Here is a 140,028-nt window from a genome sequence, read left to right on the forward strand (position 1 = left end):
CTAAAAGCAGAGAGGTTTCTCTGGCTGGAGTCCGAGATGCTGGAGAGATGAGGGTGAGGGGAGGCAGAGAGGTCCCACGTGGGGGAAGGATTGTGTGTGCTGTGGGGGCCACATTCCAGGATTGAAGATATCCTCTCAAAGCTCAGGGTGGCTCCAGCTGACACCCAGCGAGGAAACAGGGACTCAGTCCCACATCTACAAGAATCTGAGTTCAGATAACACAGTGAATGAGCTTGCCAGTGGATTCTTCCAGAGCCCCAGTGAGGGGCAGGTACCTGCTGACCCTTATTCTCACCACAGTGAGGACATTTCATATGTGTAACGTACCCAACCATGAGATAATAAAGGGCTGCTGTTTAGAGCCACTCGGTTTGTGGTCACTTTACAGCAGGGACAGAACACACACAGCAGAGGATGCTCAGTCCCTGGCTCCTCACTTCCCTGAGCTCCTCTCCTCCATGACCTTCTGCTCTGCTCTTCCTGAGCCCCCTCCCTTGTCATCCCCTAGACTTGTCATTGCCAATAACCCAGCCCTCCCACAATGTCCATGCCATGCTTCCCACGCTCTGCCCTGTCGGGAGCCGATCAACGACTGCTGGCTGACAAGGTCACAGCAGAAGAAGATCAAAAACTGCTGATTGACAAAGTCACAGCAGAGAAGACCAACAGCTGCTGGTTGACAAAGTCACCACAGTGAAGACTAATAGCTGCGGGGTGACAAAGTCACCGTAAAGGAAAGGCACAACGATACTTCCCCCTTTGACCTTTTGAATTAATCTGGCCTTATATCCCCCCTTTTCTGGGTGTGTGCTATTATTTATGGCACAGGGATAATAGCACCGTGCTTTCCCTGTAGATTCGTAGTGATTTCTTTGGAAATGAGACAGAGGGTGTGAGTTCCACAGAAAAGCCTGTAAGCCCCTTGAACTGGGCTCATAAACATAAGAGGCTGGCTCTGATATCCCTCGTAAAGGGTTAAGTTTGTAGGAGAATTTCTTATTAATCATGTTAGAAAGAATAAAGTTAGAACTTAACTAGTGTATGAATATAGTAAATAAATAAAATTTGACTAGACAATAGAATCTTAGGTAAGGTGTAGTGGAGTGGCCCGTTGCATGGCCTTGAATGGGAGCACAGCCGGCAAGAAAAGAATGTTTTGCTAAAAGACTTGTTTTGTGACTGAAGGCAGTTGCTGGGCTTTTCTCAGTAAAACATTCTCATGAGATTTTTGTATTTTCCAAGAATAAGGAGAGGAATGTGGTGGAATCCATAGAAGCAATAGCAATTAATGCCTTCTGATATTATTGTTGCTACTAAGCTATCTTGCAGATGCACTCTATGTATCTTTAAGCAAAAGTTACTCTTGATGCTATGCCAGTTTCTTAATAAGCAAGCCTTTTGAAGTCTTGTGAGAAAAATTAGGACACTACATGAACTCAGGGCCATTTGCCTGAGCAAGCGGTGGTCCTTTGCTAGTCCTTGATGATTTCGTCTGCTAATCTCTCTCTGCGCCCTTGACTCACAACAACAGTAGAGTTATTAATTAGTACTCATCTTTTAGAAGTTTGTACCAATATTGTTATTGCTATTCAAGTTATTGTATAACTGTACTTTGAATAACTTACCACCTGATTTGTAGCTTATAGATATGAATTAACTGTTATCTGGAAACGTAACCATAGTAAAACAAAAATAATAATGTATTCAAAATACCATGTGATTGTAACTTAGTGTGTGTGCATAAAAAGAAGCTATACTAGCATTTGGCAGAGATGCCTGGCAGTAAATGCTAACGAGAGAATAAAGAGAAAGAAAAGAATTCGGCTCTCTCACTCGATTCGTGCCGACTCCGTCTCCTCCTGTGGGACCCCTGGATTCCCCCCGGGGCTGGACCCTGGCACTGCCCTCCATCTCCCTACTCACCCCGCAGGGCGGCCTAAGCTCTGGAAACACTGGTGTGATTATTTGACCACATGTGTAATGTAATGTCAGCAAACCATTCATCACACATGTGCCTGTTTCCCAGTCCTGAGACCACCCTATGCTACATCACCTCCCACAATCCTTTGTGCCCACTGGGATCCCAGGGTATTATCCTACCATGTAGTCACCGCCCCTCGCCCCTCGATGTCCTCTCCTCCCTCCTCACTCATCTTCAATTCCATGAGACAGCATTTCAATCCCTCCCTTGATCTCCCTTGATTTGTCACCCTTGCTTGGAAAAACTTCATAGCCGAGAAATTCTACCTCTGCCCTCCCTGCACCTGCCCTGTGCAGCTACAGGAGGCTGGAGAACAAACCAGCCCCATGAACACTGTCATGTTAATGTCATAACCCAGACCACAAGGGGGTCCACACTGCTGCCCACAATCATCCTGTCCCTGCACGGCTCCCTCAGTCTCCCCCATCCTCTGCTCACACACCCACCCTCCTTCCCCATCTCATTACTGCCAGTAACCTTGTTTCCTGCTTCACTGAGAAAACTGGACACATTAGAAGATGATTATTACAGATTTCCAACACCGTCTACTTGGAGACTTCACCACAGGTCAGCTGTCCACACTCCCAGCCAGAGCTGTCCCTCTGCTGGTGCTCGAGGCCTCATCCCTTCTCGTCTACGTAAAGGTGCTGGTCCAGCAGTTCTTCTCTTTTCCTCTCTTGTCATTCTTTCCTCTACTCGGTCACGTGACAGCGTGAGAATGCACACCCAGACCTCAGCCTGAGGGAGCATAACTGACTGATGGCCCCGCTGCTGTGCTCTCAAATCTGCTGCCCCTTTTGCTCTGGGACCTCGCTTCTCACAGGCTCCTTCCCGTCAAAGATTGAGAACAGCAGGGAAACTGAGGCAGGACCATTGCGCCTCTGAAGGCTGACTTAGGGTCCAGGCTCCCTGACACCCTCTCTGAACTTTCCTTACTCTGCCCTGGGTCTGGGATGCCTCGAGCCAACCTTCCTTCTCTCTCTCCATAATTTGGATGACTACATTGAGCACTTGTAACTTTGAGGATGTACAGGCTCCTGTTGAAATGCACAGTGACACACGGCTTCCCTGGGCTTCTCTGTATTGAGGACGTGGGGGACTCACAGACAAACTCAGGGCTACTGAATGAAGATCATTTCACAATGTAACAATCCCGAGTCACAGACACACTGTGTGGGGAGTAGAATTCAGGAGCTCTGTGAGTCTGACTGCAGTGCTGGTTAGACACATTTCTGTACCAAGGGGCCAAATCACTTCTTTACAGATCAGCTTCCTGATGTTCAGGGTTCCCAAGACTGTGCTCCCCACTGGGGTTCACAGACAACAGGGAGACTGGTCTCTGAGAATCTCCATCCCGTGTTTTCAGACACAGCTCCTCCAGGGTTAAGAGAAACCCTGTCCCTCCACCTCCATTCCCAGGGCGAGCTATGACATTAGGTTACCTGAGGTGAGTTTTCTTCTAGAAGAGTCCAGGGGGAGAGATAAGGGGTGGGAGCAGGGAGTCCATTTCAGGGGGAGGGATTCCGAGAAGAGGAGAAAGGGTGGGGCTCAGCCTGGGGGTCTCTCCCTGGTGTCCTCACGCAGCCCCTGGGCCAGGACTCAGGTACACAGGGTGACAAAGAGCTCTCCGCGCAGGAGGAGGGGTCAGGACAGTCCCTGGTGCCCAGGCCTGGCTCGAGGGCGGAGTTTGAGCCGGGAGTTGGGGAGTTCCCATCACCCGGGTTTCACTTCTGCTTCTGTCAACCTGTGTCGGGTCCTCCTTCCTGGATACTCATGATGAGTCCCAAGCTGTCACTCCCATTGGGTGTCCCTTTTGTAGAGAAGCCAATCAGCGTCACCGCCGTCCCTGATTATTAGGTCTCTGCGGACCCGCCCGACTCAGAGTCTCCCCAGACCGTGAGGATACTGGTCATGGGGTCCCCAACCCTCCTCCTGCTGCTCTCGGGGTCCCTGGTCCTGACCCCGACCTGGGCGGGTGAGTGCGGGTCGGGAGGGAACGGCCTCTGCGGGGAGGAGCGAGGGGACCCGGCGGGGGCGCAGGACCCCGGGGAGGGCGCGTGTCCACCGCCCCGTCCTGACCCCTGCTCTGTCCCGGCGCCTTTCCCGTCTCCCGGGACCCGAGCCGGGAAGGGACGCCCTATTTCAGTCCCTCTCCGTCCACAGGTTCCCACTCCCTGAGATATTTCTACACCGCCGTGTCCCGGCCCGGCCGCGGGGAGCCCCGCTTCTTCTCCGTCGGCTACGTGGACGACACGCAGTTCGTGCGATTCGACAGCGACGCCGCGAGCCCGAGGATGGAGCCGCGGGCGCCGTGGATGGAGCAGCCGTGGGTGGAGCAGGAGCACCCGCAGTATTGGGACCGGAACACGCAGATCGGCAAGAGCAACACACAGCGTTACCGAGTGGGCCTGAACATTCTGCGCGGCTACTACAACCAGAGCGAGGACGGTGAGCCACGCGGGCGGGTCCCGGTCACGACCCCCTCCCCACGGACGGGCCGGGGTCGGGTCCGAGCTCCACCCGAGACCGCGGGACCCCCAGCCCACCCGGGAGGAGCCCGCGGGGACTTTGACCCGGTTTCGTTTTCGGTTTAGGTTTAATCCCCGCGGTCGGGGCGGGGCCGAGTGGGCGGGGCCGAGTGGGCGGGGCTGACCGCGGAGCGGGGTCAGGGTCTCACACCTACCAGAGCATGTACGGCTGCGAAATGGACCGGAACGGGCGCCTCCTCCGCGGGTACAGACAGTACGCCTACGACGGTACCGACTACATCGCCCTGAACGAGGACCTGCGCTCCTGGACCGCGACTGACGCGGCGGCTCAGATCACCCGGCGCAAGTGGGAGGAGGCCGGTGAGGCGGAGCTCCGGAGGAACTACCTGGAGGGGGAGTGCGTGGAGTACCTCCGCCTTTACCTGGAAAAGGGGAAGGAGACGCTGCACCGCGCAGGTACCAGGGCCGCGGGGCTCCCTCCTCTCCCCTCGGGCTGCGGCTCCTACACGGAGACAAGGAAATGGACCGGGGTCAGAACACCCTCCTTTGGGTCGGTGTTCTGACCCCTGGGTTTTCAGATCCGGGACCAGACAGCGACTCCCCCTTCTCTCAGGGACAATTAGGTGCAGTCTCTCCGGGATGGAAGGAAGACCAACCCTGAAATAACCCATCAGCGGTTCCCCTTGACCCTGGCAGTGGCCCTGGGACCCATGGGGACTTTCTCCCTCAGGCCTTGTTCTCTGTCCCCACCCAGTGTGTCTGAGCTCTGACCTGGCTTTTCTGGGTCATTTGGCCTCCACCCATGTCCGGACCAGAAATACCTTTCTCCCCTCAGAGACCTGCCTCCTACCCTGGGGTGTGTCCTTCTGACTCTAGAACTTTCCAGAGACTAAGGCATCATCCCAGGTGCATCTATCCAGGCCGTGTCTGGGTTTTGTGCTCCCTCCCCCACCCCAGCTGTCCTGTCCACTCTCAGGATGGTCACATGAGTGCTGCTGGAGTGGCCCATGAGGGATGCAAAGTTCCTGAATTTTCTCACTCTTATGCTCAGACTCCCCAAAGGCACACGTGACCCACCACCCCATCTCTGACCATGAGGTCACCCTGAGGTGCTGGGCCCTGGGCTTCTACCCTGCGGAGATCACCCTGACCTGGCAGCGTGACGGGCAGGACCTGACCCAGGACATGGAGTTTGTGGAGACCAGGCCTGCGGGGGATGGGACCTTCCAGAAGTGGGCGGCCGTGGTGGTGCCCCCTGGAGAGGAGCAGAGCTACACGTGCCATGTGCAGCACGAGGGGCTGCCCGAGCCCCTGACCCTGAGATGGGGTGAGGAGGGGACGTGGGCACAGAGCCTCTTCTCAGGGAGCAGGGGCCTCTGGAGGACTTCAGCAGGGTCAGGGCTGTGGCCTGGGGGTCAGGGCCCTCACCTTCCCTTCCCTTCCCTTCCCAGAGCCTCCTCAGGCCACCATCTCCACTGTGGTCATCATTGCTGTCCTGGTCCTCCTTGGAGCTGTGGTCACTGGAGCTGTGGTGGGAGCTGTGATGTGGAGGAGGAGGCGCTCAGGTAGGGAAGGGTGGGGTCTGAGTTTCTTGTCCCACAGGGAGTTTCAAGCCCAGGAAGAAGTGTGTCCACTACAGTAATGGGAGGTACCATCCCCACTCGTGTGCTTGCCCAGTCTGGGGCTGTTTGCTAACACTACTCTTTAGTGAGGCACGTGTGAACATGAGGGACAGATTTATCACCTTGATGAGTCAGTGATGGGGACCTGGTTCCCAACGGTCACAGGTCAGAGGGGAGGGTCCTGCTGAGGACAGACCTTCAGAAAGATGGGTGTCCAGTCCCCACACATGTACTTTCCTCAGGTTTCCTGATCCTGCCCTGGGTCTGTACTCACAGTTCTGGAAACTTCTCTGGGGTCCAGGACTAGGGGTTCCTTTAGGACCTCATGGTCCTGCCTCCTCCCTGGTCTCTCACGGGATGTTTTCTTTCTGCAGGTGGGAGAGGAGGGAACTACGCTCAGGCTGCCAGTGAGTATGGAGGGGGTGACCCCTGAGACCCTGTGACAGTGCAGACAGTAGCCCATGCGGGACCCCACCCCCCATAGTTCCTCCTTTAGTCTCCTGTCCTGGGGGCTCTGACCATGTCCTGTTGTGTTCTACCCCAGGCAGTGACAGTGCCCAGGGCTCTGATGTGTCTCTCACAGCTTCTAAAGTTGAGACCCTGACGGGAGGGGTTGGGACAGAGGGAACAGGACTGGGTGATGGGGATTCTCTGGGACATTTTGAGCACGTGGTGAACTGTTGAGAATGTCACCAGTTACAGCCACTGACCTGAATTTGTTTGTGATTATTTTCTTCTACAGTGTGAGACAGCTGGCTTGTTGGGGACTGAGTGACGAAGATGCTTCACACACACACGCACACACGCACACACACACCCTGTTTGAGACTTCAGGAACCTCTCACTTCTCTCTCTGCAAAGGACATCTGAATGTGTCTGCATTCCTATCAGCATAGTGTGAGGAGGTGGGAGACTGGCCCATCCCTGCCCCCAGGCCCCCTCCCCACACTTCCCTCTCCAGCAGAGGGGGGCTGGCCCTCCCCATCCCTGTCTGTACTTCGTGGAGCACTGAGCTGCAGCTTCTTACTCCCTTATTAAAATAAAACTCTGGGTGTGAATTTGTATTTTCAGTTCTTGCCATGAGGGGTTGATGGGTTAATTAGAGGAGAAAACCCTAAAGTTTGAGAAGAAATAAATGGGAGTACTGAGAATTTTTCAGAACCCGTGTGTCTGCTGTGCTGAGTCTGTTGCAGGGACAGGAGAGGCTGTGAGGACCGAGTGTGGTCAGGTCTGTGCCCAGTCGGTGCTCTGTGCATCGTGGGCTTTGACGTGGTCACTCCTCAGCTGGGTCACTTCTCTGCTCCTTTGTCCTTATCTCTTCAGTAGAACCTTGTCCCACCAGAACGTGTGATCACAGGGACTGAAATGTCACCCAGGCCTTGTAACTTGTCCTAATAAAGGACCCTTCCAGGCCCTGGCCAGTTGGCTCAGTGGTAGAGCGTCAGCCTGGCGTGCAGGAGTCCCGGGTTCGATTCCCGGCCAGGGCATACAGGAGAGGCATCCATCTGCTTCTCCACCCCTCCTCCTCTCCTTACTCTCTGTCTCTCTCTTCCCCTCCTGCAGCCGAGGCTCCATTGGAGCAAAGTTGGCCCGGGCGCTGAGGATGGCTCCGTGGCCTCTGCCTCAGGTGCTAGAATGGCTCTGGTTGCAACAGAGCAATACCCAGGATGGGCAGAGCGTTGCCTCTGGTGGGCATGCCGAGTGGATCCTGGTCGGGCGCATGCAGGAGTCTGTCCAACTGCCTCCCCATTTCCAGCTTCAGAAAAATACAAAGAAATAAAATAAAATAAAGGACCTCTCCAGGTCTGTGGGCACTGATGGCATCATATGGTTGGTCAGCTGAGGCTCAGGCCTGGGTCCACCTATCAGCCCCCGTCTCCTGGGTCTTTATTTGTTGTTTCTTTATTTCTGTGGAGCAATATGACTGTTTTTGTTCTTGTTGGGAGTTCCAGTCTCATTCTCCTCTGGGTGTCCCTGTCTGACAGCAGCAGGTGATGACTTGTCTGTCATTGTCCCACAGAGCTAAGGGGGTCCCTGCACACAGGGTCTGTGGTGTTGAGAGAAGAATTTTCAGACGCATCCTGCTCTTTCCTCCTTTTGTGGCTGATGGTTCTTTCCATCTTTTCCAAACCTTCTCAAAACAACAAATAAAAAAACAGGCTCTGGAATCAGCAGAATGGAGGGATTCCTCACCTTAGAGAAGTCCCTGCTGGAATTCTCTCTGCCCGCCCGCCCTCCCCTGCCTTGCGCTCCAGGGCTGGCTCAGTACAGACTCCGGGACGTGCAGAGCGGGGTCCACTGTAGATTTAGGGGGAGCAGCCTGGGAAAGTGCAGGTGCATTGCGGTCAGTGTGAGGGCACCTTGTGCTGCAGCCGCCACAGGAGAGCTGTGGTCTGAGGCCCCATCAATAGAGATGTGTCTCTAGTGCAGGGAGCTGCCCCACACGGACCACTCAGGAACCACGACTGGGTGTGTGCAGATGTGTGACACTTGTTCACGTGGGGACATCACTGAGGTCAGATCAGGAACACTGCTGGCCTTGGGAGCCTGTGTCGTGTGGGGAGAGACAGGTGTGTATGAGCGCAGTGAACAGGGAGGTGTCTGTGTCAGAAGGGGGAGGTGTCCTGGGAAAACGCAGTGGGGAAGGCGACCCCGAGTGTGGGCTGTGGGGACAGGAAGGTGGCTGTGTGATTTGGGGGGTCAGTGTGGTCTCACTGGGCAGGTGGCCTTGAGGAAAGGTGTGAAGGACATGAGGAATTGTCCACGAGGATGTGAGGAGGAGTTCTGTCCAGGCAGGAACGTCCAGTGCTAATGGAGGCCTGCGTGGGAATCCACAGAGGCCCGGCCACACCCCGTGGGCCTGAGGACGTTAGAGGACACAGCTGTGCTCTGAGGTGGGAGCCGTGCTTTGTAGCAGGAGAGGGACATGGTCTGACGTCCCCTTATTTTTTATTTTACTTTATTGTGTTTTAGTGAGATAGACAGGGACAGATAGGAAGGGAGAGAGATGAGAAGCATCAACTCATAGTTGCTGCACCTTAGTTATTTATTGATTACTTTCTCACATGTGCCTTGACCGGGAGGGAGGGGCTCTAGCCGAGCTGTGACACCTAGCTCAAGCTGGGGACCTTGGGCTTCAAGCCACTGACCTTTGGGCTCAACACTGACCATGGGTCTATGATCCTACGCTCAAGCACGATGAGCCCAGGTTCAAACCGGTGACCTCTGGGTTTTGAACCTGGGTCCTTAGCGTCCCAGGCCGACACTCTCTCCACTGCGCCACCACCTGGTCAGGTGGACGTCCCCTTTGAAGGGTCGCTGTGGCTGCTGTGCTGAGAACAGACGTGGAGGCGAGGGGGACAGTGGGGAGCAGTGGGGTCTGTGCAGGCTCCAGGCTGGAGGTGCTTCCACGGGGTGAGCGGTGGACGTAGTGGGCGTGGTGGGATCTGGTTCCTTCTGTAGATGGACTTTACACAGTGGTAGGATCCAGCAGGTTCACACCGGTTCTGCAGAACCGATACCGACTTCTTTGTTGAGTTCCATGGACCAGTTGTTAAAACGGCACTTGTCGTTAGGGTTCCCTCTAAGGTGGGCGCCTGGGCAGCCGCCCCATGTGGAAATCACAAATTTACATTCCTTACTCTTTTTTAACATTTATCTGTGCAACAGCGCATTCTAAATGCCCATAGTAACATTCATTCCATCCATAGGTGAAAAAGGTTTGACAGAACTATGCCTGTGATATTTATGTATTAATTGCATAAAACTCATTATACCTTTGATGAAATACTACATTTTAATTCTCTTATGTTTATTACTTCGTAAACAAACATAACATAAAGAGAAAAAGTGCCAAACAACCAGGGGTGACAAGCTGTCATTTGTTTCAGCTTTGTGTTGCTCCCCAAATTCCCCTGAGATATTATACGTGTGCTGCTGTTCCCTGATCAAGAACAATATGAAAATATCTTAAGTAACAGTTTTATTGTTTTTTGTCAGGTGTTATTTAAATTTTTTATTAATATTTGAAACTCTTACAATCTAGTTTTGTGTACCTCTTTTATCATTCTTATTTAAGTATTAAATTAATGAAATAATAAACTACCTTTCGGTATATCATTTTTTTATACTTAAAACAGTCATTAGGGCAGAGAACCAGTTATTAAATCATTTGAATCCCACCACTGACTTTACAGCTTCCTAACGGGTTGATCTGGGGTGAGAGAGAGAGGAGTCAAGGTCCCCAAACATCTCAGGACACAAGTAGACAGATGCTGTCAGTGGAGATGGGGAGGCTCTGGAAGGAGCATATCTGAGGGGGCATCACAGGCATTCATTGTAACAGATGTTGGAGCTGAGATGTTTGTTAGAAATACAAGAAAGCCTGACCAGGCGGTGGTGCAATGGATGGAGCATTGGACTGGGATGTGGAGGACCCAAGTTTGAAACCCTGAGGTTGCCGGCATGAGCGTGGGCTCATCCAGCTTGAGTGTGGGTTCTCTGGCTCGAGTGTGGGATAATTGACGTGACCCCATGGTTGCTGCCTAGAGCCCAGGGATCGCTGACTTGAACAGGGGGTCATTCACTCTGCTGCAGCCCCCTGGTCTGGGCACATGTGGGAGGGCAATCAACGAACAACTAAGGAGACTAAGGAGCCGCGGTGAGGGGTTGATGCTTCTCACTTCTCTCCTTTCCTGTCTGTCTGTCCCTATCTGTCCCTTTCTCTGTCTCTGTCACAAAAAAATGAAAAAAAGAATGAAAGAAATACAAGAGAGTCGTCCGATTGGCAGTTGGACAGATAAAGCCGGAGATGAGGAGCGATGCCTGCCCGCTGGAGAAATTTATGTCAACAGAAGAGACGGCAAAGAAAGAAGGTCCGGCAGTTGTAAACATTCTGCTTCCTCCAACCACACCCAGAACCTTTCACAGGTGAGTCCACTAAACCCTCCGGGAGACTCCTGCTCTTCTGCACAGTATTCAGGAGAATGAGGGTATACAGGGAAAGCCAAACAACTCATTTATTAGGCATGAATAACATTGATCCTAATGCCAGTTAAGAAAGAAATAAGGAAAAAAATAGGAAAATCATATTTAAGAAAGCAGATGTGAAAATCCTCAGAAAGTACAGCAGACTGTATCTCTCAATGTTCTATGAAGCAACTATCTTGACCAGGTTAAGTATCCCAGGAATACAAGAGTATTTAAACTTGAAATGTCTTAATGAAATCCACCACTTAATTAAGACTGAAAAAGACAAGAATGATTATATCTTACTGTGTAGAAATCACTACAGATGAAATCAGTGCTCCGTCTGACCCACACTTCTTAGTCATGTTCACATTTAAGGACCCAGAGACTCGAATAGCCCCTCCCTGCTAGCAGGATAATCTCCTTACTCCATAGTCCATGCCTTTAATCACACCTGCAAAGTCCCTCTTGCTGAGCATGGTGACAGTCACAGGCTCCAGGGATTAGGTTTGGACGTATTCGTGAGGCCATTATTCTGCGACCACAGCTGCATGGTGACTGAATGAGGAGGTTCAACATGAGTCTGGTTCAAGTCCAGAGGTGAGAAGAGAGCACATGGAGGGGGCACGGTGTGGAGTAAAAAGATATATTTTCTTTTTTGTTTGTTTGTTTGTTTTTTACAGGGACAGAGAGAGTCAGAGAGTGGGATAGATAGGGACAGACAGACAGGAACAGAGAGAGATGAGAAGCATCAATCATCAGTTTTTTGTTGCAGCATCTTAGTTGTTCATTGATTGCTTTCTCATATGTGCCTTGACCGGGGGCCTTCAGCAGACCGAGTAACCCCTTGCTCGAGCCAGCGACCTTGGGTCCAAGCTGGTGAGCTTTTTGCTCAAGCCAGATGAGCCTGTGCTCACTCTGGTGACCTTGGGCTCTCGAACCTGGGTCCTTCCGCATCCCAGTCCGACGCTCTATCCACTGTGCCACCACCTGGTCAGGCACAAAAATATATTTTCAAATAAGTTTAACTGGACATATTAGCAAAATACCTGCTCTGAATACATTGACAATGTCATAGGAACACGTGAGAAGGAAGGAAAGCAGAAAAACCAATTGGTGATGATGGATCCATATAAATTAACACAGTCTTTATACCATATTAATAATGTCAGGTTCAAAACACATAAAAAAGATAAAGTACCATGTTGTGCTGTAGTTTCTCCCCTGTATTCCATGACACCTAGGCGATGTTGTCCTCGACAGCTGAGAGAGTTTTATACAGATGCCACTTCTTATACACAGTACCCAGAATAAAGTAGGTACTTAGTCAATGTTACTAAATGAACACATTTCCTGGACGTCCTTAGAAGACCAGGAATTGTGAGGCACAAGGACAACTTTAAATAGGCTGAAGGTAGTGACCTCAGAGAAAATGGTGGCCTAGAAAACTTCAAAGGTTCATCTCCACTCAGAACAATGGAAAACTAGCAAAAACTCTCAGAATCCACTTTATCAAAGTGTGGGAAATTTAGAGTGTTTATAGCTACCAAGAAAATGCTAAAAACAGAAGAAGGCAACAGGGGTTGAAGAGGACAGCCGTATGTTGTCTTGTTACCCTTGGCCCCTCCCCCTCCCCAGCTGAGCTGTGACCTTGAAGACAGTGCCACCTGTGTGAGTGGGTTCTTGGTGACAGAGGAATCAGAGTGGGCATTGTCAAAGAATCATGACTTTCTGTTGTGATTTGTCAGGTGGCTCCTTGCAGGATGGATGTAAATGCCTTATCTTTATTTTTTCTAACTCAGAACTCTCTCAGGGTAGAGAATGAACTAAGGCAAAGACCATGAGCAAAAACTATTTCATGTCAAGGAACCAGCAGCTGTCTCTGGGCTAAAACATCAGCTGGGGCAAATAATGGACGTGGAGAAGAGCCTGGGAGACAGAGCCCGGGAGGGAGGAGCCACAGGCAGTAAGTGTTGTGAGGACTCTCACATCCTCCTGGGAGTCCTGAGGGCCATGAGCTCGTCCAGCTCGGGGCATGTGATCAGGAAAGACCCGAGAAGGCCGTGAAGTCACCGCAGGCTGACCTCCATCTCTACATGAGCAGGAAGGAATGGGACAGTTAAGAGTTGAAAACGGCACAGATGAGTGTTGAAGGCTTGTCCCAACTCTCACACACAGATCCCAGCTCCAAAATCTGGGAGATGTTGTCCATTTTTCTTTTGTCTTCAGACATTTCAATATATCTCTGTCAAATCACTACCTGACCCCTACACTGACAGAATAGAGACCTCAGTGAGCACGGACAAAGAATATAGTCTAGCCCTGGCCGGTTGGCTCAGCGGTAGAGCGTCGGCCTAGCGTGCGGAGGACCCGGGTTCGATTCCTGGCCAGGGCACACAGGAGAAGCGCCCATTTGCTTCTCCACCCCTCCGCCGCGCTTTCCTCTCTGTCTCTCTCTTCCCCTCCCGCAGCCAAGGCTCCATTGGAGCAAAGATGGCCCAGGCACTGGGCAAGGCTCTGTGGCCTCTGCCTCAGGCGCTAGAGTGGCTCTGGTCTCGGCAGAGCGATGCCCTGGAGGGGCAGAGCATCGCCCCTGGTGGGCGTGCCGGGTGGATCCCGGTTGGGCGCATGCGGGAGTCTGTCTGACTGTCTCTCCCTGTTTCCATTTTCAGAAAAATACAAAAAAAAAAAAAAAGAATATAGTCTATACAAAAAGAGTTTAGAAAAGTCACTATACAACCAACCATAACCCACAATGAACAGGAAAACCTGCGGCCACAGAAGAGGGACAAATCTGGTTTTTAGAGTGATCACATAATAATGTGTTTTTTTGTTTTTGTTTTTCATTTTTCCAAAGCTGGAAACTGGAAGGCAGTCAGACAAGACTCCCGCATGTGCCTGACCGGGATCCACCCGGCACTCCCACCAGGGGGCGATGCTCTGCCCCTCCGGGCGTAGCTCTGTTGCATCCAGAGCCACTCTAGTGCCTGAGGTAGAGGCCACAGAGCCATCCCCAGTGCCTGGGCCATCCTTGCTCCAATGGAGCCTTGGCTACGGGAGGGGAAGAGAGAGACAGAGAGGAAGGAGAGGGGGAGGGGTGGAGAAGCAGATGGGTGCTTCTCCTGTGTGCCCTGGCCGAGAATCGAACCTGGGACTCCTGCACGCCAGGCCGATGCTCTACCGCTGACCCAACCGGCCAGGGCCCACATAATAATGTTTTAAATATGTAGTTTTCAACAAAAATCATGAGGCATTCAATGAATCCAGAAATATGGCTCATTCACAGGAAAAAAGAAACTGACAAACTATTCCTGAGGAGGCCCAGACTTTGGGCTTACTAGAGTAAGTATTTAAATCAACTTTTTAAAATGTATTTAAAGACATAAAGGAAACCATGGATATAAAAGTAAAGGAAGCCAGGAGACATATGTTTAACCACATAGAGAGTCTCAATAAAGACACAGAAATTTCAGAAAGGAATCAGGAAGTCATGAGCTAAAAAGTACAATATCCAAAATGAGAAGTTTACCAAAGAGTTTCAACATCAGATTTGAAAATGCAGAAAAAAGAATCTGCACACTTGATGGTAAGCTCATTGGAAAATTATGCAGTTTAAGGAGCAGAAAGAAGAAAGAATAAATAAAAATGACAGAGCCTGAGAAACCTGTGAGCTATCACCAAACACACCAACATACGTATCATGGGAATCCCCAAAGGAGGAGAGAGAGAGACAGCATTAAAAAAAGTGTGTATAAATTAATGGTTAAAACCCTACAAATCTAACGAAAATAACAAATCTACATATCCAATTAGCTCAAGAAACTCCAAGCAGAATTATGTAAACAATATCTACACTGAGACATATTCTAGGTACACTGTCAGTGTTTAAACACAAACAATCTTGAAAGCAGCAAGAGAGAACTAAGTAGTCACATATAAGGGAAACTCAATAAGATTAACAGTCAATTTCCCACAAGACATTATATGTTTTAAAAGGCAGTGGAATAAAAAATTAAAGTCTGATAAAACTCAACCGAAAAGTCTATCTCTGGCAAAAGTATCCTTTAGAAATAAAGGAGAGACTTCCAGTCAAGAAGACACAGCAGGGAAATGCTGTATGTACCTCCTCCCACAACCACATCAAAATGACCACTAACCCACAGAAAAACCACCGAGAAACACCTGAAATCTATCTGAACAAAAATCCTATAACTAAGAATATGAAAAAGGAGTCATATCAAGACTGGCTGGAAGAGACACAAATGGGCTGGCCCCACACCATGTGAGAATTTTGAGACTTGAAATGGGTAAGTCTGTTGGGAAGGTCTCCACTAATGAGTGAGGGATCCCAGTACAACATTGGCCTTCTCAGCCCAGAGTTCCAGAAGGAAGTCCCCATAACTTCTGGCTGTGAAAACCAATGATTATGCTTCAGTGAGACAGAGGGCTGCGGGGGTCCCAGTGTTCCCCTGATTTGTTAATAGACTCACGATGAGCTTCAGCTCTGGGGCAGCAGCTCAGAAATGCCCAGGCCACACAGGGAGGAGCTTAATTGTTTGTCTTCAGAGCAAGGGTTAGAAGGGGCAGCTTTCTCCCAGACAGAAGTGCTGGCAGGAGTCATTGTTCCTTTGTTGAGCCCCAACCTTGCAGGCACATATGGGGACCATAGCTGAGCATCCATCAACCTGGCTAACACAGAAACTAAAATAAAGGATACATTAAATGGAGTCAACAGCAGACTAGATGAAGCAGAGAATGAAATCAACCATTGAGAATATAAGTCAGCAAAAATGATCCAATCAGAAAAGCAAAAAGAATTTTGAAAAATGAGGATCATTTAAGGGACCTTTGGGGCATCATCAAGCATAACAACATTCACATCATTGGTTACTACAAGGAAGAGAGAGAGACAGACAGAGAGAGAAAGGGAGAGAGACAGCAAGGCACTGAAAAGCATATTTGAAGAAATAATGACTGAAAACTTTGTTAACTTAGTGAAGGAAATAGACATACAATCCAGGAAGCCCAGAAAATTCAAAACAAGAGAAACCCAGAGAGGTCCACACAAATACGTCATCATTAAAATGCCAAAAGTTAGAGACAAAGAGAGAAGCTTAAAAGCAGCAAGAAAAAGACAGTTATCTACAAGGAAACTCCCATAAGATTATCAGCTGGTTTTTGCAATAATATTTTGCAGTCCAGAAAGGCTTGGCATGAACTCGTCAGTGTCATGAAAGCAAGGACCAACAGCCAAGACTACTTGACCCAGCAAAGCTATCATTAGACTCAAATGACAGATAAAGAGCTTCCCCCAAAAGAAAAACCTGAAAGAAAAACCTAATGGAGTTTATCATCACCAAACTGTTTTACAAGAAATGTTAAAGGGACTTCTATAAGAAAATGCAAGAAAAAGGCATATATGTATGAATAATAAAGTGACATTAATTACATACTTATCAATGTAAAATTAAATGCTCCAGTTGAAAGAAATATGGTAGCTGAATAAATAAGAAATAAAGACATACATATATGCTGTCTACCAGAGAGAGCACTTCAGATCAGTTTTTCCTCTGGGTCTCAGCGGGTGGGGGTCATTTCTAGCTCATTGCCGTCACTGGGGTGGAAGGCACGAAGGCGCTGAGCTGTTGCGAGGGGCCCCTGCCAACACTGTCCCGTGCTGACTTCCCGTATCCACGCGGCTCCGCGCCAGCCTCGCGGTGGCCTGCGTGCCGGCCTGGCCCCGCCCCTCGAGGACCCCGTGTCACCGTGGCTGGTTCTGCCTGGCTTCCTCTCTCGCTGCGACTTGAGATCTCTGCCCTTGCGTCTGGTGCTTTGAACGCTCCTGGCTGTGGGGGCCCCGGTTACTGGGTGTGGGGTCCCCGGGTCCTGGGTTCTCTCCGAGATTCCTTTCTGTGTCCTGTGCTGACACTCGGTACGTTCAACCTAATTCTTTTACTCAGCCCACTCAGGAAACCCTGCGGGTGCCCCTCCCCCACTTCATGGATGGATAAACTGAGGCCCAGGGTGCTTCCAAGAGTTGTGCACTGTCGCGCAGAATCAGGAGCGGGAGGCGGTGTTGTCCGCGCAGGAAGTGGGCGGGGCTGCAAAGGCGGAGGGACCCCAGTCCTCTCTGCTCAGCTCCTGTGCTGCCCCCGGGGGCCAAGCCCTCAGCACGTGGCCATCATGGCGGCTGAGCGTCTGTCCCGTCCCCACGGGGAGCTCAGTGAGGCCAGCAGGGCAGCCAGGCCCGCCGCAGGGGGAGTCCCAGCTGGGAGAGAGCCCGGTGTGGCCGGCTTGTGCTCTGCCCACAGGCGGTCCGATGAACGTGAACCAAACCCACACCACAGCGCAGCCCGTCTGTGAAGGTTTATTCCAGGGCTCACCCTGTCGCTGCGTCTTGGTCAAGAACCCCCATGCTCTTAGTCGCTGCAACTCCGGAGGAGCAAACAGAAGGGGTCTCCTGACTGTCGGGGGTGGGGGCTCGTGGGAAGCAGCAGAGCTGTAGGATGTGTGCTCACGAGGACAGTGTCCCGGCAGGGAGCCCCGGGTGTCCTGTTCTAGTAGCCGGTGCGTCAGCTGATGGAAGGAGTGCTTCCCCGGCCCCACGGCTCAGGCTCGGGAGCTCCGCTCGCCGCTCTGCCAAGCCCCCCTCTCTGGGCCTGAGTCCTTGTCTGTCAAGGGAGAGGTTGTGCTGGGTGGTCAGTGGGTGCTCTCGCTCTGCTCTTCTGTGAGCCTGGCTGTCACCCCGCGTGCCTCTGGGTGGCCGGGGCTGGCGGCCCCGCCTGAGGCTGTCACCTCTGCCCTCTGCCCTCTGCCGGGTGCGCTCTTGACTCCGTGTCTGGTCTCCAAGGAGCAGAGGCCCCCCCACCAGTGAGCAGACGCCCCTGACCTCAGGACTAAGGACGCCATGGCCACGTCGGCACCTCTGCGCAGCCTGGAGGAGGAGGTGACCTGCTCCATCTGCCTCGATCACCTGCGGGACCCTGTGACCATCGACTGCGGTCATGTCTTCTACCGCGGCTGCGCCGCCGACGTCCCCCCCGTCGCCGCGGGCCGCCCCCTCTGTCCCCTCTGCAAGAAGCCTTTTCAGAAGGAGAACGTCCGCCCCGTGTGGCAGCTGGCCAGCCTGGTGGAGAGCATCCAGCGGCTGAAGGTGGACAGGGGCGGGTCACCGGAGCGGGCGGCCCGGGAGGAGCAGCGTGCCCGCGGCACCGGGAGAAGCTGCACTATTACTGCGAGGAGGACGGGCAGCTGCTCTGCGTGCTCTGCAGGGAGTCCCGGGAGCACAAGGCCCACGCGGCCGTCCTGCTGGAGAAGGCCGCCCAGCCCCACAGGGTAAGCCCTCCTCGCCCACCCCGGACGGTGCCAGCCGCGCCCTCCTGTGCGCCCACCTGGATGGTGGAGGACGGGCCTGGCCGAGGCCCCGCTGAAGGCTTCTTGCTGGCCAGGGACTCGGCCTGAGTCCACCTGCTGCTGCCCCAGCCCAGAGCATCCACCTGTCCCCACTGCTTGTCTTTCTACAGGAAAAAATCCTGAACCACCTGAGTGCTCTAAGGAGAGACAGAGACACAGTTCAGGGCTGTCGGGCGAAGGGAGCAGCTGAGGCCACGGCTACGCTGGTAAGTGAGGCTGTGGAGGGGACACTGAGGCCGTGGGCCCCGCAGCTGGAGCTCCTGAGCTTGGGAGGAGCAGTGGGCAGGCCTGCGCTGGCCCCCCGGGCTCTGGGCACTGGCCCGTGTCCTGGTCTGAGCAGGGAGTGGGTTTCCTAGGCGTCACCTGATGCAGTTGCCCCGGTTCTGAAAGAGGATCCAGGTGTGGGGCTCTGAGGGGGGCCGGGCTGCGCCCTTCCTGTCACAGAGGAGGGGGGCAAGACGTGATTCCTGGGGCACGGGGAGCGGAGGAGGCAGGGAGGGGCGGGGTGAGGATGAGCGTGGCCACGCCCCCCCACGGCTGCTGGTCGCGGGGACAGGCGGCCAGTGTGCTTCCGGAAACGCGCAGGGGAGCGGGTTCCCGTCCTCTGTGGGAAGTGGCGTTGCGGGGGTTTTGGGGTCAGGCCCCCCCATGGGCAGTTGGGCCCCGGGAAAGGAGCACCTCCAGGCCTCTGTGCGTGGACACCGGCAGCCCAACGTCCAGCAGGGCACTGAGAACACTGACCAGATCCCCAGCCTGGAGTTTTCAGTCAAATTCCCAGGCAGGAGAGGTCACGGTCTCGCTGAGGGCACAGGACAGGCCTGCGTGGCAGGGTGGGTTCACACAGACGTTTTATACCAGTAGTGCTGTACTGAAGAGACGGTCAGGCCTGGATGAGACAACCCAAGAAAGCTGCTAGAAGAGGTGACATGCAGAGATCGGTGTCAGGAGGGGAAAGTGTTGGCTTACAGAGTTCCTCAAAGGGCCCGGGACACACTGGTGTCCCCAGAACAGCTAATGGGCCGACCCGTCAGATAGGGTTCCAGTCCTGTGATGGCTGAGTGAACTGGACTGGTTCACTGACTCTTCTTTTTTTCTTTTATAATACATGACTTTTTTGTGTGTGTATTTTTTTTAAGTTAGAAGTGAGGCGGCAGATTCCTGCATGTGCCCAACCGGGATCCACCCGGCATGCCCACCAGGGCGGGGTGCTCTGCCCATCCAGGGCATTGCTCTGTTGCAACCAGAGCCATTTTAGCGCCTGAGGTGGAGGCCATGGAGCCATCCTCAGTGCTCTGGCCAACTTTGCTCCAATGGAGCCTTGGCTGCGGGAGGGGAAGAGAGAGACAGAGAGGAAGGAGAGGGGGAGGGGTGGAGAAGTAGATGGGTGCTTCTCCTGTGTTCCCTGGCTGGGAATGAACCCAGGACTTCCATACACCAGGCCGACGCTCTACCACTGAGCCCACCGACCAGGGCCTCCCCGACTCTTCTTTGAGGAGAGGAGGTTGGCCCAGGCATGCTGGAAAGCCCCTTTACCACCACCACCATCACCCCCCCCCCCCCCATCCCCAGCCGCAACACTACAATAGAATTCATGAGTGGTGGCCGCTAGGGCGGAAGGATCCTTCTGGAGCACCGCTCACACCAGATCCTGGGGGTTTCCCGCCCTCGGCGGCAGCATCACCCCCTCTCCCTCCCCCCTGCAGAGGAAGCTACAGGAGGAGAGGCAGCCATCGTGGCCGAGTTCGAGCAGGGCCACCAGGTCCTGCGGGAGCGGGAGCAGCGGCTGCTGGACCAGCTGACCAGGCTGGAGCAGGAGCTGGCGGAGGGCAGGGAGGAGGACCAGGCCCGGGGCCGCAGGGAGCTCGCCCGGCTGACGCTCCTCATCTCCGAGCTGGAGGGCAGAGCACAGCAGCCCGCTGCCGAGCTCATGCAGGTGAGACCTCTTCCCCGGGGGGGAGGGGTGGGGGGGGGTGGCGGGGGGGGGCAGGGAACCTGGGCACCAGGGCGTCGGTTCCCCGGGGAGCCACTCCCGCTGGGGACCTCGGTTTCCTCGGAAACAACGGGGCTGATCATCCTGCCCCCAAGCTCCTGTCCCGGTGGTGGCTTGGACATCAGAGGAGATGACTAGCCTGCTGACACTTCAATAAAGAAACGTTCTTCCTGACCAGGCGGTGGCACAGTGGACAGAGCATCGACCTGGGAGGCTGAGGTCCTAGGTTCAAACCCCGAGGTCCCCGGCTTGAGTGACGGCTCATCCAGTTTGACTGTTGGATCATAGACACGACCCCAAGTTTGCTGGCTTAAGCAAGGGGTCACAGTTCCCCCCCCCAGGAAAGGTGCCCACAGGCCCCCCCCCCCCCGACCCACACCAGTAAGTGAGAACGCATCCTTGAACCGGGGACTTGCTGTCCACTGGAACAAGTCCCCTGTGGGGTCCCAGCCCTGTGGCCCTGTGTTACGGGGCATAATCACCCTTTTCCCTCCCCCTTCCAGCTTGTCGTGAGGGTTGAGGGAAACATGGGGACAGGGAAGCCATGTCTGTCATCGTCTCAGGTTTCCACGGAAGAAGTTCTGGATTGAGAAACCCAGTGCCCAGGTGACTAAGAGGAGGACGGGAGAATTCTCAGATAAGCTTGTGTTTCTTTGTTTTCATTCATTTAATAAATACTTACTGAGCACTAACCACATGTCAGCCCCTGTGCTAGGTGCTAGAGACAGTGATGAACATGATCACATTATGCCCCGTGGAACTTAACATCCTCAGTGGATGCTGTGAGACTCATGAAAAAAAGACTTTTGCAAACTTCAGAGAACTGACACCATTAGGAAGTGCTGCTCCCCCTCAGTGTTCCCCAAGTTGGTTAATGGCATCACCCTCCAACCACTGTCCAGCTATAAACTTAAGAATTGTTCTCAGCTCCTGCCTGTCCCTCACCTGCCCCCAGTTCTAATCTACCACCAGCCTCTTCTGACTGTCCTTTAGCCCTTGAGTGGTGAGTGGTTTTAATGAAAATAGTAATTAGTTCCAGTTCCAGTTTTATTAACCTAAAATCATGTTTGTTTGATAACCAATTTATGGAAACAAGAACATACATTTACCTTTTTTTAATGTCGCCTAACACATTTTTTTTTTCATTTTTTTTTTTTCTTTCATTTTTCCGAAGCTGGAAACAGGGAGGCAGTCAGACAGACTCCCGCATGCTCCTGGCCGGGATCCACCCGGCATGCCCACCAGGGGGTGATGCTCTGCCCATCTGGGGCAAAGCTCTGTCGCATCCAGAGCCATCCCCAGCGCCCGGGCCATCTTTGCTCCAATGGAGCCTCGGCTGCGGGAGGGGAAGAGAGAGACAGAGAGGAAGGAGAGGGGGGGGGTGGAGAAGCAGATGGGCGCTTCTCCTGTGTGCCCTGGCCGGGAATTGAACCCAGGACTCCTGCACGCCAGGCCGATGCTCAACCATTGAGCCAACTGGCCAGGGCTGCCTGACACATTTTTAAAATAAATTGATCGCACTCTGGACGGTCAGGAGGCCCGAGGACGTCCGTGAACGTTCGTGCTGCTCAGAGGTTAGAAAAGTCTGACACGTGTCACTTCTCACCTTCTGTTCCATGCTCCTACACCGGGCACTTTGCTGCTACTTGAATAATCACAAGTGTCCGTATAATAATGACAACGGCAAGCCTTTGCTGATCCCGTACCATAGGACAGGCGTTGTGTTAACAGTTTTGCATGCATAACATAATTTAACCCAATAAATAGATACCAGCACCCCTATTTCCAGCGGGGAGTCTGGGGTGCAGAGTGGGCTCCCGAGGTGCACAGGGCTAGTGAGACAGCTCAGCACACACCCCCATCCCTGAGACTCCACCCCCGTCTGCTCCTGGATCCCTGCCCAGTCCCCGCCTGGTCGGTCTGCACTGCCTTCCTGCTGCTGCTGGAGTGTCCTTCCAACGGGCAAGCTCATCTGTCTCTCCTGCTGTAAGACAGCCAGTGGCTCCTCACCGTGTCCAGGTCAGGGTCTAACAGCGACAGGCCAGTCCTGTGTCACCCTCTGCTGTCCTGCCACTCTCACAGCTCCCAGACTCCGCGCTGACTCACCTCACATCTGCTCCTCCTGCTGCCTCCTCTGTCCTCCCCGCCCGACAGGAAGCTGCTCCTCCTCAGCCTTGTCCTAGTACACACTCAGGTTTCAGCACTGACTGGTGTGTTTCCATCCTCTGCCCTCCCTCTCCTCCTTCTCTCTCTCTTTCTCTCTCTCTCTCTCTCTCTCTCACACACACACACACACACACTCAAAACAAAACTACATACTTCCAATCCTGAGTCCCTGAGGGGTCGGTCTCAGCAGAGTATCAAGTCAGTAACTGCCTGAGTGGCATGTGGTGGTGGTCACACTTCGCAGCACCATCCCAGTAAGCAGATAAGACCCTTTTCCCCAGAGGATGCTGAAAACGGCAGAAGCTCCTGTCCTCAGGCCAACTCACGAAGTTCGACTGCTTCCGGCAGTTACTACAACTGAGACTGGTCCTACCTAGTCTGCCGGAAGCCTCTCTCCAAGACTCTTATTTTAAAGAGTATTTTTAATTGATTGATTTTAGGGGGGGAGGTGGCACAAGAAGTGTCAAGTCATAGCTGCTTCAGTTAGTTGTTCACTGCTTGCTTGCTGGTTGTCACATGTGCCTTGACCCTGCAAGCCCAGGAGTTCAAACCGGCAACCTCAGCCTCCAGGTTGATGTCTTATCCACTGCGCCCCCACAGGCCAACCCTCTCTCAGCCTCTTGAAAGCCCATCCAATCACCTCTAAAGCTGCAGAAACTCCACTAGCGCCAGAGCAGAAGACCACAGGAGCACTGGCCTCGGATGGGAGAGGAAGTGAAGTGATGCCCTCCTCTGCCATCCTGCAGGGGGCAGAGCGTTCCCCATGCAGACTGGAGAGAACAGTGACTAATGATCATGAACAACGGAGGGTCCTGACTAAGAGTCGTCCAAGGAAAAAGCCAGAGACAGCAAACTGACCCTGCTCTCCATCCCAGAGCTTCAGCTGGAGTCCAGGCCACAAACATGACTGCATCCGCTCCTCTCTGGGCTCTGGGCTCCCTGCCCCCCTCCTCCTCTCTCCACCCGTCTGTTTTCCAAAAAGCAGCCAGATGGTGTTTTTAAAACTATTACCAGTGATTAGAACACACTCCTGGATAACACCCTCCAACAGCTCCACGTCCACTTGAAATAAAATCAAAACTCTTTACCAGGAAATTCAAGGTCCTCTCCCTGCCCCCTTATTTCACACCACTCTCCGCTTTAATCACTACACGCCAGAAACATGTTTCTTAAAACAAGCCCCCCTCTGGCCTTTTCCTGTGCTAGCCCAAGGCCCCTCCCCTGGGTTTTTACAGAGCTGGTTTCTTCTCAAGGAATAAACTTACCTTTCCAACGAGGACTTCCCTGGCCACTCTGTCGAAAGAGGCACCCCTTCCTACCCCATCACTGCCCATCAGATTTTTCCCCAGCACACCACAACTAGACTATTTTCTTCACTGATTTCCTGTCTCTGTCTTCTCCCTCCTTAGGACTGGTAGACTAGCGACAGGGACATCCTCAAGACGGGCTATCCCCTACGATGTGCTGGACCCTGTGATAGCATGCTCTTCCTTTCGGGGAGGTAAACTAACCAGCTCAAGGTCACAGAACTAGGGACTACGGGACTTCTGAGTCCAATGACTGACCTGTCCAGCTCCCCAACCCCTCTCATCTGTGCCCCTCTTAGGGGAGGGTCTCATGCTGTGTAGGGTTCACTCTCATACTGACATAAATAAAAGCAGATTGGTCTAAATTGCTTCACAGTTATTAAAGTATTTTCCCCATCACCTCACTTACCCCGAAAGCCACACAACAAGAAGTACAGCACGTCAAGGTGCGATATCCCCGCCCCTAACGCGCAGCAGCGGGGTGGGGAGGCGTCGGGCCGTGGAGGGATGGGGTCCTCGTTTCTGGTGCAGAGAGATGGGGACGCTGTGAGTCACGGGGGAGGCTTCAACCCTGTGGAAGCTCCGGGAAGCCCGGGCTCCGAAGCAGCAAGAAGTGAATCCAGGCTGGAAGGCGCTGTGGGCCGATGGGGGTCACACCTGGCTGGGGGGCGGGGCGGGGGGGGGGCAACGGGACGAGAGAAAAAGTAACTTGCTCAAGGTCCCTCGGCAAGTGCACATCGCCGGAACCAGGGGTCTCCTCTCCCCCGGCCCCCTCTTCTCTCCGTCACGGGGGCTTCTCAAGGAATATCCTGAGTCAGGGAGTGGAAGGAGGCCCGGGGCAGCCCAGGGACCCCTCAGAGGGCAGGGGTGGTACAGCGTTAGGATGGGGCAGAAAGGACTCGAGGAGGAGGAGGAGGAGGAGGAGGAGGAGGCAGGACCTGTGAAGGTGGGAGGGGGCAGGCTAGGGGGAGGAGGGAAAGACAGAAGTGAAAATAGAGTGGGGGGTGTTGTGAAAACAGGGTCTGAGGGTCCAGGCAGGGTGGGGACGGGCTGGGGGTGAGGGTCTGATGGTGGAGGAGCCCAGGACTCGCGGAGGCACCGAGGGAGTCCGGCTGGGGGAGCCCCGGCCCCGGAGAGGCAGGAATTGTGGGGGGGGGGGTGCAGACAGGGGAGAGTCCCAGGAACCGGGCACACCCTGGCGCATGGTGGCCGAAGGCTGGAGAGAGTTTCAGGGTGAGGGCCTTTAGAGCCCCGGGGTGGGGGCCAGGGGACAGGCTATCACTGAGCGAGGTGCCTGCCCTTCCTGTCCTGCTCTCCTGCCTTGGCCCTCAGAGGGCCGCCTGGTGGTTCTCACTCTGCTTCCAGGGACCCAGGGATGGAGCTTCTAAATTAGCCGGGCTTGAGGGTTATGCTGCCCTTTGTCCTTCCCAGGGAAGCTGCTGAGAGACTTGGAATATAAGACAGGTGAGTGTCCAGAGGGTTTTCTGGATTAACCTCTCCCCACAGGGTCTGTGACAGTCCCCCAGTGTCCCTGGGGCGGGGGGGCAGACCAGCAGGCTCATGATTCTGGGTCTTGAGTGAGAACGCTGAGGAATTATGAAAAGACTCATTAAGAAAAAGGATGGGACCGGGAGGACTCTTCAATGCTGATGACAATATCCGAGTGCCCCATAGCCCCAGTTTGCTTTATTATATAGCCATATGCAAATCAAGGAAGTCCTTGATACAAAGTTACACACCTGAGGCTAAAACAGGAACTCTCCCAAGGCATAAACAGGAATCCCCCCACCATGCATAAGTGAAATCAACCAACATCTGAACAAAGAGTGAGAGGAAGGGCATGTAAATTGCTTCCAGCAACTTAAGGAAGCAAGTGAAGTGGGTGCAAATACTCAGCATCACAGCCAATATGGAGGTGGAGGGGGGAGAACTTAGCCTTTTGCTAAGCCTCGAATCTACAATGGCTTTTGCCACTTGCAGTCTATTACATATCCTTTTTTATTTTTAAAGATTCTATTTATTGATTTTACAGAGAGAGGAGAAAGAGAGAAGGGGGAGGAATGAGAAGTATCAACTCGTGGTTGCTTTACTTTAGTGGTTCATTGATTGCTTGTCGTGTGTGCCTTGACCAGGCAAGTCCAGGATTTCGAACTGGTGACCTCAACGTTCCAGGTCGATGCTTGATCCACTGTGCCACCACAGGTCAGGCCATATCCTCTTATTTTTAATTTGTGTGCTGTGATTTTCACTCATCTGATTTCCTAGTTTCCCAGATTCTAATTTGGAGGCAGACTGAAAAAATACAGAATAAACACAAAATTAATATAGCCAATGCTAACAGTTACCCAAACATTCTAATACATTACAGGAATTAAAGCCTTTAAGCAAATTCTTAGCCAATATAACAGGCTCTATAAGAGTCTTTGCTGTTTTCAATGTCCTTAACATGTTCACCAAGTCCATGCTGACACATCATCATTCCACATCCCTACAAATGCAACCCAACCCCAGTTCAGTTCATTGAGAGCTGTCACAAGGAGCAGGAGTCCAGGAAAAGTCCACATGGCACTGGAATTGTTGTCACATTTCTATACTCTGCAGCTCACATCCAAGTCCCAATGACCGCTGCTTCTAGCTGGTAACGATTCAAGTAACTGGAAAAGCCATCTGCAGTTATGTGTGGAGACAGAGCTCCTGTTCTTTTTAAACTGGAGAGGTGAACCCACGGGGGCCTTTCTCTGGAGCTTTACAGCCGTGGGGTGGTGAGGAGAACCTTGGGATACACTATGCTGGGTGGCAGAGGTAAATTCGTAAGAGAAGTTGGCAAAAAGGAGAAAGAGAGCTCTAAGTTAGAATTAAGGCCTGGCTGGGTGGTGGTGCAGTGGATAGAGCATCGGACTGGGATGCCGAGGACCCAGGTTCGAGACCCCAGGGTCGCCAGCTTGAGCACGGGCTCATCTGGTTTGAGGAAAGGCTCACCAGCTTGGACTCAAGGTCACTGGCTCGAGCAAGAGGTTACTCAGTCTGCTGAGGGCCCGCGGTCAAGGCACATATGAGAAAGCAATCAATGAACAACTAAGGTGTCAAAACGAAAAACTGATAATTGATGCTTCTCATCTCTCTCTGTTCCTGTCTGTCCCTATCTATCCCTCTCTCTGACTCTCTCTCTCTGTCTCTGAAAAAAAAAAAAAAAAGTAGGAATAAAAAAAGAAAAAGAAAAAGGAACAACAATAATTTGAGGCTCAAAACCCATAAGCTGTGAAAAGTCACCTACACCCCTTGATAATCCAGGAGGTGACAAGATCAATATACGGAGATAAATCTTTCTTAGGAGTAACAGCTAAATGAATCCATTCAGTAGGACCTGAAGCCACAACAGTCCCGTTGGAGTGTAACTCGAGGGACAAATTAGTAAGGCAATTGATTCTTCAGGATTTATGCGTTTTAGTTTTGCTTGTTGCAAGGCTTTTTCTACAAGCTTTAAAGCAGGGGTCCCCAAACTTTTTACACAGGGGGCCAGTTCACTGTCCCTCAGACCATTGGAGAGCCAGACTATAAAAAAACTATGAACAAATCCTTATACACACTGCACATATCTTATTTTAAAGTAAGAACACAAAATGGGAACAAATACAATATTTAAAATAAAGAACAAGTAAATTTAAATCAACAAGCTGATCAGTATTTCAATGGGAACTATGCTCCTGTCATTGACCACCAATGAAAGAGGTGCCCCTTCCGGAAGTGCAGTGGGAGCCGGATAAATGGCCTCAGGGGGCCACATGTGGCCCGTGGGTCGTAGTTTGGGGACCCCTGCTTTAAAGCTTGCTGTCCTGCAGCTGTAAGTAGCCGAGGAGAAGCTGGTTCAGCTGAGCCTCTAAGAATATCAAAAAGTGGTTTCGGTTCCCCAGTAGTTAATTTCAAGGAAGGTCTAAGCCAATTAATACCTCTTAATCATTTCTGGAAATCATTTAAAGTTTGCCAATGATCCGTCCTGATTTCTAATTTTTGTGGACGAATTTGTTGTCCCTCAATAATTTGTCCTAAATAAGAGAAAGGTAAAGATTGCTGTACCTTTTCAGGATCTATATAAAGTCCTGATTCTTTCAAAGAATATTCTAGTTGTTGCAAAATGGTCAGCACAGTGTCTTTATCTGGATGAGCAATAAGAATATCGTGGATATAGTGAATTATGTATGCCTTAGGGTGCTGCCTTTGTCCTGGAGAGAGAGCTTGAGCAACATATTTTTGGCACAAGGTAGGACTGTCAGCCATACCTTGAGGCAAAACTCTCCACTGGTATCGCTCCATTGGAGCCTGGAAATTAAGTGAAGGAACACTGAATGCAAAACACTTGCAATTATACAGGTTTAAAGGAATAGTAAAAAAGCTATCCTTCAAGACAATAATTACAAGGCGATAATTCCATGGAATGGCAGTACGAGAAGGGAGTCCTAGCTGGAGAGGACCCATAATTTCCGTAGTCTTATTTATTTCTCTCAAATCCTGTAATAGCTTCCAGTTTCTTGATTTCTTTTTAATAACAAATATAGGCGTATTCCATGGGCTATTAGAAGGTTCAATGTGCCCAAGCTGTAGCTGCTCTTGTACCAATCAAGCAGCTGCCCTAAGTTTCTCCTGAGAAAGGGGCCATTGGTCTACCCATACAGGATTATCTGACTTCCAAGTAATTGGGTCTGCACAATGCATTATTGGGGTAGCAGGAGCTACCAAGGCCCCTATGCTAAATTTTGATATCCTAATCCACACCTTCTGGTATTGGGTGCCACTTCTATGGGGGTGAGAATTCCCTGCTGTTATTTCCCTAGTCCCTTAGTGGGCATAAATTCCCAATCAAGCATCTGAGTGCTGACTAAACTATTAGGACTGACAAGCAATGCCCCCATATTTTTCAAAACATCTTTACCTCACAAATTAACTTGCAATCCAGGGAGCACATAAGGCTGAAAAAAATCCAGAATGACCTTCTTTATCTTTCCAGTGTAAAAAACTAGAGCTTTGCTGAGGGGATTTACTCTGCCCTATACCTTGTAATTCTGTGGCTGCTGCATGAGTGGGCCAGGAAGGAGGCCAATGTAGCTTAGCAACAACAGATACATCAGCTCCAGTATCTAAAAGTCTTTTAAATTTATGCCCTTGTAATGTTAGTTCCATTTCAGGGCGTTCCTGACGTATTTTTTGAACCCAATAGGCAGCATCAGTGGAGCCAAATCCTCGATTCTCTCGGGGTTCCTTTTGCAGGGTTTGGCCTTATCTTAAAAGGGGTAAAAGGATTAATTGAGCAATTTTCATGTCAGGGGAGATAGTGACTATATTCCTCAGAGTGTGAGCCATTATTTTAATTTCCCCTGTATAATCCGAGTCTATTACTCCAGGGAGAACAAAGAATTCTCTCATAGTTAAACTACTTCTGCCTAATAAGAGTCCTACTGTGTTACTGGGTAGTGGCCCAAAAATTCCAGTGGGTATAACTTGAGGTCCCATCTCTGGAGTTAATACGAGTTGGGAGGTGAGACTGAGGTGTGGGGCATTGAGAGTTATAAACCAGCCCGGGCTGTGGTGGCACTCAGATAGAGCATCGATGTGAAACACTGAGGTCACCAGTACAGAGCCCTATGTCATCAGGTCGAGCCTGGAGTCACTGGTTCAATCCATGGTCAAGACACAGGTGAGGAGCAATCATGGATGCACCACTCAGTGGAGCAACAAGTTGATGCTTCTCTCTCCCTCCCTCTCCCCCGTCTTCTCTCTCAGAAAAAGGAGAAGAGTTAGAATCCATGAGAAGGTGAAGTTTGGATACAGTGACAATAGACCACAGGACTAAGGACAGCAGGTGGCAAGGAGAGATGGGGCTGGAAAGAAAGAGGGTTCCAGGGTGGGGGGCACAGGGGGCTGCGTACCCCAGAGCCGCAGGAGCGGCCCGTCCAGGCCCCAGTGCTCCACCCGGCACCCATAGACATTGTCTGCCGAGGGCACGAAGGTGAGGGAGTGAAACCTCTGGAATCTGAACTCCGTGCTGGGCAGGAAGATGGTCTCGGCCACGCCTTCCGCCACCGGCTGTCCATTGCGCAGCCAGGTGACCCTGAGCACAGGCGGGAAGAGCTTGTCCGCGTGGCAGAGGAGGGTGTTGGGCCGGCCCAGCTCCACGGGCTCCTTGGGGAACACAGTCCCCTCAGGGGACTCTGAGTGGGGACAGGGCCTGGTGAGTCTACAGCCTTCCACTGCATCCCAAAGGTCCCTCAGGCCCGAAATTCTCCAGGTGAGGGGACACCTCTCTCAGGCCTACGCTTTCCCTCCCCACCTGGCTCCCAGGTCAGAGTCACAGCATCCTCCGCTCCTGACCTGGCTCCGTCAGCCCAACCTCTTTCTCAAATAAGAAGAAAATTCTGGTGCTGGCCGGTGGGCACAGTGGTGGAACGTCAGCCTGACGTGTGGATGTCTGTGTGGCCAGTAGCCACGGCCACCATCACAGACGCCTGGCCCATGCAGGTTCGCATTGGATTCGGACAGTCGGTAATGAAACAATGGAGCCAAGAGCTGGTGGGCCATCATCTTTAATCCTAGCTTGCACCCGGCGGGCAAGTAAAAACACACACTGAGCTCCAAAACCCACTCATTCAGTGCTCACAAAGCCACTGACTTATCCGAGTTTCCTAGAATCAAAGGCTTCTAGCTCACCAGACTTATTCTCCTCAGTTCCCCATCTCCTTCCTTCTCCCTGCACAAACTCTGCACAAACTGGCTTCTCACTCAGCACTCCACCATCTTGGCTGCTTCTCCTGTCCTCCTCCTCGTGGCCTTTCTCTGCTCTCATCTCTAATGCTAATCTCAGGAACTGAGAGAGAACAAGCTCCCAGTCTGCCCCATTGTATAGTGTAGAAATCAAAACCTTTTTTTTTTTAATTTATTTATTTTTTACAGAGACAGTGAGTCAGAGACAGGGACAGACAGACAGGAACGGGGAGAGATGAGAAGCATCAATCATTAGTGTGTTTTTTTTTCATTGCGCATTGCAACACCTTAGTTGTTCATTGATTGCTTTCTCATATGTGCCTTGACCGTGGGCCTTCAGCAGACCGAGTAACCCCTTGCTGGAGCCAGCGACCTTGGGTTCAAGCTGGCGACCTCGGGGGTCTCGAACGTGGGTCCTCTGCATCCCAATCTGACTCTCTATCCGCTGCGCCACCGCCTGGTCGGGCAAAACCTTTAATACAATATACAAACAAGGAAGTCTCTGATACAAAGTCACTTATCTAAGGCATAATGGGATTGCACCACCCCACATCAAAAAGGGTGGGAAAGGCTTAGTCCCAACACCAAGCCCCAGGCTACAAGGATCCTGCCTGCCCATAGCCCGCCTCCAACACACATTAATATCACCTGGGCAATGGGCTTCCATGTGGGCAGCGCCATCTTTAACAAAGTGAGCATATTATCTGCCCAACAATGTCCCAGTTTCCATTCCTAGTCAGGGCATAGAGGAGAAGTGCCCATCGGCTTCTCCACCCCTCCCCCTCTGGCTTCTCTCTGTCTCTCTCCACCTCCTGCAGCCATGGCTCACTAGAGCGAGTTGGCCCCAGACACTGAGGATGGTTCCATGGCCTCCGCCTCAGGCACTAAGGAGAGCTCAGTTGCTGAGCAACAAAGCAATGCAGGAGATGGACAGACCATCACCCCCCAGTGGGCTTTCTGGTGGATCCCGGTCGGGGCGCATGCAGGAGTCTGTCTGTCTCCCCTCCTCTCAGTGCATTAAAAAAATAAAAAAAAACAAAATAAACCCTCCTCTGGTGGCCTGAGTGCCCTGCTTTGTGGACCCAATACTTATCCACTCACGGGGGGACTCATCAGGAGTGGGCATCTGGGTCCCCCCTTCTCCGTGCAGACAGAAGCTCTCCCCCTCACCTCCACCCCCACCCCGCAGCTGAGCTGTAGAGCAACAAGCAAGGGCCGATGGTATCGTTGGTGGCCCTGGTGCGGTTGGACCGTTGGATCAGGGTGTCCAAGATCTTTCTCACCATGACAATGTCCGCAATCCCCCTGCGCGCGTCCTAGTTGAAGGCGTGGATGAACTCCGGCAGATGCCAGACGGTCCCCTTCTTGTCCAGGTCCACGTGGAACTGCTCTTCCCCGTCGAATTCGAACACGTGCTCCCCGGAGGGGCTGCGCGTCTGCACGAACTCGGCATACGTTGTCACGTGGTCCGCTGCGTGACGTGCAGGGAGGGAGGGTGAGGACATTGGAGAAGCAGGTGAAGTAAATGGAACACAGAAATCAAGGGGACAAAGGAGGGTTATTGGGGACACAAAGGGATGACCCAGGACACGAGGAAGGCAGAATGAAACACAGGAACAGGAATGGAAAACAATAGGGAACTCGCTTCTTGAAAAGTCAGTGGCTTCTCTTGCACTGGGGATCTAAGCGTTCACTGCTAGGAGGGAACTGGTCTGAGGTTCCCGTGACCTCATACCTTCGCTCCTTGTCCTTTCCTGGGTCACCTTGGATCAAGCTCTTTCCAAATTCCCAGTAGCTGGTCTCCGGTCCCAGGAGAGACAGCTGCTGCCTGTGTTTCTGTGCTGGGGGGGGGGGGGGCAACATCAGGCAACTGCAGGGTCGTGTTTTGTTTTGTTTTGTTACTTTTTTTTAATTATAGTGATCTTGCAGCAAAGTATGTGAAGATCTGTAAAGAATTTATAAGCCCTGGCCGGATAGCTCAGTTGGTTACAGCGTCATCCCAAAGCCCAGAGGTCGCTGATTTGATCCCCGGTCAGGGCACCTGCAGGAACAGACCGATGTTCCTGTCTCTCTCTCTCTCTGCCTCTCTCCCTCCTTCTCTCTCTAAAATCAATAAAATAAATATTAAATAAATGAACTTATGAGGTAGGGTTTGGATCCGCGACATGGCCCATCTGCAATCTGCTCCGGTCTGTTCAGCTCTCAGGAGGGGGTAGGTCTGACCGTGTCAGGAGGAGGCGGGGTGACCCTGGGTCAGCAGAAGGGACAGGGAAGGAAGATTCCCGAGCGCAGGCGGAGCTGAAGCCGCAGGAACGAAAGGGTGACCTCTCAGAGAGGGCCGGAAGGTCGGACAAACCACAATAAGGACTGGACGTTTTATCCCAAAGACTTGAACAATAGCTCGCATTTACTGAGCACTTATTCTGCCGAACACCGTCCTAGAAAAGCAAACAGACAACATTGCAAACTCACTGCGTCCTCAGCATCGCTCTGTGGGGTGGGTCTCATTTCTCTCCGTGTAACAGACGAGGACACGAGGCACAGAGAGGTTAGGGAACCCGCCCCAAGCGGCAGCGCAGCCGAGAGCCCCGGGGGCGGGGCCTGAACCGCCATCGCGTCCCGGAGCCGTGGCGGGTGGGCAGCGGAGAACCACGGGGCTGGGGTGTCAGGAAGGGGCAGAGGGGTAGTTTAGAGAGCAGGGGCCCCTCCGTCCCAGCAGGCGAGGACAGGGGTTTGGGATGCAGAGCGGCGACACGGAAGCAGAGACACGGATCATCCTGGAAGTCTGAGCATCCGCGACCAGTGAGCGCCCCCCGGCCGAGGGGCAGGTGCGCAGGACACTCCAGCAGGGCTGGGAGCAGAGGCGGCTCTGAGACACTCGGTGTGACGCCACCCGGGGTCTTTGCTGCCACCTGGTGAACGCGTGCGTGACCGTGACCTCCTCCTGAATCTCCGGGCGTGTCCGCGCACCCTCCGCCCCTGGGCTGTTTCCTCGCCTTCTCGCCTCCCTGTGCTCCACCCACTCGGGAACACGAGCTTCGAGCTTCCTCTCCTGTGACCTGAGGCATCGTCCGCGCTCCCTGGTCCCCGGGACACCTTCTCTGTCCTCTCCTTATCTGCACGCTGTTTCCCGGCGACCTCACCCCCTCCTCCCGAGGGGACGGCTCCATCCAGACAACCCGAATGTCCGGACCTTGTTCCAAAGCTCCCAGCCTGTCTCCAGCTGCCAAGGACAACGTCCCACAGGCCCCTGGCACCCAGCGCACATCCAGGAAGGAAGCTTTCTTTCTCCCAAACGTGTCCCTCTGCGACTTCTCTGTTTGTGTCACAAGCACTCACACAGAACTCGCGAATGTGCTGGACGCAGACGAGGGAGATGGTCGTCACCCTGTACAGATGAGGAAACTGAGGCTCAGAGACCCTCGGTAAGGGCTCTACAGTAAACCAGTGGGGGCAGCGCCAGGGTGACTGAAGTACCGCCCTTCTCCGGGTCCTCTGAGCTGGAGCCTGTGACCTGCCGGGTCTCTGCCCCTCGCTCCCTCCTCACTGCTCCTCCTTTGGGCCCCTTAGCCTTCCTCCCTCCCGTCTCTCCCGTGGGGTCCCCAGCGGGCTGCGCTGTCAAGACTCGCTTCTCACTCATCTTCCCTCCAGTCTCATTTCTGTCTGATTCATCCACCCCACACTGCAGCTGCCAGGGAGACTCTTTTCATCTTATTACAGTGAGAAGCAGGGAGGCAGACAGACAGACTCCCGCATGCACCCAACAAGGATCCACCCGGCATGTCCACCAGGGGGTCATGTTCTGTCCATCTGGGGCCGTTGCTCTGTTGCAACAAGAGCCATTCTAGCACCTGAGGTGGAGGCCACAGAGCCATCCTCAGCACCCAGGCCAACTTTGCTCCAATGGAGCCTTGGCTGTGGGAGGGGAAGAGAGAGACAGAGAGGAAGGAGAGGGGGAGGGGTGGAGAAGCAGATGGGCATTTCTGTGTGCCCTGACCAGGAATTGAACCCGGGACATCGACAAGCTGGGCCGATGCTCTACTGCCACAACCAGCTTGGTAAGGGGGTGCCCGCTGCAGGACTTAAGAAAACATACACAAGACACAACATAGAGAAAAGATGGGTCCACGAGACACCCAGCCTCTAGGACTGAGAGCCCAGATCTCTGCAGCCTCATCATATTTATTGGCCTTTACTCACCAAGCAGGTTAGCAGAGCCTGGGTTCAGGTGCAGAGAAGGGTGATTAACTAATAGCTTTCAGGCGTGTAGGGAAAAGCCCATAAGGATCAGCTGTTTCCTTAAACAATCTTATCAGTGCTTGCAGGGACAATGTTCTGCCCCCACAGGACTTGGCGTTCCAAAGTCCGCACCAAAGACTTGTCTCAGGACCACAGTCTATTCCCGGCCATTTTCCTACACTCTACCACTGAGCAAACCAGCTGGGACCAACAGACTCTTTAGAAAATAATTGTGATCGTGTTGCTCATTACCCTTAAGGTTTAGAGTCCTGTGCAGGGTCTACAAGACCCTGTAGAGCCCTTGTTACCTCTGCAAGTCACCTCCCTCACTCACCCTACCTTGAACTCTGGGCTCAACTTAGAGCTAAAGATGGACCTTCACAGACTCTCCCCTGGTGCCCTCGCCACAGGGCCTTGGCACATGCTGTCCTCTCTGCCCAGAATATCCTCGTTCTCCCATCAGCAAATCCTACAGAGTCTCCAGGAACAACGTGTTACCTCCACAATACAGACTAACTGTCCTTCCATCCCCTGTGACACACACACGCACTCTCTCTCACACACACACAGACACACGCACACTCACCTTTCAAGAGACCTCCCTGAGCTAACTGCGCTGGGCCCTCTCCACTCAGCCGCTCCCGTCTCCTGCGTCTCAGCGTGGCCTCTCCATCACACGGTTCTGCTCATCGGCCTCGGGGGACTCTCCCAGTGGGCAACCAGGCTGAGGACTCCCAGCCTCAGTTCACCCTGAAGCACCTCCTGCCTGCTCAGTGTCGCCCCCTGGTGCACACCTGTGTCCCCAAGCTTGCTAGTGAGGCAAGGACTGCGTCTGGTTCTTTACAGCCTTAACCCGCCCAGCGACCCGGGAAGCAGCTGAAATACACGCACAAACAATGATTACACCACCTCCTGGCGCTTGTGTTCACCCAGGAACCCAGCACAGATTCCGACAGCCGGCTGCCCAGCCCTGCCCTGGGGGCTGGCAGGCCCAGGAGCTGAGGTTTGGAATGGTCTGTCATCAGGTGTACTGAATGTAGGTAACTAACCATTCCTGGTTTTCCCAGGGCTGAGGCGCTTCCCAGGACATGGAACTTGTAGCAACACAGCTGGGGAAACCCCAGGAAAGTGGGACGAGTGGTCGTGCGTGCCATGAATGGGAGACATCACCATCCCGCTGGCCGTGCAGGGGACAGTGAGAGCTAGCCTACTCTAGACAGTGACCACTGCCCGGTCCCCACGCCTGCTGCCTCACACACGTCACCTCGTGGTTCTCACCACATCTAATTCCTGGTCATTAGGAGCTATGACACCCACTAATAGAAAACAGAAGTTCACAGACGTATATGAACTTGGCCTGAATCATTGGTTCCAGGGTCCATTTTTTCATGCTCTGCCATGTTGTCTCTGGGGTCCACCACCAGCTTCCTCCCACCCGGCCCCACCCCTCCGGCCAGCAGACCTCCCTCCCTGAGGACCAGGACTGTCCCCTCAGCCTAAGGTGGCCAAGAGAAGAATAGCTTCCTGTGCCAGTGAGATGAACCGATCATCCTTGGCAGATCTCATGTGTTTTTGTCTTCTTGTATCTCAAGTCTGTGTTCATACGTAATATTTCTCACGTGTGTTTGCTACATGAAGATTTTGCTAATCTTGTCAGTTAAGCTAATGTTTGGTCCTGGCTGGTTAGCTCAGTGGATTAAGACCGTGGTCCAGAAACGACGACATGGTTGCAGGTTCAATCCCAGGTCAGGGCACACATGGGAGGCAAGCAATGAGTGCACGACTGTGTGGACCAACACATGAGTGCTCCCTTCCCCCCTTCCTTTCCCGTCTCTCTGTAAATGAATCAGTAAATTAAAACAATTAAACCCTGGCTGAACAGCTTGGTTGGTTGGAGCGTCATCCCCAAGTGTGGGGGTTGCTGGTTCGAGTCCTAAAAGAAGCTCAATGTTCCTGTCTCTCAAAAAAAAAAAAAAAAAAGAAAGAAAGAAAAGAAAAACTAATGTTTGATTTGAAGTTGAAGGAGAAAATGGATTCTCCAGGGATAAGAATGTTTGTCAGATGCTCATTTGAAAAAAAAAAAAAAAAGTATTTCTAAAGATAAAGAGACCCTTTCTCAGCGGCCACTGTCAGACCTCAGAGTCTGTTGCTATGGTAATTCCTGAAACTCCGTGAATGGGTCAGTCAATAAGTACTTTCTCCTTTCGGCACCTGCCACGTATGCGTGGGAACCGCCTTCCCCGCGGAGGCAGGTGGTGGAGACACTGAGCTCCTCCGCAGACGGTGGTGACCCGGCCTCCCGCCCCGTCTGCACGACTCAGCCTGAGATGCTGCAAAAAGGAGACAGTTTCACAATGTCCCTCATCTTTCTTCTTCTTCCTCTCTCCCCTCTCTCTTCTCCCCCCCCCCCCTCTCTCTCTCGTGCAGTTTTCCTGGTTTTCCGGGCTTGTTGGTATGCTTTTCGCTCCCAGTGAGCCCAGGGAAATGAGCGCTGAGAGGATCCTCGCAGGTGATACAATAGTTACAGAGGCCGGAAGTCCTCCTGTAGAGTGAACCTCGGCGCTCTGATGGGAGGGAGAACCATGGCTGTGCTTCTAGGTTCTTGATTTGAGAAGGAACGTTGCCCAACCCCCCTCGGGCTCCTGTATCAGATTTCCGGCTGCGCCCCCTGCCTTCCCTAAGGGACTCTCCTGTGTGGCCCCCGGTCCCCCAGGGTCTGGTCAGTGACCTGCTGCTGAGACCGGCCAGGAACCTGTGCTCAGACTCCCTTAAACTTCTGCCTCCTGTTCTGGACCTGATCCCACCCCGGGTCCCCAGACCCCCGGTCTGCTGTCCTTGAGTCCGTCTCCTGCCCCGCGAGCTGAGCCCCGGGGTCCGGCTCTTCCGTCCCTGGCGCTGGGCGCACACGGACCCGCGGAGCCCCGCGGAGACTCCACCAGCGCTGTGTCCAGGAGGAGAGACTGAGCGCGGGAAGGACTGATGGGGGGACCTGGGCGGGGAGGCTGGTTCAGAGCGCAGCCGAGAGTGGGAGCGGAGGTGCGGGCTCACTCAGAGTCGGCGCAGACCAAACACGGGGACCTTGTTTCCACGGAGCCGGGGAAGCCGAGGGGGAGGGAGAAAGCCGGGAACGGACACTGGCGCTGGCTGAGCTCCTGCTGCCGCCAGGGGGTTTGAGGGCACTTCTCCTGCTCACCTCTGTCAGCCCACACAGCACGCCCCCCACACAGGCGTGGCTGTCCCTGTGTGAGAGAAGAGGACACTCTCACAGGGTGCGGAAGGTCCTAGACCCCGTGAGACAGGATGGGGCTGACTTCAGTTTATATTCTTCCTTCTCTACCACAAGTTTTTGGGCTATGTTCTAGATCAGGGGTCCCCAAACTACGGCCCGCGGGCCGCATGCGGCCCCCTGAGGTCATTTATCCGGCCCCCACCGAACTTCTGGAAGGGGCACCTCTTTCATTGGTGGTGGGTGAGAGGAGCATAGTTCCCATTGAAATACTGGTCAGTTTGTTGATTTAAATTTACTTGTTCTTTATTTTAAATATTGTATTTGTTCTCATTTTGTTTTTTTTTTACTTTAAAATAAGATATGTGCAGTGTGCATAGGGATTTGTTCATAGTTTTTTTTATAGTCTGGCCCTCCCAACGGTCTGAGGGACAGTGAACTGGCCCCCTGTGTAAAAAGTTTGGGGACCCCTGTTCTAGATCAGGGGTCAGGAAACTTTTTGGCTGAGAGAGCCATGAACGCCACATATTTTAAAATGTAATTCCATGAGAGCCATACAACAACCCGTGTACATTATGCATTATCCAATAAAAATTTGGTGTTGTCCCAGAGGACAGCTGTGATTGGCTCCAGCCACCCGCAACCATGAACATGAGCGGTAGGAAACGAATGGATTGTAATACATGAGCATGTTTTATATTTTTAACTTTATTAGTTTTTTATTAAAGATTTATCTGCAAGCCAGATGCAGCCATCAAAAGAGCCACATCTGGCTCACGAGCCACAGGTTCCCAACCCCTGTTCTAGATATAAGCAAGAAAGGGATTCAGCTATGAAACTTAAAAAAATCCAGATATGGTTAACTCCACCAATCTGAGCCAAAGAATAAGGCTGGACACACACACACACGTGCACAGAATGAAAATTCTCAACATACAGGAAAACTGGAAAAATACAAAGAACACCTGAACACCCGCAGCATCAATTCACCCCCCGTCAAGATCCTGCCTATCGTTTCAGCTGAGTCTGTGTATCTGAACGTGTTTCAAAACACACACATCACGTCATTTCATCTCTAATACTTCAGCATAACCATGTGCTGCTACATAACCAGAGCACCATAACCACACTGAACAAAACTGGGGAAACTATTCCTAGTGTCATTTCCCAGTCCATATTTAAATGTTCCTGGTTGGCTCAAATACTGTCTTTATACCTGTGTTCTCCTGAAGATGCTGCCAGGAATCACCACTAATTCGATTGTACTGTGTCTTATATCCCTTTTAACCTCTCCCCACACAATCATTTCTTACACTGCCTTTTTATTTATTTTTTTTTATTTTTGCACATGAGAGAGAGATGAGAAGCATCAACTTGTAGTTGTGGCACCTTGGTTGTTCACTGATTGCTTCTCATACGTGCCTTGATGGGGGGGGGGCTCAAGCCAAGCCAGTGACCCCCTTCTCAAGCCAGTGACCTTTGGGCTTCAAACCAGTGACCATGGTTCATGCTGATGATCCCGCACTCAAGCCAGATGAGCCCGCGTTCAAGCCTGTGACCTCGGTGTTTCAAACCCGGGACCTCAGCGTCCCAGGTCGAGTCTCTGTCCCTGTGTCACCAGCAGTCAGGACTTACACTGCCCTTTGAAAGAGGCCAGGCCCACTCTCTCATACAATGTCCCACATTCTGAATCTGTGTGATGTTTCTAATGGTCTCACTGGACTTACTCCTCGATCTCAGGTGTTCTGTATGAACTAGAACTGTGACCCACAGGCCTGATCAGATTCAGATGAGAGGCTCTGACAATAACGTCACAGGTGATGTGTGGACTTCTCCTCCATCTCCCCTGGAAGGGTGTGCTGACTGTCCTGTTGTCCCATTATTGATGAGCCCAAGCTGACCACTAAGTTGAGGTGGTGACAACCAGGTCTCTCTCCTCTGTAAAGATATAAAGTCTACCGGAAAGTTCTGTCCGTTTCTATCACAACAAGTTTTGACACTTAAGCACATGTTTATTTGGTGCATGTGTGCCTCTCTATTTTTATCACTTAATATATACATACTGACGTAGCAAATTAACTAAAACAAAGTTGATTCACGTTAGTCTTATGTGTGAAGCGCTACTGATAAAGTTCATTTACGCCACTATAATTTTTACGAATTTCAACAAGGAAGAAATGCTACAGAAGCATGTCTGTTGCATCCACCATATTCCCCGGACTTAGCACCCTCCGACTATCACTTGTTTTTGTCCTTACAAAATCTTTTGAAGGGCAAAAAATTCAAAAATGAAGAAGATATCAAACAAGCACTGGTTCAATTTTTCGCATCAAAAGATAAAACATTTTCCAAAAATGGGATATACAAATTGCCCTCACACTGGCAAGAAATCATTAATAATAATGGCAATTATATTATTTAATAAAGTTTGACAGTAAGAAAAATTTGTATTTTTTTTAATTCCAAAAACGGACAGAACTTTCCGGTAGACCTTATATTTTTCTCCCTTTTGTCAACAGCAAACCATTTCAGGGCATGAAACTTGTGTATAATGTGACTCTCTGGTTCCCATTATCTGTTCTCCTAATGGTTCTGGGATCCACAATGCCTTCCCTGACCATGATCACATTAGAGTGCATTTACTAGCTGGCTGTCATCTAAAGTGAAGAACTTTTCACGGGAACTATATTGCTGGGGACTGAAAAATCAGCAGGGTATTTTGCAGTTTGGACAGAGGTGCTGGGAGCTGGCTGTCAGCTGACAGTCCGCCCAGCCCCCACCTCACCTGCCTGACCGAGTTGCAGAGGGCTGTGATTCAGAGCTCGTCCTGCCCGCCACGTCCCCCGGAAGAACTGGAAGGAAGTTACCAAGGTTGTGTGCGTTCACTATTGGTGAGGGGTTTTCTGCACCTGGTGGTTTTCTTGTGTTGTCTTGGAAATGTGATTGATTTACTAATGGCCCACCTCGTCCAGTAAATAAAGAAGGGTGTTTTCTGAGGGCACCATGTTCTGCGGCTCAGCCACGGCGGTCAGTCTCATCCGTGACACGTGCTAGGCTGAGTCCCTGAGCCAGCGCCCCATCCTGGGTCTCAGGGGACAAGCCCTGATCTGACCTGAGCTGGTCCTTAGAGAGTGGAAGGGTTTTAGGGGGTGGAGGAAAGGGACAGAGGACAGGGCACATGGCCGGCACCCTGGACAGCACGGACACACAGGTGCAGCCGGCACACCAGGCTGGGAAGAGGGGAGGCTGCCCTAATCCTTCCTGGGGATGACCGAGGCTACATCCCAGTGGTGTGACCACCCGCTCTGCCTGTGCTGGCCCGTCCTGTGCGTGAGATGGGAGGGTGGGGGTGGGGGTGGGGGGGAGGAGACGGCCAAGGACAGGAGCACAAGTGGGGTTCTGGGCACAGAGGCAGCGTGGGTGGGTGTGCCGAACAAGAGGCGGTGGTGGCAGAAGTGAGATTGTGACGGAAACCGAGGGGCTAGGACAGGCAGCCGAGGGGTTGCTGAGAGCCCCGGAGGAGGAGTCAGAGGTTCGAGTCCCTGTCCCAGCTCTCACCTCAGTGCATTAGGAATGAGTGTGTCTCCCAGAGCTGAGGTTGAGTTTTCTGGAAATCAGAGCTGAGCTTTTCATTGATAATATTCCTTTATTTTTTTACCCTATTTTTTTCTTTTAGGATGTTGCAACCTCTGCTTGATTTTTATTTCTTTGCTTATTATATTCAACATTATTTTGGCCCTGGCCGATTGGCTCAGCGGTAGAGCGTCCGCCTGGTGTGTGGAAGTCCCGGGTTCGATTCCAGGCCAGGGCACACAGAAGAAGTGCCCATCTGCTTCTCCCTCCTCCCCCCTCTCCTTTCTCTCTGTCTCTCTCTTCCCCTCCCACAGCCAAGGCTCCATTGGAGTAAAGTTGGCCTGGGCACTGAGGATGGATCCATGGCCTCCACCTCAGGTGCTAGAATGGCTCCAGTTGCAATGGAGCAACACCCCAGATGGGCTGAGCATCGCCCCCTGGTGGGCATGCCAGGTGGATCCTGGTCGGGCACATGTGGGAGTCTGTCTGTCTGCCTACCTGCTTCTCACTTTAGATAAATACAAAAAACAACAACAACATCAACATTATTTTGTATTGCTTTCAGGTGTACAGCCCCGTGGTTAGACAATCATACACTTTACAAACTTTCCCCTGATATTTCCAGTACCCACTGACAGCCCACACAGTTATCGCGATATTATTGACTGTATTCCCTATGCTGTACTTTACATCCCCGGGACTATTTTATAACTACCTGTTAGTACTTCTTAATCCCTTCACCTTTCTCTCCCCTCCCCTCCCCCACCCTCCTTCACTCAGTCTGTTCTCTGTGTCTGGTAAGATTCCTTGAAACTCTGGTAAATCGTTCAGCGGTCACTGAGGACTACCGCGTGCCCAGCCTGACGTCAGGGACACACAGACCAACCAGCTGTGGACCCCACACGGGAGGGGTCCCGTCTGGAGCAGGGTAAAGAGCGACAAACAGCTGGCCAGAGACGTGGTGATGCTCACTGCAGTGGAACCGGACCTGAACAGGCTCCTCTCCGAGCCGATAAGTGGTAGAGAAACCGGGGTGCTGGGAGGCGGGAGGACGGAGGTGTGGGAAGGAATTGGGGGCACCGGAACCTGAAAAAGCCCGAGCCACGCACCGGCCCGGCTGGACGGAGCTGCACCTGCATGTTAGTTCAGAACGGACGGGACGGGTGAGAGGGACTGGGGCTCCCCGGGAACGGACGTCGCCCGTTAACCACGGGGGCAGGAACAAGCCCTGCTCTGCGCCGTCTCTCTGGAAGCTGACACACTCAATCGCCCCTCCTCACCTGGTCGCCTCAGCACTCACCTTCGATGGCCCCAGCTGGCTGGGGGCCCAGGAGGGTCATCAGGGTGTGGAGTCCCAGGACCATCCCTCCACAGAGGACCATTGCCCTCTGGTGCTTTAAACAAATAAGCCTCAGCTGGGTGTGGGGGTCAAGAAACAAGGCAGAGGAAGAAAGCAGATTCCAGGATGGAGGGGGGGGGGGGTTGCTCTAGTCAGCCAATCAGAGAAGCCCGCTGTGCTGACGCTACTGTTGCTGGGGAAGGAAGGAAAGAACCCGGGTCAGAAGAGGAAGGATTCGCTGGGTCCCTGCGCACCGGGGAGGCTTGGTCCACAGGGGAATCAAACAGAAGTTAGTTTGGGGGAGTAGGCGGGGCTTAGATCACTGTTGCTACATCCTCCAAGAAGGGACTCTTTGATGGCGGAGAAAAGGCCATCAGACCCCACACAGCTGAGCTCGGACAAATGCTCCCTCAGCCTTGACCCTGGGCGCAGAGAATCGTACATACTCTCCTTACAAGTTTCTGCAGACAGATTTGGAGCGGAAACATCAATCATACTAAGAAACTTGAAAAGGAAGGGGGATACTCAATAGAATAAAAAGGCTTTGAACTTGAAGTCATTTCAGAAGATTATTTCATTGCATGAGAGAAACAACGGGGTGATTGTTAGGGACGGTGGTCTACGGAAGAGCAGGAAGGAGCCTCGGTGGGCTGTGCGGAGGGGGCGGAGGTGCGGAGGGGCCTTCCCGTGTCCCCGCAGGTTCCTGGGCACCTTCTCCAGGCTGCCTGGCGCTGACCCGAATCGTCACCTTGCCTCAGGCTTCCTGTTGGGCTCAGCCTATCTGGGAGGCATTGGCAGAATTTCGTCCAGTATAAAAAAGTATACATAGCGCCTGACCAGGCGGTGGCGCAGTGGATAGAGCATCGGACAGGAACGTGGAGGAACAAGGTTCAAAGCCCGTGATCCTCAGCTTGAGCACAGGCTCATCCGGCTTCAGCCCGGGCTCACCAGTTTGAGTGGGTGGTCGCTGGCTCGAGTGTTGGATCATAAACATGACTCCATGGTCACTGGTTTGAGCGCCAAAGACCGCTGGTTCGAGCCCAAGGTTGCTGGCTTGAGCAAGGGGTCACTCGCTCTGCTGTAGCCCCCCCACCCCATCAAGGCACATAAGAGAAAGCAATCAATGAACAACTAAGGTGCCGCAACGAAAAATTAATGCTTCTTATCTCTCTTTTTACCTGTCTGTCTGTCCCTCTCTTTGCCTCTGTCAAAAAAAGAAAGAAAGAAAGAAAGAGAAGAGTTTGAACTCTTGCACATCCTCTAAGATGCTCCTCTCCTCCAACACTCCACCCCACAATCAGGGGTTCAATAAAGGGTTCACACACTGGAACTAAGAATGACCACCAAAAATCTCCTCATCCCCATGACAAAGCCGAAGTGAGAGCCCCAGACCCCTGCCCCTCCCACCTCCCTCTCTCACACTCACCACCATCTTCCCTGAATCCACCAGGACTAACCTTGTTCTCTCCTTTCCCTTGTCTGTCTCAGTCACCCCTGGTCCCCCAAACATCCTGCACGCTCATCTCCACAGGCTCCGTGCACCCCTACTCTGCCTCCCCTCACACGCCCTCCCCAGCTCCTGAAACCTTCCCACTGTGTCCCCCGGAGGTCTCAGCCCAGGATCAGCCAAATCCACACAGTCCTCCCAGGGTGTTCCTGCACCTGCAGCTCTGACAGGGACCTGGTTCTCCCTGAGGACACGGCTCCCACTGAAGTCCTGTCATGGGGGTGTCTCCCCTCCCACAGACCTTGTGTCCTGGGCCTGGAGGTGGGTGGGGTCCTTCTCCTCAACTGCTTTGACTTTTCCCCTCTCTCCTCCCTAACATCCCCTAATCTATCATCAGATCAGAGCCCCCACTCCCCTCATTGTAGGTAATCCCTGGGGACCCACAGGCCATCGCCTCATTTCTTTTAGCTCCTGGATCACTGTCACCCTCCCCAGAGTGCCACCTCCTTGACCTCGGTGATTTCAACATAATCACATGTCGAAGGCTGAACAGTGGTCCCCAAAGATGTCCAGCCCGAATCCGTGGAGCCTGTGGACAGGCTTCCTTACATGGCAAAGGGACTTGGTGATGTAATGAAGGTTAAGGACCTTAGGACAGGGAGACCATCCTGAATCACCTGGCTGGACAATCACGTCACATAAACCTAAAAGCAGAGAGGTTTCTCTGGCTGGAGTCAGAGATGCTGCAGGAGAGATGAGGGTGAGGGGAGGCAGAGAGGTCCCACGTGGGGGAAGGATTGTGTGTGCTGTGGGGGCCACGTTCCAGGACTGAAGACATCCTCTGGGAGCTCAGGGTGGCTCCAGCTGACACCCAGCAAGGAAACAGGGACTCAGTCCCACATCTGCAAGAATCTGAGTTCAGACAACACAGTGAATGAGCTTGGCAGTGGATTCTTCCAGAGCCCCGGTGAAGACATGTCGGATGTGTAACCTGCACAACTGTAGATAATAAAGGGCTGCTGTTTAAAGCCACTCGGTTTGTGGTCACTTTACAGCAGGGACAGAACACACAGCAGAGGATGCTCAGTCCCTGGCTCCTCACTTCCCTGAGCTCCTCTCCTCCATGACCTTCTGATCTGCTCTTCCTGGAGACTTGTCATCCCCTAGACTTGTCATTGCCAATAACCCCGCCCTCCCTCAGTCTCCACGCCATGCTTCCCACGCTCTGCCCTCCATCTCCCTACTCACCCCGCAGGGCGGCCTGAGCTCTGGAAACACTGGTGCGATTATTTGATCACAGGTTTTAATGTAATATCAGCAAACCTTTCATCACAAATGTGCCTGTTTCCCAGTCCTGAGTCCACCCTGTGCTACATCACCTCCCACAATCCTTTGAGCCCGCTGGGATCCCAGGTTGTTATCCTACCATCTAGTCACCGTCCCTCACCCCTCGATGTCCTCTCCTCCCTCCTCACTCATCTTCAATTCCATGAGACAGCATTTCAATCCCTCCCTTGATCTCCCTTGCCTTGTAACCCTTGCTTGGAAAACTTCGCAGCCAGGGAATTCTACCTCTGCCCTCCCTGCACCTGCCCCGTGCAGCTACAGGAGGCTGGAGACAACATAGACAAGTGGATGCTGTCACGTTAACGTCATGACACAGACCACAAGGGGTCCACACTGCTGCCCACAATCATCCTGTCCCTGCACGGCTCCCTCAGTCTCCCCCATCCTCTGCTCAAACATCCACCCTCCTTCCCCATCTCATTCGTGCCAATGACCTTGTTTCCTGCTTCACTGAGAAAACTGAACACATTAGAAGACGATTATTACAGATTTCCAACACCTTCTACTTGGAGACATCACCACAGGTGAGCTGTCCACACTCCCAGCCAGAGCCATCCCTCTGCTGGTGCTCGAGGCCTCATCCCTTCTCGTCTACGTAAAGGTGCTGGTCCAGCAGTTCTTTCTTCCCTTTTCCTCTCTTGTCATTTCTTCCTCCACTAGGTCACGTGGCAGCGTGAGAATGCACACCCAGACCTCAGCCTGAGGGAGCATAACTGACCGATGGCCCCGCTGCTGTGCTCTCAAATCTGCTGCCCCGTTTGCTCTGGGACCTCACTTCTCACAGGCTCCGTCCTGTCCAAGATTAAGAACAGCAGGGAAACTGAGGCAGGACCATTGACCCTCTGGAGGCTGACTTAGGCTCCAGGCTCCCTGACACCCTCTGTGAATTCTCCTTACTCTGTCCTGGGTCTGGGACGCCTCCAGCCAACCTCCCTCCTCTCTCTCCATCATTTGGATGACTGCATTGAGCACTTGTAACTTCTAGGATGTACATGCTCCTGTTGAAATGCACAGTGACACACGGCTTCCCTGGGCTTCTCTGTATTGAGGACGTGGGGGACTCACATACAAACTCAGGGCTACTGAATGAAGATCATTTCACAATGTAACAATCCTGAGTCACAGACACACTGTGTGGGAAGAGAATTCAGGAGCTCTGTGAGTCTGACTGCAGTGCTGGGTAGACACATTTCTGTACAAGGGGCTGAATCACTTCTTTACAGATCAGCTTCCTGATGTTCAGGGTTCCCAAGACTGTGCTCCCCACTGGGGTTCACAGACAACAGGGAGACTGGTCTCTGAGAATCTCCATCCCGTGTTTTCAGACACAGCTCCTCCAGGGTTAAGAGAAACCCCTGTCCCTCTACCTCCATTCCCAGGGCGAGCTCATTCTCTGACATCAAAGTTCCTGGGGTGAATTTTCCGCTAGAAGAGTCCAGGGGGAGAGATAAGGGGTGGGAGGCAGGGAGTCCATTTCAGGGGGAGGGATTCCGGGGAGAGAAGAGGAGGAAGGGGCGGGACCCAGTCTGGGGGTCTCTCCCTGGTGTCCTCACACAGCCCCTGGGCCAGGACTCAGGGAGACCGGGTGACAAAGAGCTCTCCGCGCAGGAGGAGGGGACAGGGCACAGTCCCGGGTCCCCAGGCCGGGCTCTCAGGGTCTCAGCCCGAGGGCGGAGTCTGGGTGGGGAAGGTCAGTGTTGGGGAGTCCCCATCTCCTGGGGTTTCACTTCTGCTTCTGTCAACCTGTATCGGGTCCTCCTTCCTGGATACTCATGACGCGGCCCCAGATGTCACTCCTATTAGGTGTCCGGTTTCGAGAGAAGCCAATCAGCCTCCCCGCTGTCCCCGGTTATAAAGTCTCCCCAGACCGTGAGGATACAGGTCATGGGGTCCCCAACCCTCCTCCTGCTGCTCTCGGGGTCCCTGGTCCTGACCCCGACCTGGGCGGGTGAGTGCGGGTCGGGAGGGAACGGCCTCTGCGGGGAGGAGCGAGGGGACCCGGCGGGGGCGCAGGACCCCGGGGAGGGCGCGTGTCCACCGCCCCGTCCTGACCCCTGCTCTGTCCCGGTGCCTTTTCCGTCTCCCGGACCCGAGCCGGGAAGAGTCGCCGGGTCTCACCCCTCTCCGTCCCCAGGTCCCCACTCGATGAGATATTTCCTCACCGCCGTGTCCCGGCCCGGCCGCGGGGAGCCCCGGTTCTTCGCCGTCGGCTACGTGGACGACACGGAGCTCACGCGGTTCGACAGCGACTCCGCGAGCCCGAGGGAGGAGCCGCGGGCGCCGTGGATGGAGCAGCCGTGGGTGGAGCAGGAGCACCCGCAGTATTGGGACCGGAACACGCGGATCTCCAAGAGCAACGCACAGCTTTACCGAGTGAACCTGAACACCCTGCGCGGCTACTACAACCAGAGCGAGGACGGTGAGCCACGCGGGCGGGTCCCGGTCACGACCCCATCCCCACGGACGGGCCGGGGTCGCCCTAGTGTCCGGTCCGAGCTCCACCCGACACCGCAGGACCCCTCACTCCACCCGGGAGGAGCCCGCGGGACTTTGACCCGGTTTCGTTTTCGGTTTCGGTTTAATCCCCGCGGTCGGGGCGGGGTCAGGGTCTCACACCTTCCAGAGCGTGATCGGCTGCGAAATGGACCGGGACGGGCGCCTCCTCCGCGGGTACAGTCAGTTCGCCTACGACGGTACCGACTACATCGCCCTGAACGAGGACCTGCGCTCCTGGACCGCGGCCGACGCGGCGGCTCAGATCACCCGGCGCAAGTGGGAGGAGGCCGGTGAGGCGGAGCTCCGGAGGATCTACCTGGAGGGGGAGTGCGTGGAGTGGCTCCGCATTTACCTGGAAAAGGGGAAGGAGACGCTGCAGCGCGCAGGTACCAGGGCCGCGGGGCTCCCTCCTCTCCCCTCGGGCTGCGGCTCCTACACGGAGACAGGAAATGGACCGGGGTCAGAACACCCTCCTTTGGGTCGGGACCTAGAGCCCCTGGGTTTTTAGATCCGAGACCAGACAGCGACTCCCCCTTCTCTCAGGGACAATTAGGTGCAGTCTCTGCGGGACGGAAGGGAGACCAACCCTGAACTAACCCATCAGCGGTTCCCCTGGACCCTGGCAGTGGCCCTGGGACCCATGGGGACTTTCTCCCTCAGGCCTTGTTCTCTGTCCCCCACCCCAGCTGTCCTGTCCACTCTCAGGATGGTCACAGGAGTGCTGCTGGAGTAGCCCATGAGGGCTGAAAAGTTCCAAAACTTTCTCACCCTTCTCCTCAGAGCCCCCAAAGGCACACGTGACCCACCACCCCATCTCTGACCGTGAGGTCACCCTGAGGTGCTGGGCCCTGGGCTTCTACCCTGCGGAGATCACCCTGACCTGGCAGCGTGACGGGCAGGACCTGACCCAGGACATGGAGTTTGTGGAGACCAGGCCTGCGGGGGACGGGAGCTTCCAGAAGTGGGCGGCCGTGGCGGTGCCCCCTGGAGAGGAGCAGAGCTACACGTGCCATGTGCAGCACGAGGGGCTGCCCGAACCCCTGACCCTGAGATGGGGTGAGGAGGGGACGTGGGCATACAGCTTCTTCTCAGGGAGCAGGGGCCTCTGGGGGACTTCAGCAGGGTTGTGGCTGCGGCCTGGGGGTCAGGGCCCTGACCTTCCCTTCCCTTCCCAGAGCCTCCTCAGGCCACCACCTCTACTGTTGTCATGATTGCTGTCCTGGTCCTTGGAGCTGTGGTCACTGGAGCTGTGGTGGGGGGAGCTGTGATGTGGAGGAGGAGGCGCTCAGGTAGGGAAGGGTGGGGTCTGAGTTTCTTGTCCCACAGGGGGTTTCAAGCCCAGGAAGAAGTGTGATTGCTTCATTAATGGGAAGTACTGTCCCCATGTGTATGCTTGCCCAGTCTGGGGCTGTTTGCTAACACTGACTCTTTAGTGAGGCACGTGTGAACATGAGGGGCAGATTTATCACCTTGATGAGTCTGTGATGGGGACCTGGTCCCCCATAGTCACAGGTCAGAGGAGGGGGTCCTGCTGAGGGACAGACCTTCAGAAGGATGGCTGGTCCACTCCCCACACCTGTACTTTCCTCAGGTTTCCTGATCCTGCCCTGGGTCTGTACTCACAGTTCTGGAAACGTCTCTGGGCCCAGGACTAGGGGTTCCTTTAGGACCTCATGGCCCTGCCTCCTCCCTGGTCTCTCACGGGATGTTTTCTTCCTGCAGGTGGGAAAGGAGGGAGCTACAATCAGGCTGCCAGTGAGTATGGAGGGGGTGACCCCTGAGACCCTGTGACAGTGCAGACGGGAGCCATGGGGGACCTCACTCTGCATAGCTCCTCCTTTAGTCTCCTGTCCTGGGGGCTCTGACCACGTCCTGTTGTGTTCTACCCCAGGCAGTGACAGTGCCCAGGGCTCTGATGTGTCTCTCACGGCTTCTAAAGGTGAGACCCTGATGTGGGGAGGGGTTGGGACAGAGAGGACAAGCCTGGGTGATGGGGATTCTCTGGGACATTTTGAGCATGAGGTGAGCTATTGAGAATGTCACCAGTTATAGCTATGGACCTGAATTTGTTCATGATTATTTTCTTCTACAGCGTGAGACAGCTGCCTTGTGGGGGACTGAGTGATGAAGATACTTCACACACACTCACCCGCCAACCCTGTTTGTGACTTCAGGAACCTCTCACTTCTCTCTCTGCAAAGGGCATCTGAACGTGTCTGCATTCCTATCAGCATAGTGTGAGGAGGTGGGAGGCTGGCCCACCCCTGCCCCCAGGTCCCCTCCCCACACTTCCCTGTCCAGCAGAGGGGGGCTGGGCCTCCCCATCCCTGTCTGTACTTTGTGGAGCACTGAGCTGCAGCTTCTTACTCCCTTATTGAAATAAGACTCTGGGTGTGAATTTGTATTTTTAGTTCTTGCCGTGGGGGTTGTTGTATTAATTAAAAGAGAAGACCCTAAAGTTTAAGAGGAAATAAATGGAAGCTCTGAGAATTTTCTAGAACCCGTCTGTTTGCTGTGCTTAGTCTGTTGCAAGGACAGGAGAGTCTGTGAGGACCGAATGTGGTCAGGCCTGTGCCCAGTCAGTGCTCAGTACACCAGGGATTTTGACGTGGTCACTCCTCAGTTGGGTCACTTCTCTGCTTCTTTGTCCTTATCTCTTCAGTAGAACCTTGTCCCACCAGGACCTGTGATCACAGGGATTCAAATGTCACCCAGGCCTTGTAACTTGTCCTAATAAAGGACACCTCCAGGTCTGTGGGCTCCGATGGCATCATATGGTTGGTCAGCTGAGGCTCAGGCCTGGGTCCAACTATCACCCCCGTCTCCTGGGTCTTTGTTCTTTCTTTGTTTCTGTGGAGCAATATGACTGTTTTTGTTCTTGTTGGGAGTTCCAGTCTCATTCTCCTCTGGGTGTCCCTGTCTGACAGCAGCAGGTGATGACTTGTCTGTCATTGTCCCACAGAGCTAAGGGGTCCCTGCACACAGGGTCTGTGGTGTCGAGAGAAGAATTTTCAGACGCATCCTGCTCTTGCCTCCTTCTGGGGCTTGATGGTTCTTTCCATCTTTTCCAAACCTTCTCAAAACAACTAATAAAAAAACAGGCTCTGGAATCAGCAGAGAGGAGGGATTCCTCAGCATAGAGAAGTCCCTGCTGGAATTCTCTCTGCCCGCCCGCCCTCCCCTGCCCCGTGCTCCAGGGCTGGCTCAGTGCAGACTCCGGGACGTGCAGAGTGGGGTCCACTGTAGATTTAGGGGGAACAGCCTGGAAAGTGCAGGTGCATTGCGGTCAGTGTGAGGGCACCTTGTGCTGCAGCCGCCACAGGACAGCTGTGCTCTGAGGCCTCATCAACAGAGACGCGTCTCTAGCGCAGGGAGCTGCCCCACACGGACCACTCAGGAACCACGACTGGTTGTGTGCAGACGTGTGACTCTGTTGTTCACGTGGGGACATCACTGAGGTCAGATCAGGAACACTGCTGGCCTTGGGAGCCTGTGTCGTGTGGGGAGAGACAGGTGTGTATGAGCGCAGTAAACAGGGAGGTGTGTGTGTCAGAAGGGGGGGTGTCCTGGGAAAACGCAGTGGGGAAGGCGACCCTGAGTGTGGGCTGTGGGGACAGGAAGATGGCTGTGTGATTTGGGGGGTCAGTGTGGTCTCACTGGGAAGGTGGCCTTGAGGAAAGATGTGAAGGACATGAGGAATTGTCCACGAGGACGTGTGGAGGAGTTCTGTCCAGGCAGGAACGTCCAGTGCTAATGGAGGCCTGCGTGGGAACCCACAGAGGCCCGGCCACACCCCGTGGGCCTGAGGACGTTAGAGGACACGGCTGTGCTCTGAGGTGGGAGCCGTGCTTTGTAGCAGGAGAGGGACATGGTCTGACGTCCTCTTTATTTTTTATTTTATTACTTTTTAGCGAGATAGGGATGGACAGACAGGAAGGGAGAGAGAGGAGAAACATCAACTCATAGTTGCAGCACCTTAGTTATTTATTGATTACTTTCTCACATGTGCCTTGACCAGGAGGGAGGGGCTCTAGCCGAGCTGTGACACCGAGCTCAAGCTGGGGACCTTGGGCTTCAAGCCACTGAACTTTGAGCTCAACCCAGTGACCATGGGTCATGTCTATGATCCCGCGCTCAAGCCAGATGAGCCCAGGTTCAAACCGGTGACCTTGGGGTTTGAACCTGGGTCCTTAGCGTCCCAGGCCGACGCTCTCTCCTCTGTGCCACCACCTGGTCAGGTGGACGTCCCCTTTGAAGGGTCGCTGTGGCTGCTGAGCTGAGAACAGACGTGGAGGCGAGGGGGGCAGTGGGGAGCAGTGGGGTCTGTGCAGGCTCCAGGCTGGAGGTGCTTCCACGGGGTGAGCGGTGGACGTAGTGGGCGTGGTGGGATGTGGTTCCTTCTGAGGATGGACTTTACACAGTGGGGGGATTCAGCCGGTTCACTCCGGTTCTGCAGAACCGATATTTAATTTTTTGTTGATTTCCATGGACTGGTTGTTAAAATGGCACTTGTCATCAGGGTTCTCTCTAAGGTGGGCGCCTGGGCAGCCACCCCATGTGGAAATCACAAATTAACATTCCTTACTCTTTTATAATGTTCATTTGCACAAAAGTGTGTTCTAAGCGCCCATAGTAATGTTCATTCCATCCATAGGTGAAAAATGTTTGACAGAACTATGCTTGAAATATTTATTTTTCCATTTCATAAAACTCATTATTCCTTTCATGATATTATACATTTTAATTCTCTCACATTTCTTACTTCATTAAAGAAACATATAACATCTAGAAAAAGTGCCAGACAACCAGGGGTGACAAGCTGTCATTTGTTTCAGCTTTGTGTTGCTCCCCAAATTCCCCTGAGATATTATAAGTGTGCTGGTGTTCCCTGATCAAGAACAATATAAAAATATCTTAAATAAAAGTTTTTTGTCAGGTGTTATTTAATCTTTTTCATTAATATTAAAAAAATTTTTATACTACCATAAGAAATGATGACATCGGATCATTTACAACAAAATGATGGGATATTGATAACATTATACAGAGTGAAATAAGTAAATCAGAAAAAAATAAAAATAAAAAATAAAAAAACAGCCTGACCAGACGGTGGTGCAGTGGATAGAGCGTCGGACTGGAATGCGGAAGGACCCCAAGGTTCGAGACCCCAAGGTCACCAGCTTGAGCGTGGGCTCATCTGGTTTGAGCAAAAGCCCACCAGCTTGAACCCAAGGTCGCTGTCTCCAGCAAGGGGTTACTCGGTCTGCTGAAGGCCTGCGGTCAAGGCACATTTGAGAAAGCAATCAATGAACAACTAAGGTGTTGCAACACGCAATGAAAAACTAATGATTGATGCTTCTCATCTCTCTCCGTTCCTGTCTGTCTGTCCCTGTCTATCCCTCTCTCTGACTCAGTCTCTGTCTCTGTAAGAAATAAATAAATAAAATTTAAATAAATAAATAAACCACAAAATTTAGAACACACACACAAAAATATTTTTATACTGTAATCTAGTTTTCCATACCTCTTTTATCATTCTTATTTAAGTGTTAAATGCATGAAATAATAATCTGCCTTTCAGTATATTGTTTGTTTGTTTAACATATATATATATATATATATATATTTTTTTTTTTTTTTTTTTTTTTTTTTTTTTTTCCCCACAGACAGAGTCAGAGAGAGGGACAGACAGACAGGAACGGAGAGATGAGAAGCATCAATCATTAGTTTTTCGTTGCACATTGTGACACTTCAGTTGTTCATTGATTGCTTTCTCATATGTGCCTTGACTGCGGAACTTCAGCAGACCGAGTAACCCCTTGTTGGAGCCAGCGACCTTGAGTCCAAGCTGGTGAGCTTTTGCTCAAACCAGATGAACCCACATTCAAGCTGGCGACCTCGGGGTCTTGAACCTGGGTCTCAGCATCCCAGTCCGACGCTCTATCCACTGTGCCACCTCCTGGTCAGGCAGAACTATCTTTTGAACATAGAGCTCTTCCTAGGGTTTCTAATGAGAGCTCCTCCCAGAGGCCCTTCTGATTCCCGTCCTGGTTAAAGTCTCTAACATATTTTCACGATAAGAAATCTTCTCGCTTGATTTAAGAGTCTCATCTCAAATACAAGCAATTGTATTTGAATAATTGTATTTGACCTGATCAACACCGCATCCAGCCCGAACACTGTAGAATTCATGAGTGGCGGCCGCTAGGGCGGAAGGATCCTTCTGGAGCATCGCTCACACCAGATCCTGGGGGTTTCCCGCCCCCGGCGGCAGCATCACCCCTCTCCCTTCCCCCTGCAGAGGAAGCTCCAGGAGGAGAGGCAGCCATCGTGGCCGAGTTCGAGCAGGGCCACCAGGTCCTGCGGGAGCGGGAGCAGCGGCTGCTGGACCAGCTGACCAGGCTGGAGCAGGAGCTGGCGGAGGGCAGGGAGGAGGACCAGGCCCGGGGCGGCAGGGAGCTCGCCCGGCTGACGCTCCTCATCTCCGAGCTGGAGGGCAGAGCACAGCAGCCGGCTGCCGAGCTCATGCAGGTGAGACCTCTTCCCCGGGGGCAGGGAGCTTGGGCACCAGGGCATAGGTCCCCCAGGGAGTCGCTCCTGCTAGGGGACCTCTGTTTCCTCCTCGGAAACAACGGGGCTGATCATCCTGCCCCCAAGCTCCTGTCCCAGTGGTGGCTTGGACATCAGATGAGATGACCGGCCTGCTGACACTTCAATAAAGAAACGTTCTGCCTGACCAGGTGGTGGCACGGTGGACAGAGCATCGACCTGGGAGGCTGAGGTCCCAGGTTCAAACCCCGAGGTCCCCGGCTTGAGCGAGGGCTCATCCAGTTTGAGTGTGGGATCATAGACATGACCCTGAGTTCATTGTCTTGAGCCCAAAGGTCTCTGACTTGAGCCCAAGGTCGCTGGCTTGAGCAAGGGGTCACTCGCTCTGCTGTAGCCCCCTGGTCAAGGCACATATGAGAAAGCAATCAATGAACAACTAAGGTGCCACCAAGAAGAGTTGATGCTTCTCATCTCTCCCTTCCTGTCTCTCCTCCCCCCTCTCTTGCTAACAACAACAAAGTAGTTTTTCTACAAAAAATGTTTAAGGATATGAGAGTGGAAGGAAGGTTACTAGTATTTTCAGGACTGTCTTCCACCCTGGTCCTGACCATCACGAGCCTGCCTTCTGACCAGGCTCTGGCAGAGAGCCGTCCGTGGACGCTGTCCGTGGTCCTGGGGGTGAAGCCGCTCTAGAGGTGGTGGTGGCCCAGGGGGGGTCCCCGAGGGTCAGGGTGGGCAAGGTCGTCTCTGGGAAGAGGGAATGTCTAGGACCGGAGAACAGGTTGCTAAGTTGCAATGCAGCACAGCTCTGCCCTCCCCCCAGAGAGGTCCCCCCCCAGCTGAGAAGGGCTCGCAGCCTGTGGAGTGGAGGGGCTGCTCAGTCTTCCTGCTCTGGGGGGGGGGCAGGGGAGGGCCCACGGATGGTCTCCACCTGCAGGGTGTGGGGGGTTGGGCCTGCCTGTCAGCAGCAGAAACACTGCCCCAGGCCCGTGGCCGGGCACAGACCTCACAGACAGGTGGCACCCGGGACGTGACAGGGCACAGACCTCACAGACAGGTGGCACCCGGGACGTGACAGGAAACAGACCTCACAGACAGGTGGCACCCGGGACGTGACAGGGCACAGACCTCACAGACAGGTGGCACCCAGGATATGACAGGACAGACCTCACAGACAGGTGGCACCCAGGACGTGGCCGGGCACAGACCTCACAGACAGGTGGCACCCAGGACGTGACAGGACACAGGCCTCACAGACAGGTGGTACCCAGGACGTGGCAGAGCACAGACCTCACAGACAGGTGGCACCCGGGACGTGACGGGGCACAGGCCTCACAGACAGGTGGCACCCGGGACGTGACAGGGCACAGACCTCACAGACAGGTGGCACCCGGGACGTGACAGGGCACAGACCTCACAGACAGGTGGCACCCGGGACGTGACAGGGCACAGACCTCACAGACAGGCGGCACCCGGGACGTGACAGGGCACAGACCTCACAGACAGGTGGCACCCAGGAAGTACAGGGCACAGGCCTCACAGACAGGTGGCACCCGGGACGTGGCCGGGCACAGACCTCACAGACAGGTGGCACCCGGGACGTGACAGGGCACAGACCTCACAGACAGGCGGCACCCGGGACGTGGCAGGGCACAGGCCTCACAGACAGGCGGCACCCGGGACGTGACGGGGCACAGGCCTCACAGACAGGCGGCACCCGGGACGTGACAGGGCACAGACCTCACAGACAGGTGGCACCCGGGACGTGACAGGGCACAGGCCTCACAGACAGGTGGCACCCGGGACGTGACGGGGCACAGGCCTCACAGACAGGTGGCACCCGGGACGTGACAGGGCACAGACCTCACAGACAGGTGGCACCCGGGACGTGACAGGGCACAGGCCTCACAGACAGGTGGCACCCGGGACGTGACAGGGCACAGGCCTCACAGACAGGTGGCACCCAGGAAGTACAGGGCACAGACCTCACAGACAGGTGGCACCCGGGACGTGACAACACAGAGCTCACAGACAGGTGGCACCCGGGACGTGACAGGGCACAGACCTCACAGACAGGTGGCACCCAGGATGTGACAGGGCACAGACCTCAGACAGGTGGCTCCAGCCTGAGCTCCGTCCCTGTGACTGGCAGTCAGGACTGGGGACTAGCAGGGATTTTTAGAACCTGCCCCCCAGTGCAGCCCCCGTGCTGATGGACTCGCTGAGGGCCAGAGAGGGGAGGGGGCTGTCCCAGGCTATGGGGGGGGTCAGGTGTCCGTCAGAGCCCCGCCCCCACTGTCCTCACCCCCAGGGCTCTCTCTGCTGCGTCCTTTGCTCTCGTTGTGTCCAGTGTGTGTCTCTGGCTCCGTCCAGCCTCCAGGTGTCATTCTGTTCCCTGAACGTCTCTCCAGGTTCTGACGGGGCCACTGGCTGCCGCCCCTCCCCCCTCTCCCCCTCCCCCTTCAGGGAGGAGCGCCCTCCCCTCCCCCTCCTCTACCGCGTTTGCGCGGAGCAGGGGGACATGGCGGTGTGGGCGGGGCAGGCGTGCAGGTGTGTGCGCCCCGAGGGGAGCCTCTCACCGCTTCACCCCAAGGAGCTCCGTGGCCGGTAGAGGCCCAGCCGTCTGTGCCTTCCGATGGAAGACGTCCCTGGGGGCGGGTGGGGGGAGAGGGAGGGCTGGGTGTCGCCTTAGAAACCAGCACAGGAAATGTCCTGGCGGTGGGTTCTGTCCGTGTGGGTTCCGATTCTGCTGCAGAGGAACCGGACCCCCGGCTCCTTCACTGTCAGTAATGTTTTCCCGGAGGTGAGTGGACTGTCCGTGGACAGGAAGAATGAGGTCCTAATGAGATAGGGGCTCGATCTACTGTCGGGTAAAGAACTCGGGCGAGAGGGGGCAGCAGGACAAGAGATGTCATCACGGACGTTTAGACAAAGGGCGGGGAAAGGAAGGGAGCTCTCCGGAGCGGGGATTTCACGACGGTGTTAAAGGGGACAGAGATACGAGCGGCCATAAGAGACACGACCATCTTCCAGGCCAGCCCTGGACGGACAGACAGACCTTGCCGGTTGGGTGGCTGCTCAATCCTCTTCCTCTCTGTCTGTTGGTCACCGTCCTTGCCCCTGAAAAGCCCCTTCGTGACTGCTCCTGGCGGTGCCCAGCCGTGTGCCCGCTGGACAGCAGCCCCAGGAGTGTGGCCGCAGGTGGCCTGGGACTGCCCAGGCTCCCCTCTGTGTCCTGTGAAAGAAGGGTCCCTGCACCTGTCTCTGGGTCCCAGCTCTGTGCCACTCGCCACCTTCATCCCGTAGAGGGCTCAGCGCCCGTGGGTCGGCCCTTGTACAGCGCCCGTCTCTGCAGACTCCACGCTCTGCCTCGGCCGTTACCCGGACCTCAAGCGGCTGCGGCTGGCTTGTGTTGAGGGACAGATCAGAACAATTTGCCAGAAACTCCGCCGTCTCTGGGCAGCGGCTTCCTGGCCGAGTGGGTGTGGCTCTGAGCTCACAGAACTGCCCGCTGCAGGGCCCCCGTGTTCCCGAGACTTTTGGGGACTGTTACAGGCAGTGACCAACAGCCCATTCCATTTGGTTCCCAAGCACTCGCATGATCCTGTAACAGTGTGTGTGTTACATGGAGAGCTTGCTGTCAGCTTCCCCTGCACGAGGTCAGCTCTATGAGGTTGAGGTTTGCACAGCACTGTTTTGTTTTGTTTGCTTGTTTGTTTTACTGCTGTGCCCCAGGCTTCTAGAGCGGAGCCGGGCATGTAGGAAGCAATTAATATTTGTGAGTGAGCGAAAGGAAGGCAGAATGTAATGCAGACGTCACGGAGGCTCTAGACTCACAGAAGGAAATAACCAGCATCCCACAGGGACCCCTTCCTGGGCCACCCTGTCCCCACACAGACATGACAGCACCGTCCTTCCTCCAGCTCGGGCCACAGTGCCCTTGACCGTCCACAGCTGTGCGGGCAGGTCTGTGTAGACACGTGTGGCTCTCTGTCTCGGCCGCTGCGGCTGCAGGCTGTTCTCACTGTCAGCTGGCCCCCAGCACGGCCTCCAGACGGGCTGTGTTCACGGGGCCTCCCTCAGCCCGGGCTCTCAAGGGCCAACACCATGTCCAGAATTCAGCCAAGGGGAAAGAGGAAGGAGGAGAAGGCAGTTTCCTTTCTTTTTTAAGGGACACGACCCTCAAATTGTCGTCATTGCCTCCTCCTACATCCTGTTGACGAGCTTGGTCTCGTGTCCAGACCCCGGTTACCAGGGATCCTGGGGAGTGCAGTTTCTTGCTGGGTCCTGTTATTAAAAGGGAGAAGGGGACCCTGGACACGGGAAGATGCTTCGTCACAGCCACAGGGAAGCAGAGGCATGTGGCACCCCCACCTGAAACCCGTGGGTGGTTACTGCTGTATACGGAACACCGGAACACCGTGTAAATGACACCCACGCCCTTCCGCCCACTGCCACCTGGCCTGCCGCCTTTGCCGAGGGCTCTCCACCTGCCCGTCCTCTCCCTGGCCTGCACACTGTCCTGCACACCTGAGCCCACGGGCCATCCCCTCAGACCCGCTGGCCCTGCCCTCTCTGTCCCCACCGGCCCTGTTTGCTCTGTGGCTGCTGTTTTATCCACGAGGACACCGCTGCGTAAGGAAGGGGCTGCGTCCCCTCTCTAGAGCGGTGTTGCTGCAGGGCGTGAGGTCTGACTCACACTGACCCTGTGCTTTCTCCCTCCAGGACGGCAGAGACTTCCTGAACAGGTGAGAGCGTCCTCTCTGGAGTCTGCCTCACCCCCCACCCCATGTCCTCCCCGTTCCCTGACCACGTCCATTTGAATGAAGGCAGTGAAAGGTGCCCACAGCCCTCAGTTCCCCTGGAAAAGGTGCCCACAAATCACAGTTCCCCCTGGGAATGGTGCCCACAGCCCACAGTTCCCCCCGGGAAAGGTGCCCACAGCCCACAGTTCCCCCGCCCGGTAAGTGAGAACACATCCTTGAACCAGGACTTGCTGTCCACTGGAACAAGTCCCCTGTGGGGTCCCAGCTCCGTGGCCCTGTGTTACGGGGCATAATCACCCTTTTCCCTCCCTCTTCTAGCTTGCTGTGGGGGTTGAGAGAAACATGGGGACAGGGAAGCTGTGTCTGTCATCGTCTCAGGGATCCACGGAAGAAGTTCTGGATTGAGAAACCCAGTGCCCACGTGACTAAGAGGAGGATGGGAGAATTCTCAGATAAGCTTCTGTGTCTTTTTTTGTTTTCATTCATTTAATAAATACTTACTGAGCACTAACCACATGTCAACCCCTGTGCTAGGTGCTAGAGACAGTGGTGAACACGGTGATCACATTATGCCCCATGGAACTTAACATCCTCAGTCGATGCTGTGAGACTCACGAAAAAACGACTTTTGCAAACTTCAGAGAACCGATACCATTAGGAAGTGCTGCCCCCCCTCAGTGTTCCCCAACGTGGTTAATGGCATCACCCTCCAACCACTGTCCAGCTATAAACTTAAGAATTGCTCTCAGCTCCTGCCTGTCCCTCACCTGCCCCCAGTTCTAATCTACCACCAGCCTCTTCTGACTCCCCTTTAGCCCTTTCAGTGGTGAGTGGGGTTTTTTTTAATGAAATTAATAATTAGTTCCAGTTCTATTAACCTAAAATTATGTTCGTTTGATAACCAATTTAGGGAAACAAGAACATACATTTGCCTTTTTCAATGTTGCCTGACACATTTTTACAATAAACCGGTCGCTCTCTGGACGGTCAGGAGGCCCGAGGACGTCCATGAACGTTCGTGCTGCTCAGAGGTTAGAAAGGTCTGACACGTATCACTTCTCACCTTCTGTTCCATGCTCCTACACCGGGCACTTTGCTGCTACTTGAATAATCACAAGTGTCCTTATAATAATGACAACGGCAAGCCTTTGCTGATCACTTATCATAGGACAGGCGTTGTGTTAACAGCTTTGCATGCATAACATAATTTAACCCAATAAATAGATACCAGCACCCCTATTTCCAGGGGGGAGTCTGGGGTGCAGAGTGGGCTCCCGAGGTGCACAGGGCTAGTGAGACAGCTCAGCACACACCCCCATCCCTGAGACTCCACCCCCGTCTGCTCCTGGATCCCTGCCCAGTCCCCGCCTGGTCAGTCTGCACTGCCTTCCTGCTGCTGCTGGAGTGTCCTTCCAACGTGCAAGCTCATCTGTCTCTCCTGCTGTAAGACAGCCAGTGGCTCCTCGTCGTGTCCAGGTTAGGGTCCAACAGCGACAGGCCAGTCCTGTGTCACCCTCTGCTGTCCTGCCACTCTCACAGCTCCCAGACTCCGCGCTGACCCACCTCACATCTCCTCCTCCTGCTGCCTCCTCTGTCCTTCCCGCCCGACAGGAAGCTGCTCCTCCTCAGCCTTGTCCAAGTACACACTCAGGTTTCAGCACGGACTGGTGTGTTTCCATCCTCTGCCCTCCTCTCCTCCTTCTCTCTCTCTCTCTCTCTCTCTCTCTCTCTCTCTCTCTCTCTCACACACACACACACACACACACACACACATACACACACACACACAAACTCTAAACAAAACTACATACTTCCAACCCTGAGTCCCTGGGGGTCGGTCTCAGCACAGTATCAAGTCAGTAAGTGCCTGAGTGGCATGTGGTGGTGGTCACACTTCGCAGCACCATCCCAGTAAGCAGATAAGACCCTTTTCCCCAGAGGATGCTGAAAACGGCAGAAGCTCCTGTCCTCAGGCCAACTCACTGAGTTAGACTGCTTCCGGCAGTTACTACAACTGAGACTGGTCCTACCTAGTCTGCCGGAAGCCTCTCTCCAAGACTCTTATTTCAAAGCGTTTTTTAATTGATTGATTGGGGGGGGGAGGTGGCACAAGAAGTGTCAAGTCACAGTTGCTTCAGTTAGTTGTTCACTGCTTGCTTGCTGGTTGTCACATGTGCCTTGACCCTGCAAGCCCAGGGTTTCAAACCGGCAACCTCAGCCTCCAGGTTGATGCCTTATCCACTGCGCCCCCACAGGCCAACCCTCTCTCAGCCTCTTGAAAGCCCATCCAATCACCTCTAAAGCTGCAGAAACTCAAGTAGCTCCAGAGCAGAAGACCACAGGAGCACTGGCCTCCGGTGGGAGAGGAAGTGAAGTGATGCCCTCCTCTGCCATCCTGCAGGGGGCAGAGCGTTCCCCGTGCAGACTGGAGAGAACAGTGACTAATGACCATGAACAACGGAGGGTCCTGACTAAGAGTATTCCAAGGAAAAAGCCAGAGACAGCAAACTGACCCTGCTTTCCATCCCAGAGCTTCAGCTGGAGTCCCCGCCACAAACATGACTGCATCCGCTTCTCTCTGGGCTCCCTCCTCCCCTCCTCCCCTCTCCACCTGTCTGTTTCCCAAAAAGCAGCCAGATGGTGGTGTTTTTTTTTTTGTTTTGTTTTGTTTGTTTTTTTTTTTCATTTTTTCTGAAGCTGGAAACAGGGAGAGACAGTCAGACAGACTCCCGCATGCGCCCGACCAGGATCCACCCGGCACGCCCACCAGGGGGCGATGCTCTGCCCATCCTGGGCTTCGCCATGTTGCGACCAGAGCCACTCTAGCGCCTGGGGCAGAGGCCACAGAGCCATCCCCAGCGCCCGGGCCATCTTTGCTCCAATGGAGCCTCAGCTGCGGGAGGGGAAGAGAGAGACAGAGAGGAAAGCGCGGCGGAGGGGTGGAGAAGCAAATGGGCGCTTCTCCTGTGTGCCCTGGCCGGGAATCGAACCCGGGTCAGATGGTGTTTTTAAAACTATTACCAGTGATTAGAACACACTGCTGGATAACACCCTCCAACAGCTCCACGTCCACTTGAAATAAAATCAGAACGCTTTACTGGAAAGTTCAAGGTTCACTCCCCACCCCCTTATTTCACACCACTCTCCACTTTAATCACTACACGCCAGAAACATGTTTTTAAAACAAGCCCCCCTCTGGCCTTTTCCTGTGCTAGCCCAAGGCCCCTCCCCTGGGTTTTTACAGAGCTGGTTTCTTCTCAAGGAATAAACTTACCTTTCCAACGAGGACTTCCCTGGCCACTCTGTCTAACGTGGCACCCCTTCCTACCCCATCACTGCCCATCAGATTTCTCCCCAGCACACCACAACTAGACTCTATTTTCTTCACTGATTTCCTGTCTCTGTCTTCTCCCTCCTTAGGACTGGTTGACTAGCGACAGGGACATCCTCAAGACAGGCTATCCCCTACGATGTGCCCAATGACTGACCTGTCCAGCTCCCCAACCCCTCTCACCTGTGCCCCTCTTAGGGGAGGGTCTCATGCTATGTAGGGTTCACTCTCATACTGACGTAAATAAAAGCAGATTGGTCTAAATTGCTTCACAGTTATTAAAGTATTTTCCCCTTCACCTCACTTACCCCAAAAGCCACACAACAAGAAGTACAGCGCGTCAAGGTGCGATATCCCCGCCCCTAACACAGCAGCGGGGTGGGGAGGCGTCGGCCCGTGGAGGGATGGGGTCCTCGTTTCTGGTGCAGAGAGACGGGGACGCTGTGAGTCACGGGGGAGGCTTCAACCCTGTGGGAGCTCCGATAAGCCCGGCTCCGAAGCAGCAAGAAGTGTATCCAGGCTGGAAGGCGCTGTGGGCCGATGGGGGTCACACCTGGCTGGGGGGCGGGGCCGGGGGGGGGGGGCAACGGGACGAGAGAAAAAGTAACTTGCTCAAGGTCTCTCGGCAAGTGCACAGCACCCGAACCAGGGGTCTCCTCTCCCCTGGCCCCCTCTTCTCTCCGTCACGGGGGCTTCACAAGGAAAATCCTGAGTCAGGGAGTGGAAGGAGGCCCGGGGCAGCCCAGGGACTCCTCAGAGGGCAGGGGTGGGACAGCGTTAGGATGGGGCAGAAAGGACTCGAGGAGAAGGAGGCGGCAGGACCTGTGAAGGTGGGAGGGGGCAAGACAGGGGAGGAGGGAAAGGCAGAAGTGAAAATAGAGTGGGGGGTGTTGTGAAAACAGGGTCTGAGGGGCCTGGCAGGGCGGGGGACAGGCTGGGAGTGAGAGTCTGATGGTGGAGGAGCCCAGGGCTGCGGAGGCACCGAGGGAGTCCGGCTGGGGGAGCCCCGGCCCCGGAGAGGCTGGAAGGGGGGGGGCAGACAGGGGAGAGTCCCAGGAACCGGGCACACCCTGGCGCGTGGCGGCCGAAGGCTGGAGAGAATTTCAGGGTGAGGGCCGGGGAAAGCCCGGGGGTGGGGGCCAGGGGACGGGCTATCACTGAGCGAGGTGCCTCCCCTTCCTGTCCTGCTCTCCTGCCTTGGCCCTCAGAGGGCCGCCTGGTGGTTCTCACTCTGCTTCCAGGGACCCAGGGATGGAGCCTCTAAATTTGCCGGCTTGAGGGTCATGCTGCCCTTTGTCCTTCCCAGGGAAGCTGCTGAGAGACTTGGAATATAAAACAGATGAGTGTCCAGAGGGTTTTCTGGATTAACCTCTCCCCACAGGGATTGTGACAGTCCTTCAGTGCCCCTGGGGGGGGGGGGGCAGACCAGCAGGCTCATAATTCTGGCTGTTGAGAGAGAACAGTGCAGAATTAAGAAAACAGACTCATTAAGAAAAAAGGGTGGGACTGGGAGGACTCTTCAATGCTGATGGCAATATCCGAGTGTCCCATAGACCCAGTTTGCTTTATTACATAGCCATATGCAAATCAAGGAAGTCCTTGATACAAAGTTACACACCTGAGGCTAAAACAGGAACTCTCCCAAGGCATAAATAGGAATCCCCCCACCATGCATAAGTGAAATCAACCAACATCTGAACAAACAAAGAGTCAGAAGAAGGGCATGTAAATTGCTTCCAGCAACTTAAGGAAGCAAGTGAAGTGGGTGCAAATACTCAGCATCACAGCCAATATGGAGGGGGAGGGGGAGAACTTAGCCTTTTGCTAAGCCTCGAATCTACAATGGCTTTTTGCCGCTTGCAGTCTATTACATATCCTTTTTTATTTTTATAGATTCTATTTATTGATTTTACAGAGAGAGGAGAAAGAGAGAAGGGGGAGGAATGAGAAGTATCAACTCGTGATTGCATTACTTGAGTGGTTCATTGATTGCTTGTGTGTGTGCCTTGACCAGGCAAGTCCAGGATTTCAAACTGGTGACCTCAGTGTTCCAGGTCGATGCTTGATCCACTGTGCCACCACAGGTCAGGCCATATCCTCTTTTATTTTTAATTTGTGTGCTGTGGTTTTCACTCATCTGATTTCCTAGTTTCCCAGATTCTAATTTGGAGGCAGACTGAAAAAATACAGAATAAACACAAAATTAATATAGCCAATGCTAACAGATACCCAAACATTCTAATACATTACAGGAATTAAAGCCTTTAAGCAAATTCTTAGCCAATATAACAGGCTCTATAAGAGTCTTTGCTGTTTTGAATGTCCTTAACATGTTCACCAAGTCCATGCTGACACATCATCATTCCACATCCCTAAAAATGCAACCCAACCCCAGTTCAGTCCATTGAGAGCTGTCACAAGGAGCAGGAGTCCAGGAAAAGTCCACATGGAACTGGAATTGTCACATTTCTGTACTTTGCAGCTCACATCCAAGTCCCAATGACCACTGCTTCTAGCTGGTAACGATTCAGGTAGACTGGAAAAGCCATCTGCAGCATGTGTGGAGATGGAGCTTCCGTTCTTTTTAAACTGGAGAGGTGAACCCAGGGGGCCTTTCTCTGGAGCTTTACAGCCGTGGGGTGGTGAGGAGAACCTTGGGATACACTATGCTGGGTGGCAGAGGTAAATTCGTAAGAGAAGTTGGCAAAAAGGAGAAAGAGAGCTCTAAGTTAGAATTAAGGCCTGGCCGGGTGGTGGCGCAGTGGATAGAGCGTCAGACTGGGATGCCGAGGACCCAGGTTCGAGACCCCAGGGTCACCAGCTTGAGCACGGGCTCATCTGGTTTGAGGAAAGGCTCACCAGCTTGGACTCAAGGCCACTGGCTCGAGCAAGAGGTTACTCGGTCTGCTGAGGGAACCGCGGTCAAAGCACGTATAAGAAAGCAATCAATGAACAACTAAGGTGTTGCAACAAAAAACTGATGATTGAAGCTTCTCATTGTTAGATTCAGGGAGTACTGGGGCTGCCAAAGAGTATAACTATTGAAGGAACAGGGAGTGCTGATATGGCTCCTGTGAGGCTGGGAACAAAGAAGGTCAGAGATCCTTATCAGAAGTTTAGGTTTGAAATTCGCCACTAAGCTAAAACCGGCCCCTGTTGCTATGCTGCGTGTGACTTCCCTAGCCAATAGCTAAACTGCCACATCTGCTTCTGTGCTATGCTTGCTCAGTTAGGATATATAAGGGCCTGGCTGTAAGCTCCAGGTGTGGCTTCCGTTTGCAGCTCCTTGTGGGCATGGTGTCTCCAGACATCTTGGGAGTTCGCCCCTGCGCAGGTTAAACTGGCCAATAAAGTAACATCTTAACTCCTGAAAGTCTCCGACGTTTGTTCTCATACCCGGTGGATGCTACAGTAACCTCTCACTCTGACACACACAGGTATTTACTGGTCTCTGGAGTTCTCGGGCAGGACGCTATGCAGGGAGGAGTCCCAGAGGGGACCGGGCCTTAGAGACCAGCAGGGGACCACACTTCACATTTCAGCCTTTATTGAGTACGTTCCACGCGTGAGGCATTTGCAGGTTGCTAAGTGTGAGATCACAGACAAGCAGGGACTGGGAGAGGTCTCTGGGGACATCCGTCCCTGGTGGTGAGCACAGAGACTCAAAGGGACGTGAGCTTTAAAGTGGACCTGCCCCTGGAGTCTCCCCTGCGTCCTCCTCTGTCACAGAGCCTGTCACCTGCAGAAGGACAAGCGGTGGGGGTAGGACTCCCCGTGTAGCACGGGCCCTCTGTCCCTGTCCACCGTCCTTCCCTGTCCCCCCCACAGACCCCGAGGGAGACGGGGTCCCCCCAGCAGATGCTGCTGGCCGCTGGGAGGAGCAGTGTGGGGTCCGGGCGCCCTAAGGAGACGGAGTTTCTCTCTCCCCAGCTCTCCACTGCCCACAGGCTCTGACACTGCAGAGACAGGGCCCCCGCAGTGAGGTGAGGACATGGACGGAGGGGGTGGGCACTGTGAGAAGCTGCTCTTTAAGGGGCTCCCACAGCCACTGAGCACAGGGACCAGGGCACTCGTCTCAGTCCACAGCGTGTGCACATCTAACACTACTGTCCACTTCCTCCTTCCAGGAAGGTCCGCTCCTTGGCTGAATGTGATAAATATTTATTCTAACTCTCTGCCTCTCTGCTTCTTCTAAGTCTCTCACACACCTCTCCTTCTCAGCCTTTTATCCAGTGAGACCGAGATCAGCAGTGCTGGGCCCTGGCCGGGCTGCTCAGTGGTTAAGCATCGTCCCCACGCGCCCAGGTCACGGGTTCATTTCCAGTCAGGGTGTGTTCAAAAAGCAACCCACGGCCTGACCAGTGCTGGCGCAGTGGACAGAGCCCTGACCTGGAACTCTGAGGTCACCGGTTCAAGGCCCTGGGCTTGCCTGGTCCAGGCACATAGGAGAAGCACCTATACTCACTTCTCCCCCCTTCTCTCTCTCTCCTCTCCCTAAAAATCAATAAAAAAATTTAAAAAGAGAAGCAATCAATGAGTGCACAGCTAACACAGCAGCTAACTGGAGCAATGAGTGTATAGTTCTCTTTCACTCTCTCTCTCGTAAATCAATGGAAAAATTTTAAAACTCTATCATTTTAGCTGAAAATTCTAACACATCCTCAAAAACAAAGAGGTGAATCAAGGAGAAAATAAGCAAAGATACAGACGGTCTAAATGACACGACTGAAGGCTCAGATAGTCAGTCACACAGAGATTTCTACAAACACAGAGGGTATGATACATACACAATTTTCAAGCACACATGAAACATTATTTTGGAGACAGACAGGAAGGGACAGAGATGAGAAGGATTCGGTTGTAGTTATGGCACTTTAGTTGTTTATTGAGGCTCCTCAGATGAACTTGATGAAGGAGGGAAACTGCAGTCAAGCCAGTGACGTTTGGGCTCAAGCCAGCAACCAGGAGGTCATTTCGATAACCCGGCACTCAGGTCAGTGACCTCAGGGTTTCACACCTGAGGCCTCAGCATCCCAGTTCAATGCTCTATTCTCTGTGTCTCCACTGCAAGGCACACATGGGAGATTCTTGAAAATCTAATACATATTTAGTGGCCACAAAGGAAGTCTTAGCATCTTCCAGTTAATCAGTATCACATAGACTTTGCTCTCTGGCATAATGTTATTAAATTATAAATACATTTAAAAGGGTAAATGAATCAATTCCATGCACATGAAGCCTGCCATGAAGTCCCCATGGGAATGGATACATTATAAATGGTGGAAGACTAGTTCTCAGTGACACCTGTCCATTCAAAGCAGGGCAGTGATGGACACACCGCATGTGAACAAGCCCCTTAGGAAAAGGAAGTCTGAATATACATGAGCTGAGCATCTCCTGTAGAGACTAGAAAAGCAAAGTAACAGCAAAGCAAAGTAACGTGCAAATAATAGAGACCGGGCAGATGTCAGAGAAACAGGAAAGGTAAGAAAGATAAACAAAACCAAACTTTGTTTGCAAATTCAAAGAGCTTAACAGACCTCTGGCAGGACTGTTAAGGAAAACAGGGAATTCAGAAACAACAGGAGAAGTGATCACATATATGACACAAGCATTTTTAAATGAAAACTTGTTATGATCAACTCTATGCCAATAAGTTTGACATTTTAGATAAGATAGATGAATTTCTAGAAAGATGTAAAGGCCAAAACCACAGGAAGAAATAGAAAACTAGAATAAGGTAATGAACATGGAAGGCATTGAATTGGGAAGCAGAGATCACCTTCCCAAAGGCCTGTCCTGGTAACCTCACAGCGGGTGAGACCCCACATCTCAGAAACAGACCCCTCCCCCTGTGAGTGCCGGTCTGGAGCTCAGACACCCACACAAGCTCCCCACTCACCTCATGGGGCTGCTGCGTCTTCATATCCAGAGACAGACGAGAATAGTGCAGGGGAGATGTAACGGGGTAATTTCATCCCTGTCACAGGGTCCAACATCTTATTAGGAAAAGAATTCTCTTCAGGGAATAGGAGCTGTCCCAGCGCAGTGTAGAGCCTGACGGGCAGCTGTTGATTGTCCTCTGAGGGCCTGACTGAAGCTTCTGATTGCGGAGATGTCTATTCAACACTCCTCCAGAGCTCACACATCAGCTCCACAGCCAGGGAAAGACCAGGCTGCTCCCCCAGGAAGCGCCCCCTTCAGAAAGCCCTGGGTGACCCAGAAGCATCGTGCCATCCTAATAAGAGCCACGAGAGCCCGTCCAGCCACAGCACTGGCTCTGGTGGGGACAAGGTCAGTGGGGCTCGCTGCAGGAAGTGAGGGCGCAGGCCAGGGCCTCCCGCTCCGCCCCCTCCGGCGCATCCACAGCGGGTCCCCTCACTAAGAACAGCTGAGACACACACAGCGCCACAGCGCCTAGGCACGCAATGCTGGCTCAGTGTCCAGAGAACTGTAATATGACCAAAACCAAATTCATGTTAATGTCAACTGAATGTAACTCAGTAAATGCATTAACAAAACCTGATGAACTCACCACCTGGTCAAGATTATAAACCACAACCCTCCCCTTGATGGTCAATCTTTTTATAAAAACCGCCCACTTTTGCAGTGCTGGTCAACCTGGTCCCTACCGCCCATTAGTGGGCGTTCCAGCTTTCATGGTGGGCCAATCACGGCGCCGCGCCATTTGGTTGCTCCGCTACCGCCCACCTTGAAAGCTGAAATGCCCACTATGGGCGGTAGGGACCAGGTTGACCAGCACTGCAAAAGTGGGCGGTTTTTATAAAAAGGTTGATGCAAGGCCTAGCCAATACATCCCTGGAGAAATCAGATGCCCGCCCGTGAGGTCACACGGAAGGTGGGACGCCCTCTATGATGACACATGTGGACCTGGTGCTGGAGGTTGTAGACGTCACTACGAGAACAGAGGGAGGTCAAGGCCGTGAGGACTGTGAGGAAGGGACGACTGGCTGCAGATGATGAGCTCTGCGTGTGGCTGAGCCTGCAGCCTCTGCAGCCCGGGTTCAAACCCAGGCTCTGCTCTTCTCAGGCTGTGTGACCCGGGACAGACTCCTCCCCTCTGTGTGCTCAGCTCTCCTCATGTGACCCGGGACAGACTCCTTCCCTCTGTGTCCTCAGCTCTCCTCACCTCTGTGTCCCCCTCTGGGCCGTGGGGACAGAGTCCCGACCTGCAAACCTGAATCAGCGAGTGCGTGAGAAGCAGGTAGAACAGTGCCCGGTGCCCGGTGCCTCGTGAGCAGCTCAGCGGAGACCTCATCGTGGTGTCTGCTGCTGTTTTCATCACGTTCAGTGACTCAGTTTCTCCTTCCTGTCAGTAACACAGAACCAGCTCACACGGGTTCTGTCCTGTGTCTAACAGGACCCAGAACAAGTGTGAACAGTGCCTACACCCTCACCAGCTGCACAGTGAGTCAGCACTCAGGAGTAACACCTGGGACCCCTGACTGCTGCCCCTTCAAGCCGCCCCCACCCGGGGCGGGGAGACGGATCTGAGCCCGCCTCCTGTGTCCTTGCTGGTCACTCGCAGATAAAAGCATTTTCCTACCTGACGAGGCGGTGGCGCAGTGGACAGAGCTTCGACTGGGACACAGAGGACCCAGACTGGAAACCCTGAGGTCGCCAGCGTGAGCCTGGGATCATAGACACGACTCCCTGGTCGCAGGCTGGAGCGCAAAGGTAGCTGGCTGGCTTGAAGCTCAAAGTCACTGGCTTGAGCAAGGGGTCATTCTGTCAGCTGAAGCCCCCAGTCAAGGCACATACGAGAAAGCGATCAGTGAACAACTAAGGTGTCGCAACGAAGAATTGATGCTTCTCATCTCTCTCCTTCCTCATCTCTCTTCCTGTTTGTCTCTCTGTCTCTGTCACACACACAAAAAGAAAGTATTCTATTGTGTGAAATTTAGGGATTGGCTCACTGCCTTGAGAAACCGCTCTGCTTTCTATTCTGCGATATTTCTAGTTGAGAATAGAAGCAGCCAATCTCTGTGCCCCAAATGAGAAAGAGAAATTGTCATTCGCTGCAGTGACTGTCAGTCCTCCTGGTAAAAAGACAGAGGGCAGTCCACTTTGTGCCCAAGCAATTTCACATCCAAGGACTTTGTGAACTGGTCTCTCATTATGGGCGTGGTCTAAGGTGAGAGGTTCAGTGTTTGGGATTTGAGAAGAAAGAAATAAAGAAAAAACCTGGTCAGCAGAGGACTGAGAAACCAGTGCTAGTTAACTGATCCTGTCTTGAGTCATAATGAAAAGGGATTTACTTTTAAAACTATTTGGATTGTTATATTGAAGTCTTGAACATTTCACCTCTGTTTATAAACCAGAACCAATCAATTGATTAATTTCGGTTTGATAAGAAGAAGGGGGTCACCCTGATTTCCCCCTCGGCCTAGAATTCCTCCCCACGTGGGTCATCAGAGCACAGGTGTGGAGCTGTGTGTGCACACGGACGTCCACCCTGAGCCGGGACTGCAGCTGCCCCGAGGGTGGACGGGTCATCTGGAAACAGGGCCGGTAACGATCTATCCCTTCCTTCCTCTCCTTTCTCATTGACAACTGTGGAGAATTACAAGTGTGGGTGCTTTTAATTCTCGTGAGAAGTGGTCTAAGGTTTCGGATGAAAGGCCAGAATGCCCCTGTTGCAGAGAACCTGAGTTTAAACTGGTTTAAAACTGGAATATTAACTAGGATCTGTCGCCACCTAGAGGCCAACAGTGGAATCTAGACTTGAAGAAAGAATCTGTCACAATTAGGTAATACTCCAATATTCTTTTTTAATTTTTTATTCAAAAAATTAAATTTGACAAAGTGTCATCAATCAAGAAAAGTACATAGGTTTCAGGCAGACATTTCTATAGTATTTGAAATGATTACGTTGTCTACCCATCACTCAGACTCAAATCATTTTCTGTCACCGTATATTTGTCCCTCTTTATTTTCTTCCCTTTTTCCACCTCCACCCCCTTGTCCCCTCCCGTAAGCACTTCACTTTTATCTATGCCCATGAGTCTCTGTTTTATATCCCACTATGTGTGAAATTATATAGTCCTTAGCTTTTTTGACTGATTTATTTCACTCAGTATAACGTTCTCAGGGTCCATCCGTGTGGTTGTAAATGGCAATAGGTCACCATTTCTTGTGGCTGAGTGGTGTTCCAGTGTATATATGGACCACATCTTCTTTATCCAGCCCTTTATTGAAGGGCAATTGATTGGTTTCCATGTCTTGGCCACTGGGAATGATGCTGCGATGAACATGGGGGGGGGTGTCTCTCCACATACCAATGTCTTTGACTTTTGGGGGGTAGATACCCAGTAGAGGGATTGCTGGTCATATGGTAGTCCTATTCTTAATTTTTTGAGGAACCACCATCCTTTCTTCCATACTGGCTGTACTACTCTACATTCCCACCAGCAGTAAATGAGGGTTCCTTCTTCTCCACAGCCTCTCCAACACTTATTACCTGTCTTGTTGATAATAGCTAATCTAACAGGTGTGAGGCGGTATCTCATTGCAGTTTGATTTGCATTTCTCTCAGAGCTAGTGAAGATGAGCATCTTTTCATATATCTGTTTGCTGTTTGTGTGTCTTCTTGGGAGAAGTGTCTGTTCAGGTCCTCTCCCCATGTTTTCATTAGAGTGCTTGCCTGTTTGTAGAGCTGTATGAGTTCTTTATATATTTTAGATAATAGGCCCTTATCGGACCTGTTGTTTGTAAATGTCATCTCCCATTTGTTTGGCTGTATTTCTGTTTTGTTGGTTTCTCTTGCTGTGCGAAGCTTTTTCGTTGATATAGTCTCACTCATTTATTGTCCCTCTTACTTCCCTTGCTTCTGGGGTCAAATTCATAAATTGGTCTCTAAGGCCCAGGTCCATAGTCTAGTACCTATGTTTTCTTCTATGTAATTTATTGTTTCAGATCTTCTATTTAGGTCTTTGATCCATTTTGAATGAATTTTTGTGCAGGGGTCAAACTGTAGTCAAGTTTCATTCTTTTGCATGTGACTTTCCAATTTTACAAAGAATCTTAAAAGCAGGAAAAGAAAGACGATTAGTTGCCTAAAGATCCATCTGCATTGCTGCAAATGTTAAGGTTTCTTCTTTTTTATGGCCTAGTAACACTCCACTGTATGTATGTACCACTGCTTTATCCATTACCATTTGGTCAGAGCAGATGCTTGACATGGTTTCTGACTTTGCACTTGGAACTCCCCTTCCGGAACCAGGTGCCCGGCTGGGAGCAGCCACGCCCAGCAGAGAACCAGGAGGAGGTGCCTGAGGCCACCAGGTGAACAGCCCCAGGGAGCCCCCAGCTGAGAGCCTGCACCAGCGGCAGCCCCATCAGAGTGACTCTTGACTGTACTGGACCAGTCGGGCTTCCAGTGACTGCAGCCCAGCCCATGTCACACGGGGCAGGTGACACACTTAGACCTAGTGTGGGCACAGTCCTCTACTTCTGGGAAAAGAGTGAACTCAGGCACATCCTCTAAGACCCCTTCTCTCCTGCAACACTTCAGGGGGTCAAGAAAGGGTCCACACACTGGAAACAAGGCACAACCACCCCAAACCTCCCCATCCTCATCAGCAGAGCCCAAGTGAGAACCCCAGACCCCTGCCCCTCCCACCTCTCTCTCACACTCACCACCATCTGCCCTGAATCCACCAGGATGAACCTCCTTCTCTCCTTTCCCCTGTCTATCTCAGTCACCCCTGGTCCCCCAAACATCCTGCATGCTCATCTCCACAGGCTCCATGCACCCCTACTCTGTCTCCCCTCACACCCCCTCCCCAGCTCCTGAAACCTTCCCACTGTGTCCCCCGGAGGTCTCAGCCCAGGATCAGCCAAATCCACACAGTCCTCCCAGGGTGTTCCTGCACCTGCAGCTCTGACAGGGACCTGGGTCTCCCTGAGGACACGGCTCCCTCTGAAGTCCTGCCATGGGGGTGTCTCCCCTCCCACAAACTTGTGCCCTGGACCTGGAGGTGGGTGGGGTCCTTCTCCTCAACTGCTTTGACTTTTCCCCACTCTCCTCCCTAACATCCCCTAATCCATCATCAGATCAAAGCCCTCACTCCCCTCATTGTAGGTAATCCCTGGGGACCCACAGACCATCGCCTCATTTCTTTTAGCTCCTGGCTCACTGTCACCCTCCCCAGAGTGCCACCTCCTTGGCCTCGGTGATTTCAACATAATCACATGTGGAAGGATGAACAGTGGTCCCCAAAGATGTCCAACCCGAATCCTTGCAGCCTGTGGACAGGTTTCCTTACATGGGAAAGGGACTTGGTGATGTAATGAAGGTTAAGGACCTTAGGACAGGGAGACCATCCTGGATCACCTGGCTGGACAATCACGTCACATAAAACTAAAAGCAGAGAGGTTTCTCTGGCTGGAGTCAGAGATGCAGCAGGAGAGATGAGGGTGAGGGGAGGCAGAGAGGTCCCACGTGGGGGAAGGATTGTGTGTGCTGTGGGGGCCACGTTCCAGGACTGAAGACATCCTCTGCCAGCTCAGGGTGGCTCCAGCTGACAGCCAGCAAGGAAACAGGACTCAGTCCCACATCTGCAAGAATCTGAATTCACACAACACAGTGAGTGAGCTTGGCAGTGGATTCTTCCAGAGCCCCGGTGAGGGCCAGGGACCTGCTGACCCTTATTCCTAGTCCAGTGAGGACATGCCGATGTGTAACCTACACAACCATGAGTAATAAAGGGCTGCTGTTTAAAGCCACTCGGTTTGTGGTCACTTTACAGCAGGGACAGAACACATACAGCAGAGGATGCTCAGTCCCTGGCTCCTCACTTCCCTGAGCTCCTCTCCTCCATGACCTTCTGCTCTGCTCTTCCTGGGCCCCCCTCCCTTGTCATCCCCTAGACTTGTCATTGCCAATAACCCAGCCCTCCCACAGTCTCCACGCCATGCTTCCCACGCTCTGCCCTCCATCTCCCTACTCACCCCGCAGGGCGGCCTAAGCTCTGGAAACACTGGTGCAATTATTTTATCACAGGTTTTAATGTAATGTCAGCAAACCATTCATCACAAATGTGCCTGTTTCCCAGGCCCGAGACCACCCTGTGCTACATCACCTCCCACAATCCTTAGAGCTCACAGGGATCCCAGGTTATTATCCTACCATCTAGTCACCGTCCCTCACCCCTCAGTGTCCTCTCCTCCCTCCTCACTCATCTTCAATTCCATGAGACAGCATTTCAATCCCTCCCTTGATCTCCCTTGCCTTGTCACCCTTGTTTGGATAAACTACAAAGCAGGGGAATTCTACCTCTGCCCTCCCTGCACCTGCCCCGTGCAGCTACAGGAGGCTGGAGACAACACAGACACGTGGATGCCGTCACATTAACATCATGACCCAGACCACAGGAGGGTCCACACTGCTGCCCACAATCATCCTGTCCCTGCACGGCTCCCTCAGTCTCCCCCATCCTCTGCTCAAACATCCACCCTCCTTTCCCATCTCATTACTGCCAGTGACCTTGTTTCCTGCTTCACTGAGAAAACTGAACACATTAGAATATGATTGTTACAGATTTCCAACACCGTCTACTTGGAGACGTCACCACAGGTGAGCTGTCCACACTCCCAGTCAGAGCCGTCCCTCTGCTGGTGCTCGAGGCCTCATCCCTTCTCATCTACGTAAAGGTGCTGGTCCAGCAGTTCTCCCCTTTTCCTCTCTTGTCATTTTTCCTCCACTAGGTCACGTGGCAGCGTGAGAATGCACACCCAGACCTCAGCCTGAGGGAGCATAACTGACCGATGGCCCCGCTGCTGTGCTCTCAGATCTGCTGCCCCATTTGCTCTGGGACCTCACTTCTCACAGGCTCCTTCTCATCAAATATTGAGAACAGCAGAGAAACTGAGGCAGGACCATTGCCCCTCTGAAGGCTGACTTAGGCTCCAGGCTCCCTGACACCCTCTCTGAACTTTCCTTACTCTGCCCTGGGTCTGGGACGCCTCCAGCCAACCTTCCTTCTCTCTCTCCATCATTTGGATGACCGCATTGAGCACTTGTAACTTCAAGGACATACATGCTCCTGTTGAAATGCACAGTGACACACGGCTTCCCTGGGCTTCTCTGTACTGAGGACGTGGGGGACTCACAGACAAACTCAGGGCTACTGAATGAAGATCATTTCACAATGTAACAATCCCGAGTCACAGACACACTGTGTGGGAAGTAGAATTCAGGAGCTCTGTGAGTCTGACTGCAGTACTGGTTAGACACATTTCTGTACAAGGGGACAAAATCACTTCTTTACAGAACAGCTTCCTGATGTTCAGGGTTCCCAAGACTGTGCTCCCCACTGGGGTTCACAGACAACAGGGAGACTGGTCTCTGAGAATCTCCATCCCGTGTTTTCAGACACAGCTCCTCCAGGGTTAAGAGAAACCCTGTCCCTCCACCTCCAATCCCAGGGCGAGCTCACTCTCTGACATCAAAGTCTCTGGGGTGAGTTTTCTTCTAGAAGAGTCCAGGGGGATCCTCAAACCCCTCAGCGAGATCTTCTGAGCATGGCTTTTAAGATACCAAGAGGCAGAAAAAGCCCAATAGAGATCAGGGGAACTACCAGCTTTTAGGATACGCCCTTAAAGGCTCCAACACCCCAAAGGGGTCTCATAGGATGCCATCTGGGTCCTGCTTCAATAGTAAAAAGGAAGGTCATTGAGCTAAAGCCTGCCAGACTTACATGCCTTTGCTGTGAGAAAGAAGGGACACACTGGAAGGTAGGCTTCCCCCTCGCTCCGCTAAGGGAGGGTTCAGTCTCTTCCAGCCCTGCTCCAGCCACCTATGACCTAACTTTGCCCAGAAAGCTGGGGCTTGCCACTGAAGGCTGAAGGTGCCCAGGGCTGTCAGCCCCATCTACAACACTGTGGATGAGCCTAGGGTATTTCTTCCAAGAAGCAGGTACACTGATCTCATTTGCACAAGGGCCACTTAACTATGTCTTGCCTGAATATTCAGGTTTTTTATTCTTCCCTCGAAGATCTCTGTTGTGGGTGCTGATAGTCCTATTTTCTGCTGCTTTGTTTAATATATAGTGTTTCCTTTATTCCTCCTACCTCAATGCCCCACTCATATTTCAGCCTGGCACCTACTCCTAATTTAGAGCTCTCTTTCTCCCTTTTGCCAACTTCTATCATGAATCTACCTTTGCCACCCAGCTTAGTGTATCCCAAGGTTCTCTTTACCATGCCACAGTCACAGAGCTCCCGGGAAAAGCAACTTGGTCTCATCTCTTCAGGCAGAGGAGAACAGAAGCTCCATCTCCACACATGCTGCAGATGGCTTTTCCAGTCTACCTGAATCATTACCAGCTAGAAGCAGTGGTCATTGGGACTTGGACATGAGCTGCAAAGTATAGAATTGTGACAACAATTCCAGTGCCATGCGGACTTTTCCTGGATGTGGACTTTTCCTGGACTCCTGCTCCCTGTGACAGATCCTAACAGACTGAACTGGGGTTGGGTTGCATTCGCAGGGACTTGGCATGGTGATGGGGCCAACTTGGACTTGGTGAGCATGTTAAGGACACTACTCTTTTATGGATTCTTGATGTATTGGCCAAGAATTTGCTTAAAGGCTTTAAATCACTGTAAAAAAAAAAATAGAAGACTGGATGGAGAAGATGGGGCACATATACGCCATGGTGTACTATTCAGCCATAAGAAATGATGACAGCAGATCACTTACAACAAAATGGTGGAATCTTGATGACATTATATGGAGTGGGATAAGTAAATCAGAGAAAAACAAGATCTGCAGGATTCCTTACATTGGTGGGACATAAAAACAAGACTAAGAGACATGGACAAGGGTATGACGGTTAGGGGGGGGGGGCAGGAGGAGGGAGGGAGAGGGGAAAGGGGAGGGGGAGGGGCACAGAGAAAACTAGATAGAAGGTGGCGGAGGACAATCTGACTTTGGGTGATGGGTATGCAACATAATTGAATGATGAGATAACCTGGACATGTTTTCTTTGAATATGTGTACCCTGATTTATTGATGTCACCCCATTAAAGTTAATAAAAATTAAAAAAAAAAGAATCCAGGGGGACAGATAAGGGGTGGGAGGCAGGGAGTCCATTTCAGGGGAAGGGGTTCTGGGAAGAGAAGAGGAGGAAGGGGCGGGGCCCAGCCTAGGGGTCTCTCCCTGGTGTCCTCACAGCCCCTGGGCCAGGACTCAGGGAGACAGGGTGACAAAGAGCTCTCCGCGCAGGAGGAGGGGTCAGGACGCAGTCCCGGGTCCCCAGGCCTGGCTCGAGGACGGAGTCTGGGCGGGGAGTTGGGGAGTCCCCATCACCCCAGGTTTCACTTCTGCTCTGACAACCTGTGTCAGGTCCTCCTTCCTGGATACTCATGATGAGTCCCCTGATGTCACTCCCATTGGGTGTCCCTTTTGTAGAGAAGCCAATCAGCGTCACCGCCGTCCCTGGTTACTAGGTCTCTGCGGACCCGCCCGAGTCAGAGTCTCCCCAGACCGTGAGGATACAGGTCATGGGGTCCCCAATGCTCCTCCTGCTGCTCTCGGGGACCCTGGTCCTGACCCCGACCTGGGCGGGTGAGTGCGGGTCGGGAGGGAACGGCCTCTGCGGGGAGGAGCGAGGGGACCCGGGGGGCTCGTGTCCACCGCCCCGTCCTGACCCCTGCTCTGTCCCGGCCACTTTTCCGTCTCCCGGACCCGAGCCGGGAAGAGTCGCCGGGTCTCACCCCTCTCCGTCCCCAGGTCCCCACTCCCTGAGATATTTCTACACCGCCGTGTCCCGGCCCGGCCGCGGGGAGCCCCGCTTCTTCGATGTCGGCTACGTGGACGACACGGAGTTCACGCGGTTCGACAGCGACGCCGCGAGCCCGAGGGAGGAGCCGCGGGCGCCGTGGATGGAGCAGCCGTGGGTGGAGCAGGAGAACCCGCAGTATTGGGACGAGCAGACGCAGATCTGCAAGAACAACGCACAGACTTACCGAGTGAGCCTGAACAACCTGCGCGGCTACTACAACCAGAGCGAGGACGGTGAGCCACGCGGGCGGGTCCCGGTCACGACCTCATCCCCACGGACGGGCCGGGGTCGCCCGAGTGTCTGGGTCCGAGCTCCACCCGAGACCGCGGGACCTCTCACCCCACCCGGGAGGAGCCCGCGGGGACTTTGACCCGGTTTCGTTTTCGGTTTTGGTTTAATCCCCGCGGTCGGGGCGGGGTCAGGGTCTCACACCTACCAGACCATGTACGGCTGTGAAATGGACCGGGACGGGCGCCTCCTCCGCGGGTACATGCAGTTCGCCTACGACGGTACCGACTACATCGCCCTGAACGAGGACCTGCGCTCCTGGACCGCGGCCGACGCGGCGGCTCAGATCTCCCGGCGCAAGTGGGAGGAGGCCGGTGCCGCGGAGTACATGAGGATCTACCTGGAGGGGGAGTGCATTCGGTACCTCCGCCTTTACCTGGAAAAGGGGAAGGAGACGCTGCAGCGCGCAGGTACCAGGGCCGCGGGGCTCCCTCCTCTCCCCTCGGGCTGCGGCTCCTACACAGAGACAGGAAATGGACCGGGCTCAGAACACCCACCTTTGGGTCGGGACATTGAGTCCCCTGGGTTTTCAGATCCGAGAACAGACAGCGCCTCCCCCTTCTCTCAGGGACAATTAGGTGCAGTCTCTCCGGGATGGAGGGGAGACCAACCCTGAAATAACCCATCAGCGGTTCCCCTTGCCCCTGGCAGTGGCCCCGGGACCCCACGGGGACTTTCTCCCTCAGGCCTTGTTCTCTGTCCCCACCCAGTGTGTCTGAGGTCTGACCCCGGCTTTTCTGGTTCATTTGGCCTCCACCCATGTCTGGACCAGAAATCCCTCTTCTCCCCTCAGAGACCTGCCTCCTACCCTGGGCTGTGTCCCTGTGACTCTAGAACTTTCCAGAGACTAAGAGATCATCCCAGGTGCCTCTGTCCAGGCTGGTGTCTGGGTTTTGTGCTCCCTCCCCCACCCCAGCTGTCCTGTCCACTCTCAGGATGGTCACAGGAGTGCTGCTGGAGTGACCCATGAGGGATGAAAAGTTTCTGAATTTCTCACCTTTCTCCTCAGACCCCCCAAAGACACACGTGACCCACCACCCCATCTCTGACCGTGAGGTCACCCTGAGGTGCTGGGCCCTGGGCTTCTACCCTGCGGAGATCACCCTGACCTGGCAACATGACGGGCAGGACCTGACCCAGGACATGGAGTTTGTGGAGACCAGGCCTGCGGGGGACGGGAGCTTCCAGAAGTGGGCGGCTGTGGCAGTGCCCCCTGGAGAGGAGCAGAGCTACACGTGCCATGTGCAGCACGAGGGGCTGCCCGAGCCCCTGACCCTGAGATGGGGTGAGGAGGGGACGTGGGCACAGAGCCTCTTCTCAGGGAGCAGGGGCCTCTGGAGGACTTCAGCAGGGTCAGGGCTGTGGCCGGGGGTCAGGGCTCTCACCTTCCCTTCCCTTCCCAGAGCCTCCTCAGGCCACCATCCCCACTGTGGTCACCGTTGCTGTCCTGGTCCTCCTTGGAGCTGTGGTCACTGGAGCTGTGGTGGGAGCTGTGATGTGGAGGAGGAGGCGCTCAGGTAGGGAAGGGTGGGATCTGAGTTTCTTGTCCCACAGGGGGTTCCAAGCCCAGGAAGAAGTGTGTCCACTTCATTAATGGGATGTACTGTCCCCACACGTGTGCTTGCCCAGTCTGGGGCTGTTTGCTAACACTACTCTTTAGTGAGGCAGGTGTAAACATGAGGGACAGAGTTTTACCTTGATGAGTCAGTGATGGGGACCTGGTCCCCCATAGTCACAGGTCAGAGGGGAGAGTCCTGCTGAGGACAGACCTTCAGAAGGATGGTTGGTCCAATCCCCACACATGTACTTTCCTCAGGTTTCCTGATCCTGCCCTGGGTTGTACTCACAGTTCTGGAAACTTCTCTGGGGTCCAGGACTAGGGGTTCCTTTAGGACCTCATGGCCCTGCCTCCTCCCTGGTCTCTCACAGGATGTTTTCTTCCTGCAGGTGGGAAAGGAGGGAGCTACGCTCAGGCTGCCAGTGAGTATGGAGGGGGTGACCCCTGAGACCCTGTGACAGTGCAGACAGGAACCATGGGGAACCCCACTCCCCATAGTTCCTCCTTTAGTCTCCTGTCCTGGGGGCTCTGACCATCTCCTTTTGTGTTCTACCCCAGACAGTGACAGTGCCCAGGGCTCTGATGTGTCTCTCACGGCTTCTAAAGGTGAGACCCTGATGGGAGGGGTTGGGACAGAGGGGACAGGACTGAGTGATGGGGATTCTCTGGGACATTTTGAGCACATGGTGAGCTATTAAGAATGTCACCAGTTACAGCCACTGACCTGAATTTGTTTGTGATTATTTTCTTCTACAGCGTGAGACAGCTGCCTTGTTGGGGACTGAGTGACGGAAGATGCTTCACACACACACACACACACACACACACACACACACACACCAGTCCTGTTTGTGACTTCAGGAACCTCTCACTTCTCTCTCTGCAAAGGACATCTGAACGTGTCTGCATTCCTATCAGCATATTGTGAGGAGGTGGGAGGCTAGCCCATCCCTGCCCCCAGGTCCCCTCCCCACACTTCCCTGTCCAGCAGAGGGGGGCTGGGCCTCCCCATCCCTGTCTGTACTTCGTGGAGCACTGAGCTGCAGCTTCTTACTCCTTTATTGAAATAAAACTCTGGGTGTGAATTTGTATTATCGGTTCTTGCTGTGGGGGTTGCTGGGTTAATGAAAAGAGAGGACCTTAAAGTTTGAGAGGAAATAAATGGGAGCACTGAGAATTTTCCAGAACCCGTGTGTCTGCTGTGCTGAGTCTGTTGCAGGGACAGGAGAGGCTGTGAGGACCGAGCGTGGTCAGGCCTGTGCCCAGTTGGTGCTCAGTGCACCGGGGGCTTTGACGTGGTCACTCCTCAGCTGGGTCACCTCTCTGCTCCTTTGTCCTTATCTCTTCAGTAGAACCATGTCCCACCAGGACCTGTGATCACAGGGACTCAAGTGTCACCCAGGCCTTGTAAACTGTCCTAATAAAGGACCCCTCCAGGTCTGTGGGCTCCGATAGCATCATACAGTCGGTTAGCTGAGGCTCAGGCCTGGGTCCACCTATCAGCCCCGTCTCCTGGGTCTTTATTTGTTGTTTCTTTGTTTCTGTGGAGCAATATGACTGTTTTTGTTCTTATTAGGCATTCCAGTCTCATTCTCAGCTGGGTGTCTCTGACAGCAGCAGGTGATGACTTGTCTATCATTGTCCCACAGAGCTAAGGGGGTCCCTGCACACAGGGTCTGTGGTGTCGAGAGAATTTTCAGATGCATCCTGCTCTTTCCTCCTTTTGTGGCTGATGGTTCTTTCCATCTTTTCCAAACCTCTCATAACAGCCTGACCTGTGGTGGCGCAGTGGATAAAGCATCAACCTGGAAATGCTGAGGTCGCCGGTTCGAAACCCTGGGCTTGCCTGGTCAAGGCACATATGGGAGTTGATGCTTCCAGCTCCTCCCCCCCTTCTCTCTCACTGTCTCTCCTCTCTACAGAAATAAAACAGGTTCTCGGATCAGCAGAGAGGAGGAATTCCTCAGCTTAGAGAAGTCCCTGCTGGAATTCTCTCTGCCCGCCCGCCCTCCCCTGCCCTGCGCTCCAGGGCTGGCTCAGTGCAGACTCTGGGACGTGCAGAGCGGGGTCCACTGTAGATTTAGGGGGAGCAGCCTGGGAAAGTGCAGGTGCATTGGGGTCAGTGTGAGGGCACCTTGTGCTGCAGCCGCCACAGGACAGCTGTGGTCTGAGGCCCCATCAATAGAGACACGTCTCTAGCACAGGGAGCTGCCCCACACGGACCACTCAGGAACCACGACTGGGTGTGTGCAGACGTGTGGCACTGTTGTTCACGTGGGGACATCACTGAAGTCAGGTCAGGAACACTGCTGGCCTTGGGAGCCTGTGTCGTGTGGGGAGAGACAGGTGTGTATGAGCGCAGTAAACGGAGGTGTCTGTGTCAGAAGGGGGGGTGTCCTGGGAAAACGCAGTGGGGAAGGCGACCCCGAGTGTGGGCTGTGGGGACAGGAAGATGGCTGTGTGATCTGGGGGGTCAGTGTGGTCTCACTGGGAAGGTGGCCTTGAGGAAAGATGTGAAGGACATGAGGAATTGTCCACGAGGACGTGTGGAGGAGTTCTGTCCAGGCAGGAACCTCCAGTGCTAATGGAGGCCTGCGTGGGAATCCACAGAGGCCCGGCCACACCCCGTGGGCCTGAGGACGTTAGAGGACACGGCTGTGCTCTGAGGTGGGAGCCGTGCTTTGCAGCAGGAGAGGGACATGGTCTGACGTCCCCTTTAGTTTTTATTTTATTTTACTGTGTTTTAGTGAGAGAGACAGGGACAGACAGGAAGGGAGAGAGATGAGAAGTATCAACTCATAGTTGCGGCACCTTAGTTATTTATTGATTACTTTCTCACATGTGCCTTGACCAGGAGGGAGGGGCTCTAGCTGAGCTGTGACACCTAGCTCAAGCTGGGGACCTTAGGCTTCAAGTCACTGACCTTTGGGCTCAACACAGTGACCATGGGTCTGTGATCCCACGCTCAAGCAGGATGAGCCCAGGTTCAAAGGGGTGACCTCGGGGTTTTGAACCTGGGTCCTTAGCGTCCCAGGCCGACGCTCTCTCCACTGCGCCACCACCTGGTCTGGTGGACGTCCCCTTTGAAGGGTCGCTGTGGCTGCTGTGCTGAGAACAGACGTGGAGGTGAGGGGGGCAGTGGGGAGCAGTGGGGTCTGTGCAGGCTCCAGGCTGGAGGTGCTTCCCCGGGGTGAGCGGTGGACGTAGTGGGCGTGGTGGGATCTGGTCCCTTCTGAGGATGGACTTTACACAGTGGTGGGATTCAGCCAGTTCACACCGGTTCTACAGAACTGATACCGACTTCTTTGTTGAGTTCAGTGAACTGGTTGTGAAAATGGCACTTGTCATCAGGGTTCTCTCTAAGGTGGGCACCTGGGCAGCTGCCCCATATGGACATCACAGATTTCCATTCCTTTATCTTTTACATTTATCTGTGCAACAGCATATTCTAAATAACATTCATTCCATCCATAGGTGAAAAAGTTTGACAGAACTATGCTTGTAGTACTTATTTTTTCATTTCATAAAACTCATTGTACCTTTGATGAAATACTACATTTTAATTCTCTTACGTTTATTACTTCATTAAACAAACATATAACATAAAGAGAAAAAATTCCAAACAACCAGGGGGTGACAGCTGTCATTTGTTTCAGCTTTGTGTTGCTCCCCAAATTCCCCCGAGATATTATACGTGTGCTAGTGTTCCCTGATCAAGAACAATATGAAAATATCTTATGTAACAGTTTTATTGTTTTTATCAGGTGTTATTTAAATTTTTTTATTAATATTTGAAACTCTTACGATCTAGTTTTGTGTACCTCTTTTATCTTTCTTATTTAAGTATTAAATTCATGAAATAATAAACTACCTTTCGATATATCTTTTTTTATACTTAAAACAGTCATTAGGGCAGAGAACCAGTTGTTAAATTATTTGAATCCCACCACTGACTTCACAGCTTCCTAACGGGTTGATCTGGCGTGAGAGAGAGGAGTCAAGGTCACAAACATCTCAGGACACAAGTAGACAGACGCTGTCAGTGGAGATGGGGAGGCTCTGGAAGGAGCATGTCTGAGGGGGCATCACAGGCGTTCATCGTAACAGATGTTGGAGCTGAGATGTTTGTTAGAAATACAGGAGAGCCTGACCAGGAGGTGGCGCAGTGGATGGAGTGTCGGACTGGGATGTGGAGGATCCAGGTTTGAAACCCCAAGGTTGCTGTCATGAACACGGGCTCACCAGCTGGAGTGCAGGGTCATGGACGTGACCCCAAAGTTGCTGGCTTGAACCCAGGGGTCGCTGGCTTGAGCAGGGGGTCACTCACTCTGCTGCAGCCCCCTGGTCTGGGCACATGTGGGAGCGCAATCAATGAACAACTAAGGAGACTAAGGAGCCACGATGAGAGGTTGATGCTTCTCATCTCTCTCCTTTCCTGTCTGTCTGTCCCTATCTGTCCCTCTCTCTGTCTCTCTGTCTCTGTCACAAAAAATAAAAGAAAGAATGAAAGAAATATAAGAGAGTCACCCAATTGGCTGTTGGACAGATAAAGCCAGAGATGAGGAGAGATGGCGGCTGGAGAAATGGATGTCAATGGGAAAGACTGTAAAGAAAGAATTAATAGATCATCGGACTGGGATGCAGAAGACCCAGGTTCGAGACCCCGAGGTCGCCAGCTTGAGCACGGGCTCATCTGGTTTGAGCAAAACCTCACCAGCTTGGACCCAAGTGCTGGGGTCCAGCCCCGGGGGGAATCCAGGGGTCTCACAGGAAGAGACGGCGTCAGCACGAATCGAGTGAGAGAGCCGAATTCTTTTCTTTCTCTTTATTTTCTCGTTAGCATTTACTGCCAGGCATCCCTGCCAAATGCTGGTCTAGCTTTCTTTTTATGCACACACACTAAGTTACAATCACATGGTATTTTGTTTCACTATGGTTACATATTTCCAGATAACACTTAATTCATATCTATAAGCTACAAATCAGGTGGTAAGTTATTCAAAGTACAGTTATACAATAACTTGAATAGCAATAACAATATCGGTACAAACTTCTAAAAGATTAGTACTAATTAATAACTCTACTTTACTGTTGTTGTGAGTCAAGGGCGCAGAGAAAGAGATTAGCAGACAAAATCATCAAGGACTAGCAAAGGACCACCACTTGCTCAGGCAAATGGCCCTGAGTTCATGCAGTGTTCTAATTTTTCTCACAAGACTTCAAAAGGCTTGCTTATTAAGAAACTGGCATAGCATCAAGAGTAATTTTTGCTTAAAGATACATAGAGTGCACGTGCAAGATAGCTTAGTAGCAACATAATATCAGAAGGCATTAATTGCTATTGCTGCTATGGATTCCACCACATTCCTCTCCTTATTCTTGGAAAATACAAAAATCTCATGAGAATGTTTTACTGAGAAAAAGCCCAGCAACTGCCTTCAGTCACAAAACAAGTCTCTTAACAAAACATTCTTTACTTACCGGCTGTGCTCCCATCCAAGGCCAAGCAATGGGCCACTCCACTACACCTTACCTAAGATTCTAATGTCTAGTTAAACTTTATTTATTTACTATATTCATACACTAGTTAAGTTCTAACTTTATTCTTTCTAACATGATTAATGAGAAGAAATTCTCCTATAAACTTAACCCTTTACGAGGGATATCATAGCCAGCCTCTTATGTTTATGAGCCCAGTTCAAGGGGCTTACAGGCTTTTCTGTGGAACTTACACCTTCTGTCTCATTTCCAAAGAAATTACTACGAATCTACAGGGAAAGCACGGTACTATTATCCCTGTGCCATAAATAATAGCACACCCCAGAAAAGGGGGGATATAAGGCCAGATTAATTCACAAAGGTCAAAGGGGGAAGTATGGTTGTGCCTTTCCTTTGCGGTGACTTTGTCAACCCGCAGCCATTGGTCTTCTCTGCTGTGACTTTGTCAATCAGCAGTTTTTGATCTTCTTCTGCTGTGACCTTGTCAGCCAGCAGTTGTGGGTCTTCTCCTGCTGTGACCTTGTCAGCCAGCGGTCATTGATCGGCTCCCGACACCCAAGGTCGCTGGCTCCAGCAAGGGGTTACTTGGTCTGCTGAAGGCCCACGGTCAAGGCACATATGAGAAAGCAATCAATGAACAACTAAGGTGTTGCAACACACAACAAAAAACTAATGATTGATGCTTCTCATCTCTCTCCATTCCTGTCTGTCTGTCCCTGTCTATCCCTCTCTCTGACTCACTCTCAGTCTCTGTAAAAAAAAGAAAGAAAGAAAGAAAGAAAGAAAGAAAGAAAGAAAGAAAGAAAGAAAGAATTAACAGCAGTTTTGTAAACATTCTGCTTCCCTCCAGCCACACCCCGTCTTTCACAGGTGAGTCCGCTACACCCTCCCGGAAGACTCCTGCCCTTCTACACAGTATTCAGGAGAAGGAGGGCATATAGGGAAAGCCAAACAACTCATTTATTAGGCATGAATAACATCGATCCTAACGCCAGTTAAGAAAGAAATAAAGAAAAAATAGGAAAATCACATTTAAGAAAGCAGATGTGAAAATCCTCAGAAAGTACAGCAGACTGTATCTCTCAATGTTCTATGAAGCAAATATCTTGACCAGGTTAAGTATCCTAGGAATACAACAGTATTTAAACTTGAAATGTCTTAATGAAATCCACCACTTCATTAAGACTAAAAAAGACAGGAACAATCATATCTTACTGTGTAGAAATCACTGCAGATGAAATCAGTGCTCCGTCTGACCCACACTTCTTAGTCATGTTCACATTTAAGGACCCAGAGACTCGATTAGCTCCTCCTTGTTATTAGGATAATCTCTTTATTCCATGCTCTGTGTCTTTATTCACACCTGCAAAGTCCCTCTTGCTGAGCATGGTGACAGTCACAGGCTCAGGGATTAGGCTTGGACGTATTCCTGTGGCCGTTATTCTGCGACCACAGCTGCATGGTGACTGAATGAGGAGGTTTCACATGAGTCTAGTTCAAGTCCAGAGGTGAGAAGAGAGCACATGGAGGGGGCACAGTGTGGGGAGACTACGGCTCAGGACTAAGGACACATTGCAGAGATCCACACAGACTCATGTTTCACTGGAGCATCAGACACAGAGACAGATACTGACCTTAAAGTAGCCACAGAAGAAAACAGGTCACCTGGAAGGAACTGCAGGTAGAAGGTGGCTCAGTCCCCCTGTCAGGAGTGGTGGTCAGAGGACAGGGCAAGGTGGTCATCATAGACTGAGGGACAACCAGTACCAAAGTAGGAATTTGGGATGGGAAACTGACCTTTCAACTACAGGAGTAAAAAGATATGTTTTCAAATAAGTATAACTGGACATATTAGCAAAATACCTGCTCTGAATACATTGACAATGTCATAAGAACATGTGAGAAGGAAGGAAATCAGAAAAACAAATTGGTAATGATAGATCCATATAAATGAGTACTGTCTTTATACCATATTAATAATGTCGGGTTCAAAACACAGAAAAAAGATAAAGTAACATGTTGTGCTACAGTTTCTTTCCTTATATCCCACCACACCTAGGCAATGTCGTCCTCAACAGCTGAGAGAGAGTTTTATTCAGATGCCACTTCTTATACACAGTACCCAGAATAAAGTAGGTACTTAGTCAATGTTACTAAATGAACACATTACCTGGACGTCCTCAGAAGACCAGGAATTGTGATGCACAAGTACAACTTTAAATAGTCTGAAGGGAGTGACCTCAGAGACAATGGTGGCCTAGAAAACTTCAAAGGTCCATCTTTACTCAGAACAATGGAAAAAATAGCAAAAACTCTCAGAATCAACTTTATCAGAACTCTGGAACTTTCTGTTGTGACCTGTCAGGTGGCTCCTTGCAGGATAAATATAAATGTCTTATCTTCACTTTTTCTAACTCAGAGCTCTCTCAGGGTAGAGAATGAACTAAGGCAAAGACCATGAGCAAAAACCATTTCATGTCAAGGAACCAGCAGCTGTGTCCTGGACAAAAACATCAGCTGGGGCAAATAATGGACGTGGAGAAAGCCCAGGAGACAGAGCTGGGGAGGGAGGAGCCACAGGCAGTAAGTGTTGTGAGGACTCTCTCATCTTCCTGGGAATCTAGATGCTTCTGTGTATCATTAATGTGCAAAGAGTCATCAAGACTCAACCACCACAGGAGGGCACCTGCAGTGCAGACAGGAACACACCTGGACCAGCCGGCTCAGGTGATCAGGTGACCAGGAAGACTGCAACACTAGACCCCCCACAGAGCACTTACTACATAAGGCCACTCTATCAAGATGGGAGACAGAGCAGCTCTACCTAAGAGATACATAGAAACAGAGACAGGGAGGCAGCTACAGTGAGGAGACCAATAAACACGTCTCAAGAGAAGAACAGTCTGACCAGGCGGTGGCGCAGTGGATAGAGCTTCAAACTGGAATGTGGAGGACCCAGATTTGAGACCCTGAGGTCACCAGCTTGAGCGTGGACTCATCTGGTTTGAGCAAAGCTCAACTGCTTGGACCCAAGGTCGCTGGCTCAAGCAAGGGGTCACTCAGTCTGCTGGAGCCACCTGATCAAGGCACATATGAGAAAGCAATCAATGAACAGCTAAGGTGCCGCAAGGAAGAATTGATGCTTCTCATCTCTCTCCCTTCCTGTCTGTCTGTCCCTATCTGTCCCTCTCTCTGACTCTCTCTGTCTCTGTCACAAAGGAGAGAGAGAGAGACAGAGAGAGAGAAGAACAGGTCACAGCTCCAGAATAAAAAATAAAAACTGATTTCAATGAAGACAAGCAATGAACCAGATGCAAAGTTCAAAATACTGGTTATATGGATGCTCAGTGGACTTAGGGGAAGAGCACGTGAACTCAGTGAGAACTTACACAGAGAGACAGAAATCAGTCAAAAGAACCAGTGGGAAATTAGAAACACAATAACTGAAATGAAGAATACATTGGGTGGAGTCAACAGCAGATGAGATGAAGCAGAGAATCAAGTCAGCAATTTGGAACAGAAGTTAGCAAAAAACACCCAATCAGAACAGCAAAAAGCAAAATAGAATTAAGAAAAATTGAGATTGTTTAAGAGACCTCTGGGACATCATCAAGCATAAAAACATTCACATCACTGGGTACCAGAAAGGAGAGAGAGAGAGCAAGGTGTTGAGAAATCTATTTGAAGAAACGACTGAAAACTTTCTTAGCCTAGAGAAGGAAATAGACATACCATCCAGGAAGCCCAGAGTCCCAAACAAGATAAACCAGAGCTGTCCTCACAAACACATCATAATTAACATGCTAAAAGTTAAAGACAAAGAGAAATTATTTTAAATTTTTATTTAGAAAATTAAATTTAACAGGGTGACATTAATCAATGAGAGTCCATAAGTTTCAGGTAAACATTTCTATAGCATCTGAACTTGATTATGTTGTCTACCCATCGTCCAAAGTCAAATCATTTTCTGTCACCGTATATTTCATCCTCTTTGCTCTCTTCTCCCCTCCCTCCTCCCCCAAGTCCCCTCCCTGGTAATGACTTCACTTTTATCTGTGTCCCTGAGTCTCAGTTTTATATCCCATCCTGTGTGAAAATGTATAGGTCTTAGCTTTTTCTGATTTACTTATTTCACTCAGTATAATGTTCTGCAGTTTCATCCCTGTTGCCTTAAATGACAATGTGTCATCATGTCTTATGCTGAGTGGTGTCCCAGTGTATATATGGACCAGCTCTCCTTTATCCAGTCCTCTATCCAGGGACACTCTGGTTGTTTCCATGTCTTGCCCACTGTGAATAATGCTGTGATAAAGATGGGGGGGGGGGCGGCATGTGTCTTTACGTAACAATGTTTACAAATTTTTAAGGTAGATACCCAGTAGAAACATTTTTGAATCATAAGATAGTTCTTAATTTTTTGAGGAGCCATCATTTTTTCTTCCATACTGGCTGCACCAGTTTGCATTCTCACCAGCAGCGAGTGAGGGTTCCTTCTGCTCCACAGCCTCTCCAACTCTTATTACCTGTCTTGTTGACAACAGCCAATCTAACAGGAGTGAGGCAGGACCTCACTGTGGTTTTGATTTGCATTTCTCTGATAGCTGGTGTAGATGAGCACCTTCTCATATATCTGTTGGCCTTTTGTATGTCTTCTTGGGAGAAGTGTCAGTTCAGTTCCTCTCCTCATTTTTTAATTGGATTGTTTGCTTGTTTGTTGCTGAGTTTGTGAGTTCTTCACATATTTTGGATATTAACCCCTTATCAGAGCTGTTGTGTGTAAATACCATCTCCCATTTAGTTGGCTGCCTCTTTGTTTTGTTGTCGGTTTCTTCTGCTGTGAAGAAGCTTTTTAGTTTGATATAGTCCCATTCATTTATTTTTGCCTTTACTTCCCTTGTCTTTGGGTCAAATTCACAAACTGTTCTCTATGCCCAACGTCCATGAGCTTAGTACCTATGTTTCTTCTGTGTGATTTATTGTTTCAGATCTTATATTTTGATGCTTGATCCATTTTGAATTAATATTTGTGCAGGGGGGCACACTGTAGTCAAGTTTCACTCTTTTGCACGTGGCTTTCCAATTTTCCCAGCAACATTTATTGAGGAGACTTTCTTTGCTCCATTGTGTGTTTTGGCTTTTTTGTTAAAGATTACACTGGGGAACACAATTTTTGTTGCATCCACAAAAACACTTGTTTTTACCTAATTTGAGTGTGCTGATCTCAAATCTGACATTAGTTTTTTTCTGTAAACTACAGTTTATTTGCAATTGAAGATTTTAAGTTTTCATCTTACTGTAAAATTTGCAACATTTAGTTTAACATAATAAAGTAGAATGTCTTCTTGGGCATCATCTTTGTGAAAATATAATAATTTATATAATGCAGTAAATACACTGGTGTCCCCAGAACAGCTAATGGGCCGACCCATCAGTCAGGGTTCCAGTCCTGTGATGGCTGAGTGAACTGGACTGGTTCACTGACTCTTCTTTTTAAAAAAAAAATACATGATTTTTGTGTGTGTGTATTTTTTTTTAAGTTAGAAGTGAGGCGGCAGAGTCCTGCATGCGCCCGACTGGGATCCACCCGGCATGCCCACCAGAGGGGATGTTCTGTCCATCTGGGGCGTTGCTCTGTTGCAACCAGAGCCATTCTAGCGCCTGAGGTGGAGGCCATGGAGCCATCCTCAGTGCCCGGGCCAACTTTGCTCCAATGGAGCCTTGGCTGCAGGAGGGGAAGAGAGAGACAGAGAGGAAGGAGAGGGGGAGGGGTGGAGAAGCAGATGGGCGCTTCTCCTGTGTGCCCTGGCTGGGAATCGAACCTGGGACTTCTGCACACAACGCTGACGCTCTACCACTGAGCCCACCGGCCAGGGCCTCCCCGACTCTTCTTTGAGGAGAAGAGGTTGGCCCAGGCATGCTGGAAAATCCCTTTCCCCTCTACCCCCCCCCCCCCCCCCAGCCGGAACACTAGAATTCATGAGTGGCGGCTGCGAGGGCGGAAGGATCCGTCGGGAGCACCGCTCACACCAGATCCTGGGGGTTTCCAGCCCCCGGCGGCAGCATCACCCCTCTCCCTTCCCCCCTCTGCAGAGGAAGCTCCAGGAGGAGAGGCAGCCATCGTGGCCGAGTTCGAGCAGGGCCACCAGTTCCTGCGGGAGCGGGAGCAGCGGCTGCTGGACCAGCTGACCAGGCTGGAGCAGGAGCTGGCGGAGGGCAGGGAGGAGGACCAGGCCCGGGGCGGCAGGGAGCTCGCCCGGCTGACGCTCCTCATCTCCGAGCTGGAGGGCAGAGCACAGCAGCCGGCTGCCGAGCTCATGCAGGTGAGACCTCTTCCCCGGGGGGCAGGGAGCTTGGGCACCAGGGCGTCGGTCCCCCGGGGAGCCACTCCCGCTGGGGACCTCAGTGTCCTCCTCGGACACAACGGGGCTGATCATCCTGCCCCCAAGCTCCTGTCCCAGGGGTGACTTGGACATCAGATGAGATGACTGGCCTGCGGACACTTCCAAAAGGAAGCGTTCTGCCTGACCAGGCGGTGGCACGGTGGACAGAGCATCGACCTGGGAGGCTGAGGTCCCAGGTTCAAACCCCGAGGTTCCGGCTTGAGTGAGGGCTCATCCAGTTTGACTGTGGGACCATAGACACGACCCCATGGTCTCTGGCTTGAGCCCAAGGTCGCTGGCTTTAGCAAGGGGTCACAGTCCCCCCCCGGAAAGGTGCCCACAGCCCCCCCCCCAACCCGTGCCAGGAAGTGAGAACGCATCCTTGAACCAGGACTTGCTGTCCACTGGAACAAGTCCCCTGTGTGGTCCCAGCCCCGTGGCCCTGTGTTACGGGGCATAATCACCCTTTTCCCTCCCCCTTCCAGCTTGCCGTGGGGGTTGAGGGAAACACGGGGACAGAGAGGCTGTGTCTGTCATCGTCTCAGGTTTCCACGGAAGAAGTTCTGGATTGAGAAACCCATTGCCCAGGTGACTAACGGGAGGACGGGAGAATTCCCAGATAAGCTTGTGTGTCTTTTTTTGTTTTCATTCCTTTAATAAGTACTGTGCACTAACCACATGTCAGCCCCTGTGCTAGGTGCTAGAGACAGTGGTGAACATGATCACATTATGCCCCGTGGAACTTAACATCCTCAGTGGATGCTGTGAGACTCGTATGAAAAAAAGACTTTTGCAAACTTCAGAGAACTGACACCATTAGGAAGTGCTGCTCCCCCTCAGTGTTCCCCAACGTGGTTAATGGCATCACCTTCCAACCACTGTCCAGCTATAAACTTAAGAATTGTTCTCAGCTCCTCCCTGTCCCTCACCTGTCCCCAGTTCTAATCTGCCACCAGCCTCTTCTGACTCTGCTTTAGCCCTTTCAGTGGTGAGGGTTTTAATGAAATTAGTAATTAGTTCCAGTTTTATTAACTTAAAATTATGTTCGTTTGATAACCAATTTAGGGAAACAAGAACATACATTTGCCTTTTTTCAATGTTGCCTGACACATTTTTACAATAAATCGATCGCTCTCTGGAGGGTCAGGAGGCCCGAGGATGTCCGTGAACGTTCGTGCTGCTCAGAGGTTAGAGAAGTCTGACACGTGTCACTTCTCACCTTCTGTTCCATGCTCCTACACCGGGCACTTTGCTGCTACTTGAATAATCACAAGTGTCCGTATAATAATGACAATGGCAAGCCTTTGCTGATCACGAACCATAGACAGGCATTGTGTTAACAGTTTTGCATGCATAACATAATTTAACCCAATAAATAGATACCAGCACCCCTATTTCCAGGGGGGAGTCTGGGGTGCAGAGTGGGCTCCCGAGGTGCACAGGGCTAGTGAGACAGCTCAGCACACACCCCCATCCCTGAGACTCCACCCCGTCTGCTCCTGGATCCCTGCCCAGTCCCCGCCTGGTCGGTCTGCACTGCCTTCCTGCTGCTGCTGGAGTGTCCTTCCAACGGGCAAGCTCATCTGTCTCTCCTGCTGTAAGACAGCCAGTGGCTCCTCGCCGTGTCCAGGTCAGGGTCCAACAGCGACAGGCCAGTCCTGTGTCACCCTCTGCTGTCCTGTCACTCTCACAGCTCCCAGACTCCGCGCTGACTCACCTCACATCTGCTCCTCCTGCTGCCTCCTCTGTCCTTCCCGCCCGACAGGAAGCTGCTCCTCCTCAGCCTTGTCCAAGTACACACTCAGGTTTCAGCACTGACTGGTGTGCTTCCATCCTCTGCCCTCCTCTCCTCCTTCTCTCTCTCTCTCTCTCTCTCTCACACACACACACACACACACACACACACAAACTCTAAACAAAACTACATACTTCCAACCCTGAGTCCCTGGGGGTCAGTCTCAGCACAGTATCAAGTCAGTAAGTGCCTGAGTGGCATGTGGTGGTGGTCACACTTCGCAGCACCATCCCAGTAAGCAGGTAAGACCCTTTTCCCCAGAGGATGCTGAAAACGGTAGAAGCTCCTGCCCTCTCAGGCCAACTCACGGAGTTAGACTGCTTCCGGCAGTTACTACAACTGAGACTGGTCCTATCTAGTCTGCCGGAAGCCTCTCTCCAAGACTCTTATTTCAAAGCGTTTTTTAAATTGATTGATTTTAGGGGGGGAGGTGGCACAAGAAGGGTCAAGTCATAGTTGCTTCAGTTAGTTGTTCACAGCTTGCTTGCTGGTTGTCTCATGTGCCTTGACCCTGCAAGCCCAGGGTTTCAAACCGGCATCCCCAGCCTCCAGGTTGATGTCTTATCCACTGCGCCCCCACAGGCCAACCCTCTCTCAGCCTCTTGAAAGCCCATTCAATCACCTCTAAAACTGCAGAAACTCCACTAGCGCTAGACCAGAAGACCACAGGAGCACTGGCCTCCGGTGGGAGAGGAAGTGAAGTGATGCCCTCCTCTGCCATCCTGCAGGGGGCAGAGCATCCCCGTGCAGACTGGAGAGAACAGTGACTAATGACCATGAACAACGGAGGGTCCTGACTAAGAGTCGTCCAAGGAAAAAGCCAGAGACAGCAAAGTGACCCTGCTCTCCATCCCAGAGCTTCAGCTGGAGTCCAGGCCACAAACATGACCGCATCCGCTTCTCTCTGGTCTCTGGGTTCCCTGCTTCCCTGCCCCCCTCCTCCCCTCTCCACCCTTCTGTTTCCAAAAAGCAGCCAGATGGTGTTTTTAAAACTATTACCAGTGATTAGAACACACTCCTGGATAACACCCTCCAATAGCTCCCCATCCACCTGAAATAAAATCAGAACTCTTCACCAGGAATTTCAGGGTTCACTCTCCACCCCCTATTTCACACCACTCTCCGCTTTAATCACTACACGCCAGAAAAATCTTCTGTTTCTTAAAACAAGCCCCCCTCTGGGCCTTTTCCTGTGCTAGCCCAATGCCCCACCCCTGGGTTTTACAGAGCTGGTTTCTTCTCAAGGAATAACTTACCTTTCCAACGAGGACTTCCCTGGCCACTCTGTCTAAAGTGGCACCCCTTCCTACCCCATCACTGCCCATCAGATTTCTCCCCAGCACACCACAACTAGACTCTATTTTCTTCACTGATTTCCTGTCTCTGTCTTCTCCCTCCTTAGGACTGGTTGACTAGCGACAGGGACATCCTCAAGACGGGCTAGCCCCTACTGTGTGCTGGACCCTGTGATAGCATGCTCTTCCTTTCCGGGAGGTAAACTAACCAGTTCAAGGTCACAGCACTAGGGACTATGGGACTTCTGAGTCCAATGACTGACCTGTCCAGCTCCCCAACCCCTCTCATCTGTGCCCCTCTTAGGGGAGGGTCTCATGCTATGTAGGGTTCACTCTCATACTGACGTAAATAAAAGCAGATTGGTCTAAACTGCTTCACAGTTATTAAAGTATTTTCCCCTTCACCTCACTTACCCCGAAAGCCACACAACAAGAAGTACACGAGTCAAGGTGCGATATCCCCGCCCCTAACACACAGCAGCGGGGGCGGGGAGGGCCGTGGAGGGATGGGGTCCTCGTTTCTGGTGCAGAGAGATGGGGACGCTGTGAGTCACGGGGGAGGCTTCAACCCTGTGGAAGCTCCGAGAAGCCCGGGCTCCGAAGCAGCAAGAAGTGTATCCAGGCTCGAAGGCGCTGTAGGCCGATGGGGGTCACACCTGGCTGGAGGGCGGGGCAGGGGGGGGGCAACGGGACAAGAGAAAAAGTAACTTGCTCAAGGTCCCTCGGCACGTGCACAGCGCCGGACCAGGGGTCTCCTCTCCCCTGGCCCCCTTTTCTCCGTCACGGGGGCTTCTCAAGGAAAATCCTGAGTCAGGGAGTGGAAGGAGGCCCGGGGCAGCCCAGGGACCCCTCAGAGGGCAGGGGTGGAACAGCGTTAGGACGGGGCAGAAAGGACTCGAAGAGGAGGAGGACGAGGAGGCTGCGGCAGGACCTGTGAAGGTAGGAGGGGGCAGGACAGGGGAGGAGGGAAAGGCAGAAGTGAAAATAGAGTGGGGGGTGTTGTGAAAACAGGGTCTGAGGGGCCTGGCAGGTTGGGGTCAGGCTGGGGGTGAGAGTCTGATGGTGGAGGAGCCCAGGGTTCGCGGAGGCACCGAGGGAGTCCCCCTGGGGGGAGCCCTGGCCCCCCCGAGAGGCAGGAACTGGGGGGGGCAGACAGGGGAGAGTCCCAGGAACCAGGCACACCCTGGCGCGTGGCAGCCGAAGGCTGGAGAGAGTTTCAGGGTGAGGGCCGGTTAGAGCCCCGGGGTGGGGGCCAGGGGACGGGCTATCACTGAGCGAGGTGCCTGCCCTTCCTGTCCTGCTCTCCTGTCTTGGCCCTCAGAGGGCCGCCTGGTGGTTCTCACTCTGCTTCCAGGGGCCCAGGGATGGAGCCTCTAAATTTGCCGGGCTTGAGGGTCATGCTGCCCTTTGTCCTCCCCAGGGAAGCTGCTGAGAGACTTGGAATATAAGACAGGCGAGTGTCCAGAGGTTTTCTGGATTAACCTCTCCCCACAGGGTCTGTGACAGTCCCCCAGTGCCCCTGGGGGGGGGGCAGACCAGCACAGCTCATAATTCTGGGTCTTGAGGGAGAACAGTGTGGAATTAAGAAAACAGACTCATTAAGAAAAAGGATGGGACTGGGAGGACTCTCCAATGCTGATGGCAATATCCCAGTGCCCCATAGTCCCAGTTTGCTTTATTACATAGCCATGTGCAAATCAAGGAAGTCCTTGATACAAAGTTACACACCTGAGGCTAAAACAGGAAATCTCCCAAGGCATAAACAGGACTCCCCCCACCATGCATAAGTGAAATCAACCAACATCTGAACAAACAAAGAGTCAGAAGAAGGGCATGTAAATTGCTTCCAGCAACTTAAGGAAGCAAGTGAAGTGGGTGCAAATACTCAGCATCACAGCCAATATGGAGGGGGAGGGGGGAGAACTTAGCCTTTTGCTAAGCCTCAAGTCTACAATGGTTTTTTGCCACTTGCAGTCTATTACATATCCTTTTTTATTTTTAAAGATTCTATTTATTGATTTTACAGAGAGGAGAAAGAGAGAAGGGGTAGGAATGAGAAGTATCAACTCGTGGTTGCTTTACTTTAGTGGTTCGTTGATTGCTTGTCATGTGTGCCTTGATCAGGCAAGTCTAGGATTTTGAACTGGTGACCTCAGCATTCCAGGTCGATGCTTGATCCACTGTGCCACCACAGGTCAGGCCATATCCTCTTTTATTTTTAATTTGTGTGCTGTGATTTTCACTCATCTGATTTCCTAGTTTCCCAGATTCTAATTTGGAGCAGACTGAAAAAATACAGAATAAACACAAAATTAATATAGCTAATGCTCACAGATACCCAAACATTCTAATACATTACAGGAATTAAAGCCTTTAAGCAAATTCTTAGCCAATATAACAGGCTCTCTAAGAGTCTTTGCTGTTTCGAATGTCCTTAACATGTTCACCAAGTCCATGCTGACACATCATCATTCCACATCCCTGCAAATGCAACCCAACCCCAGTTCAGCCCATTAAGAGCTGTCACAAGGAGCAGGAGTCCAGGAAAAGTCCACATGGCACTGGAATTGTTGTCACATTTCTATACTTTGCAGCTCACATCCAAGTCCCAATGACTGTTGCTTCTAGCTGGTAACGATTCAGGTAGACTGGCAATGCCATCTGCAGCATGTGTGGAAATGGAACTTCCGTTCTTTTTAAACTGGAGAGGTGAACCCAGGGGGCCTTTCTCTGGAGCTTTACAGCCGTGGGGTGGTGAGGAGAACCTTGGGATACACTATGCTGGGTGGCAGAGGTAAATTCGTAAGAGAAGTTGGCAAAAAGGAGAAAGAGAGCTCTAAGTTAGAATTAAGGCCTGGCCGGGTGGTGGCGCAGTGGATAGAGCGTCAGATTGGGATGCCGAGGACCCAGGTTCGAGACCCCAGGGTCGCCAGCTTGAGCACGGGCTCATCTGGTTTGAGGAAAGGCTCACCAGCTTGGACTCAAGGTCACTGGCTCAAGCAAGGGGTTACTCGGTCTGCTGAGGACCCGCGGTCAAGGCACATATGAGAAAGCAATCAATGAACAACTAGGTGTTGCAACAAAAACCTGATGATTGATGCTTCTCATCTCTCTCCATTCCTTCTGTCTGTCCCTATCTATCCCTCCCTCTGACTCTCTCTCTCTGTAAAAAAAAAAAAAAAAAAAAAAAAAGTAAGAATAAGAAAAAGGATCAACAATAATTTGAGGCTCAAAACCCATAAGCTGTAAAAGTTGCCTACACTCCTTGATAATCAAGGAGGTGACAAGATCAAAATACGGAGATAAATCTTTCTTAGGAGTAACAGCTAAATGAATCCATTCAGTAGGACCTGAAGCCACAACAGTCCTGTTGGAGTGCAACTCGAGGGACAAATTAGTAAGGCAATAGATTCTTCAGGATTTATGCATTTTAGTTGTGCTTGTTGCAAGGCTTTTTCTACAAGCTTTAAAGCTTGCTGTCCCGCAGCTGTAAGTAGCCGAGGAGAAGCTGGTTCAGCTGAGCCTCTAAGAATATCAAAAAGTGGTTTCAGTTCCCCAGTAGTTAATTTCAAGGAAGGTCTAAGCCAATTAATACCTCTTAATCATTTCTGGAAATCGTTTAAAGTTTGCAAATGATCCGTCCTGATTTCTAAGTTTTGTGGACGAATTTGTTGTCCCTCAATAATTTGTCCTATTGATAGATAAGAGAAAGGTAAAGATTGCTGTACCTTTTCAGGAGCTATATAAAGTCCTGATTCTTTCAAAGAATATTCTAGTTGCAAAATGGTCAGCACAGTGTCTTTATCTGAATGAGCAATAAGAATATCATCCATATAGTGAATTATGTATGCCTTAGGGTGCTTTCTTTGTACGGGAGAGATAGCTTGAGCAATGTATTTTTGGCACGAGGTAGGACTGTTAGCCATACCTTGAGCAAAACTCTACTGATATCACTCCACTGGAGCCTGGAAATTAAGTGAAGGAACACTGAATGCAAAACGCTTGCAATCCTGAGGGCTTAAAGGAATAGTGAAAAAGCAATCCTTCAAGTCAGTAATTACAAGGTAATAATTCTATGGAATGGCAGTAGGAGAAGGAAGTCCTAGCTGGAGAGAACCCATAATTTCCATAGTCTTATTTATTTCTCTCAAATCTTGTAATAGCCTCCAGTTTCCTGATTTCTTTTTAATAACAAATATAGGCGTATTCCATGGGCTATTAGAAGGTTCAATGTGCCCAAGCTGTAGCTGCTCTTGTACCAATCAAGCAGCTGCCCTAAGTTTCTCCTGAGAAAGGGGCCATTGGTCTACCCATACAGGATTATCTGATTTCCAAGTAATTGGGTCTGCACAATGCATTATTGGGGTAGCAGGAGCTACCAAGGCCCCTATGCTAAATTTTGATATCCTAATCCACACCTTCTGGTGTTGGGTGCCACTTCTATGGGGGTGAGAATTCCTCGCTGTTCTTTCCCTAGTCCCTTAGTGGGCAAAAATTCCCGATCAAGCATCTGAGTGCTAACTAAATTATTAGGACTGACAAGCAACGCCCCCCTATTTTTCAGAACATCTCTACCTCACAAATTAACTGGTAATCCAGAGAGCACATAAGGCTTAAAAAAAATCAGAATGACCTTCTTTATCTTTCCATTGTAAAAAACTAAAACTTTGTTGAGGGAATTTACTGTGCCCTATACCTTGTAATTATGTGGCTGCTGCATGAGTGGGCCAGGAAGGAGGCCAGTGTAGCTTAGCAATAACAGATACATCAGCTCCAGTATCTAAAAGTCCTTTAAATTTACGCCCTTGTAATGTTAGTTCCATTTCAGGGCGTTCCTGACCTATTTTTTTTTAAATACTTTATTGATTTTACAGAGACAGGAGAGAAAGGGGAGCATGGAATGGGAAGTTAACAACTCATAGTTGTTTCAGGCTAGTTGTTCATTGCTTGCTTGCGGTATGTGCCTTGACCAGGGAAGCCCGGGGTTTCGAACCGGCAACCTTGGCATTCCAGGCTGAAGGTTTATCCACTACGCCACCACAGGCCAGGCCCTGACCTATTTTTTGAATCCAATAGGCAGCATCAGTGGAGTCAAATCCTCGATTCTCTCGGGGTTCCTTTTGCAGGGTTTGGCCTTATCTTAAAAGAGGTAAAAGGATTAATTGAGCAATTTTCATGTCAGGGGAGATAGTGACTATATTCCTCAGAGTGTGAGCCATTACTTTAATTTCCCCTGTATAATCCGAATCTATTACTCCAGGAAGAACAAAAAAATTCTCTCATAGTTAAACTACTTCTGCCTAATAAGAGTCCTACTGTGTTACTGGGAAGTGGCCCAAAAATTCCAGTGGGTATAGCTCGAGGTCCCATCTCTGGAGTTAATACGAGTTGGGAGGTGGGACTGAGGTGTGGGGCATTGAGAGTTATAAACCAGCCCGGGCTGTGGTGGCACTCAGATAGAGCATCGATGTGAAACACTGAGGTCACCAGTACAGAGCCCTATGTCATCAGGTCGAGCCTGGAGTCAATCCATGGTCAAGACACGTGTGAGGAGCAATCAGTGGGTGCACGACTCAGTGGAGCAAGGAGTTGATGCTTCTCTCTCCCTCCCTCTCCCCCGTCTTCTCTCTCAGAAAAAGGAGAAGAGTTAGAAACCATGAGAGGGTATAGTTTGGATACAATGACAATAGACCACAGGACTAAGGACAGCAGGTGAGGAGGAGAGATGGGGCTGGAAAGAAAGAGGGTGCCAGGGTGGGGGCACAGGGGGGCTGCGGTCCCCAGAGCCCCAGGAGCAGCCCGGCCAGGCCCCAGGGCTCCACCCGCAGCCGTAGACGTCGTCTGCCGAGGGCACGAAGGGCAGGTAGTGGAACCACAGGAACGAAGGGTCCGGCCGGGAATGGACGCTGGTCTGGGCCACCCCCTCGGTGACGGCGCGACCGTTGTGCAGCCAGGTGACGTTGGTCACAGGGGGGAAGATGTTGTCCACGATGCAGATGAGGACGTTGGGCTGGCCCAGCTCCACGCGGGACTTGGGGAGCATGGTCACCCTCGGCGGCACTAGGAGAAACGAGGCCCGAGTCTTACAGGATCGACCCTGCAGCCGGGCCTCAGTGGGACTGCGGCTGAGGGACGTTCCCTCCTCGTCGGCCAGCTGCGGGCAGGAAGGGCAGGGACAGAGGGGGAGGAGACTGGGGAGGGGGCGCCGGGCTCCTGTATCTGAGGGACCCTGAAGGGGTGTCCAGGCGGGAGGGTCCTTCCTCAAGAAGGAAGGGGTTGCCGAGGGGTCTGGAGAGTCCACAGCCTCCTGGGAAGGGAAGGGCCCAGAACCACAGCCGCAGGTCCTGAGAGCCGAGTGCCCCAGCGGACAGGGACCTGTGGGGCGGGACGAGGCCTCTCTGGGCCGCCCCTGCTGGGGAGGAGAGGGCTCGGTACCGCTGGTGGCTCTGGGGCGGCTGGAGCGCTCCACCATTACCCCCAGGTGGGCTCGGATCACCGCAATGCTGGCCCCCCCTGCGGGTCAAAGCCGGTGAAGTCGCCAAACTCCGGCAGGCGCCACGCAGCCTCCCTCTTCGTCAGCTCCACGGAGAACAGCTGGTCCCCATAGAACTCGTGGGCAAACTGGCCTGAGGCTCCGTAGAACTGGTAGAAGGCGGGTCCGTAGGAGCCCATGCGGTCAGCTGTGTGGGGTGAGGTCAGGGACGGAGAGGGAGAAGACCATGGGTTCGTCTCATCCATACACGTGCTAGGCTGAGTCCCTGAGCCTGTGCCCCATCCTGGGTCTCAGGGGACAAGCCCTGATCTGACCTGAGCTGGTCCTTGGAGAGCGGTGGATGAGGGTTCCTTCTTCTCCACAGCCTCTGCTACAACTGTTATTAACTTTTATTGATAATAGCCTATCTAACAGGTGTGAGGTGGCATCTCATTGTAGTTTCAATTTGCATTTTTCTCATAGATAGTGAAGATGAGCATATTTTGCCTGACCAGGCGGTGGTGCAGTGGATAGAGCATCGGACTGGGATGTGGAGGACCCAGGTTCGAGACCCCGAGGTCGCCAGCTTGAGCGTGGGCTCATCTGCTTTGAGCAAAGCTCACCAGCTCGGACCCAAGGTTGCTGGCTCGAGCAAGGGGTCACTCGGTCTGCTGAAGGCCCACGGTCAAGGCACATATGAGAAAGCAATCAATGAACAACTAAGGTGTTGCAATGTGCAACGAAAAACTAATGATTGATGCTTCTCATCTCTCTCTGTTCCTGTCTGTCTGTCCCTCACTCTGACTCTCTCCCTGTCTCTGTAAAAAAATAAAATAAAAGAGCATGTTTTCATATATCTGTTTGCTGTTCGTATGTCTTCTTGGCGGAGTGTCTGTCTGTTCAAGTCCTCTCCCCATTTTTCCATTGGATTGTTTGCCGAGCTTTGTGAGTTCTTTATGTATTTTGAATATTAAGCCTTTATTGGAGCTGTGGTTTGTAAATGTCATCTCCTACTTGGTTCGCTGCTTTTTTATTTTATTGTCGGTTTCTTTTGCTGTGCAGAAGCTTTTTAGTTGATATAGTCTCACTCATTTATTTTTCCCTTTACTTCCTTTACTTTTGGGGTCAAGTTTATAAATTGTTCTCTATGGCCAAGGTCCATGAGCTTAGTACCTATGTTTTCTTCTATGTAATTTATTGTTTCAGATCTTATATTTTGGTGCTTGATCCATTTTGAATGAATTTCTGTGCAGGGGGACACACTGTAGCCAAGTTTCATTCTTTTACATGTGGTTTTCCAACTGTACAAAGATTCTTAAAAGCAGGAAAAGAAAGACAAGATCCGTCCATATTTTGGCAAATGTTAAGATTTTGTTCCTTTTTTTTTTTTACAGAGACAGAGCGAGAGTCAGAGAGAGGGATAGACAGGGACAGACAGGAACGGAGAGAGATGAGAAACATCAATCATCAGTTTTTCATTGCGACACCTTAGTTGTTCATTGATGATTTCTCATATGTGCCTTGACCGTGGGCCTTCAGCAGACCAAGTGACCCCTTGCTTGAGCCAGCAACCTTGGGCTCAAGCTGGTGAGCTTTTTTTTGCTCAAACCAGAAGAGCCCGCACTCAAGCTGGTGACTTTGGGGTCTCGAACCTGGGTTCTCCGCATCCCAGTTCGATGCTCTATCCACTGCGCCACCACCTGGTCAGGCAAGATTTTGTTCCTTTTCATGGCCTAGTAATATTCCATTGTATGTAGGTACCACTTCTTTATCCATTATCATTTTAGTCAGAGACGATGCTTGATGTGGTTTACGACTTGTGTGCTTGGAACACGCCCTTCCGGAACCAGGTGCCCAAGGCCACCGGGTGAACAGCCCCAGGGAGCCCCCAGGTGACAGTGACACCAGTGCAGCCCTGACAGGGAGCCTCTGGAATGCTCTGGACCAGTCGGGCCTCCAGTGACTGCAGCCCAGCCTGTGTCACACGAGCAGAAGAGCCGCCCGCTGAGCCCAGTCAGCCCGCAGCACAGGAGAGAACACAGAGGTTGTTTACTGTGGGATTGTTTGTTACCCACGGACAGATAACAGGAACACAGAGCATATAATTCACTGCTATTAGTGTGTTCTCATTACTGTGTGTCCCCCTGTCAGCCTGTGAGCATCAGGAGAGCGGGGCTTTGTCTGTTTTCACTAAGTGATCCCCATACTGACGTGAAGCCTGCACAGAGGTGCTCACTACGTATTCATGAGTGAATGAGTGAGTGAGTGAATGAGTGAGTGAGTGAATGAGTGAATGAATGAGTGAATGAGTGAGTGAATGAGTGAGTGAGTGAGTGAATGAGTGAGTGAATGAGTGAGTGAATGAGTGAATGAGTGAGTGAATGAGTGAGTGAATGAATGAATGAGTGAATGAGTGAGTGAATGAGTGAGTGAGTGAATGAGTGAGTGAATGAATGAATGAGTGAATGAGTGAGTGAATGAATGAGTGAATGAGTGAGTGAATGAGTGAGGGAATGAATGAGTGAATGAATGAGTGAGTGAATGAGTGAGTGAATGAGTGAGTGAGTGAATGAGTGAGTGAATGAATGAATGAGTGAATGAGTGAGTGAATGAATGAGTGAATGAGTGAGTGAATGAGTGAGGGAATGAATGAGTGAATGAATGAGTGAGGGAATGAGTGAGTGAATGAGTGAGTGAATGAGTGAGTGAGTGAATGAGTGAATGAATGAATGAGTGAATGAGTGAGTGAATGAGTGAGTGAATGAGTGAGTGAATGAGTGAGTGAATGAATGAGTGAATGAGTGAGTGAATGAGTGAGTGAGTGAGTGAATGAGTGAGTGAGTGAGTGAATGAGTGAGTGAGTGAATGAGTGAGTGAATGAGTGAATGAGTGAGTGAGTGAATGAGTGAGTGAGTGAATGAGTGAGTGAGTGAATGAATGAGTGAGTGAGTGAATGAGTGAGTGAGTGAATGAGTGAGTGAGTGAGTGAGTGAGTGAATGAGTGAGTGAATGAGTGAGTGAATGAGTGAGTGAGTGAGTGAATGAGTGAATGAATGAGTGAGTGAATGAATGAGTGAGGGAATGAGTGAGTGAGTGAATGAGTGAGTGAATGAGTGAGTGAATGAGTGAATGAGTGAGTGAATGAATGAGTGAGTGAATGAATGAGTGAATGAATGAGTGAGGGAATGAGTGAGTGAGTGAATGAGTGAGTGAATGAATGAGTGAATGAATGAGTGAGGGAATGAGTGAGTGAATGAGTGAGTGAATGAGTGAGTGAATGAGTGAGTGAATGAATGAGTGAGTGAATGAATGAGTGAATGAATGAATGAGTGAGTGAGTGAGTGAGTGAATGAATGAGTGAATGAATGAATGAGTGAGTGAATGAGTGAGTGAGTGAATGAATGAGTGAGTGAGTGAATGAGTGAGTGAGTGAATGAGTGAGTGAATGAATGAGTGAATGAGTGAGTGAGTGAGTGAATGAGTGAATGAGTGAGTGAATGAATGAGTGAGTGAATGAGTGAGTGAGTGAATGAGTGAGTGAATGAGTGAGTGAGTGAGTGAATGAGTGAGTGAATGAGTGAGTGAATGAGTGAGTGAATGAATGAGTGAGTGAATGAGTGAGTGAGTGAGTGAGTGAGTGAATGAGTGAGTGAATGAGTGAGTGAGTGAGTGAATGAGTGAGTGAGTGAATGAGTGAGTGAGTGCTGGGACCAGACTCCTGACAGCTGCGTCTGACACTGAACGGGAGGTGACTGGAGTTAGTGTTGGAGGTTGGCTTGGTCTGCTCCGGCTGCCATCACCAAACACCACTGACCACGTGGCTCAAACAACAGAAGTTTCTGTCCCCACAGCTCTGGAGGCTGGAAGTCCAAGGCCAAGGAGCCAGGACATGTGGTGTCTGTAGATGGCTGTCTCCTCCCTCAGTCTTTACCTGGACTCTCCTCTCTGTGTGGAGAGAGAGAGGGGAGGGGAGGGTTTAGGAATCTGATCTCTCTTCTCATAACCACCTGTCCTATCAGAGTAGGGCCCCACCCATGACCGCATTAACCTTAGTGATTTCCTATAAGCCTCAGTCTCTAAATACAATTACATTGGAGTTTGGTGCTTAAACATATGAATTTTAGGGTACACTTCTCAGTTCATAACAGGGTCTCCTCTCAAGAGAGCGTTTGGTACCCACTACCCGGACTCCATCATGCTCAGTGCCTCCCCAACTCTGGTCTCCCCACAGAGCACGGCAGACGGGTGGCACCTGGCCACCAACGGCCTCTGGTGACCTGGGCTGGGGCTGGGGTCCGTCCAGGCTGTGGGTCACAGGGACTGATGCTCAGGTTGCAGCCGTGGCTCAGATGCCACACGTGGGGACCCTCCACTGCCTGGCGGACCCCTGTTAGTTTGGGCCGGCTCAATAATACCCTAGAATGGCTTATGAATAACTAATTTATTTCTCACAGTTCTAGCGGCTGAGAGTCCAAGACCAAGGTGGCGGCAGATTCAGCGTCTGGTGAGGGCTCCCTTCCTGGCTCACAGACGGCCATGTCCTCACTGTGTCCCCGCAGGGTGGACAGGGCGAGGGGCTGCTCTGGGTCTCTTATAAGAGCTCCACCCTCGTGACCTAATCACCTCCCAAGGGCCCCACCTCCAAACCCCACCACATTGGGGATTAGGTTTCAGCTCGTGAATGTTGAGGGGACACAGCATTCCATCTATAGCACCCCAGAGCCCTGGGTCAGTGGTCAGGGTAGAATGAGATTTGGGCTGAGGCTGCAGTTCCCACTTCAGGCATTGGGGGCAGCAGAGAGCAGGGCCTGGAGGGTCCAGTCTGAGGACGCGGTGCTGGGGTCACCACAGAGGGAAGAGAGGGGACCCCAGAGTCCTCGGGCAGCGGCCGCAGAGGGTGTGGGGGCCGTTACTGGGAAAGGGGCAGCCGGGGTCGCACCGCTGAGGTCCTTGTGCCCGCAGAAGTGGGCAGCCCAAAGCGCATGTTCAGCACCTGAGCCTCAGGCCCCTGGGCCTGTCCCAAGGGCTTATCCTGTCACAGGGGCGGAAGTGACACCCGGAGGCCTGACACCTGCTGCTTGGGGCTGGACACAGACACGGCAGCGAGGTCCTCGTGTAGTTGGCAGGGTCTGGAGACCCCAGGGATCTGGGAGCAGGGCTTGTCCCTACAGGGACAGCACAGCCCCTGCTGTGACCCGGGGGACCCTCTCCAAACACCAGCAGTGTGAGGTATTCTCCACTGAGGAAGAAAGAGGGACGTAGCCACCAAGTGTGGACAAGCAAAAGCTTCATCTAGAGCGCTCCCAGGCGGGTTCACTGGTCCACGAGACAGGGGCCAGCAAGTCACACAGCTTCTCCCGCCTGGGGGTAATTTATAGTGTCCGGAGGGTGGTCGAGTTGATATGACTTGGTGAATTTCATTGGCTGACAGACGGTTGTTCTTTTTCAAAATGCTCCTGGGCCGTTTCTTTTGGTGTCATGGGTGTGGGTGGTTCCTCAGTGACCTTCCCCCATCGCTGACCTCACATTCCGACCTTTTATGTGAGATAGGGGCGCTGCTATTCGTCTGGGTACTTCCTGCTGGTTAGGGGCATCATGGGGAAGGGAGGTCGGAAGGTGGTGGCTCTGAGGGGAGTCGCGTATATGGGTGTAGAGGCATCTGGTTGACTGTGACTCAGGAAACCTCGCTGATGCGGCCCGGTAAGGATCTAGGAAAAAGAGGAGCAACCATGAGTAATGTGCTGACAACTAGAAGAGGACCTAGGATAGGGGCAGCCCAGGTGAGGATGGGTGGCTGCCACCAGGAGTTAAGTGAGTTGTATGAGGAGAGATTCTTGTGCAGTTTCTCTTGCAGACCGTTGAGGACATTGATGTTTTTTCCACCAGGCCAGTCACATTGATATAGTAACAGCACTGCTCCCTGCTTTAACTCACTCTGACGGCAGGTTCCCGGTGGGAGGGACAGGAGTAACAGGGGGGTCTGCAGAGCCCAAGCTTTTGGTGAGCCGGAGACGGGTGGGGCCCAGTGGTTCCGACTGCCAGCGGTCCTGCATGGGGGCAAGCTTGAGACGGGTAATTATGGGTTTAAGGGCCTAGCGGTGACTTGCTGAAATAGGGAATTGGGGTCTAGATGGGAATTGGGAGGGATTCTTCAAGCGGATGTGAACAGGTGGGTGGTGGGTAGCTACCACAGGGGTAGAAGTGTCCCAGACTTGAGGGTTGACAATATCTGGTGGAATCGGGGGTGTGACCGGGTTAGGGTGATCTGTGATAGTGGGAGAGCCTTCAGCCAGGAGTGGTAGGAGTAGGTGGGAAGATGCTGTCAGCTGGATAGTGGCTCCGAGACTTTGTAGAATGTCCCGACCCAGGAGGGGTACAGGGCATGAGGGCATGACTAAGAAGAAGTGTGAAAACGGGATTCCATCCAAACTGCATGTCAGGGGTGGCGTGAGAAGGGGAAAAGGAGGGGTCCCATCCACTCATAACTGAGACCCGTGAGGGAACTAGAGGTCCAGAGTGTGATGGGAAAACAGAGAAGGTGGCCCTGTGTCCACAGGAAGTGAGATGGACTTACCCACTACCTGCAGCGTTACCCTGGGCTGGGCGAGGGTCATGGGGGTCTCTGAGTCCGGGCCGCGTCCATGAGGCCGAGGAGTTCGAGCCGTGGGCCCGCCTGGCTGGCTCGGCCTCCCATTTGGGTGGCTGGTCCTCCGCGTGGAGACCCCGAGGAAGAGCCTGTTGCCCAAAAGGGGGAAGTCGCTCTGCCAGTGACCAGGCTGCTTGCAGTCAGGGCAGGGCTCAGTGGGCGGCCGCGGGCAGGGGCACTGCCGGGCCCAGCGACCGGGCTGCTTGCAGTCAGGGCAGGGCTTAGTGGGCGGCCGTGGGCAGGGGCACAGCCGGGCCCAGTGACCGGGCTGCTTGCAGTCAGGGCAGGGCTCAGTGGGCGGCTGCGGGCAGGGGCACTGCCAGGCCCAGTGACCGGGCTGCTTGCAGTCAGGGCAGGGGTTAGTGGGTGGCCGCGGGCAGGGGCACAGCCGGGCCCAGTGACCCTCTTTGCCACATTTAAAGCAAGCTGCTGGTGGGGTGCCTCTTTGCAGCCCAGACTTGGGTCGGGCACCTCCTGTGCCCCTGTTGCTCTGCCGGCCTCAGGGCTGCCACAGGAGCCTGGGTTTGGAGCGTCACCTGCTGCTGCATGTGGGCCTGGCGTCAGCCTCGGCCTGTTCCTCCCGACCGTTAAAACTTTACATGCCATGTTCACAGGTCTCGGAGAGCGGTTTGGGGCCCTTGGTATAGGCGGTGGGATGAGAAGAGGAGGAGCCTAAACGCTTTTCGATCGCAGACAGATCAGAGAGGGGAAAGGAACATGAACCTGAACAACTCCTTCCACCCCAGCCCCCTGGCGGAGAGGGCATAGGAGGCTGTCCCCCTCTTGTTGCTCGGAGCAGGATCTGGTGTGAGCACTGACGGAGAGGGGAGAGACTGGTACCTGCAGGCGAATGAGAAACAGGATCCGGAGAACGGAGAGGAGGACCCTGACAGGGCGGAGGGGGTCAGGCAGGAGGGGAGAGAGTTCCTCGAGGGGGTCAGTGAAGGAGGAAAGAATCAGGAGCGGAGGGTGTAGCTGAGGTTTCTCTGGCCAAAAGGACCTGTGCCATAGAGCAGGTGGCACAGGGATTAGGACGGGACTGCAAATACCAGGAGCCCTGAATGTAAGGGATCTCTGACCATTCCCCAGCTCTCTGGCAATAGTTATGTAAATCGGTGAGGGTGTTAGAGTAGAAAGTCCCTTCAGGAGGCCACCTGGTCTGGTTATCCAGTGGGTACTGTGGCCCGGCCACAGTGGAGAAGATCAGTTTCTTCTTCTTTAGGGAGGGATCTGTGTTTGAGAGACTCCAGATAAGGCACCCCAGAGGTGTTTTTGAGTCAGGTTTAGATTCCTGGGCCCCCATGGCCACCCTCAGCCTTGGGGTGATCAGAGATGAGAAATGGTGTCCCACACTCAATCTCTGGCCACTGGACGGTCAGGTAGAGTGGGAGTGTCTGGGACGTCTCCACGGCCACACAGGCACTAGAAAGGTAGGCGGTCCCTGACGCAGCTGTGATCACGGACAGGGAGTCTTGGCGGAAAGAACTGAGGGGAGGACGGAGACAGGGGACTTACTGCTCCATGTGCCAAAGTGGGTGGGAGGTCGGAGGTCCTGGTCTCCCTTGGGAGGAAGGGGAGAGGAACAGCCCTTGTGGACTCAAGCTCCTCCCGGGTTTCGGCACCAAATGTAAGGTATTTTCCACCAAGGAAGAAAGAAGGAATAGCCACCAAATGTGGACAAGCAAAAGCTTTATTTAGAGCGCTCCCAGGTGAGGTTCACTGGTCTGTGAGACAGGGGCCAGGAAGTCGTGCAGCTTCTCCCACCTGGGAGGGGGATAATTTATAGCGTTGGTAGGGTGGTGGTGGCGAAATTTCATTGGCTGACAGACAGTTGTTCTTTTTCAAAACACTCCTGGGCTGTTTTCTTTGGCGTCATGGGTGTGGGTGGTTCCTCACATGACCCTCCCCCATGGCCAACCGACCTCACAAGCAGGTGTCCCCATGGCCAGCCCTCCCCATGTCGCTCCCGTCCCTGGTCCCTCCCCTCCCCCACGGAGCCTCCGCCCTCTGATGTGCTGACTTCCGCCCCATCCTGCCCTCCTCGGAGTGTCCTCCCCGCCCAGACCTGACACCCCTCCCACGTTCTCAGACTCCCTGGACGATCCCAGTGGGGGTCCTCCCGCTCCAGAGGCAGCAGCAGGAAAAGTGACAGGGTCTTGGATGTCCCAGGTCCCCCTCCAGGAGACTAAGGGCACCTAGTTGGTTTGTGGGGTCCGTCCTGGACCAGGAACCAGCTGTTACAGCCCGGAGACCCCACTCTTCCCTGAGGCAGAGTCCACAGTGACTCAGCGGGGAGGAAACATCTGGGTCAGCGTGGAAATGGGGGAACACCTTGCACCCGAACCTGACACAGGACGGGTCCCCTCCGCGTTCAAGGCCCTGTTCTGTGCTGGGAGCAGAGGGAGCCCCCGGGGACCCCCCTGAGCAGCAGAAAGGGAAGCAGGTCTTCTGTCCCCGGGGCTGTGGCCACACGGGGGCGCCATAAAATTGCCTGCTGAAAGCTCAGCTCTTCTGGGTCTTGTGTCTTCTCGCCAGGACAGAAGGGCCCTTGTGTCAGGGTCACACCTGGTGCCCCAGAAGTCACACCTCTAACAGCACGTGTCACTGGTGACACTGAGACCTGGTGTGGGCATAAGCCCCTCCGTCAGGGTTAGGAGTGAACTCTTGCACATCTTTTAAGACCTCTCCTCTCCTCCCTCACTCCACCCCACAATCAGGGGATCTATAAAGGGTCCACACACTGGAACTAACACTGACCACCCCAACCTCCTCATCCCCATCGACAGAGCCCAAGTGAGAGCCCCAGACCCCTGGCCCTCCCACCTCCCTCTCTCACACTCACCACCATCTGCCCTGAATCCACCAGGACTCACCTCGTTCTCTCCTTTCCCCTGTCTGTCTCAGTCACCCCTGGTCCCCCAAACATCCTGCACGCTCATCTCCACAGGCTCCGTGCACCCCTACTCTGTCTCCCCTCACACCCCCTCCCCAGCTCCTGAAACCTTCCCACTGTGTCCCCCGGAGGTCTCAGCCCAGGATCAGCCAAATCCACACAGTCCTCCCAGGGTGTTCCTGCACCTGCAGCTCTGACAGGGACCTGGGTCTCCCTGAGGACACGGCTCCCTCTGAAGTCCTGCCATGGGGGTGTCTCCCCTCCCACAGACCTTGTGCCCTGGGCCTGGAGGTGGGTGGGGTCCTTCTCCTCAACGGCTTTGACTCATTCTCTCCTCCTAACATCCCCTAATAGATCAATATCATCAGATCAAATCCTCAACTCCCTCATTGTAAGGGATTACTGGGGACCCACAGGTCATTGCCTCATTTCTTTTAGCTCCTCACTCACTGTCACCCTCCCTAGAGTTTTACCACCTTGACCTTGGTGATTTCAACATTATCAGATGAGGAAGGATGAACAGTGGTCACCAAACGTATGCATCCCGAATCCGTGGAGTCTGTGGACAGACTTCTTTACATGACAAAGGGACTTGGTGATGTAATGAAGGTTAAGGACCTTAGGACAGGGAGACCATCCTGGATCACCTGGCTGGACAATCACGTCACATAAACCTAAAAGCATAGAGGTTTCTCTGGCTGGAGTCAGAGATGCTGCAGGAGAGATGAGGGTGAGGGGAGGCAGAGAGGTCCCACGTGGGGGAAGGATTGTGTGTGCTGTGGGGGCCACGTTCCAGGACTGAAGACATCCTCTGGGAGCTCAGGGTGGCTCCAGCTGACAGCCAGCAAGGAAACAGGACTCAGTCCCACATCTGCAAGAATCTGAGTTCAGACAACACAGTGAACGAGCTTGGCAGTGGATTCTTCCAGAGCCCCAGTGAGGGGCAGGGACCTGCTGACCCTTATTCCTAGTCCAGTGAGGACATGTTTGATGTGTAACCTACACAACCGTGAGTAATAAAGGGCTTCTGTTTAAAGCCACTCGGTTTGTGGTCACTTTACAGCAGGGACAGAACACACAGCAGAGGATGCTCAGTCCCTGGCTCCTCACTTCCCTGAGCTCCTCTCCTCCATGACCTTCTGCTCTGCTCTTCCTGGGCCCCCTCCCTTGTCATCCCCTAGACTTGTCATTGCCAATAACCCAGCCCTCCCACAGTCTCCACGCCATGCTTCCCACGCTCTGCCCTCCATCTCCCTACTCACCCCACAGGGCGGCCTAAGCTCTGGAAACACTGGGGCGATTATTTGATCACATGTGTAATGTAATGTCAGCAAACCATTCATCACAAATGTGCCTGTTTCTCAGGCCCGAGACCACCCTGTGCTACATCACCTCCCACAATCCTTTGTGCCCACTGGGATCCCAGGTTATTATCCTACCATCTAGTCACCATCCCTCACCCCTTGATGCCCTCTCCTCCCTCCTCACTCATCTTCAATTCCATGAGACAGCATTTCAATCCCTCCCTTGATCTCCCTTGCCTTGTAACCCTTGCTTGAAAAAACTACACAGCGGGGAATTCTACCTCTGCCCTCCCTGCACCTGCCCCGTGCAGCTACAGGAGGCTGGAGACAACACAGACACGTGGATGCTGTCACATAAACATCATGACCCGGACCACAAGGGGTCCACACTGCTGCCCACAATCATCCTGTCCCTGCACGGCTCCCTCAGTCTCCCCCATCCTCTGCTCAAACATCCACCCTCCTTCCCCATCTCATTACTGCCAGTGACCTTGTTTCCTGCTTCACTGAGGAAACTGGACACATTAGAAGACGATTATTACAGATTTCCAACACCGTCTACTTGGAGACGTCACCACAGGTGAGCTGTCCACACTCCCAGCCAGAGCCGTCCCTCTGCTGGTGCTCAAGGCCTCATCCCTTCTCGTCTATAAAGGTGCTGGTCCAGCAGTTCTTCCCTTTTCCTCTCTTGTCATTCTTTCCTCCACTAGGTCACGTGGCAGCGTGAGAATGCACACCCAGACCTCAGCCTGAGGGAGCATAACTGACCGATGGCCCCGCTGCTGTGCTCTCAGATCTGCTGCCCCGTTTGCTCTGGGACCTCCCTTCTCACAGGCTCCTTCCCGTCAAAGATGAGAACAGCAGGGAAACTGAGGCAGGACCATTGCCCCTCTGGAGGCTGACTTAGGATCCAGGCTCCCTGTCGGGAGCCGATCAACGACTGCTGGCTGACAAGGTCACAGCAGGAGAAGACCCACAACTGCTGGCTGACAAGGTCACAGCAGAAGAAGATCAAAAACTGCTGATTGACAAAGTCACAGCAGAGAAGACCAATGGCTGCGGGGTGACAAAGTCACCGCAAAGGAAAGGCACAACGATACTTCCCCCTTTGACCTTTTTGAATTAATCTGGCCTTATATTCCCCCCTTTTTCTGGGTGTGTGCTATTATTTATGGCACAGGGATAATAGTACCGTGCTTTCCCTGTAGATTTGTAGTAATTTCTTTGGAAATGAGACAGAAGGTGTGAGTTCCACAGAAAAGCCTGTAAGCCCCTTGAACTGGGCTCATAAACATAAGAGGCTGGCTATGATATCCCTCATAAAGGGTTAAGTTTGTAGAATTTCTTCTTATTAATCATGTTGGAAAGAATAAAGTTAGAACTTAACTAGTGTATGAATATAGTAAATGAATAAAGTTTAACTAGACATTAGAATCTTAGGTAAGGTGTAGTAGAGTGGCCTGTTGTGTGGCCTTGGATGGGAGCACAGCCGGCAAGTAAAGAATGTTTTGTTAAAAGACTTGTTTTGTTACTGAAGGCAGTTGCTGGGCTTTTCTCAGTAAAACATTCTCATGAGATTTTTGTATTTTCCAAGAATAAGGAGAGGAATGTGGTGGGATTCATAGCAGCAATAGCAACTAATGCCTTCTGATATTATGTTGCTACTAGCTATCTTGCCGGTGCACTCTATGTATCTTTAAGTAAAAGTTACTCTTAATGCTATGTCAGTTTCTTAAATAGCAAGCCTTTTGTAGTCTTGTGAAAAAAGAATTAGGACACTACATGAACTCAAGGCCATTTGCCTGAGCAAGCGGTGGTCCTTTTGCTAGTCCTTGATGATTTCGTCTGCTATCTCTTTCTGCGCCCTTGACTCACAACAACAGTAAAATAGAGTTATTAATTAGTACTAATCTTTTAGAAGTTTGTACCAATACTGTTATTACTATTCAAGTTATTGTATAACTATACTTTGAATAACTTACCACCTGATTTGTAGTTTATAGATATGAATTAACTGTTATCTAGAAATATGTAACCATAGTGAAACTAAAACAATGATGTATTCAAAATACCATGTGATTGTAACTTAGTGTGTGTGCATAAAAAGAAAGCTAGACCAGCATTTAGCGGAGATGCCTGGCAGTAAATGCTAACAAGAGAATAAAGAGAAAGAAAAGAATTCGGCTCTCTCACTCGATTTTCGCTGACACCGTCTCCTCCTGTGGGACCCCTGGATCCCCCCCGGGGCTGGACCCCGGCAGCTCCCTGACACTCTCTTTGAACTCTCCTTACTCTGCCCTGGGTCTGAGACGCCTCCAGCCAACCTTCCTTCTCTCTCTTCATTATTTGGATGACCTCATTGAGCACATGTAACTTCTAGGACATACATGCTCCTGTTGAAATGCACAGTGACACACGGCTTCCCTGGGCTTCTCTGTATTGAGGACGTGGGGGACTCACAGACAAACTCAGGGCTACTGAATGAAGATCATTTCACAATGTAACAATCCCGAGTCACAGACACACTGTGTGGGAAGTAGAATTCAGGAGCTCTGTGAGTCTGACGGCAGTGCTGGGTAGACACATTTCAGTACCAAGGGGCCAAATCACTTCTTTACAGATCAGCTTCCTGATGTTCAGGGTTCCCAAGACTGTGCTCCCCACTGGGGTTCACAGACAACAGGGAGACTGGTCTCTGAGAATCTCCATCCCGTGTTTTCAGACACAGCTCCTCCAGGGTTAAGAGAAACCCCTGTCCCTCTACCTCCATTCCCAGGGCGAGCTCACTCTCTGACATCAAAGTCCCTGGGGTGAATTTTCTGCTAGAAGAGTCCAGGGGGAGAGATAAGGGGTGGGAGGCAGGGAGTCCATTTCAGGGGGAGGGATTCCGGGAAGAGAAGAGGAGAAAGAGTGGGGCTCAGCCTGGGGGTCTCTCCCTGGTGTCCTCACGCAGCCCCTGGGCCAGGACTCAGGGAGACAGGGTGACAAAGAGCTCTCCGCGCAGGAGGAGGAGTCAGGACACAGTCCCGGGTCCCCAGGCCTGGCTCTCAGGGTCTCAGCCCGAGGGCGGAGTCTGAGCGGGGAAGGTCAGTGTTGGGGAGTCCCCATCTCCTGGGGTTTCACTTCTGCTTCTGACAACCTGTGTCGGGTCCTCCTTCCTGGATACTCATTACGTAGCCCCAGATGTCACTCCCATTGGGTGACCGGTTTCTAGAGAAGCCAGAGTTACCGCCATTCCCGGTTATAAGGTCTCCGCGGACCCGCCCGACACAGATTGTCCCCAGATCCTGAGAATTCGCGTCATGGGGTCCCCAACCCTCCTCCTGCTGCTCTCGGGGTCCCTGGTCCTGACCCCGACCTGGGCGGGTGAGTGCGGGTCGGGAGGGAACGGCCTCTGCGGGAGGAGGAGCGAGGGGACCCGGCGGGGGCGCAGGACCCCGGGGAGACGCGTGTCCACCGCCCCGTCCTGACTCCTCCTCCGATAAGCACAGAGCGGAGGGTCTCGGGGTCTCACCCCTCTCTGTCCCCAGGTTCCCACTCGATGAGATATTTCTACACCGCCGTGTCCCGTCCCGGCCGCGGGGAGCCCCGCTTCTTCTCCGTCGGCTACGTGGACGACACGCAGTTCGTGCGGTTCGACAGCGACGCCGTGAGCCCGAGGGCGGAGCCGCGGGCGCCGTGGATGGAGCAGCCGTGGGTGGAGCAGGAGGACCCCCAGTATTGGGACGAGCAGACGCAGATCGGCAAGAGCAACACACAGTTTTACCGAAGGAGCCTGAACACCCTGCGCGGCTACTACAACCAGAGCGAGGACGGTGAGCCACGCGGGCGGGTCCCGGTCACGACCCCATCCCCATGGACGGGCCGGGGTCGCGCGAGTGTCCGGGTCCGAGCTCCACCCGAGACCGTGGGACCCCCCACCCCACCCGGGAGGAGCCCGCGGGGACTTTGACCCGGTTTCGTTTTCGGTTCAGGTTTAATCCCCGCGGTCGGGGCGGGGTCAGGGTCTCACACCTTCCAGTACATGTACGGCTGCGAAATGGACCGGGACGGGCGCTTCCTCCGCGGGTACGTGCAGTTCGCCTACGACGGTACCGACTACCTCGCCCTGAACGAGGACCTGCGATCCTGGACCGCGGCCGACGCGGCGGCTCAGATCACCCGTCGCAAGTGGGAGGAGGGCGGTGAGGCGGAGCTCCGGAGGATCTACCTGGAGGGCAGGTGTATGGAGTGGCTCCGCCTTTACCTGGAAAAGGGGAAGGAGACGCTGCAGCGCGCAGGTACCAGGGCCGCGGGGCTCCCTCCTCTCCCCTCGGGCTGCGGCTCCTACACAGAGACAGGAAATGGACCGGGCTCAGAACACCCACCTTTGGGTCGGGACATTGAGTCCCCTGGGTTTTCAGATCCGAGAACAGACAGCGCCTCCCCCTTCTCTCAGGGACAATTAGGTGCAGTCTCTCCGGGATGGAGGGGAGACCAACCCTGAAATAACCCATCAGCGGTTCCCCTTGCCCCTGGCAGTGGCCCCGGGACCCCACGGGGACTTTCTCCCTCAGGCCTTGTTCTCTGTCCCCACCCAGTGTGTCTGAGGTCTGACCCCGGCTTTTCTGGTTCATTTGGCCTCCACCCATGTCTGGACCAGAAATCCCTCTTCTCCCCTCAGAGACCTGCCTCCTACCCTGGGCTGTGTCCCTGTGACTCTAGAACTTTCCAGAGACTAAGAGATCATCCCAGGTGCCTCAGGCCAGGCTGGTGTCTGGGTTTTGTGCTCCCTCCCCCACCCCAGCTGTCCTGTCCACTCTCAGGATGGTCACAGGAGTGCTGCTGGAGTGGCCCATGAGGGATGAAAAGTTTCTGAATTTCTCACCTTTCTCCTCAGACCCCCCAAAGACACACGTGACCCACCACCCCATCTCTGACCGTGAGGTCACCCTGAGGTGCTGGGCCCTGGGCTTCTACCCTGCGGAGATCACCCTGACCTGGCAACGTGACGGGCAGGACCTGACCCAGGACATGGAGCTTGTGGAGACCAGGCCTGCGGGGGACGGAACCTTCCAGAAGTGGGCGGCTGTGGTGGTGCCCGCTGGAGAGGAGCAGAGCTACACGTGCCATGTGCAGCACGAGGGGCTGCCCGAGCCCCTGACCCTGAGATGGGGTGAGGAGGAGACGTGGGCACAGAGCCTCTTCTCAGGGAGCAGGGGCCTCTGGAGGACTTCAGCAGGGTCAGGGCTGTGGCCGGGGGTCAGGGCCCTCACCTTCCCTTCCTTCCCTTCCCAGAGCCTCCTCAGGCCACCATCCCCACTCTGGCCATCATTGCTGTCCTGGTCCTCCTTGGAGCTGTGGTCACTGGAGCTGTGGTGGGGGCTGTGATGTGGAGGAGGAGGCGCTCAGGTAGGGAAGGGTGGGGTCTGAGTTTCTTGTCCCACAGGGGGTTCCAAGCCCAGGAAGAAGTGTGTCCACTTCATTAATGGGATGTACTGTCCCCACGCGTGTGCTTGCCCAGTCTGGGGCTGTTTGCTAACACTGACTCTTTAGTGAGGCACGTGTGAACATGAGGGACAGATTTATCACCTTGATGAGTCTGTGATGGGGACCTGGTCCCCAACAGTCACAGGTCAGAGGGGAGGGTCCTGCTGAGGACAGACCTTCAGAAGGATGGGTGGTCCAGTCCTCACACATATAATTTCCTCAGGTTTCCTGATCCTGCCCTGGGTCTGTACTCACAGTTCTGGAAACTTCTCTGGGGTCCAGGACTAGGGGTTCCTTTAGGCCCTCATGGCCCTGCCTCCTCCCTGGTCTCTCATGGGATGTTTTCTTCCCACAGGTGGAAAAGGAGGGAGCTACAATCAGGCTGCCAGTGAGTATGGAGGGGGTGACCCCTGAGACCCTGTGACAGTGCAGACAGGAGCCATGGGGGACCCCACTCCCCATAGTTCCACCTTTAGTCTCCTGTCCTGGGGGCTCTGACCAAGTCCTGTTGTGTTCTACCTCAGGCAGTGACAGTGCCCAGGGCTCTGATATGTCTCTCACGGCTTCTAAAGGTGAGACCCTGATGGGAGGAGTTGGGACAGAGGGAACAGGACTGGGTGATGGGGATTCTCTGGGACATTTTGAGCACATGGTGAACTATTAAGAATGTCACCAGTTACAGCCACTGACCTGAATTTGTTTGTGATTATTTTCTTCTACAGCGTGAGACAGCTGCGTTGTCGGGGACTGAGTGACGGAAGATGCTTCACACACACACACACACACACACACACACACACACACACACCCCAAACCAATTTGTGACTTCAGGAACCTCTCACTTCTCTCTCTGCAAAGGACATCTGAATGTGTCTGCATTCCTATCAGCATAGTGTGAGGAGGTGGGAGGCTGGCCCATCCCTGCCCCCAGGTCCCCTCCCCACACTTCCCTGTCCAGCAGAGGGGGGCTGGGCCTCCCCATCCCTGTCTGTACTTCGTGAAACACTGAGCTGCAGCTTCTTACTCCTTTATTGAAATAAAACTCTGGGTGTGAATTTGTATTTTCAGTTCTTGCTGTGGGGGTTGCTGGGTTAATTAAAAGAGAGGACCTTAAAGTTTGAGAGGAAATAAATGGGAGCACTGAGAATTTTCCAGAACCCGTGTGTCTGCTGTGCTGAGTCTGTTGCAGGGACAGGAGAGGCTGTGAGGACCGAGTGCGGTCAGGCCTGTGCCCAGTCGGCGCTCAGTGCACCGTGGGACTTTGACGTGGTCACTCCTCAGCTGGGTCACCTCTCTGCTCCTTTGTCCTTGTCTCTTCAGTAGAACCTTGTCCCACAAGGACCTGTGATCACAGGGACTCAAATGTCACCCAGGCCTTGTAACTTGTCCTAATAAAGGACCCCTCCAGCCTGACCAGGTGGTGGCGCAGTGGATAGAGCGTCGGACTGGGATGCGGAAGGACCCAGGTTCGAGACCCCGAGGTCGCCAGCTTGAGCGCGGGCTCATCTGGCTTGAGCAAAGAGCTCACCAGCTTAGACCCAAGGTCGCTGGCTCCAGCAAGGGGTTAGTCGGTCTGCTGAAGGCCGCGGTCAAGGCACATGTGAGAAAGCAATCAATGAACAACTAAGAAGTCGCAACGCACAAGGAGAAACTGATGATTGATGCTTCTCATCTCTCTCCGTTCCTGTCTGTCTGTCCCTGTCTATCTCTGCCTCTGTAAAAAAAATAGACTCCTCCAGGTCTGTGAGCTCCAATGGCATCATATGGTTGGTCAGCTGAGGCTCAGGCCTGGGTCCTACTATTACCCCCGTATCCTGGGTCTTTATTTGTTGTTTCTTTGTTTCTGTGGGACAATGTGACTGCTTTTGTTCTTGTTAGGAGTTCCAGTCTCACTGTCCTCTGGGTGTCCCTGTCTGACAGCAGCAGGTGATGACTTGTCTGTCATTGTCCCACAGAACTAAGGGGGTCCCTGCACACAGGGTCTGTGGTGTCGAGAGAAGAATTTTCAGACGCATCCTGCTCTTTCCTCCTTTGGGGGCTTGATGGTTCTCTCCTTCTTTTCTAAACCTTCTCAAAACAAAAGCAGACATAAAAAAAAACAAAAAACAAAAAAAAAAAACCACAGGCTCTGGAATCAGCAGAGAGGAGGGATTCCTCAGCTTAGAGAAGTCCCTGCTGGAATTCTCTCTGCCCGCCCACCCTCCCCTGCCCTGCGCTCCAGGGCTGGCTCAGTGCAGACTCCGGGACGTGCAGAGCGGGGTCCACTGTAGATTTAGGGGGAGCAGCCCGGGAAAGTGCAGGTGCATTGCGGTCAGTGTGAGGGCACCTTGTGCTGCAGCCGCCACAGGACAGCTGTGGTCTGAGGCCCCATCAATAGAGATGCGTCTCTAGTGCAGGGAGCTGCCCCACACAGACCACTCAGGAACCACGGTTGGTTGTGTGCAGACGTGTGGCACTGTTGTTCACGTGGGGACATCACTGAAGTCAGATCAGGAACACTGCTGGCCTTGGGAGCCTGTGTCGTGTGGGGAGAGACAGGTGTGTATGAGCGCAGTGAACAGGGAGGTGTCTGTGTCAGAAGGGGGGGTGTCCTGGGAAAACGCAGTGGGGAAGGCGACCCCGAGTGTGGCTGTGGGGACAGGAAGATGGCTGTGTGATCTGGGGGGTCAGTGTGGTCTCCCTGGGCAGGTGGCCTTGAGGAAAGATGTGAAGGACATGAGGAATTGTCCACGAGGACGTGTGGAGGAGTTCTGTCCAGGCAGGAACGTCCAGTGCTAATGGAGGCCTGAGTGGGAATCCACAGAGGCCCGGCCACACCCCGTGGGCCTGAGGACGTTAGAGGACACAGCTGTGCTCTGAGGTGGGAGCCGTGCTTTGTAGCAGGAGAGGGACATGGTCTAACATTCCTTTTATTTGTTATTTTATTTTATTACTTTTTAGTGAGATAGGGATGGACAGACTGGGAGGGAGAGAGATGAGAAGTATCAACTCATAGTTGCGGCACCTTAGTTATTTATTGATTACTTTCTCATATGTGCCTTGACCAGGAGGGAGGGGCTCTAGCTGAGCTGTGACACCGAGCTCAAGCTGGGGACCTTAGGCTTCAAGTCAGTGACCTTTGGGCTCAACACAGTGACCATGGGTCTGTGATCCCACGCTCAAGCCGAATGAGGCCAGGTTCAAAGGGGTGATCTCTGGGTTTTGAACCTGGGTCCTTAGCATCCCAGGCCGACGCTCTCTCCACTGTGCCACCACCTGGTCAGGTGGACGTCCCCTTTGAAGGGTCGCTGTGGCTGCTGTGCTGAGAACAGACGTGGAGGCGAGGGGGGCAGTGGGGAGCAGTGGGGTCTGTGCAGGCTCCAGGCTGGAGGTGCTTCCACGGGGTGAGCGGTGGACGTAGTGGGCGTGGTGGGATCTGGTTCCTTCTGAGGATGGACTTCACACAGTGGTGGGATCCAGCCGGTTCACACCGGTTCTACAGAACCGATACTTAATTTTTTGTTGAGTTCCATGGACCGGTTGTTAAAATGGCACTTGTCATCAGGGTTCTCTCTAAGGTGGGTGTCTGGGCAGCAGCCCCATGTGGACATCACAGATTTACATTACTTACTCTTTTATAATGTTCATCTGCACAACAGTGTATTCTAAGCGCCCTTAGTAATGTTCATTCTGTCCATAGATGAAAAATGTCTGACAGACTAGGGTTGAAATATTTATTTTTCCATTTCATAAAACTCATTATTCCTTTCATGATATTCTACATTTTAATTCTCTCACATTTGTTACTTCAGTAAACAAACATATAACGTCCAGAGAAAAAGTGCAAACAACCAGGGGTGACAAGCTGTCATTTGTTTCAGCTTTGTGCTGCTCCCCAAATTTCTCTGAGATATTATACGTGTGCTGGTGTTCCCTGATGAAGAACAATATGAAAATATCTTAAATAAAAGTTTTATTGTTTTTTGTCAGGTGTTATTTAATATTTTTCATTAATATTTTAAAAAATTTTATACTGTAATCTAGTTTTCCATATCTCTTTTATCATTCTTATTTAAGTATTAAATGCATGAAATAATAAACTACCTTTCAGTATATTGTTTGTTTGTTTAACTTATATAAATCATATATATATATATTTTTTAATTTTTTAATTTTTATTTTTTCCCAGAGACAAAGAAAGTCAGAGAGAGGGATAGATAGAGACAGACAGACAGAAACGGAGAGATGAGAAGCATCAATTATTAGTTTTTCGTTGTGCATTGTGACACCTTAGTTGTTCATTGATTGCTTTTTCATATTTGCCTTGACCGCGGGCCTTCAGCAGACTGAGTGACCCCTTGCTCGAGCCAGCGACCTTGGGTCCAAGCTGGTGAGCTTTTGCTCAAACCAGATGAGCCCGTGCTCAATCTGGCAACCTCGGGGTTTCGAACCTGGGTCCTTGGCATCCCAGTTTGATGCTCTATATCCCCTGCACCACTGCCTGGTCAGGCTGTTTAACTTTTTTAAAAATATTTTTTATTTATTCATTTTAGAGGGGGGAGAGAAGGAGAGAGAGAGAGAAAAAGAGAGAAGAGGGGAGGAGCAGAAAGCATCAACTCCCATATGTTCCTTGGCCAAGCAAGCCCAGGGTTTTGAACTGGACACCTCAGCATTTCCAGGTTGACGCTTTATCCACTGAGTCACCACAGGTCAGGCCAGTATATTGCTTTTTATACTTAAAACAGTAATTACGGCAAAGAAACAGTTGTTAAATTATTTGAATCCCACCACTGACTTCACAGCTTCCTAACGGGTTGATCTGGGGTGAGAGAGGAGTCAAGGTCACCAAACATCTGGGACACAAGTAGACAGACGCTGTCAGTGGAGATGGGGAGGCTCTGGAAGGAGCATGTCTGAGGGGGCATCACAGGCGTTCATTGTAACAGATGTTGGAGCTGAGACGTCTGTTAGAAATACAAGAGAGCCTGACCAGGTGGTGGTGCAGTGGATAGAGTGTCAGACTGGGATGTGGAGGACCCAGGTTCAAGACCCCGAGGTTGCTGGCATGAACACCGGCTCACCAGCTGGAGTGTGGGATCAAGGACGTGACCTCATGATCGCTGGCTTGAGCCCAGGGGTCACTGGCTAGAGCAGGGGGTCACTTTCTCTGCTGCAGCCCCCTGGTCTGGGCACATGTGGGAGCGCAATCAATGAACAACTAAGGAGACTAAGGAGCCACAATGAAGGGTTGATGCTTCTCATCTCTCTCCCTTCCTGTCTGTCTGTCCCTATCTGTCCCTCTCTCTGTCTCTGTCACAAAAAAATTAAAAAAAGAAAGAAAGAAATACAAGAGAGTTGTCCGATTGGCAGTTGGACAGATAAAGCCAGAGATGAGGAGAGATGGCGGCTGGAGAAATGGATGTCAATGGGAAAGACTGTGAAGAAAGAATTAACAGCAGTTTTGTGAACATTCTGCTTCTCTCCAACCACACCCAGTCTATTCCAGGTGAGTCCACTACACCCTCCCGGAAGACGTATTCGTGCGGCTGTTATTCTGCGACCACAGCTGCATGGTGACTGAATGAGGAGGTTTAACATGAGTCTAGTTCAAGCCCAGAGGTGAGAAGAGAGCACATGGAGGGGGCACGGTGTGGGGAGACCACGGCTCAGGACTAAGGACACATTGCAGAGATCCACACAGACTCATGTTTCACTGGAGCCTCAGACACAGAGACAGATGCTGACCTTAAAGTAGCCACAGAAGGAAACAGGTCACCTGGAAGGAACTACAGGTAGAAGGTGACTCAGTCCCCCTGTCAGGAGTGGCGGTCAGAGGACAGGGCAATGTGGTCATCATAGACTGAGGGACAACCAGTATCAAAGTAGGAATTTGGGATGGGAAACTGACCTTTCAAGTACAGGAGTAAAAAGAGATGTTTTCAAATAAGTATAACTGAATCTCTTAGCAAAATACCTGCTCTAAATATATTGACAATGTCATAGGAACATGTGAGAAGGAAGGAAATCAGAAAAACCAATTGAAAATGATAGATCCATATAAATTAACCCTGACTTTATACAATATTAATAATGCCAAGCTTGCCTGACCTGTGGTGGCGCAGTGGATAAAGCGTCAACCTGGAAATGCTGAGGTTGCCAGTTCAAAACCCTGGGGGCTTGCCTGGTCAAGGCACATATGGGAGTTGATGCTTCCTGCTCCTCCCCCTTCTCTCTCTCTCTCTCTCTCTCTCTCTCTCTATCTATCTAATGAATAAATAAAATCTTGAAAAAAAATAATGCCAAGCTCAAAACACAGAAAAATAATAAACAAAGTACCATGTTGTGCTATAAGGTCTTTCCCTGTATCCCATGACACCTAGGTGATGTCGTCCTCGATGGCTGAGAGAGCTTGATAGTTTTATTCAGATGCCACTTCTTATACACAGTACCCAGAATAAAGGAGGTACTTAGTCAATGTTACTAAGTGAATGAGTTACCTGGACGTCCTCAGAAGACCAGGAATTGTGATGCACAAGTACAACTTTAAATAGGATGAAGGGAGTGACCTCAGAGACTATGGTGGCCTAGGAACTTCCGAGATCCATCCTTACATAGAACAATGGAAAAACTAGCAAAAACTCTCAGAATCTACTTTATCAGAACTCTGGAACTTTCTGTTGTGACCTGTCAGGTGGCTACTTGCAGGATGGATGTAAATGTCTTATCTTTACTTTTTCTAACTCAGAACTCTCTCAGGGTAGAGGATGAACTAAGGCAAAGACCACGTGCAAAAACCATTTTATGTCAAGGAACCAGCAGCTGTCTCTGGACAAAAACATCAGCTGGAGCAAATAATGAACGTGGAGAAAGCCTGGGAGACAGAGCTGGGGAGGGAGGAGCCACGAGCAGTAAGTGTTGTGAGGACTCTCACATCTTCCTGGATTCTAGATGCTTCTGTGTATCATTAATGTGCAAAGAGTCATCAAGACTCAACCCCCACAGGAGGGCACCTGCAGTGCAGACAGGAACACACCTGGACCAGCCGGCTCAGGTGAGCAGGTGACCAGGAAGACTGCAACACTAGACCCCCCACAGAGCACTTTCTACATAAGGCCACTCTATCAAGATGCAAGACAGAGCAGCTCTACCTAAGAGATACATAGAAACAAAGACAGGGAGGCAGCTACAGTGAGGAAACAAATAAACACGTCTCAAGAGAAGAATAGCCTGACCAGGTGGTGGCGCAGTGGATAGAGCTTCAAATCGGAATACGGAGGACCCAGATTCAAGACCCTGAGGTCACCAGCTTGAGCGTGGGCTCATCTGGTTTGAGCAAGGCTCACCTGCTTGAGCCCAAGATCGCTGGCTCAAGCAAGGGGTCGCTCGGTCTGCTGGAGCCCACCAATCAAGGCACATTATGAGAAAGCAATCAATGAACAACTAAGGAGACTCAACAAAGATTTGACGCTTCTCATCTCTCTTCCTTCCTGTCTGTCTGTCCCTCTCTCTGACTCTCTCTGTCTCTGTCACAAGAGAGAGAGAGAGAGAGAGAGAGAGAGAGAGAGAAAGAGAGAGAGAGAAAAACAGGTCACAGCTCCAGAATAAAAAATAAAAACTGATTTCAATGAAGACAAGGAATGTACCAGATGCAAAGTTCAAAATACTGGTTATATGGATGCTCAGTGGACTTAGGGGAAGAGCACGTGAACTCAGTGAAAACTTAAACAAAGAGAGGAAATCATTCCAAAAAGCCAGTGAGAAATTAGGAACACAGTAACTGAAATGAAGAATACATTGGATGGAATCAACAGCAGATGAGACGAAGCAGAGAATCAAGTCAGCAATTTGGAACAGAAGTTAGCAAAAAACACCCAATCAGAACAGCAAAAAGCAAAATAGAATTAAGAAAAATTGAGATTGTTTAAGAGACCTCTGGGACATCATCAAGCATAAAAACATTCACATCACTGGGTACCAGAAAGGAGAGAACAAGGCGTTGAGAAATCTATTTGAAGAAATGACTAAAAACTTTCTTAGCCTAGAGAAGGAAATAGACATACCATCCAGGAAGCCCAGAGTCCCAAACAAGATAAACCAGAGCTGTCCTCACAAACACATCATAATTAACATGCTAAAAGTTAAAGACAAAGAGAAATTATTTTAAATTTTTATGTAGAAAATTAAATTTAACAGGGTGACTTTAATCAATGACAGTCCATAAGTTTCAGGTAAACATTTCTATAGCATCTGAACTTGATTATGTTGTCTACCCATCGCCCAAAGTCAAATCATTTTCTGTCACCTTATGTTTCACCCTCTTTACTCCCTTCTCCCCTCCCCCCTCTCCCAAAGTCCCCTCCCCTGGAAATGACTTCACTTTTATCTGTGTCCCTGAGTCTCAGTTTTATATCCCACCTGTGTGAAAGCATATAGTTCTTAGCTTTTTCTGATTTACTTATTTCACTCAGAATAATGTTCTGCAGGTTCATCCATGCTGTCGTAAATGGCAGTGTGTCATCATGTCTTATGCTGAGTGGTGTTCCAGTGTATATATGGACCAGCTTTCCTTCATCCAGTCCTCTATCCAGGGACACTTTGGTTGTGTCCATGTCTTGCCCACTGTGAATAACGCTGTGATAAAGATGGGGGGGGGGGCATGTGTCTTTACGTAACAATGTTTACAAATTTTTAAGGTAGATACCCAGTAGAAAGATTTTTGAATCATAAGATAGTTCTTCTTAATTTTTTGAGGGGCCATCATTTTTTCTTCCATACCGGCTGTACCAGTTTACATTCTCACCAGCAGGGAGTGAGGGTTCCTTCTGCTCCACAGCCTCTCCAACTCTTATTACCTGTCTTGTTGACAACAGCCAATCTAACAGGAGTGAGGCAGGATCTCACTGTGGTTTTGATTTGCATTTCTCTAATAGCTGGTGTAGATGAGCATCTTCTCATATATCTGTTGGCCTTTTGTATGTCTTCTTGGGAGAAGTGCTAGTTCAGTTCCTCTCCTCATTTTTTAATTGGATTGTTTGCTTGTTTGTTGCTGAGTTTGTGAGTTCTTTACATATTTTGGATATTAATCTCTTATCAGAGCTGTTGTCTGTAAATACCATCTCCCATTTAGTTGGCTGCCTTTTGTTTTGTTGTCGGTTTCTTCTGCTGTGAAGAAGCTTTTTAGTTTGATAAGGTCCCATTCATTTATTTTTGCCTTTACTTCCCTTGTCTTTGGGTCAAATTCACAAACTGTTCTCTATGCCCAACGTCCATGAGCTTAGTACCTATGTTTTCTTCTATGTGATTTATTGTTTCAGATCTTATATTTTGGTGCTTGTTCCATTTGAATTAATATTTGTGCAGGGGACAAACTGTAGTCAAGTTTCACTCTTTTGCACATGGCTTTCCAATTTTCCCAGCAACATTTATTGAGACTTTCTTTGCTCCATTGTGTGTTTTGGCTTTTTTGTTAAAGATTACACTGGGGAACACAATTTTTGTTGCATCCACAAAAACACTTGTTTTTACCTAATTCGAGTGTGCTGATCTCAAATCTGACATTAGTTTTTTTTCTGTAAGCTACAGTTTATTTGCAATTGAAGATTTTAAGTTTTCATCTTATTGTAAAATTTGCAACATTTAGTTTAACATAATAAGTAGAATGTCTTCTTGGGCATCATCTTTGTGAAAATATAATAATTTATATAATGCAGTAAATACACTAATACACTAAAAGATATGATTGCATCAGAATTTGTCTACAATTTCGAAATAGAACATATTAAAACACTTATTTTAATCATAAAATTTATGCAAAACTTATTTAAATTCTATTCAGGCAAAAAATTGCGTTTGTAGCTCTTGCGTTTGTGTACTTGTTGAGGACAATCTCGTTTCATGCTCCAGCAATAGTCTGCTCATCACTAACAGCTCCAAGATTTTTGGGAAACTTATCAAGGTGACTATTCAGGAAGTGAATCTTAATGCTCATATTACATCCAATGTCACGGAAAGCCAACAGCATCCTTTGAACCAGAAGTTCATAGTTTTCTGCTTTTTTGTTGCCAAGGAAGTTCTTTGTAACTGCCACAAAAGACTGCCATGCTGCTTTCTCCTCCTTATTCATCTTCCTGGCAAATTCTTAGTCACGTATGAGGGTTCAAATTTGAGGTCCATCAAATACACCTGCTTTTATCTTCTTGAAAGACAAGGCAGGAAAAGCTGAAATAATATGTTGAAAGCATTTATTTTCTCTACTCAAAGCCTGAACAAACTGCTTCATTAAACCAAGTTGATGTGAAGTGGGGGGAAAAATGATCCTGTTTGATTAACTACAGGTTCATTCTCAATATTTTGCATCCCTACTTCCAGAGCTTCATGTTTCGGCCACTCCTTCTGTGTCCAGTGTTTCTCCTGAGCTTGGCTGTCCCACAAACACAGAAAGCAAGGATACTTCGTGAAACCTCTCTGTTGTCCTAGCAGGAAATTTGCCATTTTGAGATCCACACAAATGATCCAGTTATGCTCCTCACACTTCAGAAAGTCGAGGACAATTTTTATGTCACTATAATCTTCTCGCAGATGAGTTGAATAACCAATTGGGGTCACTGCATAAACATTACTGTTGTGTAAGAGAACACATTTCAGACTCCATTTAGAGCTGTCAAGAAATAGCCGCCATTCTGTTGGACTGTAAGTGGTAACACCTAGCAGGCTGAGAAGACTATTGATATCATGACAGTAAACAAAGTGTCTTCGGGGAAAAAAGTCCACAAAAATTTGTTCACACTTCCTGAAATAGATACTTAGCTGACCGGTGAAGTACATTCTTTTTTCTTGAAGCTTGGAGGCTTATAACTCAGCTGCTTTCTTTGATAGGCCCAAATCTCTTACTAAGTCATTCAATTCGGGTTGGCTAAACTGCTGAGGAGTTAATGACTGCTTGGCATCAGAAGAAGACCCTTCAGATTCTACAACCATTTCCTCATGCATCTTACCAAAATACACTTGATCACCACGTTCACTTTCTTCGTCCTTAGAAGAAATAAAACCATTGAAAACTGGAACTGGGAGTGTCTCAGAGTGTGGAATAGGTCATATTGCTGAAGAAATAATAGGATATGCGATCATATGCCGTTCTTTCTTGCCAATGCCCTTTGAATGGATCAGACAGAAATAACAGTCACTGCTGTGGTCCTTAGGTTCACGCCAAACCATGGGAATACCAAAAGGCATTCTTTTGCGTTTTCCTTTTGTCCAGTCACAAAGCATTTCCTCACAATTATGACACACAATATGAGGAGCCCAATTCTTGTCTCAAGCGCCAAGGGGAACTTGAAAATAGGCAATATATGCACGTGTCACAAATGATGAAATATTTTGCCTTTGACGTTGAAGTGTGTAACAGCCACATATATAACAGAAGGTGTCAGGACTATTCTTACATTTATACCTACTCAAGGAAGCCATGATTCAATCTTAAAACAAAATAAGAGGATGTTTTTATCAGATAATACTACAATTATGTAAAAGTGATGTTTGTAAAACATTAATTGCCTTGTGGTTATGTTCAATCCAAGAGTCCTTGCCCTTTAACTCCAATTTAAATACCAATGCATGCCATTAACTGTAACAAAAATAAATTAAAATTGCATAAAAACTAGAGCATGCACCAAAAAATGAATTTCAGATTTGGAGTTAGTGTTGCAGAAATATATAGGAAAAGTTCAAAAATCTCATGCAACAGAAAAAAAAAGTGTTCCCCAGTGTTATTTGTCCATATATATGTGGTTTTATTTCTGGGCTCTCAATTCTGTTCCATTATCTGTATGTCTGCTTTTCTGCCAATACCATGCTGTTTTGATTATCATGGCTCTGTCGTATAATTTGAAGTCAAGTCATATGATACCATTGGCTTTATTCTTTTTCTCAGGATTGCTTTGGCTATGCAGTGTTTTTTATGGTTCCATACAAATCTGGTTATTTTTGTTCTATTTCTTTTAAAAATAATATTGGAATTTTAATGGGGATTGCATTAAAATTGTATATTGGTTTGGGTAATATGGCCATTTTAACCACGTGGATTCTTCCAATTCATGAACATGAACTATTTTTCCATTTCATTGTATCTTTTTCAATTTCTTTCAATAATGCTGTGTAGTTTTCAGTATCTAGGTCTTTCACGTTTGTTAAGTTTATTCCTGGGTATTTTATTTCTTTTGTTGCAATTTCAGAAGGAATTTATTTTTTTTAGTTCATTTTCAACATTTTATCATTAGTGTATAGGAAAGCTGAAGACTTTTGTATACTGACTTTTCTATCTGCATCTTTACTATATTGGTTTATTGTTTCTAATAGTTTTTCAATAGTCTTTGAGGTCTTCTATATACAGGATCATGTCATCCTCAAAATGTGATACCTTTACTTCTTCTTTCCCAATACGGATGCCTTTTATTTTTCTCTCTTGCCTGATTGCTCTGCTAAAACTTCTAGAACTGTGTTGAATAAGAGTGGAGAGAGAGGGCAGCGTTGTTTTGTTCCTGATTTTAGAGGAGAAGCCTTCACTTTTTTATCATTCAGTATAATATTGGCTGATGGTTTGTCATATATAACCTTTATTATGTTGAAGTACTTTCCTTCTATACCCATTTTATTGAGTGTTTTAAACATAATTGGATGTTGTATCTTTTATTTATTTATTCATTTTAGAGGAGAGAGAGAGAGAGAGAGAGAGAGAAGGTGGGGAGGAGCTGGAAGCATCAACTCCCATATGTGCCTTGACCTGGCAAGCCCAGGGTTTTGAACCGGCGACCTCAGCATTCCAGGTCAATGCTTTATCCACTGCGCCACCACAGGTCGGATGTTGTATCTTATTGAATGCTTTTTCTGCAGCTATTGATAGGATTATGTATATAATTTTTGTTCTCTGTTTTTTGATGTTGTGTATTACATTGATCGATTTCTGTATGTTGAACCATCCTTGTGCTCCTGGAATAAATCCCACTTGATCATGATGTATTATTTTTTTAATGATTGTGTTTTTGTGTATTTTTATTTTTAGATGCCTTTTGGTATTCCCATGGTTTGGCGTGAACCTAAGGACCACAGCAGTGACTGTTATTTCTGTCTGATCCAGTTAATAGATGTCTTATATATGTTGGTGCTCCGTGTTTTGGTGCATATAGATATTAAGAACTGTTATGTCTTCTTGACATACTGTCCCTTTATCATTATGAAATGCCCATCTTTGTCTCTGGTTACCTTTGTTGTCTTGAAGACAGCACTGTCACATGTGAGTGTGGCTACACCTGCTTTTCTCTGGGGTTTCTTTGCTTAGAGAATCACTTTCCAACCTTTCACTCTGAGTCTACTTTTGTCCTTGCAGCTTAGATGTGTCTCTTGAAGGCAGCATATGGTTGGGTTTTGCTTTTTGATCCAATCTGCTATTCTGGGACTCTTTATTGGTGAGTTCAGCTCGTTTACATTTAGGGTAATTGTTGACACTTGAGGATTTCCTACAGTCATTTTATGTTTGTTTTCTGGTAGCTCTGAGTCTTCTTCCGTTCCTCTCTTTAGTGTTACTGTCAGTTGATTATTTGGTGATTTTTCCTACTTCTTTAACTTGTTTCCTCTTTTTAAGTGATGTGTCTCAGTGGTGGTTTTTTTGTGGGTAGTTACTATTAGGTTACTAACAGAAAAGTGTTCATGAGTACAAGAGTTTGTCTTATGAATGCTTCTGCACTCCATCCTCCTTTGCGACTGCAAATCTTCATCTCTTCTCCTTTTACGTTATTGTTATCACAGATTATCCTTGTTTTTATTATTACATTGTTGGAGCTTTTACTTGGGGTCCTGATGTTTTCTACTTTGCATCTGGTTGAATCACCCCATTGATTAGTTCCTGCAGTGTGTTTTTCTGGTGATAAATTCCCTCGGCTTCTGTATGTCTGGAAAAGTTTTCATTTCTCTTTCATATTTGAAGAATAACTTTGATGGGTATAGTATTCTTGGCTGGTACTTTCTCTCTTTCAGTACTTTGAATGTTTGGGTCCACTCTCTTCTGACTTGAACAGTTTCTGCTGAGAAGTCTGACGATAACCTAATGGCCCTTCCTTTATATGTTATGTTTTTCTTTTTCCTAGCTGCCTTGAGGATTCTTTCTTTGTCATTGAATTTTGACATTTTTATTATGATGTGCCTTGGAATAGGTCTGTTTGGGTTGAGGTGACTCGGAATTCTGATTGCTTCTTAGATTTCAGGATCTATCTCTTTCCATAGGCTTGGGAAATTCTCATCAATGATTTGTTTTAATTAGCTCTCCATTTATTTCTCCCTTTATTTTTTTCTGAAGTATCCATTATTCCTATACTTCACTTTCTGATAGAATCAGACAATTCTTGTAGAGCTCTCTTATTTTTTTTTTTAATTCTTGAGTCTCTCTCTCTCCTTCTGTCTGTATCATCTCTAGTAGCCTGCCTTCGATGTCACTGATTCTTTCCTTTATCTAGCCTGTTCTATCAGCTACACTTGCTAGCTCATTGTTCAGTTTATGTACTGATTTCTTCATCTCTGTTTGCAAAGTGTCAATCTCCTTGGTGAGGTATTCGTGTGTTTTTTTCTGAACTCATAATGTTGCTGATTAGTGTTTTTTCGTATCTTGTTGAGTATTTTTAGAACTTCAATGTTGAATTCTCTATCGTTTAACTCCAAGGATTCCAAGTGATTGAGGTTGTTTTCAGGAGTTTTTTTCCCCCCAGTACTGTGACTCTTGTCTGGGTAGTCACGGTATTTCTTTTCTTCTGTCTTGAGGGCATTTGAGAGTGATATTGTTTTAAAAAATCAAGCAAAAAAACAACAACATAAGTATGTAGTCATGGTATTTCTTTTTTTCTGTCTTGAGGGCATTTGAGAGTGATATTGTTTTTAAAAAAATCAAGCAAAAAACAACAACATAAGTATAAAAATACATTGAAAATAAAATTAAAAATGGAGAATTAAAGAGAAAAATTACAAAAAACCAAAAGTAAAAATAGAATAATAAACAAACAAAACAGCAGCAACAAATAAAAACAAAAGACAAAATACTAGAAAATATTTCTGAGAGATTTTTCTGTCCTTTTCCAGTAGGTGGTGCTATACTGTATCACAAGTTCCAGCTCTGTAAAATCCCAGGGTGACCATTGGGAGGAGCTGCTGTCACAAAGGTGGGGGCAGGGCTGTAGTCGGGATGATGGGTGGGACTCGTGAGGGCTTTATGGCGTTAGGAATGGTGAGCTCAGGCCTCTAGGTGCTCCTGCTTCTGGCCAAACAAAGCAGGGATCAGACACAGAGCACCTGTTTTTTAGCTGTGGGGTCTGTCCCCACGAGGGGAGGGAGGCGAGATCTGTGACGCTGGGGGCTACACTTTGTATTTTTGTGTGTCTGTCCAGGTACGGGTGTGGAAGAAAATGGGAACACTGGGGTGACCCCACGCTCTGTTGCTTTTGTTCAGTATCTCACCGAATTCCCCGCAATCTCTCTGCTCCTCCTGCAGAAGAATCGCCAGTCGCTTCAGGTTTCTCCCCTCTCCGGAGCCCCGGGAGACAAAATCCCAGACAGTCCGGGCTCTTCCCTCTCCAGAGCCTGACCGCGAGCGCGAATTATCTTCTGACCATTTGTTTACCCTTCCCACCTGTAGTCCATCTGGTGCTGACCTTCCAGGCCCGCCTGAGAGCCCAGAGGGGTTATATCGTGTTTCTCCAAAAATAAGACCTAGTACAATTTTTTTCAAGCTTAGAAATATAAGGCCTCCCCTGATAATAATACCTAAGCATCTTTAGGAGCAAAAATTAATATAAGACACTGTCTTATTTTCGGGAAAACAGGGTTAATGGTTGTATACAGAAATAGAGTCACAAATTCTTGATGGAATTTAGAGTTTGGCTGGTTATGCTGATGTTTGTGGTGATGTGACTACAGTATATGAACAAATGTTGATTTTTTTGTTCAACAATAAATATGAATTCTTGTTCATGGAAAAATAAGACATTTCCTGAAAATAAGACCTAGCGCATCTTTAGGAGCAAAAATTAATATGTCACAGTCTTATTTTCAGGGGAACAGGGTAGGTTTCTTTGCTGAGTTAAGCTGTTCAGTTTGTTGAAATTTCAAGGGGAGAGAGCAAGGGTATCTCTCACGCCACCCTCACCCTAATAATATCCCAATATTTCTAATTGAGAATAGAAACAGCCAATCTCTGTGCCCCAAATGAGAAAGAGAAGTTGTCATTCGATGTAGCCACTGTCAATTATCCAGGTAAAGAGGCAGTCCACTATGTAAACTTGGACAGTGAAGGAGTCATTGTGGGCGTGGTCTAAGATGGAGAGAGGTTCAGTGTTTGGGATTTGAGAAGAAAGAAACACAAACAAACGTTATCAGCATAGGACTGAGAAACTAGTTTTTTTTTCTTTCTTGTTTTTTTTTTTTTGTATTTTTCTTAAGTTGGAAACGGGAGCAGTCAGACTCCTGCATGCGCCCGACTGGGATCCACCCAGCATGCCCACCAGGGGGCGATGCTCTACCCATCTGGGGGTCGCTCTGTTGCAACCAGAGCCATTCTAGCACCTGAGGCAGAGGCCACAGAGCCATCCTCAGGGCCCGGGCCAATTTTGCTCCAGTGGAGCCTCAGCTGTGGGAGGGGAAGAGAGAGACAGAGAGGAAAGAGAGGTGGAGGGGTGGAGAAGCAGATGGGCACTTCTCCTGTGTGCCCTGGCCGAGAATCAAACCCGGGACTCCTGCCAACACCAGGCTGATGCTCTACCACTGAGCCAACCAGCCAGGGCGAGAAACTAGTTTTTATAATGATAGATAGTTAATTTAATATTAGCTTGAGTCATAATTAAAATGGACTTATTTAAAAAACCATTTTGACTGTTGGAGTCTTGAATATTTCACCTCTGCTTATAAACCAGAACCAATCAATTGATTAATTTTGGGTTTGATAAGATGAAAGGGTCTCCCTGATTTCCCCTCGGCCTAGAATTCCTCCCCACGCGGGTCATCAGAGCACAGGCGTGGAGCTGTGTGTGCACGCGGACGTCCACCCTGAGCCGAGACTGCAGCTGCCCCGAGGTTGGACGGGTCATCTGGAAACAGGGCAGGTAACAATCTATCCCTTCCTTCTTCTCCTTTCTCATTGACAACTGTGCAGAATTACAACTGTGGGTGCTTTTAATTCTCGTGAGGAGTGGTCTAAGGTTTTGGGGTAAAGGCCAGATTCCCTGTTGCACAGAACCTGAGTTTAAATTTTTTTTTTTGAACTGGAGAATATTAACTAGGATCCGTCGCCACCTAGAGGCCAACAGTGGAATCTAGACTTGAACAGGAAAGAAGGGAATCTGTCACAATTCGGAAATACTCCAATATTGACATTGATCAGTAAGAGTACATAGGTTTTAGATAAACATTTCTATAGTATTTACACTATTGATTATGTTGTCTACCCATCACCCAGACTCAAATCTTTTTCATCACCGTATATTTGTCCGTCTTTACTTATTTATTTATATATTTATTCAGTTTTAGAAAGGAGAAAGAGACAGAGAGAGAGAGAGAGAGGAGAGAGAGACAGAGAGAGAAGGGGGGAGGAGCTGGAAGCATCAACTCCCATATGTGCCTTGACCAGGCAAGCCCTGGGTTTCGAACCGGCGACCTCAGCATTTCCAGGTCGATGCTTTATCCACTGCGCCACCACAGGTCAGGCCTATTTGTCCCTCTTTATTCCCTTCCCCCTTCCTCTCCCCCACACCCCACTCCTCCTGGGAACTGCTTCACTTTTATTTATGTCTATGAGGCTCTGTTTTATATCCCACCTGTGTGTAAAATCATATGGTTCTTAGCTTTTTCTGATTTACTTATTTCACTCAGGATAATGTTCTCAGGGTCCATCCGTGTTGTCGTAAATGTCACCATTTCTTATGGCTGAGTGGTATTCCATTGTATATATGTACCACATCTTCTTGTACAATCCTCTTATCGAAGAACACTTTGGTTGTTTCCATGTCTTGGCCACTGTGAATAATGCTGTGATGAACATGGGGGTGCGTGTGGCTTTGCATACCAATTTTTTGTGCTTTTCTGGGTAGATACTCAGTAGAGGGATTGGTGAGTCATAGGTAGTTCTTCCTAATTTTTTTTTTGTGTGTGTGTGTGTGTGTGTGTGTGACAGAGACAGAGGGAGGGACAGATAGGGACAGACAGACAAGAAGGGAGAGAGATGAGAAGCATCAATTCTTTGTTGCGGCACCTTAGTTGTTCATTGATTGATTTCTCATATGTGCCTTGACCAGGGAGGGGGCTACAGTAGACCGAGTGACCCCTTGCTTGAGCCAGCGACCTTGGGCTCAAGCTGGTGAGCCTTGCTCAAACCAGATGAGCCTGTGCTCAAGCCAGCAACCTCGGAGTTTAGAACCTGGGTCCTCCATGTTCCAGTCCGATGCTCTATCCATTATGCCACTGCCTGGCCAGGCAGTTCTTCCTAATTTTTTAAGGAACCACCATACTTTCTTCCATAACAGCTGCACCAGTTTACTTTCTCACCAGCAATGAATGAGGGTTCCTTTTTCTCCACAGCCTCTCCAACTCTTATTACTGTCTTGTTGAGAACAGCCAATCTAACAGGTGAGAGGTGGTATCTCATTGTAGTTTTGATTTGCATTTCTTTCATAACTAGTAAAGATGAGCCTCTTTTCATATATCTGTTGGCCTTTTGTATGTCTTCTTGGGAGAAGTCCCAGTTAAGATCCACTATGTATTTTTTTTTTGTATTTCTCTGAAGCTGGAAACGGGAAGAGACAGTCAGACAGACTCCCGCATGCGCCTGACCGGTATCCACCCGGCACGCCCACCAGGGGCGATGCTCTGCCCACCAGGGGGCGATGCTCTGCCCCTCCCGGGCATCACTCTGTTGCAACCAGAGCCACTCTAGCGCCTGGGGCAGAGGCCAAGGAGCCATCCCCAGCGCCCGGACCATCTTTGCTCCATTGGAGCCTCAGCTGCAGGAGGGGAAGAGAGAGACAGAGAGGAAGGAGAGGGGGAGGGGTGGAGAAGCAGATGGGCGCTTCTCCTGTGTGCCCTGGCCGAGAATCGAACCCGGGACTTCTGCACGCCAGGCCGACGCTCTACCACTGAGCCAACCGGCCAGGGCCTCTCTCTATTTTTTAATCGGATTGTTTGCTTGTTGCTGAGCTTTGTGAATTCTGTATATATTTTTAATATTAACCCCTTATCAGAGCTGTTGTTTGTAAATATCACCTCCCATCTGGTTGGCTGTCTTTTTGTTTTCTTGTTGGTTTCTCTGGCTGTGCAGACACTTTTTAGTTCGATATAGCCTCATTCATTTATTTTTGCCTTTACTTCCCTTAACTTTGGGGTCAAATCTATAAAATGTTTTCTATGGCCAAGATCCATAGTTTACTACCTATTTTTCTTCTATGTAATTTATTGTTTCAGAGTTTATATTTAGGTCCTTGATCCATTTTGAATTAATTTATTTTTTTGTGCAGGGAGACAAACTGCAGTCAAGTTTCATTGCTTTGCACGTGGCTTTCCAGTTTTCCCAGCACCATTTATTGAACAAGCTCTGTTTTCTTCATTGTGTTTTCAAATCTTTTGTCAAAAATTATTTGTCCATATACATGTGGTTTTATTTCTGGGCCCTCAATTCTGTCCCATTGGTCTGTATGTCTATGTCTGTTTTTCTGCCAATACGATGCTGTTTTGATTACTGTGGCTCTAGTATAATTTGAAGTCAGGTTGTATGATACCTTCAGCTTCATTCTTCTTTCTCAAGATTGCTTTGGCTATGCAGGGTTTTTATAGTTCCGTACAAACCTGGTGATTTTTTGTTCTATTTCTTTAATAGATGACATTAGGATTTTAATGGGGATTGCATTAAATTTGTTTATTGCTTTGGGTAATATGGCCATTTTACTATGTTGATTCTTCTATATCATGAACATGGAATATTTTTCCATTTCATTGTGTCTTTTTAAATTTCTTTCAAGAATGCTTTGTCATTTCAGATCCTTCACATTCTTTGTTAAGTTTATTCTTTGGCATCTTATTTTTATTTTTTGTTGCAATTGCAAAGAAAATTGTTTTGTTTTTTTCTAGTTCATTTTCTGAGGTTTTATTGTTGGCATACAGGAAAGCTGTAGACTTCTGAATATTGATTTGTATCCTGTGACTTTACTGTATTTGTTTATTGTTCCTACTAGTTTTTGGTGGAGTGTCTGGGGTTTTCTATATACAGGATCATGTCATCTGCAAAAGGTGACACCTTACTTCTCTTTCCCAATATAGATGTCTTTTCTTTTTTTCTCTCTCTGGCCTTATTGCTCCAGAACTATGATGAGTAAGAGTGGAGAGAGGGAGCATCCTTGTCTTGTTCCTGATTTTAGAGGAAAAAAACCTTCACTTCTTCATCTCTAACTGGTTCTTTTTCTGGTTTCTATGTCCTTTTTCAGGCTGTTGAAATTCTCAAGTAAGTTTCCTGAGCGTCCTTCTAACCATTGTTTAGAACTCTGTGTCTCCATGTCACCATTTTGTTTTGCTCTTTTTCTGGAGATTTCTCTTGTTTCTTCATTTGGGGCGTGTTTCCCCCACATTTTGGCAGCCTGTCTGTGGTGTGTGCATCTGTGGTGTGTGTGTGTGTGTGTGGTGTGTGTGTGTGTGTGGTGTGTGTGTGTGTGTGGTGTGTGTGTGGTGTGTGTGTGTGTGTGGTGTGTGTGTGTCTGTGGTGTGTGTGTGTCTGTGGTGTGTGTCTGTCTGTGGTGTGTGTGTGTGTGGTGTGTGTGTGTCTGTGGTGTGTGTGTGTGTGTGGTGTGTGTGTGTGGTGTGTGTGTGTGTGTGGTGTGTGTGTGTCTGTGGTGTGTGTGTGTGTGGTGTGTGTGTGTCTGTGGTGTGTGTGTGTCTGTGGTGTGTGTCTGTCTGTGGTGTGTGTGCGTGTCTGTGGTGTGTGTGTCTGTGGTGTGTGTGTGTCTGTGGTGTGTGTGTCTGTGTGTGTGTCTGTGGTGTGTGTGAGTGTGTGTGTGTATCTGCTACGTCTCCCAGTCTGGGCCTTAAGGAGCAGGTGTCCTGTGCAGCCCAGCTGTGCAGCCTCCTTGATCCCCTGAGTCAGTTGCTCCGGGGATGCTGAGGACAGCCACCAGAGGTCTTGTTTCTGTAGCCTTTGGCAGGGACTCTGGAACAGGTCAATGTCAGATACATCCTGTGAATGGCCTTGTGCTATTTTCTGGAAGCCACAAAATGAACCCCAGGTGGTAGCCGCCTCTGCTGGGTGTGGGTGCACGTGGGAGGGACCACGCTCTGGGTCATGGCCAGCTGTCACCGTCCTGAGTCTGGAGCAGGTCAGCAAAGGGCCCAAGGGACCCTGAGATCCATCCCCACCAGGGCAGACCCTGCTCTTTCCTTAGGTTAAACCAGAGCTGTTCCAGAAACATAGTTACTTTGCCCATAAACAAAAAGTTGTGCAGCTATTTCATTAGCAAAAGATTTTGTGAGGGATAAAAATAAAAAGGCACTGCAATCTGGTCGTGCAGTTGTGGTGGCCACAGGGGAGTCCTGAGAGGAAGAGCAGGAGGTTCCCGCACAGACCGGAGGAG

The 140,028-nt window shown here is 51.2% G+C and overlaps 5 protein-coding genes, 3 long non-coding RNA genes and 2 pseudogenes across 9 annotated transcripts; 7 read left to right on the forward strand and 3 right to left on the reverse strand.

The window, feature by feature from the left end:
* Positions 1-3,721: 3,721 nt before the first annotated feature.
* Positions 3,722-6,776, forward strand: LOC136388500 (patr class I histocompatibility antigen, A-2 alpha chain-like). Its single transcript, XM_066360326.1, has 7 exons — positions 3,722-3,956; positions 4,145-4,429; positions 4,651-4,926; positions 5,522-5,797; positions 5,922-6,035; positions 6,467-6,499; positions 6,637-6,776. Exons 1-7 carry the CDS (start codon positions 3,893-3,895, stop codon positions 6,774-6,776), a joined length of 1,188 nt encoding a protein of 395 aa, XP_066216423.1. The 5' UTR covers positions 3,722-3,892.
* Positions 6,777-6,842: 66 nt separating this feature from the next.
* Positions 6,843-81,845, forward strand: LOC136387859 (uncharacterized). The gene is made up of 2 exons (XR_010748172.1): positions 6,843-7,186; positions 81,791-81,845. It is a non-coding gene; the product is annotated as an uncharacterized lncRNA (long non-coding RNA).
* On the forward strand, positions 16,784-21,373 carry LOC136387851 (tripartite motif-containing protein 26-like; annotated as a pseudogene).
* LOC136390786 (RLA class II histocompatibility antigen, DP alpha-1 chain-like) lies at positions 29,102-33,302 on the reverse strand. The gene is given in 5 exon segments (XM_066361782.1): positions 29,102-29,211; positions 29,858-30,139; positions 31,906-32,160; positions 32,453-32,530; positions 33,248-33,302. Coding segments are annotated over 5 exon segments (780 nt in total).
* On the forward strand, positions 47,321-81,845 carry LOC136387849 (patr class I histocompatibility antigen, A-126 alpha chain-like). 2 transcript variants are annotated; one of them, XM_066359954.1, is made up of 8 exons: positions 47,321-47,808; positions 47,995-48,279; positions 48,467-48,742; positions 49,137-49,412; positions 49,532-49,645; positions 50,079-50,111; positions 50,248-50,295; positions 81,415-81,845. In XM_066359954.1, exons 1-8 carry the CDS (start codon positions 47,745-47,747, stop codon positions 81,417-81,419), a joined length of 1,101 nt encoding a protein of 366 aa, XP_066216051.1. In that variant the 5' UTR covers positions 47,321-47,744; the 3' UTR covers positions 81,420-81,845. The 2 variants fall into 2 exon arrangements, with proteins under 2 accessions (XP_066216051.1, XP_066216050.1); XM_066359953.1 differs by lacking the exon at positions 81,415-81,845 and adding an exon at positions 50,449-50,754.
* On the reverse strand, positions 64,526-79,136 carry LOC136387861 (uncharacterized). Its single transcript, XR_010748174.1, has 2 exons — positions 78,997-79,136; positions 64,526-65,178 (listed from the first exon to the last, which is right to left on the reverse strand). It is a non-coding gene; the product is annotated as an uncharacterized lncRNA (long non-coding RNA).
* LOC136387850 (patr class I histocompatibility antigen, B-2 alpha chain-like) lies at positions 78,380-81,845 on the forward strand. The gene is made up of 8 exons (XM_066359955.1): positions 78,380-78,595; positions 78,761-79,045; positions 79,235-79,510; positions 80,110-80,385; positions 80,504-80,617; positions 81,048-81,080; positions 81,217-81,264; positions 81,415-81,845. The coding sequence occupies exons 1-8, from the start codon at positions 78,532-78,534 to the stop codon at positions 81,417-81,419; spliced, it is 1,101 nt and encodes a 366-aa protein (XP_066216052.1). The 5' UTR covers positions 78,380-78,531; the 3' UTR covers positions 81,420-81,845.
* A 10,404-nt stretch (positions 81,846-92,249) lies between these two features.
* LOC136387860 (uncharacterized) lies at positions 92,250-95,227 on the forward strand. The gene is made up of 3 exons (XR_010748173.1): positions 92,250-92,477; positions 93,023-93,125; positions 94,969-95,227. It is a non-coding gene; the product is annotated as an uncharacterized lncRNA (long non-coding RNA).
* A 964-nt stretch (positions 95,228-96,191) lies between these two features.
* Positions 96,192-106,135, reverse strand: LOC136390841 (HLA class II histocompatibility antigen, DO alpha chain-like; annotated as a pseudogene).
* Positions 106,136-116,157: 10,022 nt separating this feature from the next.
* LOC136387848 (patr class I histocompatibility antigen, A-2 alpha chain-like) lies at positions 116,158-119,568 on the forward strand. The gene is made up of 8 exons (XM_066359952.1): positions 116,158-116,308; positions 116,473-116,757; positions 116,947-117,222; positions 117,822-118,097; positions 118,220-118,333; positions 118,767-118,799; positions 118,936-118,983; positions 119,134-119,568. The coding sequence occupies exons 1-8, from the start codon at positions 116,245-116,247 to the stop codon at positions 119,136-119,138; spliced, it is 1,101 nt and encodes a 366-aa protein (XP_066216049.1). The 5' UTR covers positions 116,158-116,244; the 3' UTR covers positions 119,139-119,568.
* Positions 119,569-140,028: the final 20,460 nt, after the last annotated feature.

This window comes from Saccopteryx leptura, chromosome 1, assembly GCF_036850995.1.
Source record: "Saccopteryx leptura isolate mSacLep1 chromosome 1, mSacLep1_pri_phased_curated, whole genome shotgun sequence".
NCBI classification, from domain to species: Eukaryota; Metazoa; Chordata; class Mammalia; order Chiroptera; family Emballonuridae; genus Saccopteryx; species Saccopteryx leptura.

What these genes read in the sequence shown, in the direction of transcription:
- LOC136387848 (XM_066359952.1), top strand. Translation starts at nt 116,245, where the DNA reads ATGGGGTCCCCAACCCTCCTCCTGCTGCTCTCGGGGTCCCTGGTCCTG. An exon ending in CCTGACCCCGACCTGGGCGG is followed by an intron (nt 116,309 to 116,472) that starts GTGAGTGCGGGT and finishes CTCTGTCCCCAG; the next exon opens with GTTCCCACTCGATGAGATAT. An exon ending in GAGCTACAATCAGGCTGCCA is followed by an intron (nt 118,800 to 118,935) that starts GTGAGTATGGAG and finishes GTTCTACCTCAG; the next exon opens with GCAGTGACAGTGCCCAGGGC.
- LOC136387850 (XM_066359955.1), top strand. Translation starts at nt 78,532, where the DNA reads ATGGGGTCCCCAATGCTCCTCCTGCTGCTCTCGGGGACCCTGGTCCTG. An exon ending in CCTGACCCCGACCTGGGCGG is followed by an intron (nt 78,596 to 78,760) that starts GTGAGTGCGGGT and finishes CTCCGTCCCCAG; the next exon opens with GTCCCCACTCCCTGAGATAT. An exon ending in GTGGAGGAGGAGGCGCTCAG is followed by an intron (nt 80,618 to 81,047) that starts GTAGGGAAGGGT and finishes TTCTTCCTGCAG; the next exon opens with GTGGGAAAGGAGGGAGCTAC.
- LOC136387849 (XM_066359954.1), top strand. Translation starts at nt 47,745, where the DNA reads ATGGGGTCCCCAACCCTCCTCCTGCTGCTCTCGGGGTCCCTGGTCCTG. An exon ending in CTACAACCAGAGCGAGGACG is followed by an intron (nt 48,280 to 48,466) that starts GTGAGCCACGCG and finishes GGGCGGGGTCAG; the next exon opens with GGTCTCACACCTTCCAGAGC. An exon ending in GAGCTACAATCAGGCTGCCA is followed by an intron (nt 50,112 to 50,247) that starts GTGAGTATGGAG and finishes GTTCTACCCCAG; the next exon opens with GCAGTGACAGTGCCCAGGGC.
- LOC136388500 (XM_066360326.1), top strand. Translation starts at nt 3,893, where the DNA reads ATGGGGTCCCCAACCCTCCTCCTGCTGCTCTCGGGGTCCCTGGTCCTG. An exon ending in CCTGACCCCGACCTGGGCGG is followed by an intron (nt 3,957 to 4,144) that starts GTGAGTGCGGGT and finishes CTCCGTCCACAG; the next exon opens with GTTCCCACTCCCTGAGATAT. An exon ending in GAACTACGCTCAGGCTGCCA is followed by an intron (nt 6,500 to 6,636) that starts GTGAGTATGGAG and finishes GTTCTACCCCAG; the next exon opens with GCAGTGACAGTGCCCAGGGC.